Below are 118,768 nucleotides of genomic sequence, written 5' to 3'. Positions count from 1 at the left end.
TTAATGTATTCTAATGTCTGTCTCCCACTCTAGAATGACTTGCCCAAGGCCACACAACAGACGAATGGTAGAGTCAGGATTAGAACCCATGACCTTCTCATTCCCAGACCTGTGCTCTAACCACTATTCCATGCTGTATCTCTAAGAAGGGCAATTTGGAAGGAGTGACCAGTGGAAAAATGGGGTGTGTCAGGAAGAGGGCAAATGTATAGGCTCTTTGAGGGCAGGGCTCACATCTTATACTTTCTCTCAAGCAGTACAGTGCTCTGCATAGAGTAAGTGCTCAATAAATACTACTGGCTGATTGTTTTTTCTTCTTTTAAATGTTCACCCAAGTATTCAGTACAGTGCTCTACAATCAAGCAATCCATCAATGGTATTTATTGAGTGATTTTTGGGTGCAGAGCACTGTACTATTTGGGAGAGTACAATGTAACAGAGTTCGGAGATATGTTTCTGCCCATAATGAACCAACAGTCTGGAGGGGGAGACAGACATCAACATAAATAAATTTACACACTCTAGCTGCTCAATAAATAGTGCTGTTACTAAGTTGGGCTCAATTGTTCTGGAGTTCAGTGTGTGCTGCCCACTTTCATTTTGACACTCAGAGCCATCCCAACTGAGGTTCAACTGGTGTGTGGCAACTGGGTCCTACAGTTATTAGTTAATAGAGTTATTATAGTTATTAGTTATACAGTTAGAGAAGCAGCGTGGTTCAGTGGAAAGAGAGCAGGCTTGGGAGTCAGAGGTCATGGGTTCGAATCCCAGTTCCGCCACTTAGCTGTGTGACCTTGGGCAAGCCACTTAACTTCTCTGTGCCTCAGTTACCTCATCTGTAAAATAAGGGATTAAGATTGTGAGCCCCACGTGGGACAACCTGATCACCTTGTATCCCCCCAGAGCTTAGAACAGTGCTTTGCATATAGTAAGCGCTTAACAAATTCCATCCTTATTATTGCTATTATTGCACTGGCCCAGGAATTCCTCCCTCCATTGGCAAGTTTCCAAGCTAAGTAGCATTTGGTGCCAGTTGATGGAAAAAGCTGTGGCTATGATGGCAGACTCTGATTCTCCACTACCTTCAGTGGAAAGATGCTAACCACCATGCAATAGCAGAGACAGTCATTCGGCAGCAGTGGAGACACAGGGCCCCAATTTTGCCCTGGTGTTGGAAAGCTCTAAATATTAGCAATTGTTGTCATTTCTATACACCCTTCCTTGCCCCCCAAAATGAAACACTGGGGAAAAGTATAGTTAATACTAGAATTGCAGTCCACTATCCAGAAAACATTGCAGCCCTACCTGTCCTAGAAATACTTGGGACATAAAAGTCTCCATTTCTCTCTGAATTCTCCCTTTCTAAATGATATTTATTTAACACTTGACAGGCAATATTCTAAGGGCTGGGGTAGATACAAGCTGATCATGTTGGTCACAGTCCACATCCCACTGGGGTTTGCAGTCTTAACCCCCATTTTACAGATGAAGTAACTGAGGCAAAGATGAGTTGAGTCACTTGCTCAAGATCACACAGCAGACAAGGGGCAGAGCTGGGATTAGAACCCATTTCCTTCCAACTCCCAGGCCCATGCTCTATCCACTAAACCACAGTGCTTCCTCTCTGAATTCTCCCTTTTTAAATGATATTTATTAAACACATACTATGTGACAGGCATTATTCTAAGGGCTGCTGTAGATACAAGCAGATCATATTGGTTACAGTCCACATCCCACTGGGGTTCACAGTCTTAACCCCCATTTTACAGATGAAGTAACTGAGGCATAGAGGAGTTGAGTCACTCAAGATCACACAGCAGACAAGGGGCAGAGCTGGGATTAGAACCCATTTCCTTCCAACTCCCAGGCCCATGCTCTTAACTTCTCTGGGCCTCAGTTACTTCATCTGTAAAATGGGGGTGAAGACTGTGAGCCCTCTGTGGGACAACCTGATTGCCTTGTAACCTCCCCAGCACTTAGAACAGTGCTTTGCACATAGTAAGCGCTTAATAAATGCCCTCATCATCATCACTAAACCACAGTGCTTCCCCTTTTGCATTAAAACCTGCATTTCTCCCTCCCTCCCTCAATTCCCTGTGGCCCTGTATATACATACATATCCTCATACTCAAGGCAGTACCATCCCATGTACATGAAACCACTCCCAACCAGAACTCTCACCTCAGTCGAGACAAGTCACTGGTTAAACCCCTGCTGCTGCTCCTGGGGGCCTCTGAATGGTTGGGAGAAGCTTTAAACCAAAAATGGTGAATTCCTGCACCAAGATGGATGGTAGTGCTCTTCCTCTACCTCAACAACAGCTCTGACAACATCAACTTACTGTTCGAAAGCTGACTCCCTACTGGCTTCTTCAAGCCAGCTCACTCTCCCTACATCACCTGTCTCATTTTCCCCTACTCTCCTTATTGCTATCTTTCCTCAAATCCAGCAAAGCTGTGTTCAGCTTCTCTTATGGTCTAAATTCTTCACTTTTCCAGAGCAGCACTGACTCCCAGGACAAAGGAATGGGGATGGTGGAAGGTTTAGTAATCCCCCTCTAAACTGTAAGCTCATTGTGGGCCAGAAATGAGTCTGCTTATTGTTGTATTATTCTCTTCCAAGTGCTTAGTACAGTGTTCTGCACACAATAAATGCTCAATAAATATGATTGAATGAATGACTGATCCTTCGGTGGGCTAGCCTCTGCTTGTAGGAAAGCCCTCTGGTTATATTTCTTCTAGGGTCTTCACCTCTCTGCCTGGATCCACCCCAATCTATCGCTCTAACTCTGGAAGAACTCTGGATTCTGGAATTCACATTTATTAAAAGAGAGTATCAGCAAGGGAAAGAGGGAGGGGCTAACATCACACAGTTCACACAGCACAACATTTCGCAAAACACAACATTTCGTAATGTAATCATTTGAGCTGTTGATTATAGAGCGCTGGTGCAGTCTTATGGAAATTCTGGTCATTTGGCTGTTCACAGGTGAGTTTTAGCTTTGATGAGGAGGCTAAGAAGCAGAGAGCTACTTGATTGTGGAAAAGGATCATATTTCTGGGAATATCAATGGTGTCTGAGGAGCAGGACATCTGACCAACAGGAAGAAAGGAAAATCAGAAAGGGAGATCAATTAGAAATGGAACAGAATAGCAGGAAAAGGCAGAGATAAGAGACAGGAAGAGAAGCCAAGTGGCAGGGCAGAGAGACAGACTCAGAAACTTAGGCCACTAAAGGCTGGCTCTCTCAGAATGAATATCCATCTAGCTTATGTGCAAATGTAGTAATGCCAAACTTGAGTTGTTTTAGTTGTTCTGCAAACTCTGGGACTGAGCTGTTAAAATAAAACAGCTGACAGTGGCAGGAGAAAAGTCAACTGTGCTTTCCCAAGTCTCTAAGCAAGAGCAGGATTCAGAGGGGAAGGAAGTAAAGGGGCTTTTGTCAACAGGGGTGAGTGTGCTGGACATTTAATCTTTGGGGTTTCTTTAAAGAGCATCCAAGACTGAACTCCTTATCTTCCCTCCCAAACCCTGTCCTTTCCCTGACTTTCCTGTCACTGTATATGGCACTACCATCCTTCCCGTCTCCCAAGCCCGCAACCTTGGTGTCATCCTCGATTCTGCTCTCTCACCCCACACATCCAATCCATCATTCATTATTCAATCGTATTTATTGAGCACTTACTGTGTGCAGAGCACTGTACTAAGTGCTTGGGAAATACAAGTTGGCAACATATAGAGACAGTCCCTAATAATAATAATGATGATGATGGCATTTGTTAAGCGCTTACTATGTGCAAAGCACTGTTCTAAGCACTGGGGGGATATAAGGTGATCAGGCTGCCCCACGTGGGGCTCACAGTCTTAATCCCCATTTTACAGATGAGGGAACTGAGGCTCCGAGAAGTTAAGTGACTTGCCCAAGGTCACACAGCAGACATGTGGTGGAGCTGGGATTCAAACCCATGACCTCTGGCTCCAAAGCCCATGTTCTTTTTCCACTGAGCCACGCTGCTTCCCTAACCAACAATGGGCTCACAGTCTAGAAGGGGGAGACAGACAACAAAACAAAACATGTAGACAGGTGTCAAAATCATCAGAACAAATAGAATTAAAGCTATATGCACATCATTAACAAAATGAATAGAATAGTAAATATGTATAAGTAAAATAAATAGAGTAATAAATCTGTACAAGTATATACAAGTGCTGTGGGGAGGGGAAGGAGATAGGATGGGAGGTGGGGAGGAGGAGAGTGAAAAGGGAGCTCAGTCTGGGAAGGCCTCCTGGAGGAGGTGAGCTCTCAGTAGGGCTTTGAAAGGAGGAAGGGAGCTAGCTTGGCAGAGGCTGATGCAGTAATCCAGTCAGGATAGGATGAGAGATTGAACCAGCAAGGTATCAGTTTGGATTGAGAGGAAAGGGCGGATCTTGGCGATGTTGCGGTGGTGAGACTGGCAGGTTTTGGTAATGGATTGGATGTGTGGGGTGAACGAGAGAGCGGAGTCAAGGATGACACCAAGGTTGAGGGGTTATGAGATGGGAAGGATGGTAGTGCCATCTACAGTGATGGGAAAGTCAGGGGGGAAGAAAAGACTCTGGTGAAAAGTAGCCAGGAAAATTACTGATTGCCTGAAACAGAAACCGTGTGGTGAGCCTGAAAGAAATTGTGCAACTTCTGCCTGTCCTTTCTATTCCTGCTGTTGTGGGAATTTGCCTAAGAGGAATGAGAACCTAGATGTATGCTGGGTTCTCTCAAGCGAGTGATATGCTTGGCTGAAAGATGGAAGCTGTGGGGCTGGAGGAGACCAGGGTCTAGATTTTTTAATGAGTATTTGTAAAACACTTATGATATGCCAAGCACTGTACTAAGCACTGGGCTAGATATAAGTTATTGAGGTTAGACACAGTCCATATCCTACATGGGGCTCACAGTCTTTATCCCCATTTTACAGATGAGGTAATTCATCTGTGAAAGGTTGATGGGGGAAGAATCCTGGGAAAACCAGCCATCCTTTCACACTGTTCTGATTAGTCCATACCATTGCACTAAAGTAGGGTAACAGGAGAGGTAATTGAGGCACAGAGAAGTGAAGTAGTTTACCCAAGGACACACAGCAGGCAAGTGGCAGAGCCAGGATTTGGTCTCCTGATTCCCAGGCTTATGCTCTTTCCAATAAGTTGTACTATACGATGACATGTGTTATTATCACATGCTTATCTTCCTCTTGCACTGCCTCCCTAACTCAGCTGTTCTGGACCATGTGAGTGGATCTGTAACTTCCTCTTCTCCAGTGCCTATTGGATCTGTTTTGAGGGCTGTGGCACTCAGTGGTTCCTTTGGCATCCTACCTCTATGTTTCTCTGCCTGGTGTTCGGCCAACGTGCTGCCTCAAACAGGGCATCTGGTGCCTAGCAAAGCCCAGGTGCCCATGGAGCGTGGCCTGGCTGGTTTTCCTGGGCATTGCTGCTTCTTGCCCAGGCATCAGGGCAAGGGCCAGTGCAGCTCCATCTTACTCTGCCACCCAGTGATGATGATGGAGATCAATTAGTCAGGCCAGAAAAGAGCAAGGAGTGGAGCCACCACAAGAGCAGCATGGCTTTATGGATAGAGCACAGGCCTGTGAGGCAGAAGGACCTGGGTTCTAATCCTGCGGTGCCACTTGCCTGCTGTGCAACCTTGTACAAGTCACTTCATTCATTCTCTCTCTTACATTAGATGAAAGGAGGAAAAAAGACATGTCTTTTGCTTATCCTGAATTCTCCCTAAGTGTTCAGTATCGTGCTTTGCACTCGGCAGTGCTCAGTAAATGACAATGGTTGATTGCCAAGCGCTTAGTATAGTGCTCAAACGCTTAGTACAGTGCTCTGCACACAGTAAGTGCTCAATAAATATGACTGAATGAATGATTGAATGCAGAATGAAAATATGTTTGGTTTTGTTCTCTGCCTCCCCCTTCTAGACTGTGAGCCCATTGTAGGGTAGGGACTGTCTCTACATGTGGCCAACTTGTACTTCCCAAGCACTTAGTACAGCGCTCTGCACACAGTAAGCGCTCAATAAATACGATTGATTGATTCATTCATTCATTCAATCATTTATTGAGCGCTTACTGTGTGCAGAGAGCTGTACTAAGCACTTGGAAAGTACAAGTTGGCAACATATAGAGATGGTCCCTACCCACCAGCAGGCTCACAGTCTAGAAGGGGGAAACAGACAACAAAACAAAACATATTAACAAAATAAAATATATAGACTAGTAAATATGTACAAGTAAAATTGAGTAATAAATATGTAATAATAATAATGGCATTTGTTAAGTGCTTACTATGTGCAAAGCACTGTTCTAAGTGCTGGGGAGGTTACAAAGTGATCAGGTTGTCCCACGGGGGTCTCACATTCTTCATCCCCATTTTACAGATGAGGGAACTGAGGCCCAGAGAAATGAAGTGACTTGCCCAAAGTCACACAGCTGACAATTGGTGGAGCCAGGCTTTGAACCCATGACCTAAGCCCGTGCTCTTTCCACTGAGACACACTGCTTCTCTATATGTACAAACATATATACAGGTGCTGTGGGGAGGGGAAGGAGGTGGGGGGGGGCAGTTGGGGAAGGGGAGAGGAAGGAGGGGGCTTGGTCTGGGAAGACCTCCTGGAGGAGGTGAGCTCTCAGTAGGGCTTTGAAGGGAGGAAGAGAGGTAGCTTGGCGGATGTGCAGAGGGAGGGCATTCCAGGCCAGGGGGAGGACGTGGGCCGGGGGTCGACAGCGGGACAGGTGAGAACAAGGCACAGGGAGGAGGTTAGCAGCAGAGGAGCAGAGGGCGTGGGCTGGGCTGGAGAAGGAAAGAAGGGAGTTGTGGTAGGAGGGGGAGAGGTGATGGTGAGCCTTGAAGCTGAGAATGAGGAGTTTTTGCCTGATGGGTAGGTTGATTGGGAGCCACTGGAGATTTTTGAGGAGGGGAGTAACATGCCCAGAGCATTTCTGCACAAAGATGATCCAGGCAGCAGCGTGAAGTATAGATTGAAGTGGGGAGAGACAGGAGTATGGGAGATCAGAGAGGAGGCTGATGCAGTAATCCAGTCAGGATAGGATGAGAGATTGAATGAGCAGGGTAGCAGTTTGGATGGAGAGGAAAGGGCGGATCTTGGTGATGTTGCGGAGGTGAGACTGGCAGGTTTTGGTGACGGATTGGATGTGAGGGGTGAACGAGAGAGCGGAGTTGAGGATGACACCAAGGTTGTGGGCTTGTGAGATGGGGAGGATGGTAGTGCCATCAACAGTGATGGGAAAGTCAGGGAGAGGGCAGGGTTTGGAAGGGAAGATAAGGAATTCAGTCTTGGACATATTGAGTCACACTTGTCTGGGCCTCAGTTACGTCATCTGTAAAGAGAATGAGCACTGGGAGTCCTGTGTGGGACTGGGACAGTCTCCAACCCAATTACCTTGTATCTATCCCAGTGTGTAGTACAGTGCCTGTCACAAGGTAAGCACTTAAATGCTATCAAAACATAAACAAACAAGCAAAGAATCCAAACCTGGGATCTAATCCCAAATCTGCAACTTGTTTGCTGTGTGACCCCAGCCAAGTCACTTAACTTCTCTGGAACTCAGTTTCCTTGTCTGTAAAATAGGGATTAACATCCTGTTCACTCTCCCCCTCAGACTGTAAGTTCTATGTGGGACAGGGCTGTGTCAATTTGATGATGGGCACATATTAAAGCACATAAGTACCACAATTATTATTATTGTTATTATTACTAACATAGCAGGAACAATGTTTTGCATCTCTAACCCTCCCCCATTCCCCTTCTTAACTGAAAACAGCCAGGAGTAAGTTCATTCTCTCTCTCCCATTCAAAAAGAACAACATAAGTACAAAAACTTTAAACTGCACTGTCACAATGAAGTAAGCTTTGTTAATGCATGTTTAAATATATATGTTTGATTCAGGACACTAACAGCTCAAAGGGCTTCAGTTTGTTTGGTCGTGCTGCCCCCCAAAGTTTCTAACCTTTGTGCTAAAGAATTCTCGAGGATTTTTCCACCAGAAGAGACGCCCTTTTCCACTAGGGAACAAAATAAAGGAAATGTTTTCAATCAGTAAGTCCCAAACGGGAAATGTTTTAAATCAATCATGGGAAAAGGTTCTTGGATTTCTGGGACATTTCTTAGTTTCAAACTTCTGGGCTTCTTGACACCCCACGAAGGAAAAAAATTAGGTACCATTGAACCAAAGAGGGCAGCTATCTCTGTCCCAGGACAGTTACCATTAGGTAAAAGGGAGACCTCTTCCAGTCCCAAGGCAGATTCTATTGTCAACAGGAGGACTTTCCCCAGACCCAAGTTAGATACCAGTTGGCAAAGAGTGGGTAGCTACCTCAGGCCCACTAAATACTATTTCTGCTCTTACTACTACTATTGGGGCCACCATCTCCTGGATAGTGAACCACCTCTGGACAAGGCCTCCCCTTGTTTGGCTCCCCAGTGAAATCTGTGAACCCCAACCTCTGATCCCCAGAGGCTGGTACATAAATTTCCTAGTGTCTTTGAGAACCAGATCAAATAAGCAATCCAAGTGAGGTCTCAGTTCAGTCTCTAAGTGGCAGGGACCATCCAATTTGACATCTTAACTGTTTACATCCATTTGAAAGGAGGTGATTCTTAGAACTAGGAGAAGTTTGGAGAAGATCACCTAAACAAAAGGCAAAAATGAAATGCCCTGTTGCAGGGCATCAGGGAACATTGACTAAATTCTTATGATTTAAAAAAGAGTATAGGCCCCATACCTGTTTTCATGGCAGTGGAGTCTTGAGTCATAAAGAATTAATATACATACATATATTCTCTCACCAAAAATTATGAATGATAACAGGTAAACAGGATTCAATTTTTCTCCCTAGGCTGCCCCAACAGGGTTGTTAAATAGTTTGGGTGATACTGTCTTGTCTCTGGTATGAGCCCATTGTTGGGTAGAGACTGTCTCTAAATGTTACCGACTTGTACTTCCCAAGCGCTTAGTACAGTGCTCTGCACACAGGAAGCGCTCAATAGGACGACTGACTGACTGAATGAATGAATGGATGATTTGCAGGAAGAAGAATTTCCCCTGGGAACTCGTGAACCTAATCCCCAGCAGGTTTGCAGTTTGATTAATCCATATTACCCTAGGGGGAAGAGTGAGGACAGAGAGAATGGAAGACAAGAAGCAATGTGGCCTAATGGAAAGAGCACGTGCCTGGGAGTCAGAGGACCTGGGTTCTAACCCCAGCTCTGCCAATTACTTGCTGTGCAATCTTGGGCATTTGGCTTCTCTCTCCCTCAGTTTCCTCAACTGTGAAATGGGGATTAAATACCTGTTCTCCCTTGTACTTAAACTGTGAGCCCCATGTGGGACAGGGACTGTGTCTGACTTAATTAACTTCTACCTACCCCAGCACTGAAAACAGTGTTTCACACATAGTAAATGCTTAACAAAAACCATAAAAAATGTAAACAAAAAAAAAACCCCTCACCCTCCATCTCCTGTCTGGAACTCCCACCTCCTCTTTTCATCTTCAAAGCCCTCCTGAAATCCCACCCTCCAGGAGATTTTCCCCACTAATCTCTTTCCCTGGCCCTTTCAATCCAGAAACTATCCTTAATCAATCAGTGGTTTTTATTTATAAAAGTAGAACACAACAGAGTTGGTAGACATGGTACCTGCCCATAATGAGTTAATGGTCTAAAGATTTAATATGCCTTGAGTATATACTCCTGTCCTTAACCCTTTTGTTAATTTCTACTTTTTTTTTTCTATTTTCCTTCCATACATTTGCTATCGCCATTAGCAGTGCTATTTGTTCTCTTGATTCAACTCTTGGTAAATACCGTGTGTTTTTCTGTCTCCTGCATTAAATTGTAAATTCTTTGAGGGCAGGGACCTGATCTTCTATTTTTATTGTTCTCTCCCAAACACCTAATCCAGTGCTCTGCACACATTAAATACTATGGATTAATTTGATTAACTGAATGGAGAGTCAGGGCAGATTAAAATCAAAATAAAAGCTGAGAGCAATTTTAAACTGTAATCTACAGAATGATCAGGAAATGGATATAATTCCACAAATTAACATTCATCTCTGCAATTGATTGAATGGAATCCTACTTTTCTGTCAATAATAACTATGATAGTATTTATTAGGAACCTCATAGATGAGGTAGATAAAAGATAATCAGGTCAGACCTCAGTCTCTTCCCACTGAAAGCTCACAGTCTAAGTGACAGTAGATCATTTACTCCCATTTGACTGATGAGGAAATTAAAAACAAGATAAAGGACTTGGCCAAGGTCACCCAGGAGGCCAAAGGCAGAACTGGGACTACAAAATTAATATCCTTATTTCCAATCCCATGCTCTTTCCACTAGACCACACTGTTTGCTATCATCAGGAACAATTTAACCCAACTTTCTCCTTCCCACTTTCATTCATTCACTCAATCGTATTTATTGAGCACTTACTGTGTGCACAGCACTGTACTAAGCTCTTGGGAAGTACAAATTGGCAACATATAGAGATGGTCCCTACCCAACAATGGGCTCACAGTCTAGAAGGGGGAAGCAGACAACAAAACAAAACAAGTAGACAGGTGTCAATTCCATCAGAATAAACAGAATTATAGCTATTAATAAAATAGAGTAGTAAATATGTACAAATAAAATAGAGTAATAAATATGTACAAATACATACAAGTGCTGTGGGGAAAGAAAGGGGGAAGGGAAGGGGGAAGGCAAGGGGGTAGAGCAGCGGGTATGGGGAGGAGGAGAGGAAAAAGGGGGCTCAGTCTGAGAAGGCCTCCTGGGGAGGTGAGCTCTCAGTAGGGTTTTGAAGGGAGGAAGAGAGCTAGTTTGGCAGATGTGTGGAGGGAGGGCAGAGGCCAGAGGAAGGATGTGGGCCAGAGGTCTATGGCGGGGCAGGCGAGAACGAGGCATATTGAGGTGTTAAGTTGCAGAGGAGCAGAGGGTGTGGGCTGGGCTGTAGAAGGAGAGAAAGGAGGTGAGGTAGGAGAGGGTGAGGTGATGGAGAGCCTTGAAGCCAAGAGTGAGGAGTGTTTGCTTGATTCGAAGGTTAACAGGCAACCACTGGAGATTTTTGAGGAGGGGAGTGACATGCCCAGAGCTTGTACAAAGTTCTGTACAAAGATAATCTGGGCAGCAGAGTGAAGTATAGACTGAAGCGGGGAGAGACAGGGGGATGGGAGATCAGAAAGGAGGCTGGTGAAGCAATCCAGTCAGGATCGGATGAGAGACTGAACCAGCAAGGTAGTGATTTGGATGGAGAGGAAAGGGTGGATCTTGGCGATGTTGTGGAGGTGAGACTGGCAGATTTTGGTGATAGATTGGATGGGTTGGGTGAATGAGAGAGCAGAGTCAAGGATGACACCAAGTTTGCAGGCTTGTGAGATGGGAAGGATGGTGGTGCTGTCTACAGTGACACAAAAGTCAGGGAGAGGACAGGGTTTGGGAGGGAAGATAAGGATCTCTGCCTTGGACATGTTGAGTTTTAGATGGTGGCCAGACATCCAGATGGAGATGTCCTGAAGGCAGGAGGAGATAGGAGCCTGGATGGAGGGAGAGAGAACAGGGGTGGAGATGTAGATTTGGGAGTCATCAAGGTAGAGATGACAGTTGAAGCCGTGGGAGCAAATGAGTTCACCAAGGGAGTGAGTAGACAGAGAACAGAAGGGGACCAAGAACTGACACTTGAGGAACCCCTACACTAAGCGGATGGGAGGGGAAGGAGGAGCCCGTGAAGGAGACAGAATAAGTGTCACACACTTTCAACACTCAGAGAAAATACTCCTGAGGAAGTTTTGTGTTCCTATGAACAATATCATTTTCTCTGAAAGGAGGTAACGAGGAGGAAACAGGAAGTGAACTATCTACTCTAGGCAGAGTGAAGGAACGCTTCCTTGACTCAATCTGTCATCGCTGTCAGTTCAATCTTCACAATCCACCCTTTCCTCTTCATCCAAACTGCTACCACATTAATGATAATAATAATAATAATGGTATTTGTTAAGCACTTGCTATGCGCAAAACACTGTTCTAAGTGCTGGGGGGATACAAGGTGATCAGGTTGTCCCACATGGGGCTCAGAGTCTTAATCCCCATTTTGCCAATGAGGTAACTGAGGCACAGAGAAGGTAAGTGAATTGCCCAAAGTCACACAGCTGACAAGTTGCAGAGTTGGGATTAGAACCCATGACCTCTGACTCCCCGAACTGGGCTCTTTTCCACTGAGCCATGCTGCTTCTCTAATCCAAGCACTTATCCTATCCTGCCTCGATTGCTGCATCTGCCTCCTTGCTGACCTTCCTGCCTCCTGTCTCTCCCCACTTCGGTCTTTATTTCACTCTGCTGGGCAGATCGTTTTTCTACAGAACCAATCAGCCCATGTTTTCCCACTCCTCAAGAACCTCCGGTGGTTGTCCATTCACATCTGTGTCAAACAGAAACAGCTTACCAGAGGCTTTTAAGCACTCAATCACCTTGCCCCTTCCTACCTTACCTCTCTGATTTCCCAGGCCACACACTTCATCCCTCTAAATACCAACCTACTCACTATACGTCTATCTCATCTATCTCATCGCTGACCCATCACTCACATCCTGCCCTTCACATGACAGACAGTCACTCTCTCCACCTTCAAAGTCCTTCCCAGACTAAACCCTCATTTCCTCCTCTCCCACTCCTTTCTGAATCGCTTTTGCACTTGGATTCACAACTTTTATTTGTCCCTTCCTCAGCCCCATGGAACTTATGTGCATATCTGTAATTTACTTATTTATATTAATGTCTGTCTTCCCCTCTAGACAGTAAGCTCTTTCTAGGCAGGGAATGTGTCTAGCAACTCTGTTATATCACACTTAGAACAGTGCTTTGCACATAGTAAGTGCTTAATAAATGCCATCATCATCATCATTCTCCCAAATGCTTAGTATAGTGCTCTGCACACAGTAAGTGCTCAATAAATACGATTGATTGATCGATCATCGAGTTCTACTTTTCCTTCCATCAGGCTCAGGGCACCGCTGAAGGAGTTTCCTGAGGATAATAATAATAATAATAATAATAATAATAATAATAATAATGGCATTTATTAAGCGCTTACTATGTACAAAGCACTGTTCTAAGGATGCCAAGGATCTTTCACCTGTCACTCCCTGAGGCCACTTACTACAATGTCACCAGGATCAGATGTCTGGAAAACAGTTTGGAGGAATGTTATCAACAATTCTTTTCTAATTATCCATTCAATTACTCACAATAAACTTCAGACAGGACAAACTTAATCAGATTTCCCTCAGCTGTTTCATAAATTGTGTGTGCTTTTTCTCCACCCCACCTTAATAAGAGGACCTTTCCCTCCCTGGGAGAAGGATTCATTATAGGAAATACACAAGGTATAATTACAACTTGGGTAGCTCTTCCAAGGTAAATAATTCAGGATGGGAAATAAAGGGAGGAAGCCGAGGACCTAAGTTTCCCAGCAGAAGCAGAACTGGAGTCTGGGAGGGGAGGGACAGAGGCTGGCATAAGTTATCATTATTATTGGGGTTTTTTGGTATTTATAAAGGGTTAGAAATCATGGGTCTGACAACTCAGCCTGACCTCATCAGTGGTATTCTGTTCTAGCATGGATTTGAGTCAGACCCATTAATGTGTAAGCTCCTTGACGGCAAGGACCATGTGTGCTTCTGTCATATTGTCTCAGCATCTAGTTGAGTACATTGCATCCAGGAAGAGCTCAATGAATAGCCATCACTACTACTACCAGAAGAGACTCTGGGCCCAACTGATAGAAGCAGTGTGGCTTTGTGAAAAGAGCCTGAGTTTGGGAGTCAGAGGACATGGGTTCTAATCCCGGCTCTGCCACACATCTGCTGTATCAATCAATCGTATTTATTGAGCGCTTACTATGTGCAGAGCAGTGTACTAAGCGCTTATGACCCTTGACAAGCCACTTCACTTCTCTAGGCCTCAGTTACCTCATCTATAAAATGGGGATTAAGACTGTGACCCCCACATGGGATAACATGATTACCTTTAATCTACCCCAGTGCTTACAACAGTGCTTGGCACATAGCAATTGCTTAACAAATACCATTATTATTAGTAGTCTAAGACCAGTGGTGGTTGCCCCTTTGCTGGGAACTCAGATCTGGTCCTGCCAAATCTTTCCCTGGAATTTAGCCAGCTTGACCTGATCCCATGAACTTGGGACTGGCGTGATGCACAGGACTGATCTAGACCTGCTGTAGTAAGTCACCAAAGCTAAGGGAGCAGTTGGCAAATCCTGTGCAAAATAATAATAATAATGTTGGTATTTGTTAAGCGCTTACTATGTGTCAAGCACTGTTCTAAGTGCTGGGGTAGATAAAAGGCACTTAGGTTGTCCCACATGGGACTCACAGTCTTAATTAATCCCCATTTTACAGATGAGGTAACAGGCACAGAGAAGTTAAGTTACTTGCCCAGAGTTACACAGCTGACAAGTGGCAGAGCCAGGAATAGAACCCATGACCTCTGACTTACAAGCCCGCAACCTTGGTGTCATCCTCGACTCTGCTCTCTCGTTCACCCCACACATCCAAGCCGTCACCAAAACCTGCCCGTTTCACCTCCGCAACATTGCCAAGGTCCACCCTTTCCTCTCCATCCAAACCACTACCTTGCTGGTTCAATCTCTCATCCTATCCTGTCTGGATTACTGTATCAGCCTCCTCTCCAATCTCCCATCCTCCTGTCTCTCTCCACTTCAATCCATACTTCACATCGCTGCCCAGATTGTCTTTGTCCAGAAATGCTCTGGGCATGTTACTCCCCTCCTCAAAAATCTCCAGTGGCTACCAATCAACCTACGCATCAGGCAAAAACTCCTCACCCTGGGCTTCAAGGCTGCCCATCACCTCGCCCCCTCCTACCTCACCTCCCTTCTCTCCTTCTCCAGCCCAGCCTGCACCCTCCGCTCCTCTGCCGCTAATCTTCTCACCATGCCTCGTTCTCGCCTGTCCCGCCATCGACCCCCGGCCCATGTCATCCCCCTGGCCTGGAATGCCCTCCCTCCGCCCATCCGCCAAGCTAGCTCTCTTCCTCCCTTCAAGGCCCTACTGAGAGCTCACCTCCTCCAGGAGGCCTTCCGAGACTGAGCCCCCTCCTTCCTCTCCCCCTCCTCCCCATGCCCCCCACCTTACCTCCTTCCCCTCCCCACAGCACCTGTATATATGTTTGTACGTATTTATTACTCTATTTTATTTGTACATATTTATTCTATTTATTTTATTTTGTTAATATGTTTTGTTTTGTTCTCTGTCTCCCCCTTCTAGAATGTGAGCCCACTGTTGGGTAGGGACCGTCTCTATATGTTGCCAACTTGTACTTCCTAAGTGCTTAGTACAGTGCTCTGCACACAGTAAGTGCTCAATATATAAGATTGAATGAATGAATGACTCCCAAGCCCGGGCTCTTTCCACTGAGCCATGCTAATTGAACTGTGTTCAACCTGATTTGCTTGTATCCATCCTAGTGCTTAGAACAGTGCCTGGCACATAGTAAGCCCTTAACAAATACTGCAATTATTATTATCTAGCGATGCTTAAAACCTATTTGAGGTAGTGTCACCCATAGCCCGGGAACAGGTTCATTTGGGGATCAGCATGGCGAGGGAGAGAGAGAGAGAGAGACTGGAGATGGGAAGCCTGAGTTTTATACAAAATTTATTCTGCAAGGCCAATTGAATTATTTGATTATTTAGACAGCAAATTGAACATCTTTTCGGGAGGAATATGATTATTTGGTGATATTAGAGCTTCCCTAATGGGAGGAATATACTTGTATGTTACTCCCGCATGACAGAACACCCAGATCCCACCCAGGTGGAATTCACTTATGGTTTGTTGGTACGTGGTGAGGCAGCTAGCTCTCACCCACGTGCACTTCCCACTTGGGGGGAATCCATTTATATGCTACATACCCATGACGAAGCGCCTGACTTCCAGCCTCACGAGTTTTCAGCAGGATGGGCTTGACTCGGTGGATAGAGCACGGGCTTTGGAGTCAGAGGTCATGGGTTCAAATCTTGGCTCCGCCAATTGTCAGCTGTGTGACTTTGAGCAAGTCACTTAACTTCTCTGTGCCCCAGTTACCTCATCTGTAGAATGGGGATTAAGACTGTGAGCCCAACGTGGGACAACCTGATCACCCTGTAACCTCCCCAGTGCTTAGAACAGTGCTTTGCACATAGTAAGCATTTAATAAATGCCATCATTATTATTATACTCACCCATCCCACAGCCCTCACTTGGTGCAGGCAGAGTGGGCTTCTCATGCTCTGGACAGAGGCGACCTGCAGCAAGTTTCGATCCTCTGCACAGAAGGTTAGATGCTGTAGGTATTTATCACCTGTGCTTCTAGGCCATTCCATGTTCTGGCCTCAGTTTATCCAATCTCTTCCCTCCTCCATACCTAATTTGATTGGCACGGGGGCGAGGGATACCTTCTGTATTCCTGGCTTAGGCAGTCAATCTGACAGTTTTGGTAGTGGGGGCATTATCCCACCCTGACTTCTGAGTTCCACCTGCTGGCTCAGGAGGTCACGAGATAGCATTTGACCATGAGATGGTCGGTACCCCAGAGTCACCTTAGGACAGGTAGAAATACAGGGTTGGAAGGGACAAGGGTGCTGAAAATTAGGCTGTAGAGCTTGTTTCCTTTTTACTGGGCTTAAATACTCAACCAAACTCATTGTTCTCTGATTCTAAACAAGAATCTTGTAAGTTTTCCAAAAACTCTTGAAAACAATTGCAGGAATTTCCTTAGGGTATAATTTTAATTATAGTTGGACTGGATTTTGATTTTCCTCTTCTCTGGATGAAGCTGCCAAGGTGTTTGAGGAATATGGATGCAAGCAGCGTGGCTTAGTGGATAGAGCATGGGCCTGGGAATCAGAGGACCTGGGCTCTAATTCCGGCTTTGCCACTTACCTTCTGCGGGACCTTGGACAAGTCACTTAAATTCTCTATGCCTCAGCTCCCTCTCCTGTTCTCCCTCCTGCGAGCTCTATGTGGGACATGATGAGTCATATCTACCCCAGGGCCGAGTACAGTGTTTGGCACATAGTAAGTGCTTAACAAACGCCACAGTTACTACTATCATCATTATTAAGCTCTTTGTCCAAGAAATGATTGCAATGCAAACTATGGCTTCATGGGTCTGGGGAGCTAAAAAGAGATTGCCAACATAGCAAATGGATTGCAATTCTTTAGGAAGAGCAATTCGAATTTAAAGCCCTAATCTTACTTCCATACGCTGTGAGTAAAAGGACAATAGCTAGCTGATGACTCCTTACAGGTAATTCATGAGGAAGAAGGGCAAAGATCGCTCAAACTGAAAGAAAAAAAAAACAGTTTAGCTAACGTATTAGATTTGTTTTTATGACTTTCACTCTTGGCTAAAATTGACTAAAACAAATTTCTGGGCTCCAGATTTTAGCAAAATCACAGTAGTGCTTCTCTGGACCCTGAAGACTCTGAGACCCAGGAACCAGGGGTCTCAACTGCTTTTTTTCCCCAGCGCTTTTTTTTATGGTATTTAAGCCATTACTATGTGCCAGGCACTGTACTAAGCTCTGGGATAGAAACAAGGTTGGACACAGTCCATGTCCCACATGGGGCTCACATTCTTAATCCCCATTTTACAGATGAGGTAACTGGGGAACAGAGGAAGTGAAATGACTTGCCCAAGGTCACACAGCAGAGAAGTGGTGGAGCCAGGATTAGAATCCAGGCTCTTCAGATTCCCAGGTCTGTGCTCTATCCACTAGGCCATGCTACTTCTCCTGCATTTTGTCCCAGCTTCTAGCCCCAACCCCAAGCGGCTTCAACTGCATGTCACTGCCTCTCACCAATCCTAGAAGTCCCCTTCAATCAATTGTATTTATTGAGCACTTACTCTGTGCAGAACACTGTACTAAGCGCTTGGGAGAGTACAACAGTTTATAGACACGTTCCCTGCCCACAATGATCTTCCAAGACCCAGCGAAATGTAATTAGTCCTATTTTTCCAGGGACAAGAAGCTGGAGCTAGGGATGTCCAAGAATAAAGGCAAACATCCTCGTAGTTGCTACCAATATTAATGCATCTATTGAGTGTCAAAGAACGTGGCTCAGTGGAAAGAGCACGGGCTTTGGAGTCAGAGTTCATGGGTTCAAATCCCGGCTCTGCCAATTGTCGGCTGTGTGAGTTTGGGCAAGTCACTTAACTTCTCTGTGCCTCAGTTACCTTATCTGTAAAATGGGGATTAAGACTGTGAGCCCCCGCCGTGGGACAACCTGATCACCTTGTAACCTCCCCAGGACTTAGAACAGTGCTTTGTACATAATAACTGCTTAATAAATGCCATCATTATTATTATATTTAAGTCCAGGAGTGGGAGACTGCATGGGGAAAAGGAATCATAAAGCCAAGGGATGCCTGTGTATTTGCTTTATCTCACATAACAGAATGCAAACTAATCTTTGACCCCTTGGGTGTGTCTGGAAGTGCCAGTTTATCCCTATTTACTATTTAACCCCACAGTTCCGTTTCTTGTGAATCTGGCCCAAAGACAAGCAGCCCCATCTAAAGTTGCATAATAAACAGGTTTCACCAGCTACAGTTGCTTTTTGGCTGTTTTCCACAGAGCAGTATTGATTCGTCTTCCATGTCAACATGTTCTTCAGACTTTTGGTCATTGAGTGTGAGTCCCTCTGGTCAGATTCTGCTGTGGGACTTGCAGGTGCTACTGCCTGGGAGTAAATACGATTCCAAGGTGCCAGGCGTAGATTTGTCCAATAAGTGAATCTAACTGCAGATAATGGCCGCAGGTTTGGGAACAGCACCGATAATCGTAGACCATTTTACCCATGGAAGTTGCCACTTGCCTGGGAAGCAGCATGGTGTAGTGAATAAAGCACAGGTCTTGGAGTCAGAAGGTTATGGGTTCTAATCCTGGCTCTGCCACTTGTCTGCTGTATGACCTTGGGAAAGTCACTTAACTTCTCTGTGCCTCAGTTACCTCATGTGTAAAATGGAGATTGAGAGTGTGAGCCCCCCCGCAAAGGAGAGGGACTATGCCCATCTTGATTTGCTTGTATCAATCCCAGCGCTTAGTACAGTGCCTGGCACATAATAAATGATTAACAAATATCACAGTTATTATTATTATTATTAATAGTAATCCTAGTCCTGGATGAGAAGCTGTGTGGCTTAGTGAACAGACCATGGGCCTGGGAGCCAGAAGGACTTGAGTTCTAATCCTAGCTTCACCACATGTCTATTGTGTAACTTTGGTCAAGTCACAACTTCTCTGGGCCTCAGTTACCTCATCTGTACAATGGGGAGTGTGAGCCCCTTGTGGGATAGGGACTATGTCTAACCTGATTAACTTCTACCTTGGAGAAGCAGCATGGCTCAGTGGAAAGAGTATGGGCTTGGGAGTCAGAGGTCATGAGTTCTAATCCTGCTCTGCCACTTATCAGCTGTGTGACTTTGGGCCAGTCACTTAACTTCTCTGTGCTTCAGTTACCTCATCTGTAAAATGGGGATTAAGACTGTGAGCCCCATATGGGGCAACCTGATTACCTTGTATCTACCCCAGCACTTAGAACAGTGCTTGGCACATAATAAGCACTTAACAAATCCCATCATTATTATTATTACCTACCCCAGTGCTTAGAACAGTGCTTGATACATAATAAGTGCTTAACAAGTACCATAATTATTATTATTAGCTAAACAGAATCACTGCACTCATTTGAGAAACAGAATGGTCTAGTGGAAAAGAGCACATGACTGGGAGTCAGAGATCCTGGGTTCTAATCCCAGTTCCTCTACTTGGCTGCTGTGTGACCTTGGGCAAGCCACTTTACTTCTCAGGGCCTCAGTTTCCTCTTCTGTAAAATGGTGATTAAATATCTTTTCTGACCTCTCCCTTAATCTTTGAGTTTCGTGTGAGACAGAGAGTTGGTCTGATTTGATTATATTGTATCAACCCTAGTGTTTAGCACAGTGGTTAAGTAACATAGTAAGTCCTTAACAAATGCAACAATTGGTCTTTGGGAGTAGTAATAATAAGATATGTTAAGCACAAACTATTTGGAAAGCTCTATACTTAGATTTGGAAAAGAAGTACACAGATGAGAGAGAAACATGGTCCCTGACACAATCTAAGGATAAGGGGGTGAGAGGTTGGCTACAGACCCGTAAGGGTAAGTGAAACAAAAATATTAAAGAAAAAGACAATGATCAATATGACAGGAGATTTTGGATTTCAGACTCCTCACTGCTCAGACCAACAGATGACTAAGAGAGGGTGAATTTGGTTAAAAAATACAGTGTGGAGTGACAAACTCTTTCTAAAATTATTTTCAAGGCTGCTCAAATTATTTGTATGCTCTAGCCTATCAAGGCATACTCTAGTCTTCTCGATTCCATTGACACATGCCTTTTTTCTCCCTCATAGAACTCCCATCCTACTCAGATTTGCCAAACTATGTGTTTCCACTGCTCCAAGCTCTCTTGAAAAAGCACCTCATTCTGAGAGATTCCTGGGATGACCCTAGCCAGGTAATTATGAGATGTGTGCATCTCTATAATTTATTTATTGACTTATCTGCCTCCTTTCATTTTAATAATTGGTATTTCTGTTCTTACTCTTTTCCTGTTATATCAGTCATATTTATTGAGCACTTGCTGTGTGCAGAGCATTGTACTAAGCACTTGTGAGAGGACAATATATTACATTACAGAACAGAACTCTGCATATGGCACGCACTCAATAAATACGATTGAAGTGAATTATATGCTGGCCACTCGAGTTTGCATATCTGCCCTTTTCACTGTAAGCTCCTCAAGGTCAAAGACCTTGTCTTTTATTCCTATTATATGTCCCCAAACTTCTAGTTTAGTGGTCTCACATTGAAGACATGCAAGTACTGATGATAGTGAGTGGTATACAGGGAAATTGGGGGCTGTTTAGGTGCAGCTGCTGTTATTTCCATGTTTTAAGGTCCAAGCCATGAAATTTGTTCCACTAGAACTCCAACTATGACTTTCTTTCCCCTCCATTCACAGGGGTGCCTAGAGATGCTTTGGGGTGATGAGCCCACAGGAACATCTAAAGAGACTTTGTAGAACATCTTAGCACAATGCAATCAGTACAGTGCTTGGCACACAGTAAGCACTCAGCAATTAGAGAGGCAGTGTGGTCTATCGGAAAGCACAGACCTAGGAGTCAGAAGACCTGGGTCCTAATCCCAAGTCTGCCACTTTTCTACTGCTTGATTTCTGGACAAATCGCTTAACTTGTCTGTGCCTCAGTTACCTCATCTGTAAAATGGGCATTAAGATTATGAGCCCCGTGAAAGGACATGGACTGTGTCCAATCTGATTCTCTTCTATCTACCCCAGTGCTTAGTAGAGTGGCTGGCACACAGTGAACACTTAACAATTACCATAAAAACAAAGAAATGAATAAATACCATTGATTGAAAGTCCTTCGTTGTAATGTGTAAAATCTTCTTTGCCTTTTCTGGTTGCTGTAGAGAGGAGGGAGATCCCTTCTGAACAGGTTTGAGTGAGTTGCTTGAAGAAGAAAAGCCAAGTTCAGAATGACAGAACAGCTGACGGGTTATAGTGGGTCATAGGAGAGTTCACATTTCTCTGTAGTGAGATGTCGCTCAGTAGTATTTTTCCACTTGTCGATTTGCCCTTCCTCTTTTCTGTTCCTAGAATGTTCCGAGGAGATCTCAGCCAACAGTTCTTGGTTACCAGCCAGTGGAGAGAAGTTTGGGGCCAGGTGTACTACAGCAAGCAAATTACCAAGGGCTTAGGTGGAAAAGGCATTGATTGCCAGGTATCACTTTTCACAGATTATCACTCCTTTGGAGGCAGGCATCTCTACTTGTGAATTTGCATATCAATGTATCAGCCAGATGTGGTCTCTTGCAGCCTCTAGCTTGGGGCTGAAGGGAGTGGGACTGCTGAAGTAGCTTTACTTTTATTTATTCTGATGACTTGACACCTGTTCACATGTTTTGTTTTGTTGTCTGTCTCCCCCTTCTAGACTGTGAGCCCGTTTTTGGATAGGGACTGTCTCTATACGTTGCCAACTTGTACTTCCCAAGCGCTTAGTACAGTGCTCTGCATACAGTAAGCACTCAATAAATATGATTGAATGAATGAATGAAAAGAAGGGGTTGGGCTTTTCACTTTCCCCTGTGTTGTCAGGCAGAGATGGCCTTGCCATAGCACTCCTGTCCCTCTTTACAGGACAGGGCCCTTGTAGCCCCCTGACCCCCAAGGGACTCCTAAAGCCACAGTGCAATGGAGGTGCTAGGAGACTGGTGCAGGATGGAAGGTCCCCTCCTTAGCCTCCTCCCCATTCCCCCAGAATTGTCTTTGGAAGTCCCAGGAGGGAAAGGGTTGGCTTCATGGTACCCAGTTGACAGGAAGGAATGCAAACTCAAGCCCCAAAACCCTGTGTAGACAACCTAAACCATGGTTTTTTGAGCACTTTCTTGATAACGGTCTTCAAACAGTAATAATACTGAACACCCTTTGGTTGGGCTGAAAATAATCAATCATATTCATTGAGTGCTTTTGCTGTGTAACACACTGCACTAAGTGCTTGGGAGAGTACAGTTCAGTTAGTAGACATGATCTAATAATAGCAACGATGCTATTTGTTAAGCACTTACTATGTGTCAAGCACTGTTCTGAGCTCTGGGTAGATACCTGCTTTGCACATAGTAAGCACTTAATAAATGCCATTATTATTATTTTACAAGCTTATTAGGTTGGACACAGTCCATGTCCCACATGGGGCTCACAGTCTCCATCCCCATTTTACAGATGAGGTAACTGAGGCACAGAAAATAATAATAGCAATAATGAGGGTATTTGTTAAGCGCTTACTATGTGCCAAGCACTGTTCTAAGCCTTGGGGGTAGATACAATGTAATCAGGTTGTCCCACCTGGGGCTCAAAGTCATAGACCCCTTTTTATAGATGAGGTAACTGAGGCATAGAGGAGTCAAGTGACTTGACCAGAGTCACACAGCTGATAAGTGGAAGAGTCAGGATTAGAACTCACAACCTCTGACTCCCATGCCCGGGCTATTTCCAGTAAGCCACGCTTCTTCTAATAATAATAATAATGACATCTATTAAGCACTTACTATGTGCAAAGCACTGTTCTAAGCAAAGTGACTTGCTCAAGTGTCTCACAGCAGACAAGTGATGGATGCGGGATTAGAATCCAGGTCCTTCTGACCCCTAGGCCTTGCTCTATCCATTAGGCCATGCTCTGAACTCAAATTATCATGTAACTGGGGAGACAGATGCTAAAATAAAATACAGATAGGAGAAGCAATCAAGTGTAAGGCTATGCGTTGTGGAGGTGGAGTTGTGGGGGCTATGTGCTTGGAGGGGAGGCTGAGATCTTAGTCCTGGAAGACTTCCTGGAAGTGATACAATTTCAATAACACAAAGCTGCTGTAAACTCCTTGTGCACAGGAAATGTGTCTGTTATATTGTGTACTCTCCCAAGCACTTAGTACAGTGCTCTGCACACAGTAAGTGCTCAATAAATATGATTGATTGATTGATATGTGCCATTAAGAAGCACATGGAGTCTCTCCTCTTTTCTCAATGGGCATTAGATTGACCTGGTGAAAATACCAACCTCCCCTTCGAATAATGCAATCATTCTCTCCGTCCCTCCCTCTCAAGCGAATCACCATCATCATAAACTGTATTGTGTCTGATCTGATTACCTTGCATCTGTCCCAGAGCTGAGTTCAGTGCTTGGCACACATGAAGCATTTAACAAATGCTAATTATTATTGTTATTATTAGCAGTAGTAGTCATAGTAATAGTGGTGGTAGTTGTGGTGGTGGTGGAATTTATTGAGCAATGCATTTGAAAGGAACAAAAGAAGTATGAGACCTGTTCTCTACCCACTAGAAGCATATTCTTTCAAAGACAATATTGAGAGTGAACTATTTCTGGAGCAAGCATGATTCTCAACACAGACGAAACAGAAGCTTCGAGAAGTTCAGGAACAGTCACTGCATTTAGGTGATTCAACCCTCAAGGGTACTGTAAGGAAATATCTACTGCTAAATCAAGATTATAAAATTGCAAGATGAAGGAAGGAGGCAAGAAAGGGTGAGATTTTCTAATGTAGATGTGTCATCGACATCCAAACCCTCTGTTTCTACTTTGGCTTCCATATTCCTGAAGTCGGTGATATTTCATCTCCACTCTATACTCAGGGCTTTATTATAGAAACAAAAATCAAAAGACTATGGCTCAAAATTTAAGCTTTGTCATTGAGATTCTGTGGGCTATCTGCAATACTTTAAATCAGGTGCATCTGCAAAGAAGACCTAGTCACTTCAAGTGTTCTTTTTAATGTAAGCTCACCACAAGAGCCACAGATGAGCTCATCACGAGATCTACAGTAAATTTTGTAGTTTTTCTAAATAGATTAATGCAAAGTAACCTTTTAACTTACCACAAACACCACATGACTGATTTGTGTTGCACCAGAGACATTCTTATTACCTATCAAAAAGGTTGTCAGAGAATTGTCTATAGTCTACATTCATTCATCACAGATGAATTTTCAGGGAGGGTTTGTTTTATGGTATTTGTTAAGGGCTTACTATGTGCCAGGCACTGTACAAAGAGCTGGGGTAGATGCAAGGTAGTCAGGTTGTCCCACATGAGGCTCACAGTATCAATCCCTATTTTAAAGATGAGGTAACTGAGGCACAGAGAAGTTAAGTGGCTTGCCTGAAGTCACACAGCTGGCAAGTGGCAGAGATGGGATTAGAACACATGACCTCTGACTCCCAAACTCGTGCTCTTTCCACTAAGCCATACTGAGAGAAGTTAAGTGACTTGCTCAAGGTCACACAGCAGACGCGTGGTAAAGTCAGAATTAGAACCCAGGTCCTTCTGATTCCCAGGCCCTTTCTCTGTACACTAGGCCATGCTGCTTGGAGGGATTATGATAGATCCAGGATGCATAACGAGACTGGGATCCCCTCAGAGTGCTAGGTGCAGGTAGAGAGTGAAAGTGCCAGTTCATAATAATAATAATAATAATTGCATTTATTAAGTGCTTACTATGTGCAAAGCACTGTTCTAAGCACTGGGGAGATTACAAGGGTGATTAGGTTGTCCCCTAGGGGGCTCACAGTCTTAATCCCCATTTTACAGATGAGGTAACTGAGGTACAGAGAAGTTAAGTGACTCTCCCAAAGTCACACATCTGACAGTTGGTGGAACCGGGATTTGAACCCATGACCTCTGACTCCACAGCCCGTGCTCTTTCCACTGAGCCACGCTGCTTCTTGGTACTCTAGGCACTTGGTCTTGTGAGCTCAGAGAGGGGAATATGGTTGTCCTTATCCAGCATCATGGCTTGGACCAGGAGATCATTTCAGGATCCTCCTTGGGCACTAGCCACTCTCCTGGGCTTTATGATCTGGGATCGCAGGGACCATGAGGGCATAATGACTGCTTAGGGTCACCAAAAGCTATCATTGTGCCTAGTGGAAGGAGTATAAGACTAAAAAGAGCATCTTTATGCCCTTCAACCCCACCATCCCCATTCTCTGGCCATCATTCCTGAGAGAACTGGGCTCACTATTTAGATTCATTCATTCAATCATATTTATTGAGCTCTTACTGTGTGCAGAGCACTGCTCTAAGTGCTTAGGAGAGTACAAAATAATAGACACATTTCCTGTCCACAAGGAGCTTACAGTTTAGAGATAAAGACAGCACATCACACACACTCTGCACATGACAATTAATTCATCCAATCATTCAGTCATATTTATCAAGTGCTTACTGTGTGCAGAGCACTGGACTAAGCACCTGGGAAAGACAATATAACAATCAACAGACACATTCCCTGCCCTCAGTGAGCTTACAGCCTAGAGGGCTACTAATGGTAAAATGGTACATTGAGAAACCACATGAATTCATAGGTTTAGGGCTTAATACCCCTCAAAACTTTGATTCTCACCCTACCCTCGCAGGTCATATGCACAAATTTCCTATCTGTAATCTAGCTTCCCAGCTAGATTCTACGATGCCTGAGGGCAGAGATCAGTTCTACTTTATTGCATTCTTCCAAGCTAGTAGATAATAATAATAATTATGGAATTTTAATAATAATAATTATGGAATTTGTTTAGCACTTACTATGTGTCAGGCACTGTACTAAGCATGCTGCACACAGGGAACGCTCCATAAATCCCAACGATTACCATGTTCAGTTGTTCAGTCTGAATCCTGAGGATTTCCACATGAACCTTCCTATCCCTGTGGGATTAATCAATCCTTCAATGGTACTTACCAATCAATCAATCAAGCAATAATATCTATTAAGAGCTTACTCTGTGCAGAGTACTGTACTAAGCACTTGGGAAAGTACACCTCAAAGAGTTGGTAGGTGGGATTCATTCATTCATTCAATCCTATTTATTGAGCACTTACTGTGTGCAGAGCACTGTACTAAGCGCTTGGAAAGTACAATTCAGCTAAAAATAGAAACAATCCCTGCCCACAACGGGCTCAAAATGTAAAAGGGAGAAGGCAGACATCAAAACAAGCAAACAGAGATCACTGCTCGCCTTGTCTCTTAAAAAATGGCAGGACATTCATTCAATTATATTTAGTGAACGCTTACTGCGTGCAAAGCGCTGTACTAAGTGCTTGGGAGAATACAATACAACAATAAACAGACATTTCCTGCCACAACGAGCTTATTTTTCTGGTCCTTTGCAAACTGTAAACTCGATGTGAGTAGGGAATATGCCTTTTATATTGTTATACCGTAGTTTCCCAAGCGCTTAGTACAGTGTTCTGCACACAGTAAGCGCTCAATAAATACAATTGAATGAATGCATTGACTGACTGATTGACACTGTGGTGAGCCCCGCACAGAAACAAACTGGAAGAGAAAGGTGTATCCTATGGCAACTTCACGGGTGAATTTAATTTGTTTATTTCTCTCAGCAGGTTCACACTCTAGCCAGCCCCTTTGATTGGGTAGGGACCGTCTCTATATGTTGCCGATTTGTACTTCCCAAGCGTTTAGTACCGTGCTCTGCACACAGAAAGCACTCAATAAATACGATTAAATCAGTGAATGAATGAAATTCTGCTTTTGTTTTTTGCTTTCCCTGAATTAATTAGAAAGCCCAGCCATCAGCGTTGGTGATGCCAACCTACAAGGTCCCATCTCCTCGCGGATTTTTCCCATTTTTTTTTTCAATAAATGAACCTCTCCCTTGTAAACTGAATTTCACTGCAGGAGCGACCAATTAACTTGATTCTGAAAGCAAAACCAAGGAGAGACGTGAGAGACACCGGCGAGTGACTAAGGCGAGTGGAAGAAGCGATCCGGCCCGGCATCCTGTCCTTTCAAGGAGCGCCGATATGAAGGTTGAATGCAAACGTGAGCCATCTATAATAATAATAATAATAATAATAATAATAGTATTTGTTAAGCGCTTATTATGTGCCAAGCACTCTTCTAAGCGCTGGGGTAGATGCAAGGTTATCAGGTTGTCCCCCATGGGGCTCACAGTCTGCATCCCCATTTTACAGAAGAGGGAACTGAGGCACAGAGACGTGAAGTGTCTTGTCCAAAGTCACACAGCTGCCAAGTGGCGGAGCCGGGATTAGAGCCCACGACCTCTGACTCCCAAGCCCTGGCTCTTGCAGCTGAGCCAGGCTGCTTCTCTGAAGGGACCACGTTCGCTTCGTGGCGGGTGGAGAGATAAGAGGAACACGCCAGCCTCAAATGCTTGTCGCAATGTTTTTAGGTCCGCTGGAAAGAGCCTGCATCAGGAGGGACTCGTCCTGTTATTGGTGCGTACCTTATAAAGGGGGTCTTGGAGGGTGGGACGGTCTGAGCTTCACGTCGGTTCCTGGAGGAAGGTCAGCACCGTCCAGTCCTCGAGGACAGAGGGATGGTAATTATTTCTTCTTCTTCTCCTGCTCCTTCTCCTTATTTTCTTTCAGCTTCTTCCTCATATTCTCTCCTTCTTCTCTTTCTTCTCCTTCTCTTCTTCTTCCTTCTCCTCCTCCTCTTCCTTCTTCTCCTCCTCCTCCCCCCTTCCTTCTCCTCCTCCTCCCCCTTCCTTCTCCTCCTCCTCCCCCCTTCTTCTCCTCCTCCCCCTTCCTTCTCCTCCTTCTCCTCCTCCTCCTCCTTCTTTCTCCTCTTTCTTCTCCTCCTCCTCCTCCTCCCCCTTCCTTCTCCTCCTCCTCCTCCCTTCCTTCTCCTCCTCCTCCTCCCTTCCTTCTCCTCCTCCTCCTCCTCCCTTCCTTCTCCTCCTCCTTCTCCTCCTCCCCCCTTCCTTCTCCTCCTCCCCCCTTCCTTCTCCTCCTCCTCCCCCCTTCCTTCTCCTCCTCCTCCCCCTTCCTTCTCCTCCTCCTCCCCCTTCCTTCTCCTCCTCTTCCCCCTTCCTTCTCCTCCTCCTCCTCCCCCCTTCCTTCTCCTCTTTTTCCTCCTCCTCCTCTTTCTCCTGCTCCTCTTTTCTTCTCCTCCTCTTTCTCCTCCTCCTCCTCCCCCTTCTTCTTCTCCTCTTTTTCCTCCTCCTCCTCTTTCTCCTGCTCCTCTTTTCTTCTCTTTCTCCTCCTCCTCCTCCTCCCCCTCCTCCTCCACTCCTTCTTTTTGTTAAGCGCTTACTATGTGCCAAGCACTGGTCTAAGCGCTAGTTCGGATACAAGTTGATCAGGTCGGACACAGTCCCTGTCCCACAAGGGGCTCACATTCTAAATAGGAAGGGGAAGTAGTATCAATCAATCGTATTTATAGAGCGCTTACTGTGTTCAGAGCACTGTACTAGGCGCTTGTTAGCGTACAGTATAACAGAGTTGGTAGACCCGTTCGCCGCCCACAGTGAAGTAGTAATGATTAAGCACTTACTGTGGGCGAAGCGCCGTACTAGTCGCTGGGACAGGCATACTTGCATGAAGTAGAGACACGGTTAGACACGGTTCCTGGCCCCCAAGGGGCTGTGACTCTAGGCGAGTCACTTCACTTCTCCGCGCCTCAGTTCCCTCATCTGTAAAGTGGGGATGAAGACTGTAAGCCCCCCGTGGGGCAACCCTATCACCCTGTGACCTCCCCAGCACTTAGAACGGTGCTTTGTACATAGTAAGCGCTTAATAAAATCCCATTTTATATATATGTGTTAGAAGTGCGGCCTTGAGTCACTTCGCTTCGCTGGGTCTCGGTTACCTCGTCTGTAAAGTCAGTTGTATTTATTGAGCGCCTACTGTGTGCAGAGCACTGTACTGACTGCTTGGGAGGGTCCAACAGAACAATATAACAGTCACAGCCCCTGCCCACAATGAGCTTACAGGCTAGGGGGATTGTAAAATAGGGATTAAAACTGTGAGCCCCATGTGGGACCTGGACTGTACCCAAGCTGATCGATTAGCTTGGGTCGACCCCAGCGCTTAGTACAGCATCTGGGATGATAATAATAATAATGGCATTTCTTAAGGGCTTACTATGTGCACAGCACCGTTTTAAGCCCTGGGGAGGTTGCAAGGCGATTGGGTTGTCCCACGGGGGGCTCACAGTCTTCATCTCCATTTTACAGATGAGGTAACTGAAGCACAGAGAAGTTGAGTGACTTGCCCGAAATCACACAGCTGACAATTGAGAAGCAGCTGGCTCAGTGAAAAGAGCATGGGCTTTGGAGTCCCCCCTTCTAGACTGTGAGCCCGCTGTGGGGTAGGGACCGTCTCTATATGTTGCCAACTTGTACTTCCCAACCGCTTAGTACAGTGCTCTGCACACAGTAAGTGCTCAATAAATACGATTGAATAAATAAGATTGAATGAATAAGAATGAGGAAGGAGGCAGGGGAGGTAAAGTGCATGGTCCGGTCGTCTGAAGCAACAGGCTGGTTCTCACTGAAGGGAAACCACCCCCCCTCCTCCCTCCCTCCTCCCTCCCTCCTCCCTCCCTCCTCCCTCCTCCCTCCCTCCTCCCTCCCCCCTCCCTCCTCCCTCCCCCCTCCCTCCTCCCTCCCTCCCTTCTCCCTCCTCCTCCCTCCCTCTCCCTCCTCCCTCCCTTTTCCCCTCCCTCCTTCCCTCCCTCCCTTTTCCCCTCCCTCCTTCCCTCCCTCCCTTTTCCCCTCCCTCCTTCCCTCCCTCCCTTTTCCCCTCCCTCCTTCCCTCCCTCTCTTTTCCCCTCCCTCCTTCCCTCTCTCCCTTTTCCCCTCCCTCTACCCCTCCTTTTCTCCCTTCCTCCCTTCTTCCCTCCCAACTTCTCTCCCTCCCATTTTCCCTCCCTCCCTCCCTGTCCCTCTCTTTCTCCCTCCCTCCCTCTCTCCCATTTTCCCTCCCTCCCTGTCCCTCTCTTTCTCCCTCCTTCCCTCTCTCCCATTTTCTCTCCCTCCCTCCTTCCGACCCTCTCTCCCTCCCTCCCTCCCATCTTCCCTTCCTCCCTCCCTGCCCGCCTCTTTCTCTCTCCCACCCTCTTTCCCTCTCTCCCTCCCTCCCATTCCCTCTCTTCTCCCTCCTTCCCTCCCTCTGTCCAAAGTCCAGGTTTGCTGAGCACGACAGAGCCTCCCTGCTGCCTCTCCTTACCTGAGTGGGGTGGGGGGGAAAGAAGTTAGGAGCCAGAGACCAGAGCCAAATATTGGCTTTATCCTGTGGGCAGAGGGATCGACCCATGCAAGCCAGGAATTGCCTATGGTCTCTCCCAGCAGCTGAGAGGTGACAGAGACTGGTACCCTATGTCCCCTCTGCATTCTCCAGGTGAGGGAGATAGCTGGTCCTCTCTCGTCCTTGGCTTGTGGCTGCTCTCAGGAGCCATATATTTGGGGGTTATCTAAGAAATCCCAGAGAAGGAGGCTTTGCTTTATGAAAGCTTCAGGAAGTTGTCCTACTGCTGCTCTCAGAGTCCCTAGGTTTGGGGTGGGGGGGGGGCGATGAAGAATAGGTGGGCACTGCCCAGGTAAAGAGTCGCCACAGCCCTATTGCTGCACAGATAGATGCCGGAGACCCCTGACCCTTCACCATTCCCTCCTCTTCCACCCTCTCCTCCTCTGACAGTCATCATCCAGGCTGGTGGAGGCAGGGTAGGGGGCTGTGGGGGAGAATCCAGCTTTGTGGGTGGCCAAAGTGCATCTTCTGTCCAGTGAAACTGTGGGATCAATGTGATGCCTACAGTTAACCATGCAGCACCTATGGACCTAAATCTATTTTCAGTGGTTGTTTAAACTATTCAAATCACATCAGTTAACTATTTTACCTCCAAAAAGGGAATAGTGATGCCCTCCCCTCCCTTACCTGTTGGGTATAAGGAGAGAATTACTGAGGGGCAGTAGGTATCACATCCCCACTGGGCACACTGAGCTGTGGGAGGGCATCCACCTGGTGATTCAGCTTCCTGTTTACAGCCAATAATGTGTGGAGGGTGGAGTATTAGTGGCAAGACTAATACTTCTAGGAATATTTTACATTGTTATTCTATGCCACAGGGCAAGAGAATGGTTCTCCACTACCACCCCACAATACGGGTCGGGTTTCACAAGAAGTGCTTTCAAAGAAGATTTGCCCACACCCATTCCCTCCTCATCTTCAGCAGTCCCATCTTTTTCCACTCCTGTTTTACCAAATTTTCACTGCTGGAATTAGAAGCATCACCATTAGTGGAGTCCCTCTTTATGCTATCCTGGAGACTCAGATTTTACACTTAGATGGCTACAGCCCTCTGTTGTAACTTCGTTATTTAAATATTTATTTTTCTTCCTTGTAGGGTAGATGAAAGAAACAGAGAAGCAGCGAGACCTAGTGGAAAGAACATGGATCTGGAAATCAGATAATCTGGGATCTATTCCCAGCTCTGCCACTTGTCTCTAGACTGAAAGCTCCTTGGGGGCAGGGAGCGTGCCTCCCAACTCTGTTGTATGGTACTATCCCAAGCACCTAATGCAGTATTCTACACACAATAAGTGCTCACTACATACCATTGATTGATTTCTTGCTCTGTGACCTTGGGTAAGTCACATGACTTCTCTATGCCTCAGTTTCCTCATCTGTAAAATGGTGGATGCAATACCTGTTCTCCCTTGCCCTTAGACTGTGAGCCCTACATGGGGCAGGGACTGTGTCCGGCCCAATTATCTTGTATCAAATATCACATGTGTTATTATTATCAAAATCTCCCCCCTCTAATAATATTCAACATTTTTGCCTACAGGGAAGACATAGGACCTCAGATCTGATACCTTCTGGTCAGGGGTGGAGCCAAGGTCTGGGGAAGTACCTCTCTTCTGAAGCTTTGGAGAAAAAGGATTCCAATGATATTGAGTTGCCAATAACCACAGTCTCCTTTAAATGCCAACGTGGGATCCGTGTCACAAGCTCCTTGCCTGGGGACTCCCTTGAGTATCACCAACGGGGCTAACATTCTTCCTTTTATGTTGATTTCAGGCTCTGGAGGATCCTTGACTCCATCAGTTTCACTCATGGCTATGAGGAGTATATAAAAGGACTTGAGGAAAAGCAAAGGTACAAAGCTCATGTATGGTCTTACCCTTTTTCTTAATGTACATGGTTGGTGAGGGAGCAACTCTGTAGGCTTGAATCTGTGCTGCTCCCTCTAGACTGTAAGTCTGCTGTGGGCAAGGAATGTGTCTACCAACTCTGTTATGTTGTGCTCTCCTAAGTGCTTAGTACAGTGTTCTGCACCCAGTGGGCATTCAATAAATATGACTGATTCATTGATTGACCACAATGTTAGGTCACTAGGTGTTCTATTTTAGACAAGGTCACCCCAAAATCTAAGCATCTTTCCTGCCTCTGCCTTGAAGATTCTGGGGCACGTATCAGTATCTCAATAGCAACTCCAAGTCAGCTCCTTCCACTTTAGAGGACATGAAGTTAATTCATTCAGTCGTATCTACTGAGTGCTTAATGTGTGCAGGGTACTATCCTAAGCGTTTGGGAGAGTACAATTTAAGAGAATTGGAAGACACATTCCCTGCCCACAATAAGCTTACAGCCTTGGTGTGGACACAGGCATTTATATAAATACATTATGGATATGTACATAAGTGATGTGGGGTTGAGGGAGAGGTGAATAAAAGGAGCAAATCCCAGTGCAAGGGTGATGCAGAAGGGAAAGGGAGAAGAGGAAATGAAGGCTCAGTAGGGGAAGTCCTCTTGGAGATATGCCTTGAATAAGGCTTTGAAGATGAGGAGAGTGATTGTAGGATATGAAGACGGAGGGCAGACCAGACCAGTCCAGAGGTAGGATGTGGGCAAGAGGTCAGTAGTGACATAGACAAGATCGAAGTATTGTGAGAAGGTTGGCATTAGAGGAGTGGAGCAGTCAGGCTAGGTTGTGGAAGGAAATTGAGTGCTTTAAAGCCAATGGTAAGGAATTCCTATTTGATGCCCAAGTGGATGGACAACCACTGGAGGAGGTCCTTGAGGCGTGGGGAAACATGGACTGAGCATTTTTGTAGAAAAATGATCTGGACAGCAGAGTGAAGTGTGGACTGGAGTTGGGAGAGACAGGCATGGAGGTCTGCAAGGAGGCTGATGCAGTTACAAAGGCCCTAAGTGATTGACTCATTTGGAACACGGGGAGGAAGCGGTGAAGAAGGCATCAGTGGTGTAGGAAGCAAGGCAATGGTGTCCCTCTTTCCCCTTCTACTCCCACTTCTCTCTCTTCTCTTCCCTCTGTCCCTCTCTCACCTATGTTCCTCTCTTTTTTTAATCACTAGTATTGACTTCTTACTGCAGGTGGAGCGCTGTACTAAGCCCTAACCCCCTTTCTTCTCTCCTTTTTTCCTTTCGCCCTCTCTTTCCTGTGACTTGTTCCCCACTCCCTTCTATTCTATTTTCCTCAGACTTCTCCTTTCCTTGGGCCCTTTTGGCCTTGTTTCCTCTCAGATCAGGAGTCTGGCCACCTTACCGGAAACTGGGCAAAGTATGGAATTTGAGTTGTGAGCTGTTGGCTTGCATTGTTTTTTTCTCTGTCTCCCCCTTTTAGACTGTGAGCCCAATGTTGGGTAGGGACTGTTTCTATATGTTGCCAATTTGTACTTCCCAAGCGCTTAGTACAGTGCTCTGCACATAGTAAGCGCTCAATAAATATGATTGATTGATTGTTAAAGGACTCGAGTGGGCTCATCTCCAATTTTTTAAGGGTAAACAACTATTTTTTTTTTGGTAAGTTAGAAGGCCATCCTCCCTGCCTGCCTCTCAAGACCTATTCCAAACTGAGGAATCTAGGATTCTACAGTTCTGTGGGAGACAGAACGAGGAGTTTTATGTGTAAATCAGAAGGAAACAGGAAAAATTGGGGATGGCTGATACTGAGTGTGAATAGGTCACCTCACCTCTGAGACAAATTGCTTTTGTTTCTTTGGGCCATGCATTTTGGCTGATGGAAGGAGTTATGCATCTCCCCTTATTGATAGGGGAGGAAGAGGCTGGAGAAGTGGGGAGAGTTGGGAAGGGCAGCCACTGAAAACTCACAAGCAGGAGGGTGGCCCAATTCCAGAATCTGCTGGGTTCAGTTTGGAAATGGATCAGTCTGGGACTCCTTGGGAGGCTGAGAAATAGAATGCCTCCTGTAGAGTGTGTTCTCAGTTGGACCTTAGAAGCCCTTAGTAAGCCTCACTCCAGTCCACCCAGGCTGGTCAACCTGACACCTCTGGGATTTTTAGGGGGACTGGGAATTATTTTGGATGGACACTTTCTTTGGCTACTACAACCAAAATCACTGACCCCTTTCACCTGCTGCATCTCCTTTCTATCTCTCCTCTTCCTCTCTTCTCTCTCTTCATTCCATTCCTCCTCTCCTCCTCCCCCACAAGGGTTTTGAGCTGAGTCAAACTAACCCCTCTCAGAGTCGCACCTGGAGAGTTTCCAGTACTCTACCAGTCACGACAATGGGAGGGAGAGTCAAGCAGAGGTCTGTCCATTCCATTCCTAGCTTGGGCAGTGGTTAGCAAGTGGAAGGCAATCTGCTACAAGTCAAAACTCACCTGTCTGGGCAGTAGCAGCATGGGAGAGAGGTGAGGGCGAAGACTCAGATTTACTGCGTGGAAGGAAGCAGTGGTAAACCACTCCTGTACTTTTACCAAGAAAACTCTGTGGCTACACTACTAGAACAATTGCTGATGGAGGTGGGGTGTTCTCGGAGAGAGGTGTCCACGGCGTTTCTGTGGGTCAGAGATGACTCGATGGCATAAGACAAGAGTCAAACTTGACTGGACCTTTGGGATTCACCATCCCCACCAAGTGCTTAGTACAGTGCTCTATGCTCAGTATATGCTCAATAAATGTGATTGATTAATTGATTTATTGATCCATGGGGCAGACTTCCCAGGGAGCCCAGAGTTGTGGGCAGGGAATGTATCTGGTACATTGTTATTTTGTACTCTCCCAAGTGCTTAGTACAGTGTTCTGCATACTGCATACTCAGTAAATACGATTGGTTGGTTGATTGAGGACTGGTCCTGAGCCAATCAACTGATGGAACCAAACATTTTCCTGGTCATCTTCTCCCTTCCATTCTCTTTCTCCCACTCACATGGTTAGATCAGCTATTTAAGGCTACCCATTCATTCATTTAATTCATTCAATCATATTTACTGAGTGCTTACTGTGTGCAGAGCACTGTACTAAGTGCTCAGGCTGGAAGAGTACTGCCTAAAGAGATAATATTTACATGATCTGGCTCAGAGTCATTCCGGAAAGGAACACTACTCTATTTTCATGACCACAATGTCCAAGTGTCCAGAGGATCTTTCTCAATGATCACTCAAACTCATGGATAAAGAGTGAGCCCGCTGATGGGTAGGGACTGTCTCTATATGTTGCAAACTTGTACTTCCCAAGCGCTTAGTACAGTGCTCTGCACACAGTAAGCACTCAATGAATATGATTGAATGAATGAGTAATATAACCGAGGTGCAAAGATAGCTATTAGATATAATATATAGATATTGCCTGGTGTAGGTAGGGGTTGTCTCTATTGCTGAATTAATATGTTCCAAGTGCTTAGGACAGTGCTCTGCACAAGTGCTCAATAAATAAGATTGAATAAATGAATATATATCACAAGGTCAGCAATGTGTCTTGAAACTGAATGGCAACTGAAGAGATCAATCAATCAATCAATCAATCATGTTTATTGAGCTCTTTCTGTGTGCAGAACATTGTAGAGAAGCAGCGTGGCTCAGTGGAAAGAGCCTGGGCTTTGGAGTCAGGGGTCAAGGGTTCGAATCCCAGCTCTGCCAATTGTCAGCTGTGGTTTTGGGCAGGCCACTTCATTTCTCTGGGCCTCAGTTCCCTCATCTGTAAAATGGGGATTAAGTCTGTGAGCCCCCCATGGGACAACCTGATCTCCTTGTAACCACCCCAGCACTTAGAACAGTGCTTTGCACATAGTAAGCGCTTAATAAATGCCATCATCATCATTATTATTATTATTACTAAGCACTTGGGAGAGTACAATATATCAGAGTTGGTAGACGTTACCTGCTGACAAGGCAGTGATAGAGAAGCAGCATGGCCTATTAGAGCACAGCCCTGGGAGTCAGAAAAGTCTGGGTTCAACTCTAGCTCCACCATTTGTCTGCTGTGTGACCTTGGTTAAGTCATTTAACTTCTCTGTACCTCGGATACCTCATCTGTAAAATGGGGTTGAAGACTGTCATGCTTATGTGGTATATGGACAATATCCATCCTGATTAGTTTGTATTTATCGCAATGCTTAGTACGGTGCCTGGCATATATTAAGCACTTAACAAATACCATTAAAAAATGAATTTACTTTCTACAGGGGCATATGTACATAAGTTATATGTGGCTGATGGTGGGCTAAATAAAGAGTACAAATCAGAGATTATCAATGTCAGCAACTTTGGTGTGTGTGGTAATTTGTAAGTTTTCTTTTACAGAAAAAGTGTTCAAGAAATTAAAGAAAAACAGCCATGTGTGTCCCAGCCTCTACCGCCCTCCTGTTAGCCTGTGAACTACCTGTGGATTGGGATTGTGTCTCTTACACCTATTGACCTCTCTTATGTGCTTAGTGCTTGCTCACTTGGGCTATTTTATTAAATTCCTATTGATAGTTTATGTTTTATAAAAATCCAGAATCATGATGTTGGAAGTAGATTAGATAAATGCACACATTATAATGAATTGCTTCTACCTGCTTGCGGATCAAGTCGTTGTGGAGGTTTGGGGTATTTCTCGAAGATTGGGACCATTTCAGGGCCCAGAGCAGGTATTTAATAGGCATTAACCAAGTTGTTTAAATTGCAGGCATCAACAGCCAGCCTCATGAAAGAGCACTGTTTACCTAAGACAGGCAGGTCACGATTCTCACATCAGAAAGATAAGTGTGAGGGGTTCACAATTTGAGATAGATGGAGAGAAGTTATTGTATGAATGTGATGCACTTTTATTTTTATGTAAACATGTTTAGTATGGTCTAGGTTGAGATGAGCAGGCTCTCATTTAGTCTCCTTCCCTTCTGCATCATCTATATCCTAGAATCTGTGTCCCTTAAAGATTTGATACTCTCCACCCTCAGTCCCATAGCACTTATGCACATTTTGAGCCTGGGAGTCAGAGGACTTGGGTTCTAATCCCAGTTCTGCCCTTTGCCTAGTGTGTGACCTTGGGCAAGTCACTAAACTTCTCTGCATCTCAATTACCTCATCTGCAAAATGGGGATTCAATACCTGTTTTCCCTCCTACTTAGTCTGTGAGTCCCATGTGGGCCATAGTATGTGCTTAACAAAAGTCATTATTTCATATTTTTATATTCTGCCTTTCCCCCATCTGTAATTTATTTTAATGTCTTTCTCCCCCTCTAGATTGTAAGCTTCTTGTGGGGAGGAACCATGTCTACAACATTACTGTAGTCACCCAATTTCATGTTCAGCACACAGTAAGCACTCAATAAATACCACTGATTGATTAATTGGAGGGGCCTGCATTGTGAAAATGCATATGTGTCTTTTGTGACTAGAAAATGTATATGTGTCTTTTGTGACTAGAACTCATAATTGTGTTGGACTGGGTCAAGTGCTTAGTACAGTGCTCTGCACACAGTAAGGGCTCAATAAATACAATTGAATGAATGACTGGATTCATTGTTTCAGCCTTATATGTTCTGTTTGATTTTTCTAATCTAGCTTCCTTCCCTCTGCAATTTTTGAAGTCATCTGGCTAGTTATTGAGAAATCTGCAACTGAAGGAGGGAGTTTTCTTCAAGGGTTCCTTGGGAATAAAGGGAAACATCTAGGTAGTTGAGCTATTCTTTCAGGAGGAGGAAAATGGAAATTTGGGGCTTGATACAAGTCATTTGTTTGACGGAAGGCACCTCCCTCAAATGTTTAACTTGTATTTGTGAGGTATTCATTTATTCTTTCATTCAATCATTTATTGAGTGCTTACTGTGTGCAGAGCACTATACTAAGTGCTTGGAAGAATACAATGCAACAGGATCTTCCCTGTTCAGAAAGCTTAAATGGTTAAGTGTGGAATGCAAAAGAGTTAACTGGGAGACATCCTCACATCATTTCAACAATACTCTGCACACAGTAAGCACTCAATAAATACAATTGAATGAATTTCATATATGAGGAATTGTACTATATACACAATTACTGGGGTAAATTGGCAAAGTTACTTGTCGTGGGCAGGGGACATGTCCACCAACTCTGTTATGCTGTACTCTCCTGAACACTTAGTACAGTGCTCAGCACACAGTAAGTGCTCAATAAATACTATTGACTGATTATGTTAGCAAGTTTGGGGCAGATTATCATCTTTATAGCAGGCAAATACAAGTGTGATTGTCTGAAAAGGTCAAACCTGCTTTGATATGCTTCTGTGGAGCTGGATGTGTATTGAAAATAGGACACATCAATGATATATTTGAGAGCTCACTGTGTGCTGAGCATCGTACTAGGAGCTTGAAAGAGTACAATAAAGTTGGTAGACATGTTCCCCACCCATGTTTACCATCCAGAGGGTAAACATGTTCCTTTTCTGTGTAATTATGGGTAAATTAAATATGGAAATTGTGTAAAGACATGCTAACTGCATTATCTATAGACCATTAGATTGTAAGCTCCTTGACAGCTAAGATCATGTCTACGGCCTAGTGGATAGAGCATGAGTTTAGGAGTGAGAAGAATGTGGGTTCCAATCCCGGCTCTGCCACTTGTCTGCTGTGTGACCTTAGGCAAGTCATTTCACTTTTCTGGGCCTCAGTTACCTCATCTGTAAAATGAGGATTAAGACTGTGAGCCCCATGCAGGATAGGACCGTGTCCAACATGACAAATTTACCACAGTTAGTACAGTGCCTAGCACACAGTAAGTGCTTAGCAAATACCTCAGTTATTACTATTACCAATTCTATTGTTGGTACTCTCCCAAGCATTTAGTTCACATCTGGTAAGTGTTCAATAAATACCCATAATTGATTGGTGGATCACTGACCACTGGTGGATCTATGGTCTCAGTTCTAGCTACACCCAGACCTTTATATGCTGCTCCTCAATAAATTCTGAGCTTACAAAAGACTCGTTTATATAAGGCTAGTAAAGACTTTGGGAAGACCAACTTTCCATCTTTTGGTGGGATTAACTTTAATTTTTTCACGTATCCTCTCATGTTTTCTGGGACAGTACTGTCCTATTTATACAATGACACCAGTCTGTCTCTTACTGTGAGACTGATTTCCATGTTTAATAAGTTTTTTGGGCAGGGTGCTTAAAATCACGCTCTGTCCATTTGAGGAATTATTTATTATTTACTTATCCGCTAATCAGTAGCTTTTAAGTTCTTCTACTGTTAATACAGGATGGAACAAACATGGGGTCACTGAACTTAGAAACACCCTGTACTTATTAACGAGTGATTGAACATGGGGGGAGATGGAGAAGAGAAAAACAGGGAAAGGAGAGTTGTTTACTCAATGATCAGAGCTAAAGGTGCAGGCCCGAAGTTTAAACTATCAAAATCTGGCTCATCATCCCCATCTGTTACTGGGTGGAGAGTTACTAATAATAATGATAATAATTGTGGCATTTGCTAAGCGCTTATTATGGCCCAGGCACTGGACTTAGAGCTGGGGTGGATACAAGCAAATCAAATTGGACAAAGTCCTTGCTTCTTAGGAGAATCAGTGTGGCACAGTGGAAAGAGCCCGGGCTTTGGGGTCAGAGGTCATGGGTTCAAATCCCGGCTCTACCAGTTGTCAGCTGTGTGACTTTGGGCAAGTCACTTCACTTCTCTGGGCCTCGGTTACCTCATCTTTAAAATGGGGATGAAAACTGTGAGCCCCCTGTGGGACAACCTGATCACCTTGTAACCTCCCCAGAGCTTAGAACAGTGCTTTGCACATAGTAAGTGCTTAATAAATGCCATTATTATTATTATTATTGTTATTATTATGGGGCTCACAGTCTTAGTCCTGATTTTACAGATGAGTTAACTGAGGCCCAGAGAAGTGAAGTAGCTTGCCCGAGGACAAACAGCAGACAAGTGGAAGAGCCGGGATTAGAACCCAGATCCTTCTGATTCCCAGACCCATGACTAAACTATTAAGGAAAGTAAAATCTTCATTGATGGCCTCCTAGGTACCCCAAATCCTCCAGCAGCGATTCACAAAGTCAAACAAGCCAGAGGTCAGTTTAAACTTTCTCTAGTCTGTAAACTCACTGTGGGCAGGGAACATGTCTACCAGCTCTGCTGTATCACACTCTCCCAAGTGCTTTTTTTAAAAATGGTATTTTTTAAGTACTTATTATGTGCCAGGCACTGTACTCAGTGCTAAGGTAGATACAAGATAATCAGGTTGGACACGATACCTGTCGCACTTAGGGCTCATGAGCTTAATCCCCATTTTACAGATGAGGTCCCTGAGGCCCAGAGAAGTGAACTGACTTACCCAAAGTCACACAGTAGACAAGAGGTGGAGCTGGGATTAGAACCCAGGTCTTCTGACTCCCAGGCCTGTGCTCTTTCCACTAGGCCACGCTGCTTCCCCCACGGTAAGTGCTCAATAAGTATCATTGATTGATTAAACCTGGAAAAGATGCATCCCAGACTCACTGTTTTCCTATCCATGGATTCCAGACCTGGCTGTACCTGAGCTCATTCAGGGTTCCCCTTAGAGGGAAAGGCTGGTCCTCTCCCATGAAGAGCTGACCAGGAGATTCAGGCTAGTATCAGCAGAGTTCTGGACCAGAGAAGAAACCCTGGGAGAATGAACACAATCTGCCTGTCCTGGTACATTTTGGGAACTTTGGGGACATCCTTGGTTTAAAGGAACTGGAGTCTTAATCTGTTTTCCCCTCAGCCACACAGCGGAAACAATAGCAGATTGTTTTTTTGTTCAGCTATTTCTGGTTCTTGGGTGGAAATCAGGTTACAGGTCCAGCTGAAGAACTCATAAAGTCCAGCAAAACATGAGAGGAAGGAGAATTTTAAGGTGGGTGCCGGGAAGGGCCAATCTCACATTTCCACCTGCCTGAGCAGAGTGACTATTTGGAGGTTTGTATAAAATCCTCCTAATTTGGGAACCTTTTCCAGTAGAAAACTTTTAACTGATACCATGGCTTGAGGGTGTATGTCACAACTAACATCTCCATAGATTCCTTGTAAATATAAAATAACTAGAAGAGTGTCTCCTCAAAAAAGGGGTGCCACACTCCTCAACCTTATAGCAGAGCTCAGTCCATGGCAAGGAATAGAATTCCTAATTGAGGAGCGATTGAAAAACATTAGGAAAAACAGCATGGTCTTGTGGAAAGAGCATGGGCCAGGGAATCCTACGTTCTACTGGATCTGCCACTTGGGTGCTGCATGGCCTTGGGCAAGTCATTTAACTTCATTTTCATTTTCCTTATCTGTAAAATAGGGATAACATGTTCTCCCTCCCTCCTAGACTTTGAGTCTTGTATGGAACAGGGATTATCTCCCAACTGATTATGTAATGTCTACCCCAGGACTTAGTATAGTGCTTGGCAAAGGGTAAGTGCTTAACAAACACCTTTTTTATTCCTACCGCTATTTAGGCCAAGACTTTAAGATTTTGTTATTGAGTTTGGAGATGAGTATTTGAATTCAATATTAAATTCCAGATGAAGATTATTTGAAGAGCATAGGTCATAAAAATCATGAATTTTCACATGAAGGCAGTGTGTATTTTAAAAGAAAGCAATTCTGGCTGAGGCACTATTCTGTTGAGTGAACCCATTTCTGAATGGCAAATCCTAACCCTAAATTTAATCGCTTGGGAAATTAATTTCAGTCTAAGGGACTTCGAATCAGTTCATGTTTAAACATTAACTGCATGTCAAAAGAAGAAAGTGTTAAGCACCTCCTCTGTGCTGTTTAGTGAAGAGAAAGACTTTAAGAAGAAATAATCAGGGAAGCTGTGATTTTTTTTGGTTTTTTTAGGGATTTTTTTTAAAAAAGGATAGGGAACAATCACTCCAGAGTAGTTTGCATTAACTTTTCCGGAAGGAAGGAGGATGGGTTTACTTGGCTTCTCCAGATCCCCACCATAATTTTCCATAATTTCAGCGTTACTCCTGGCTCTGCCAATAGCTTGCTGTGTGACTTTGGGAAAGTCACTTAACTTCTCTGTGCCTCAGTTTCTCATCTTGCTGCCAACCTCTTGCCCACATCCTGCCTCTTGCCTGAAACATCTTCCCTCCTCATAGCCAACAGACAATTACTATCCCCACTTCAAGGCCTTATTAGAGGCACATTTCCTTCAGGGGTCTTCCCTGACTAAGTCTCCTTTCATTCAATAATATTCATTCAGTAGTATTTATTGAGTACTTACTGGTGCATAGCACGGTATTAAGCTCTTGGGAGAGTACAATACAACAATAAATAGACACATTCCCTGCCCACAATGACCTGCAGTCTAGAGTAGGGGAGAAAGACATTAATATAAATAAATGAATTACAGGTATGTACGTAAATGCCGTAGGGCAGAACAAAGGGAGCAAGTCAGGGCAGTGCAGAAGGGAATGGAAGAAGAGAAAAGGGGGGCTTAGTCAGGGGAGGCCTCTTGGAGATTTGCCCTTTGTTAAGGCTTTAAAGGGTAACTGTCTAATTTGAGGAGGGAGGGCATTCCAGGCCAGAGACAAAGATGTGGAGATGGGTCGGCAAGGAGATAGGTGAAATCAAGGCACCGAGAGAAGGTTAACCTAAGAGAAGTAAAGCATGTAGACTGGGTTGTAGTAGGAGAGTAGCAAGGTGAGGTAGGAGGGGTTGTCACCTTGACACCCCCAGCCCCACAGCACTTATGTACATATCTATAATTTATTTATATTAATGTCTGTCTTCCCCTATAGACTGTAAACTCATTGTGAGCAGGAAGTATGTCTATTATATTGTACTCTTCCAAGCACTTAGTACTGTGCTCTGCTCTCAGTAAGCACTCAATAAATATGGCTGACAGAACTGTAAAACGGGGATTCAGTACCTGTTTCACCTCCTACTTAGACTTTGAACTCCATGTGGAACAGGGATCAGTGTACAACCTAATTAACTTGTACCTATTATATTAGAACAGTGTCTGACACATAGCAAATGCTTAACAAATACCACAGAAATGAAAAGAACAGAAGGTGAGCTAAAACACCATGACCAACAGGACAAGGTTTCATAAGAAATCTGGATGGATAATAGCCCCTGCATCTCTAAAAACAAACTCTGCCTATCAGTTTCCCAAAGAAGAATGAAGGTGAAATTAAGCTTTTATTACGGTCAAGGTTACAAAAGCATCATGTGAAAGTGGGAGGTAGGAGGAGAAGGCATGGAGTCTATGGATGTCCATGGACGAGGAAGAGCAAAGCAACAATTCTAACTCGAGTGCAAGCAGACAGATGGTCTTTCAACAGGAGGGTTTTTTGGTTTTGTTTTGTTTTTAGTTTCCATGAAAGGCAGTGTATAGGCCTGTTTATCAAGTCTGGACAGGAGTTGCTTGGAGAAAGCTTTCTTAATCAAGTCTCTGCCAGGCCATAAAAGCATGTGGGTAATCAAAAGGTTTAGTATTGTGTCCTGCTCCTGGGGGCATTATAAGCATGAGTTGACTTGATTTTCCATCTTTGGTCTCCACTAAACAGCCCCCTCTAAAATGGAGTTTAAGAAGAGGCACCTACATTTCAATCTGCTGCAATACTGGCTAGCGTCTGTCTAGGAGAAGAAGAAATAAGAAGAAGAAAGGAAAAAGAAGGATGAAGGAAGAAGAAAGAAGAATTATGGTACTTGTTGAGTGCTTCCTATGTGCTAAGCACTACTGTAAGCGCTGGGGAAGATACTAGTTAATCAGATTGGAAACAGTCCCTGTCCCACGTGGAGCTCACAGTTTAAGTATGAGGGAGTAGGAGTTAGCCCCCAATCTACAGATGAAGTAACCGAGGCACAGAGAAGTTGAGTGACTTACCCAAGGTCACACAGCAGACAAGTGGCAGAGCCAGAATTGGAACCAAGGTCCTCTGACTGCCAGATCTGGGCTCTTTCTACTAGGCCACACTGCTTCATTTGGTGGCGGATTTGATTTTGTGAATTGCATATGGGCTGGACTCCTTGGGCATCCATATCTCATCTCCCTCCTGGCCCCTCTCTTCAGCAGCCCCCTCCAGAGCCGCAGTCAGTTCCGGGCCGAAGATGTTGTCTGAAGCTCGATAGATGCGGGTAAGCCGGTGGAAGGAGGAATCCGATGAGCTGTCGTCATTGTGGTTGTCGTCCTCCTCTTGATCCTGCAGCTTGGTCCTACCCAACTTGGTTTCTCCTCCGATCTTCAGGTCCCAGAAAGCTTCCTTCACATCCTGAATGAAGGCCATTTTGGGGGCAAAGACGCAGAGCAGGAAGACGAGGCCTGCGGAGACCCCACAAAGGAAGTAGAGTCCCAGTTTCTCTGGGATGCCTGCAGAGAAAGGGGGGAACAAAGATCAATCCGTGAACTCCTGTGAGATGGGCAAGGTGCTTTGAGGGGAGGATGTCTGATGACCTCAGATCAGGTCCAGTCAGAACCAGGGGGTTAGCTCTGAAATGGAGCCTTCAGGAGTTGCAGTGTAGAGCCTGGAATGACAAATGTGCTAGGAACTCTTGTCCTTTGGGGAAATTATCTTTCTTTTGCCCTGAAAAGAAAATTCATTCCTTCAGGGTCGTCTGCTTCTAGAGTGCCCAGCAGAGCAGCATACTGCTGCCCCCCCTCCCCCAGTGGGCTTCTGAGAAGAATAAGGAATGGGAAAGGTATGTGTCTTTCACACAGACCAATCTGAGTCCAAGGGCAGGCAGGAGAAGGCATGGAGGATCGTTGGTGGTTTGCTACTTGGGGTGGCTGAACCATTCATTCATTCAATCGTATTTATTGAGCGCTTACCATGTGCAGAGCACTGTACTAAGCACTTGGGAAGTACAAGGGCAACATATAGAGACGGGCCCTACCCAACAACGGGCTCACAATCTAGAAGGGGGTTACTTCTTATGATCCAGGCACTGACCTAAGCGCTGGGGTGGATACAAGCTAATCTTTTCTTTCAATCATATTTATTGAGTGCTTACTGTGTGCAGAGCACTGTACTAAGCACTTGGAAAATACAATTCAGCAATAAAGAGAGACAACTTTGTCATGCCCACCCACTGACACCATCATCATGCCACCTGTTCGGTTTGGACACAGGCCCTGTCCCACTTGGGGCACCCAGTCTTCACCCCCATTTTCCAGAGGAGGGAACTGATGTCCGGAGAAGTGACGTGACTTGCCAAAGGTCACCCGGCGGACGATGACAGAGGCCGGGCTCTTTCCACTAGGCTGCCCTGCTTTGATAAAGAACCTTCTAGACCGTGAGCCCATTGTTGGGCAGGGATTGTTTCTCTCTGTTACTGAATTGTCCTCTCCCAAGCGCTCAGTCCAGTGCTCTGCACACAGTAAGTTCTCCATAAATACGATTGAATGAATGAATGAACCTCCACCCTGCACCTGCTAGTGTTAATAATAATAATAATAATGATGTTGTTACAGCCAAATAAGCTGACAAGAGCTGGTCTGAGTCTTCATGTTCATTCAGTTCTGAGCCTCCTTGATGTTGCTTCCCCTTTCTATCCCCACTCTCATCTTTTTTATCCCATCCAGGCCTGGGTGTGGAGCCTAGGATGGTTCGAGTAGCTGCCCACTGAGAGCCTGGGAAATTGGAGCAGACGCGACATTGGGCAAAGCTAGATTAGAGGCACCACCTTGTATCTAAGCATATAGACTCACTTTTAGTCCCAGGCTCCATTCAAATTGGGACATATAAGTCCTCTCAGAGAGACCCTCTCTTGCTCCCTACAGCCGCTCCCCACCAGATGCTCAAAGAAGTCACCTACCCCAAATATGGACAAGCACTTCCAGAGAACTAGTAACAATCACCACATCTTCATGTAGTTTGAACACTCTGGGACCTTTATACCATCCACCTGCAGTGAACAAGGGGGACAGGGTCTTACTCACCGAGACAGGGGTGATAGGGCAATAAGAAAACCCTGGCAGAGACTTTTCTCCCCACTCAGTCCAGTTCTTGAATATTTATCTGTACTCAGCATGCTTTTCTTCTCTTTTTCTGATCCCTCCACTCTCCCTCACTGGCTCTCATGCTTCCCTCAACTGCAGCCCTTTCTTACTTTCTTTACTATCTTCCCCACAAGTGCCTTTATTTTGCCAATGCTGAGAATCCTTTAGACTCAGATCTTTTTCACTCAAATGCTCCCTTTTCTTCTGGAACAATGGTGTGCTGTTGCTGATTTTCATAAACCCTGCTGTCTGATTTCCCTTAGGCCTGAAAAACAAAATTTTCATAGCTAACATCCACTACAATCTAAGAATGCCATCCTCGAGAAATTGCTGATCTTTCCAAGATAGAGTTAAGCTTTCCCTCAGGGCAGGATAGGGACACTCAGGATTGAATAAACATGGGAACTGAAGCTTCACTCAACCCACTAGGAGAGTCCCAGTCAGTGGAGACAAACTATACAGAAGAGGGAAGGTGAGGGGAAACCAAGTCAAAGCCAATGGCTCTCAAGGCTTCTCTGGGAACCCTGGATTAAGTAAGGAAGCAGTGGGAATTTAACAAGAGCTGTTTTGACAATGAATCCATATTCCAAGGAGAGAACAGAACATTGTGGCCTTTAAAACAAGGACAAGGGGAAAGAAAGTCTGCCCTGCCTGCCTGTCTCTGCTATGAGTTCCTGTGGGCAGGGCATGTATATGTTATATTGTTGTGTTGTACTCTCCCAAGCACTTAGTACAGTGCTCTGCACACAGTAAGCACTCAAAAATAAGATTGGTTGATTGACTGATTCCACTTATTGCAGGGACAGCATAACACACCTCTTGCTTCTCCTGGCATACCACTGGGATTCATTCATCCATTCAATTCAATTGCAGATATTAAGAGTTTACTGTGTGCAGACCACTGTACTAAGCACTTGGAAAAGAACAATACAACAATAAACAGTGACAATCCCTGTCCACAACAAGCTCACAGTCTGGGGGCAGTGGTGGGAGACAGACATCGATACAAATAAATTAAATTACAGATATATATATATGTGTCGTGGGACTGGGAGCATATCTACAGATATATACGTAAGTGTCGTGGGGGAAGAGCAAAGGGAGCAAGTTAGGGTGACACAGAATGGAGTAGGAGATGAGAAAAAGTGGGGCTTAGTTTGGGAAAGCCTCTTGGAGGAGATGTGCCTTCAATAAGGCTTTGAAGCGGAGGAATAGTAATTGTCTATCAGATATGAGGAGGGAGGGTATCCCAGGCCAAAGGCACGACGTGGACCTGGGACTGGTGCGAGGCAGGAGAGATCGAGGCATAGTGAGCAGGTTTGCACCAGAGGATCAAAATATGTGGGCTGGGTTGTACAGGAGAGAAGCAAAGTGCGGTAGGAGAGGGCAGGGTGATGGACTGCTTTAAAGTCAACTGTGAAGTGTTTTATACAGAGGTGGATAGGCAACAACTGGAGATTTTTGAGGAAGGGGGTGACGTGTCCTGAACGTTGATCTGGGCAGCGGCATAAAGTATGGACTGGAGTGGGAAGAGACAGGAAGTTGGGAGGTCAGCAAGGAGTAGTAATCTAGGTGGGACAGGATGAGGTTCTGTATTAACAGTTTGGATGGGGATCAAAGGCTGTACCCTGAATTAGATTAGAGCCCCTTTTCTGGTGCCAGGATTTTTTCTCCAAGATTTTGACTCCACTTCTAATTGTTGACCTGGGCCTCACTGGTTACTCCATTTTATAGATGACAAAACTGAGGCAGTTCACCAGTGACATACCAGGCCACCCTCAGAATAGTAGTTATAGTAATAATAGTATTTAAACACTTACTATGTGCAGAGCACTAGGTGAGAATATACAGAGGGGAATTACACGGGTCCCTGAAGTCTGTGGGGCTCACAGTTTAAGGTTAGTAATAGTAATAATAATGATAGCATTTATTAAGTGCTTACTATGTGCAAAGCACTGTTTTAAGTGCTGGGGAGGTTACAAGGTGATCAGGTTGTCCCACGGCGGGTTCACAGTCTTAATCCCCATTTTACAGATGAGGTAACTGAGGCACAAAGAAGTTAAGTGACTTGAAAGTCACACAGCTGACAATTGGCAGAGCCGGGATTTGAACCAATGACTCCTGACTCCACAGCCTGTGCTCTTTCCACTGAGCCAAGTGGCGGTGGTAGTGGTGATAGTTGTAGTGGGCTTGGGAGTCAGAGGTTGTGGGTTCTAATCCCGATTCCACCACTTGTCTGTTGTTAAGTGACTTGCCCAAGGTCACACTTCTCTGTGCCTCAGTTTCCTCATCTGTAAAATGGGGATTCGTACTGTGAGCCCCATGTGGGACAACCTGATTACCTTGTATCTACCCCAGCACTTAGAACAGTGTTTGGCACATAGTAAGCGCTTAACAAATACCACCATTATTAATAGTAGTAGTAGAAGTGGTGATAGCAGTAGCAGTACTGGGCCCTTGGGAAGTACGGAATAATAAAGTCTACCACTTGTCTGCTGTGTGATTTTGGTCAAGTCACTTAACTTCTCTTAGCCTCAGTTACCTCATCTGCAAAATAGGGATTAAGATTGTGAGCCCCATGTGGGACATGGACTGTGTCTAACTTGATTGCCTCCCATCTACCCCAGCTCTTACTACAGTGCCTGGCACATAGTAAGTGCTTAACTAGTACCATTTATTTTTTAAAAAGTCACCTGTGCCCTGCCCACAAAGGCAGTCATGGACCTACATAGGAACTCTCCCATCAAACTGTCAGTTCCTTGAAAACTGGCTCTGACCTTTTACGTTTCCCTCTATCTCCAGCAAAGTGTTCTACACCCTGTTGGTGCAATCAATATCAATCAATATTTGTGGATAATGCTGTCATTGATGATGAATCAACCCCAATGACCCCAAGAGCAGAGTTTTCCTGCCTGGAACGAATCAGGGTGCTCACCGTGGGTGTAGTCTGAGAGAGAAAATGGATCTGGAGACCCCAGGTCCACTTGCTGCAGCAACTGTTTGGGCACTGAAAGGAAAGAAAAATTTAATGAAAGAACTGACTGAGAGAAGCTACAAGGGAAGAACGTGATGAGACCTGCAAGTAGAAGGATCTCCCAGCCAAGGAAAATCTTCCCCCTTGCCCCAGACTGTAAGCTTGATGTGGAGAGGGATTGTCTCTCTTTATTGCTGAATTGTATTTTCCAAGCACCTAATATAGTGCTCTGTCCATAATAAGTACTCAATAAATACGATTGAATGAATAAATGACAAGTTTCCCTGAGTCGCCGTCAAGACAACTCATCTTGGCTGTTCTGTCCCCTGTCTGACACTGCTACCTAGACTGTGAGCCCGATGTGGGACAGGAACTGTGTCCAACCTGGTTATCTTATACATCTATCCCAGGGCTTATTACAGTGCTTGGCACAAAGTGCATAACAAATATTATTATTATTATTACTATAATTACTATCATTATTTGACACCAGACACCTCAGTATTCAGAATTTTTATTTTTAAATGACCAGCCTCTCTCCCCCTCAGTTTCTGCTGCCAAGTCTTGTGACTAAGAAGTCGCACTAGTTATCTATTAATCAATCAATCAGCGGTATTTATTGAGTGCTTAGGGACCTGAGAGAGGAGCAGAAGAGCTTTGGAGTAAGGATGTGGGTTGGGAGTCCCTCTGGCAAAATGCTGTAGCTTCTGTGAATTTTTGTAAAAGGTTCTGCTTGGCAATATTACACTAAATAGACTGTAAGTCTCATGTGGGACAAATGGCCTAGTGAATGGAGTACGGGCCTGTGAGTTGGAGCCAATGGTGGTCTATTGCCTATTGGGAAACCTGGACTACATCCAATCAGATTAGTTTGTAATAATAATAATAATAATAATAATAATAATAATAATAATGGCATTTATTAAGCACTTACTATGTGCAAAGTACTGTTCTAAGCACTGGGGAGGTTACAAAGTGATCAGGTTGTCCCGCGGGGGGCTCGCAGTCTTAATCTCCATTTTACAGATAAGGTAACTGAGGCCCAGAGAAGTTAAGTGACTTGCCCAAAGTCACACAGCTGACAATTGGCAGAGTAGAGATTTGAACCCATGACCGCTGACTCCAAAGCCCATGCTCTTTCCACTGAGCCATGCTGCTTCTCATATGTCAGTGCTTAGAACAGTGCCTGGCACATAGTAAGCACTTAACAAATACCATAAAAAAAGAACAGCTAGCTTTCTCTTAGCTAAAGCAGCATGGCTCAGTGGAAAGAGCATGGGCTTGGGAGTCAGAGGTCATGGGTTCAAATCACTGCTCAGCAGGGCAAGTCACTTATCTTCTCTGGACCTCAGTTCCCTCATCTGTAAAATGGGGATTAAGACTGTGAGCCCCATGTGGGACAACCTGATTACCTTGTATCCTCCCCAGAGCTTAGAACAGTGCTCTGCACATAGTAAGTGCTTAACAAATGCCATTATTATTATTATTAAATGAGACAAAGCATCTCCCATGCACTCAATAAATACCACTGACTAATTGAAGGACCTTCCTCTGAAAGAAAAATGAGCATACTAAATTTCTCTTACCACACATGTAAGAGACTCTCAGCTGCTTCTTCACTCCTGGGAAACAGGGATTACCAAAAGTGGCCATATCTGCAAATATGGTGCAGTTCTCCTTCCTGTGACACTTCCTGGAAACTCTCCTCAAGGCTCCTGGAGCTAGGCATTCTAACAATAAACAGAGGGACAAAGATCAGATACCAATCATTTTGCTCTCTAGAAGGATATAAACAGCATTCCGATAAGATCAAGGAAGAGGGCAAACCTAAATTATGAATAGCTCTTGTTGTGTTTATCCCATGGAGGTATTCTCTAAACAAGCCAATGATCTCGTGATGGTTAAGGAGCTGTGTGTATCTTCAAGTGGTGTGCCCCAAAGTTGGCTTTTATGGGTGTTCTGGTACCAGGAATATCCAGGAGGATGAGGGACCCAAGAAAAGGATGGAAAAGCTCAGTTGGGGAGAGAGGCTAGAGAGAAGGATAACATAGGAGACAGTAAGTGGGGACTGGTGGGTAGTGATGGGAGGGACAGCTCAGACAGCTGGAGAAATGGAAGGGTGAACAAGTAGTGTCTTTGGAAAAGGAAATCTTGAAAACGATTTATGCCTATAGGTGCCTAATGGGAAAAATGGTGGCCCACTGCCTATTGGAGTATCCGAATGGATGGGGGCTAGGGGGAGAAAGTTAAAAGCTACATTAGAATTGAACATAGATACAATTGATGTATGTCCGAGGGAGAACACACTTCTTTAGGTACTGTCGTTTATAATTTAAGTCCATATTACTGTGAACTAGTCAGGCATGGAGATGGTGTGTGTGTGATGTGTGTGTGACATGTCAGAACCTGGATTTATGCCATTCTCTAGATAACTGCCCCTTACATTGATAGGCCATTAATCGCATCCCAGTAAGCATCTTTCAGATACAAATGTGACAGGTTGATTAGATTAGATAGGCCTATGGCAGGCTTCCGCCACTCCCAGAAAAAATGGGGATTGGGGGTGAACAGAACCCAGGAACCTCCAGTCCCAGCTTTCTCAACATACCTATGTCAGGCATGGTTTGGTTCTTGGAATCACACTCCAGTTTTCCCTGTAGGAACCTCCCATAACGGGCTGAGTATATTGCCAGGATGGAGCTGTTGCGGCACTGCAACCTCAGCTTGGCATTTTCACACACGGTCTTCGTTCGATGGTTCTCTAGGAAACAAGCCAGGGGTTAAAATCTCTTAAAATTCACTCCTGTAGAGCTCCAGACCTGTCAGCGGGTTCTGGAATTCCTGGCAGCCACCTGAGGTACCATCTGTATCTGGTATGAGAGCAGTGGGCCCCACGAGAAATTCCCAAAGTTGTCTGTCTGAGCCTAAGACAAGCAGCTTTATGGACACAAATTTCTCAAAAGATCTGAAAAAGCATTGATTGTTACAGAAGGTCAGGGATTCTAATCCTACCTCCACCACTTGTCTGATGTGTGACTTCTCTATGCCTCAGTTACCTCATCTGTAAAATGGGGATTGAGACTGTGAGGCCCATATGGGACACGGACTGTGTCCAACCTGATAAACTTGTTTCTACCCCTGGGTTGTCATTATTACAGTGCTTGGCACATAGCAATGTGACTTAGTGGAAAGAGCCCAGGCTTGGGAGTCAGAGGTCATGGGTTCTAATCCTGACTCTGCCACCTGTCTGCTGTGTGACCTTGGGCAAGTCACTTAACTTCTCTGTGCCTCAGCTACCTCTTCTGTAAAATGGGGTTTAAGACTGTGAGCCCCACGTGGGACAACCTGATCACCTTGTATCTACCCCAGTGCTTAGAACAGTGCTTGGCACATAGTAAGTGCTTAATAAATATCATAATTATTATTATTATAGTAAGCACTTAGCAAATACCGCAATTACAAAATCTAAGCAGAGGATGCATTCCTTTCTTTCCTCAGGCAGGGACATAGCTGCTTGCTCCATCAATATCAAAGGTTGATCCTCAAGACTGTAAGCTCCTTGTGGGCAGAGAACAGGGCTACCAACTCCTATGTGCTTAGAACAGTGCTCTGCACACAGTAAGTGCTCAATAAATACTACTGACTGATTGACTGGGACAAGGTTTGAGCTAAGTTACAAGTTGAGGAAATTGTCGGGATCATTCTTAGGCTCACGCCCTACACCCAGTGAATTTGCCCCTGGAAAAGAGCTCTTTCAGATCCCCAGCCCTCATCCATGCTCTGTGGCATTTTCTCCAAACTGAAAATTGGAAGGACTCACCTGGTCTACACTTGTAGGAAACAATCAAGTACTTGTGGGTCCCAGTACAAGGGTCTGGACCGAACACACGGCTGTTCACTGACAAATGGCACCACTGCTGGTCTTGACATTCATCTAGAAGCTTCTGGAGGGAGAGACAGACAGGTACGAATGGGTCAAGGGGTTGTCATTTCAGCCAGTCAGATTTTTCCATCCTTAAACGTTCTGAGACAGAACATTGGCACCAGACACCATTGATACCAGGTGATTCCATTTTCAGAGCACAGGATTCAGAGGAAGAGGAGAGGGAAGAGAAGGTAAAAGAAATGTGAAAGAATGATGCAGAGATCTTTATGGAACTCCTCCAGCTTTCTCCATCTCCAGAAATTGGGCATGTTCTCCTCCTGAGAACCTCCGTCATCAATATTGAGGAAGATGGAGAAGAAACGTGGCCTACTGGAAAGAGCACAGGCTTGGGAGTCAGAGTATATAATCCAGACTCCACTATTTTTTGCTGTGTGACCTTGGGCAAGCCACTTAACTTCTCTATGCATCAGTTTCCTCAGCTGTAAAAAAGGGGCATTAAATCTACTCCCTCCGACTTAGAATGGGAGCTCCATGGGGGCCAGGGACTGGGTCCAATCTGATTTTCTTGTATCTATCTCAGCACTTAGTTCGGTGCATAGCATATAGTAAGTGCTTAACAGGTACCATTATTATTATTGTTATTATTTTATATCCCTGTGTCAGTTTAGTAATACCAGGGCCCCTTGCCAAGTTACTTGGGTGGCATGTAGTGCTGATCCAGGAAACACTGTTTTCTCAGTCGCTAGCCCTTGCTAGTGCTACCAGCTTCTTTTTGCATTAAGAATCCCATCTGGTTGATGTATTTCCCTGCCCAATATAGGACATTCAGAATAGCATCACCTTGAGTTCAGGATTTGGGCAGTTCTGCAAATGACTCTACTCATTTTCTGTTCTCTGAACCATTCTGAAAATGGTATGATTATTTGATACACCAGAACTGTCAGGTTCCTATGGGATCTCACTGTCAGTTCTTACTCATTCTTTCAGTTCATTCATTTATTCAGTAGTATTTATTATTTACTGTGTGCAGAGTACTATACTAAGTGCTTGGGAAATACAAGTCGGCAACATATAGAGACAGTCTCTACCCAAAAACGGGCTCGCAGTCTAGAAGGGGGAGACAGACAACAGAACAAAACATGTATACAGGTGACAAAACATGTAGACAGCACTTACTGTGTGCAGAGCACAGTACTAAGTGCATGGGTGAATGCAATGCAATAATAAACAAACACAATCCTTGCCCACAATGAGCTCACAGCCTAGAGTGGGAGAGAAAGATGATATTATAAACACACATATTATAGATATGTACACAAGTGCTGCGGGACTGATGGGGTGTTGAATACAGGTGCAAATCCATGTGTGAGGGCAATGTAGAAGGGAGTGGGAGCACTTACGTATATATTCATAATTTATTTATATTAATGTTTGCCTCTCCCTCTACACCATAAGCTCACTGTGGGAAGGGAACATGAATATCAACTCTGTTATATTGAACTCTCCCAAGTGCTTAGTACAGTGCTCTGCATTCAGTAAGCACTCAATAAATACAACTGATTTGTATTGAAGATGCCCACATAACAGACTGTCTTCCATCCTTCTCCTCTCTGACCTGCCTTTGACACTGTGAACCACCCATTTCTCCCAGAATACTACGCAACCTTGGTTTATCTGACACTGTCCTCTTCTGGTTATTCTCCTGACTGGCTGCCCTATCTCCATCTCTTTAGCTGGCTTTTCCTGTCTCTCACTTCCTAACTATAGGTGGTGTCTCTCAAGGCTCGGCTCAAGGTCCCATTTTATTTTCTATCCACACTCATTCCCTTCATGATCTCAGCTACTCTCCCAGTTTTAACTATCACTACTATGCAAATACCCCTCTCAAGAGTTTCCAGTACGCTACCTGTATATATGTATATATGTTTGTACATATTTATTACTCTATTTTACTTGTACATATCTATTCTATTTATTTTGTTAATATGCTTGGTTTTGTTCTCTGTCTCCCCCTTCTAGACTGTGAGCCCACTGTTGGGTAGGGACCGTCTCTATATGTTGCCAACTTGTACTTCCCAAGCACTTAGTACAGTGCTCTGCACACAGTAAGTGCTCAATAAATACGATTGATTGATTGATTGATTGATACCAGTCTCGAGCACAGGAGGGAGAGTCAGGCAGAGGCATATCTATTCCATTCCTAGCTTGGCCAGTGGCTAGCAAGTGGAATGCAACCTGCTACACATCAAAACTCACCTATGCTGGACGGCAGCGGCATGGAAGAGAGTTGAGGGCAGAGACTCCAGTTTACTGTGAGGAAGGAGGCTATGGTAAGCCACTTCTATATTTTTACCAAAAACACTATGGATACACCAACCAGAACGACTGCAGATGGAGGTGGGGCATTCTGGAAGAGATGTATCCACGGCGTCACTATGGGTTGGAGATGACTCAATGGTATAATAATAATAATAATAATGATGGTATTTGTTAAGCACTTACTATGTGCAAAGCACTGTTCTAAGTGCTGAAGATAAGGCTATGCAAGTGGCTCCAAAATGGATTAGTCAATTGATCAATAAATGGTATTTATTTGGTGCTTACTATGTGCAGAGCACCATACTAAGCACTTGGGGGAGTACAGTACAACAGAATTAGCAGACATGTTCCCTGTCCCTAATGAGCTTAGAGTTTAGGCAGGGAGAATCTATTTCACCAGCCCTGCATTTTCATGTCTCCTCCTGCCTATTCAACCTCTCTACATAGATATTCTGCTAACACTTCAAGCTCAACATGTCCAAAACTGAATTTCTCACCTTCCATCCCAAATCTTCTCTTCCATCCAACTTTCTGGAACATCACTGTGGATAATACCACCATCCTCCTCATCTCTCAAGCCCACAACTTTGTCCTTACTCACTATTCGTCTCTCTCATTCAACCTCTAAGTTCATTCTATCACCAAATCATGGCAGTTCTTTCTTTATGACTTCTCCAGACTCTACCAATTCCTTTCCACCCCAACAGCTACTACGCTGGTCCAAGCACTTGTCAGATCTTCACCTTTTTTTAAATGGCATTTGTTAAGCACTTACTATGTTTCAGGCACTATATTAAGTGCTGGGGTAGATACAAGCTAATCAGGTTGGACATGGTCTAGGTCCCACGTGGGGTTCACTCGTTCATTCATTTACTTGTATTTAGTGAGCGCTTACTGTGTGCAAAGCAATGTACTAAGCACTTGGGAGAGCTTTCCCTTTTACAGATGAGGTAACTGAGTCACAGAGAATTTAAGTGACTCAATGCCATATGGAAGACAAGTTGTGAACATGGGATTAGCATCCAGGTCTTCTTTCCACTAGGTCATGCTGCTCCTCTACTACTGCATCATCATCCTTGTTGGCCTTTCTGCCTTTGGTCATTCCCCCTACGCTAGACCATATTTCACTCTGTTGCACACATCATTTTTCTAAAACATCATTTTTTGACAGCTCTATAGCTTTTCGTGAACCACCAAAGGATGCCCACATAAAAGAAGAAACTTCTGACCTTCGATTTTAAGGCATCCTATTGACTATTTTTCCTCTCTCCTCTTCCGCTATACCCAAGCTCACACCCTTCACTCTTCTCAAGCCAACCTACTGACTGTACTTCATTCTCAACTCACTCCTTACTGAACCTGGCCTTCCTTTCTGCCTAGAAAACCCTCCCTCTTCGCAGTCAGCAGATCACATCTCCCTACACCTTCCATATCCTTTTGAAATCATATGCTCTCCAGGAGCCTTCTCCAATTAATCTCCCCTATCCCTGAACTATTTACCTCAATATTGCCACTACAGAACATTCGTGTCACCTAAGCATTTGAATACCCACCTCAAGCCCACCCTCGAATAGCACTTATATTCACTATCTAGCATGGCTCAGTGGAAAGAACACGGGCTTTGGAGTTAGAGGTCCTGGGTTCTAATTCCAGCTCCACCAGTTGTCAGCTGTGTGACTTTGGGCAAGTCACTTAACTTCTCTTTGCCTCAGTTATCTCATCTGTAAAAGGGGGTTAAGAATGTGAGCCCCCTGTGAGACAACCTGATCACCTTGTAACCTCTCCAGTGCTTAGAACAATGCTTTGCACATAGTAAGTGCTTAATAAATGCCATTATTATAATTATTATTTTCCCTCCCTGTAATTCATTCTAGTATCTGTCTGCCCCCATTAGACTATAGGCTTCTTGAGGGCAGGAATTCTGTCTAATAACCATTTTGTATTCTACCATGAGATTAGTACAATGCCCTGCACATAGTAAGTGCTTAATAAATGCCATTATTATTATTATTATTTTCCCTCCCTGTAATTCATTCTAGTATCTGTCTGCCCCCATTAGACTATAGGCTTCTTGAGGGCAGGAATTCTGTCTAATAACCATTTTGTATTCTACCATGAGATTAGTACAATGCCCTGCACATAGTAAGTGCTTAATAAATGCCATTATTATTATTATTATTTTCCCTCCCTGTAATTCATTCTAGTATCTGTCTGCCCCCATTAGACTATAGGCTTCTTGAAGGCAGGAATTCTGTCTAATAACCATTTTGTATTCTCCCATGAGCTTAGTGCAATGCCCTGCACATAGTAAGTGCTTAATAAATGTCATTATTATTATTATTATTTTCCCTCCCTGTAATTCATTCTAGTATCTGTCTGCCCCCATTAGACTATAGGCTTCTTGAGGGCAGGAATTCTGTCTAATAACCATTTTGTACTCTCCCATGAGCTTAGTACAATGCCCTGCACAGAGTAAACACTAAATCTCTGCTGTGTGTCATGTTGCATAATGGCAACCGACCACTAGATATCGCTCATTTACCTCATTTCCCAAGAAGGAGCCAAGGAAAACCAGCCCAGAATGAATTTCAACCCTATTTACTGAGCACTTACTGTGTGCAGAGCACTGTACTAAGCGCTTGGGAAGTAGTGTGGCTATTTTTTTCCATCCCAGCTACCCAAAACACCTCTCACTGTGAAAGTTCTATAAATACTTCCTTGAGAGATCCTACTTACTATAGATGCCCCCGTCGGTGCTAGGCCCTTTGCATTCATTCATTCATTCAATCGTATTTATTGAGTGCTTACTGTGTGCAGAGCACTGTACTAAGCCCTTGGGAAGTACAAGTTGGCAACATATATTCATTCATTCATTAATCATATTTATTGAGCGCTTACTGTGTGCAGAGCACTGTACTAAGCCCTTGGGAAGTACAAGTTGGCAACATATATTCATTCATTCATTCAATCGTATTTTTTGATTGAATAATATACATGTTATTCAACATATAGAGACGGTCCCTACCCAACAGCAGGCTCACAGTCTAGAAGGGGGAAACAGACCACAAAACATATTAACAAAATGAAATAAATAGAATAAATATGTACAAATAAAATAGAGTAATAAATACGTACAAACACATATACATTAGAGAAGCAGCGAGGCTCAGTGGAAAGAGCCCGGGCTTTGGAGTCGGAGGTCATGGGTTCAAATCCCAGCTCCGCCGATTGTCAGCTGTGTGACTTTGGGTAAGTCACTTCACTTCTCTGTGCCTCAGTTCCCTCATCTGTAAAATGGGGATTAAATCTGTGAGCTCCCCATGAAACAACCTGATCACCTTGTAACCTCCCCAGGGCTTAGAACAGTGCTCTGCATGTAGTAAGCACTTAATAAGTGCCATCATCATCATCAGCATCATGCGTGGCATAGTGGAAAGAGCACAGGCTTGAGAGTCAGAGGTCGTGGGTTCTAATCCCAGCTCCGCCACTGACCAGCTGTGTGACTTTAGGCAAGTCGCTTGACTTCTCTGTGCCTCAGTTACCTCATCTGTAAAATGGGGAGGAAGATTGTGAGCCCCACGTGGGACAACCGGATCACCTTGTATCTCCCCCAGGGCTTAGAACAGTGCTCAGCACATGGTAAGTGCATAACGAATGCCATCATTATTATGCTTAATAAATAGTATCAATCTCCAGCAGCCAGGTGTAGTGGATACAGCACAGGCCTGGGAGTCAGAAGGTCATGGGTTCTGATTCTGCGAGCCCTAAACAATAATAATAATAATAATGGCATTTATTAAGCACTTACTATGTGCAAAGCACTGTTCTAAGCACTGGGGAGGTTACAAGGTGATCAGGTTGTCCCACAGGGGGCTCACAGTCTTAATCCCCATTTTACAGATGAGGTAACTGAGGCACAGAGAAGTTAAGTGACTTGCCCAAAGTCACACAGCTGACAATTGGCGGAGCTGGGATTTGAACCCATGACCTCTGACTCCAAAGCCCGTGCTGTTTCCACTGAGCCACGCTGCTTCTCTAATAGTATTTGTTAAGCACGTACTATGGGCCAAGCACTGTTCTAAGCACTGGGGGAGATACCAGGTAATCAGGTTGCCCCACGTGGGGCTGACAGTCTTAATCCCCATTTTACAGATGAGGGAACTGAGGCCCAGAGAAGTGAAGTGATTTGCCCCAAATCACACAGCTGACAAGGGACGGACCCGGGATTAAAACCCTTGACCTCTGACTCCCAAACCCGGGCTCTTTCCACTAAGCCACGCTGCTTGACAGGAATGGTTTCCAACCTGATTTGCTTGTATTCACCCCAGTGCTTAGGGCAGTGCGTGGCACATAGTAAGCGCTTAACAAATATAATAATAATAATAATAATCTCCAAAAGAAGGAACTAAAGGAAGGTAGAGGGCTAAGCAGCAATAGCTAGTGGAAAGAGCATGGTCTAGGAGTCTAGGTTGTAATCCCGACTCTGCCAGTTGCTTGCTGTGTGAACTTGGGCAAGTCACTTAACTTCTTTGTGCCTCAGTTTCCTCAACTGTTAAATGGGGATTCAGAAACCTGTTCTCTTTTCTAATTAGACTGTAAGCCCCATGTGAGAAAGGGATCTGCTTAATTGTATTTACCCTAGTGCTTAGAACAATGCTTAGCACATAGTAAACTTTTAACAAATACCATTAAAAACACTACAATAGATTGCTAACAAAGAAAGCAAGTTCTCCTTTCTGGAAAGGGGGAAGCAGTGTGGCCTAGGGAACAGAGCTCGTGCAGCCAAATATTAGGAGGCCGCAAAGATTGGATGGTTGTATAAGGTGCTGCTAAGAAAAAGGGACAGGGATATTAACTTGTCTTTAAAAATTTGAATCTAGAAAGAGGTGCATTCATCAGAGGGTGTGAAAGAATATCAGAAATGGGAGATCTCAGCTCCATTTTAAACAGCTCCATTCCTGCTTCTTGGTGCCCACTCACAAATACACAAACACTCTCCCCAGCCATTCTTATGAAATTTACAGCTTCAAAGCTTATCTCCAGAATCAACTTCACCCAGAAAGGGATAGAGATGGGGAGATGGGCTTTGACTACCGCAAATTTCAGAAGTCATCTGATGACTTTAGAGGAGCAGCATAGCCTACTGGCTAGAGCACGGCCCTGGGAGTCAGAAGGACCTGGGTTCTAATCCCAGCTCCACCACATGTCTGCTGTGTAGCCTTGGGCAAGTCACTTCATTTCTCTGGGATTCAGTTACCTCATCTGTAAAATGGGGATTAAGAGTTTGAGCCTCTTGTGGGACAGGAACTGTTAGCTTATAGCTACCCCAGCACTTAGAAAAGTGCTTGGTACATAGTAAGCACTTAACAAGTACAATAATTACACACTCCACACTCAGAGCCAGCCCTGGCCAACCTAGCAACTGGGCAAAGTGCAGGTCTCCAGCCCTGTCACACTCCAGTTTCATTTGCTCCCAGGGTTTAGTGGAGGTAAGGCTGTTAGTAGGGGCATGTGAGGTAGGGCATAGGTGGGTGAAAAGTGGAGGAACTGGCGAACAAGGAAGCCATCATGAGATTGGGGTGGAGACGTATAAAGCGGGAAGCAGCCATGGCCTAGAGGAAAGAGTCAGGAATTTTAGTCCCAGCTCTGCCACCTGCCTGCTGTGTGAGCTTGGGCAAATAATTTAACTTCGCTGCACCTTAGATTCTTCATCTACAAATTGGACATTCAATACTTCTTCTCTCTTCCTGATAGGCTGTGAACCCCATGTAGGAAAGGGACAATGCTCCCACCTGATTATCTTGTATATAACCCAGTGCTTACTACAGTGTTTGGCAAAGAGTAAGTGCTTTGCGAGTCAACCATTCGATTCGATTCCAGTTGAGGTTCTCATAGTAGTGACTGACCTAGGATCAGACTCTCTCACGGGGGCAGGATGTGCAGATTCTGTGAGCCAAACAGGATTTTTCTGGGACTGACGATTTTTTTCATGATTTGCAAGGCTGCCCTAAAGGTTTATTTCCGGGACTGAGGTGACTGTATGATAGAAAACTTCAACTACCTTCTGGTTTTGATTTATGCCCATTCACCAATGAGACTATTAGACAGCCCCTCCCTCTCCACTTTCCCATCCTGTAAATTTTTTGTCCATCTCTTTTTTCAGGGAGAGGGAGAAGAGGGGTAAATAGTTTCAAGATAATCGGGTCAGGCACAGTTCCTGTCCCACATGGGGCTCTCAGTCTAAGTAGGAGGAAGAAAAGGTATTCAATGACCATTTTACAGATGAGATAACTGAGGCATAGAAGCATTAAGTGACTTGCCCAAGGTCATGCCACAGTGTTGGGATTAGAAGCCAAGTTTTGTGATACCAAGGCTTGTGCTTTTTCCACTAGATCACACCGCTTCTCTCTTCATGTCCTTGGACTCTTTTGCAGGCCACATCCATCTTTCTCCCTTGTCCCCTTTCTGCCCCTAAACTACGCTCCCCTTCTTAGGCAAAGACACAGCTTGGGAGTCAGAGGTTGTGGGTTCTAATCTCAGCTCCGCCACTTGTCAGCTGTGTGACTTTGGGCAAGTTGCTTAATCAATCAATCAATCAATCGTATTTATTGAGCGCTTACTGTGTGCAGAGCACTGTACTAAGCACTTGGGAAGTACAAGTCAGCAACATATAGAGACGGTCCCTACCCAACAACGGGTTCACAGTCTAGAAGTGGGAGACAGACAACAAAACAAAACACGTAGACAGGAATGGAATTTACAACAAAGTCCACTGGTCTAAGTGGGTTCTGGAGTTAGGGATTGGTGGAATTATGAACAGCTTCTATTTTGACTTGCTTCTCTAATGATGATAATAATAATAAAAATGTGGTATTTGTTAAGACCTTACTATGTGCCAAGCGCTGTACTAGGCACTGGAATTGATACAGTCCCTGACCCTCATCATCTAAATAGGAGAGAAAATGGATACTTCATCCCTATTTTACTGTTGAGGAAACTGAGGCACAGAGAAGTTAATTGACTTGCCCAAGGCCACACAGCAGGCAATTGGTGGAGCCACAGTTAGAACCCAGGTTCTGTGACTCCCAAAAGAATCCTTTCTGTTTTTGACTTTTCAATTTGGGGGATAAATGAATATTATAATCTTTCTTTTCAGATGAGGGAAAGAAACCCAGAGAGTATGTTGATTCTTTTGTCCAGGTCAGATAGAGACTGACTTAGAATCCACATTGCTTGAGTCTCCAAACTCTGTTTAGTCTGCTGTGATGGACATATTACTTTCAGCCTAGCTGTTAAACTAGCTGTTCTGCTGATGGCAACTTCAGTTTCTCATTAACACTGGATTTTATGAAGAGCAACACATTTCCTATTCAGTCCCTCCCCAGGAGTTGAGTTAGCTACACTTTTCATCAGCATTCACATTTCCTCTTTTGTTCAAACATTCAACCAAAATTTTGTTGGATCCTACATAATACTCCCACCAATTACAATTTTTATTCCCTCTCCCCCACTTAACCCCACCCCCCATTTTGGCCACTAAATTTCCCCTCAAACTTGAGAGACTTAGAATAATGTTTTCAGTGATATTACCTCGCAGGGAGGAAGCAGGGGGAACACCTTTGTATTTCATATCAATCAACCAATCAATCAATAGTATCATCAATAGTATTTACTGAATATTTATTCTGTATAGAGCACTGTTCTAAGAGCTTGGGAAAGTACAGTTGTTGGTACATTTTTTTCCTTGCCTTTGAGTTAGGAAATATGGTCCCTGCTTTCAAGTAATTTGTAATCTAGTCACTCAATAAATACAGTTATTATCATCATCAATCGTATTTATTGAGTGCTTACTATGTGCAGAGCACTGTACTAAGCGCTTATTACTTCTACTGGGCCAAAGTTGAGGGTTAGGGCTCAGGTGGAGAGTCAGGAAATCTGGTTAATACCAAGTTAGAAAACAGCCAGCTCTTAGCCATCAGGAAGCAGGCATAAGACACTAAGCCTGTTGGGGGCAGGGAACATATCCACCAACTCTGCCATATTGTTATATTGTACTTTCTCAAGCCCTACACACAGTAAGCACTCAATATGATTGATCGATTCATTGATTGACTGATAAATTCACAAAAGATCCAACATGGGAAGTTACCAATGACAGGGCTGGGGGCTTAGGATGCAGAGAGTAGGATATAAAATTTAACAATGAACATTCTTCTGTGAGTCATTAGGAGATGCCAAGGAGACCTGTTCCACAACCCTTACCTCTCATTCTCCTCCCTTTCAGAGTTGATTCCCCTTTTCCTGGGATTTTCCTTGCTCCCCCAGTTCTTGATCTGGCCAAAGAAGACTTTCCCTCTTGTCACAAGAGAATTCAAAATAACAGTAATAATAACTGTGGTGTTTGTTAAGCACTTACTATGTGTGAAGCACTGTGCTAAGTAATAATAATAATAATGATGGTATTTGTTAAGCACTTACTATGTGCAAAGCACTGGGGGGGATACAAGGTGATCAGGTTGTCCCACATGGGGTTCATAGTCTCAATCCCCATTTTACAGATGAGGTAACTGAGACCAGAGAAGTTAAGTGACTTGCCCAAGGTACTAGGGTAGATGCAGTCAATTCAGACACAGCCCCTGCCCCACCTGGGGCCCATAGTAATAATAATAGTAATATTGGTGGTATTTTTCAAGCACTTACTATATGTCAAGCACTGTTCTAAGGTCTGAGGTAAATTCAGGATAATCAGGTTGGACACATATCCCATATGAGCTCACAGTCTTAATCCCCATTTTACACATGAGGTAATTGAGTCACAGAGATGTAAAGTGACTTGCCCAAAGTGACACAGCAGACAAGTGGCAAGAGTCAGGATTAGAACTCAGGTCCTTCTGACTCTCCGGCCAGTTTTCCATCCACTAGGCCAAGCTAGTCTAAGCGGGAGGGAGGATCAAGTATTTAATCCCCAGTTACAGATGTGGAAATGGAGGCACAGAGGAGTCATCTGTCCAAGGTCCCCCTGCGGACAAATAGAACCCACGTCTTCTGATTCCCAGGATCGTGATCTTTCCCACCATTACCTGTTGAGCTGTGACTGACTGGCAGTCAATGCTCTCACGGGCCGAGCTTCCCGGGGCGGGACAGAGGTTCTGGCTGGGGATCCGCCGACCATAAAACGCTGAGAGGATGCTGATGGTGGTCCTGTGGGGACAGGTGACCCCCAGCTGCTCTCCATCACACGCGTGAACCGTGTGGTTCTTCAGAATCTTCTTCAGGTAGCCTGGGGGAGGGTCAGAAATAAGAGGGTCATGGGCCTGGGGCAAAGCACAAGGGTGACTGCCTTCAGAATCATCCCATAATCAAAGAATTAGGGAAAGAGCCCCATTGCAAAGACAATTCTCAGTGTGGAACATCAATCAATAGTATCTGTTGAGCTCTTCAGCGTCGAGGGAATCTTAACTCATCCTAGAATCACCACTGATGCATTGAAAATAAATGCCAAGCACAGGGACCCATGGATTACTTACTATCTCCCCCTTCAAAGCTTTTTTGAAGGCACATCTCTTCCAGGAGAACTCCCTGACAATGCACCCCCTCTTCCTCTTCTCCCACTCCCTTCTGCATCACCTCGACTTGCTATCTTTGCTTTTCACCCCCTCCCAGCCCCAAAGCACTTATTCAATCATTCAATCGTATCTATTGAGTGCTTACTGTGTGCAGAGCACTGTACTAAGCGCTTGGGAAGTACAAGTTGGCAATACATAGAGACGGTCCCTACCCAACAAAAGGCTCACAGTCTAGAAGGGGGAGACAATCAACAAAACAGAACATGGAGACAGGTGTCAAAATGGTCAGAATAAACAGACGAAAGGCCTCTTGAAGGAGATGTGAATTGAATAAGGCTTTGAAGGTGGAGAGAGTGGTGGTCTCTTGGATGAAGGGGAGAGAGTTCCAGGCCGGGGGGAGAATGTGGGCAAAGTTGTCTGTGGTGAAATGGAGGAGACAGAGGTACAGCAGTAGGTTGGCATTAAGAGGAGTGAAGTGAGTCAATAGGAAATCAGTATGAAACCAAATAAGAGTTGGCAAGGTGGATGAGTGCTTTAAAGCCCCTGATAAGGAGTTTCTATTTGATAAAGAGATGGCTGGAGGTTCTGAAGTGGAAAAACCTGGACTGAACTTTTTTTTTTTTTTTTGGCCAGGGGTGGGGGGAATAATCCAGGCAGAAATGCAGTATAGACTGGAGTGTGGAGAGACAAGAGGCAGGGCGGTCAGCAAGAGGCTGATGCAATAATCAACCACACAAAATATATATATGCATACATATATACATATATATCTATACATATATACATACATATATACAGCACTTATGTACATATCTACCAATTTTCTATTATAAATTATTTATTTATATTAATGTCTGTCTACCTCTATAGACTGTAAGATCACTGTGGGCAGGGAATGTGTCTTCCAGTACATTATTGTACACTCCAAAGTGCTTAGTACAATGTTCCCCACACAGTAAGCACTCAATAAATATGCTTGAAGATGAAATACTCTTATAGACAAATGACTGTTGATGAGAAAGTGCTATAGAAAATAAGTGCTGTAGAAATCCAAGGTGTCACACTTATGCTGCAAAGTGTGATGGGAGCCTGTGTCTCCCTTAAGAGACATTTAATGAGCCAACAATTAAATGAATTACTCTCTCCAAGGGTCTGTTCCTTAATAAAGGACCATGCCCTTCACAAGCTTTCAAGCAAACTGAAGTCTGAAAAACAAGACTCATTGTTTTCTCCAATTATGCAGCTAAATCTAGGTAAGGGATTATAATAATAATAATTTTGGTATTTGTTAAGCACTTACTATGTGCCAAACACTGTTCTCAATGCTGGGGTAGAGGGAAGGAGGCCATGGCAGCCTGGAAAGTCAGAGAAAACCCCATCCATCTGCACCATTCATAACCAGAAAGCCAGCTCACCCAACTCGTGCTTCTCATCCACTCAGAAAGCCTGGTACCAGTCTCCGCTCCACAAACAGCTTTTAGTTCGGTTTCTCCAAGGCAGACACTAACTCTTTAATGCCAGTGCCAGAGACTCCCTGTCTGTCCACAAGCATTCAGGCACCCAAATCGAGACATGAATACAACTTTTTCAATATGCAAAATTCTCCCATTAATTGAAGGGGAAGGGGGGAGGAAGGGGACAGTCTAGGATTAACTAGGATTATTCATGATTATCTTTTATTTCTAATAGTATTCTCTATAGGTGAGAAACAACAATCAATCTCCATACCTTATGTAAAGCTACAAGTACCTTACTGAACTGTGCTCTCCCAAGTGCTCTGTAAACTGCCAGTGCTCAGTAAATACCATTGATTAATAAAGTCCAAGCTTATCATGCAACTTTGTGCCTGGGAGTCAAAAGGACCTGGGTTCTAATTCTAGCTCTGCAGCCTGTCTGCTGTGTGGGAACCTTATCTCGGGTTTACTCAGTGAAAAACAGAGCTCCTTCCTCAGCTAATAGATTTGTCATCTGACCATGGTACTCAGCATCCAGCTTTAAAGATCAATTTTGTGAAGTGCCTTTGCTGGTTCCTCTAGTGGGCGCCAGGAACACACATTTAACATAACGACAATAATAATAATAATAATAATAATAATAATAATAATCGTATTTGTTAAGCGCTTACTATGTGCCAAGCACTGTTCTAAGTGCTGGGGTAGATACAGGGTAATCAGGTTGTCCCATGTGGGGCTCAAAGTTTTAATCCCCATTTTATAGATGAAGTAACTGAGGCCCAGAGAAGTTAAGTGACTTGCCCAAAGTCACACTGCTGACAAGGGGCAAAGCCAGGATTAGAACCCACGACCTCTGACTCCCAAACCCGGGCTTTTTCCACTAAGCCACGCTGCTTCTCATCCCCTGCTGGGACCCTATCCCTGCAAGGAGAGTTCATTAATAGGGTGGCTCTGGGCTATTTTTCTAAGCTTACTGTCTGCAAGCCCTAATGGACGGGAGAATATGGGAAAGGACCACTCCTCCCTTCCACCTTTGAGAAGAAGCACACAGAACCACTTCTGGGCGTGAGGGGAGAATGATAACACCTTCCAAGAGTCACAGAACCAAAAGCCAGGAAGGGGACTTTGAGAGGTCATCTTATCCAGCCCGCTGCAGGCAGGCAGCACCCCATTTGCTGATGGCATCTGTTAAGTGCGAACTATGTGCCAGTCACTGTACTAAGCGCTAAGATGGATGTTGTCTCTGTTGCTGAATTGTACTTAGTAGCGCTGTGAACTCTGCGCATAGTAAACACTCAATAAATACGATTGAATGAATATAAGCCATAGAATTGGACACAGTCCCTGCCCCTCAAAGGGCTCACAGTCTTCATCCCCATTTTACAGATGAGATAACTGAGTCACAGAGAAATGAAGTGGCTTGCCCAAGACCAGACAGCAGACAGGCGGCAGAGCTGGAATTAGAACCCAGGTCCTTCTGACTCCCAGGCACATAGTTGTATGATAAGCTTGGACTTTATTAATCAATGGTATTTACTGAGAGCTGGCAGTTTACAGAGCACTTGGGAGAACACAGTATAGTAAGGTACTTGTAGCTTTACATAAGGTTTGGAGATTGATCTGTTGTTTCTCACCTATAGAGAATCAATCAATCAATCAATCAATCGTATTTATTGAGCGCTTACTATGTGCAGAGCACTGTACTAAGCGCTTGGGAAGTACAAATTGGCATCACATAGAGACAGTCCCTACCCAACAGTGGGCTCACAGTCTAAAAGGGGGAGACAGAGAACAGAACCAAACATACCAACAAAATAAAATAAGTAGGATAGAAATGTACAAGTAAAATAAATAAATAAATAGATAAATAGAGTAATAAATATGTACAACCATATATACATATATACAGGTGCTGTGGGGAAGGGAAGGAGGTAAGACGGGAGGATGGAGAGGGGGACGAGGGGGAGAGGAAAGAAGGGGCTCAGTCTGGGAAGGCCTCCTGGAGGAGGTGAGCTCTCAGCAGGGCCTTGAAGGGAGGAAGAGAGCTAGCTTGGCGGATGGGCAGAGGGAGGGCATTCCAGGCCCGGGGGATGACGTGGGCCGGGGGTCGATGGCGGGACAGGCGAGAGCGAGGTACAGTGAGGAGATTAGTGGTGGAGGAGCGGAGGGTGCGGGCTGGGCAGTAGAAGGAGAGAAGGGAGGTGAGGTAGGAGGGGGCGAGGTGATGGAGAGCCTTGAAGCCCAGGGTGAGGAGTTTCTGCTTGATGCGCAGATTGATCGGTAGCCATTGGAGGTTTTTGAGGAGGGGGAGTAATATGTCCAGAGCGTTTCTGGACAAAGATAATCCGGGCAGCAGCGTGAAGTATGGATTGAAGTGGAGAGAGACACGAGGATGGGAGATCAGAGAGAAGGCTAGTGCAGTAGTCCAGACGGGATAGGATGAGAGCTTGAATTAGCAGGGTAGCGGTTTGGATGGAGAGGAAAGGGCGGATCTTGGCAATGTTGCGGAGCTGAGACCGGCAGGTTTTGGTGACGGCTTGGATGTGAGGGGTGAATGAGAGAGCGGAGTCGAGGATGACACCAAGGTTGCGGGCTTGTGAGACGGGAAGGATGGTAGTGCCGTCAACAGAGATGGGAAAGTCAGGGAGAGGACAAGGTTTGGGAGGGAAGACAAGGAGCTCAGTCTTCGACATGTTGAGCTTTAGGTGGCGGGCGGACATCCAGATGGAGATGTCCTGAAGGCAGGAGGAGATGCGAGCCTGGAGGGAGGGGGAGAGAGCAGGGGCAGAGATGTAGATCTGGGTGTCATCAGCGTAGAGGTGATAGTTGAAGCCGTGGGAGCGAATGAGGTCACCAAGGGAGTGAGTGTATATTGAGAACAGAAGGGGACCAAGCACTGAACCTTGGGGAACCCCCACAGTAAGAGGATGGGAGGGGGAGGAGGAGCCTGCAAAAGAGACTGAGAAAGAACGACCGGAGAGATAAGAGGAGAACCAGGAGAGGACGGAGTCTGTGAAGCCAAGGTCAGATAACGTGTTGAGGAGAAGGGGGTGGTCCACAGTGTCAAAGGCAGCTGAGAGGTCGAGGAGGATTAGGACAGAGTATGAGCCGTTGGATTTGGCAAGCAGGAGGTCATTGGTGACCTTTGAGTGCTATTAGAATGCTATTAGAAATAAAAGATAACCATGAAATCATGGCCTAGTGGAAAAATTGCAAGCCATGGAATCAGGGGACATGGATTCTAATCCTGCCGCAACCATTTGTCTGCTATGTGACCTTGACCTTGGGCAAATCACTTAACTTCAGTGTGCCTTCGTTTCGTCATATGTAAAATGGAGATAAAATACCCATTCTCCCACTCTCTTAGACTGTGAGTCCTATGTAGGACAGCAACTATGTCCAATCTGCTTATATCATATCGACTCTAGAGTCTAGTACAGTGCTTCTCACATAGTAAGCACGTAACAATTATCACAGTTATTATTAGACTACACAGTGCCAAAATGTTCCCAGCTCTTTCCTTTAAGAAACATCTTCATTACTACAGCTGGGGGTATGACCCTGTTTCACAATCTTGACCCTTACATTTTTGTTTCCTTTCCCTCCCTCTCCATCTTGGCCCCAAAGCAAGATGAATGAACCCACCAAGAGGGAGCAAAAGATTAAAGTGATGGATTTCAGAAGGACATTGCCCTTTAAGACTAATGGAGAGGAGGACAGAGCAGAAGTAGATGAAGTGTTCACAAGACTAAGGTCAAAATGCCCAATTAATTCCTCTAGCCAGTGAGCTCTAAGCAGTCTCATTCATTCACTCAATAGTATTTAATGAGCGCTTACTGTGTGCAGAGCACTGTACTAAGCGCTTGGGAAGTACAAGTTGGCAACATATAGAGACAGTCCCTACCCAACAGTGGGCTCACAGTCTAGAAGGGGGAGACAGACAACAAAACAAAACATGTAGACAGGTATCAAAATCATCAGAACAAATAGAATTATAGCTATAGGCACATCATTAACAAAATAAATAGAATAGTAAATATGTACAAGTAAAATAAATAGAGTAATAAATCTGTACAAATATATACAAGTGCTGTGGGGAGGGGAAAGACGGGGGGACAGGGAGGAATGGGGAGGAGGAGAGGAAAAAAGGGGCTTTACAAAAGCCCATAAGCAAAATCCTCACCCCTTTATCAGGTTTCTTCAATCCTCAAATTCTGTGCCTGCTCTCTCCTTCCTATGACCATCCTTTCAGCCAATTTCCACTTCAAATCTTCACCTTGAAGTCTCTATGTCTGCCCTAACTTATACATCTTTAGTTCTTTCCCCCTTTTCCCACTCCTTTATGCATCTCTTATACATCTCGTTTTCATAACTCCATGCAACCTTAATTGAGCCTACTGATATTTCCCACCTACATGGTTTCCTCTGGCAGTCAGGTCTAAACAGTCGCCACTGAGTGAAATGTTTCCTTCTGTTGATTTTGAATCTACCACCTTCAAGCTTCAAAGGCAGCCTCCCCATCCTGTTGTGAGATTTGGCAATCAGCAATTCCAAGTTTGTCATCCTCACCCTTCCTGATTTTGCAGACTTTAATTATGCCTTCTCTCAACCTTTCTCTTTCTACACTGAAGGGTCCTAATTCTGTTAGTCTATTCTCACAAGAAAGCTTTCCCTCCTTCTCATTAACTTTGTTGACTTTGTGTTTTTTTCCACCATACTATGACTTTCCTAAAACGCACAAAGGATTCCATGGTGTTGACGAGTGGCAACACTAGCTTTTTGTTTTATTTTTATACCCTTGCTGATGCTACCCAAAATTTAGTTGGCCTTTTTGACTATTGTCACAGACTGGACTGATGATCTGAAAGAACACTTCAAAAATTATGCTAAATTGCCTTTTTTTCAGTTGTGACTGATAGTTACCAGTGATTTGGATTATTTTTTCAGTTTTTTGTTATTTTTTTTTGCATTTGCTCACCATTCATCAGCCCACTCACTCAATTTTTGAGGTCTTCCTGAAGGAATCTTGGGAAAGAGCGGGGGCCCAGGAGTCAGAGGACCTGAGTTCATTCATTCATTCAATCATATTTATTGAGCGCTTACTGTGTGCAGAGCACTGTGCTAAGCGCTTGGGAAGTACAAGTTGGCCACATATAGAGATGGCCCCTACCCAACAGCGGGTTCACAGTCTAGTTCTAATCCTGACTCTGCCACTTGTCTGCTGTTTGACCTTGGGTAAGTCACTTAACTTCTCTGTGCCTCAGTTACCTCATCTGAAAAATGGGGACTAAGACTTTTGAGTCCTGGGTGAGACAAGGACTGAATCCAACCTGATTAGTTTGCATCTAACCCTGTACTTAGTACAGTGCCTGTAACAAATACCATTTAAAAAAACCCCCAAAAACCTCTCTCATCCAGGACTATTTGCCTGGAGTGAATAGCTAGCTGAAGACAATCCTTCCTTAGTTATGCTTTCCTTACACATTTTCCTGTTGCTATTTTGACTCATCCTGTTTTTATTATTGATTGAAATTTATTCTTATTGTCATGTGTGCCTGTTGTCCTCCTCTTGAAATTGCCAGCCCCTTATGGAAAAAGACTCTTTATTTTGCATGTAATTATCCCAATATTTAATACACTACTTTGATTATTGTCAGTTTTTAATAAATAGTAGTATTTTAATAACAATAATCTGCATTGGATTTTACCACCCCAAATATTTTAACATTATCTGGAGAGTTCACTGCACACACTCTCTTGCAGAATATTTATTTGAAAACAAATTGTAGCACTGATTCCTCCAACTCGAAAGTAGAAGTTTAGTCCTACCCTTGTTTCCTTTCTTTCAGCTGCTTTTCTAACCATAACAAAACATTCCCACTAAACCCAGTCTGATTTTTGAAAGCCTCTAGTGTGGAACCTTACAAAGGTACTTTGAAAATCTAAATATATTATGATTACATAAACATATCCTGTTCCCCTCTAGCAACATACGTATTGTCTCCTCCAGAGAAGTCAAGAGATTTAATGAGGCTTGACTTTCCTTTATGGAAACAATTTTTCATTTTCCTCACAAAGATGTTTTTTTCTAAGTTCTAACTGAACCTAATCAATTGATGCTACTAATGTACCAGGTGAGGACATGATATTTACTTGTCTATAATTTTCAGGATAACCTTTTTGTAGATGAGAATTACAATGTCGAGCTGACAGTTTTTTGTACAGTGGCTGTTTGTTATGATGTTGCACACCCTTGTGAGGTGTTCCACAATCTCCTTTCCAGATTCCAGTACCTTCAGGACTCTCTGGTGGATGTCATCTATACTTGGTAATTTGTCTACATACAATTTATCAATTGGTCTAGAGTATCCTGGATAGTCACCATAATTTGATTCAGTTTCCTCTGACTTGTTTGGTCCAAAAAACATTTTGAATATGACAATCATTCTAAAACCTTCCTGAGTAAAATCTGACCCAAAACATTAATGTAAGCATCCAGCTATCCCCTTTTCATCTCTGAATGCACCTTCAAGACCACCTATAATCAAGTGGTACCACTGATTTCTTAGCTGACTTCCTACTCTAGACATATTTAGCATTAGCTCAAGCATCCCTTCTAAGATGCTCTTCAAATTTCTTTTTTACTTGCCTAATTTCCTGAGGGCACCTGACCAGACACACTTAAAAGGGCCTTCCTGTCCTCTTTCAAGTGATCTTTCCACTATAAAAAGCATGACATTTTCCCACTGAGGACATCAGTGAAGAGTTCGCCTTGGTTATTACTATTATTGTTATTATTATATTTATTAAGTGCTTGCTGTGTGCTAAGCACTGTCCTGAGCACTGGAGTAGATAGAAGATAATCAGGTTGGACACAATCTCTGTTCTATGTGGGGCTCACAGTCTAATACGTAGGGGGGAGAGAAGGTATTAATTCCCATTTTACAGATGAGGAAGCTGAGGGAAGTTAAGTGATTTGCCCAAAGACACATAGCAGACAAGTGGCACAGCTGGGATTAGAACCCAGTTCTTCCAGCCCCATCCTCTTTCCACAAGACCACACTTCTTAACTATTGGTCACCTGTCATTTTTCTGGTTTGGGAGCTGATGTTTACTGACTGCCCAAAATTGTGTTTGTTTTTTATTACTTTTAACAGCTTCCAGGCTTCTAATAAGTCACTGGTCTTTTGGTTCCCTCTTTCAACTTCTTCCTATGGTCCACATTTTTTCATAGTTTCCTTTTCTAAACTTAAATCTTTCGGTGGTTATTTGGCCTTCCCCCATCCTCAGTAAGCATGTTAGATCACTATTAGAGTCATTTAATTAGGGGAAAGAGATCATTACAGGTCAGGACATCTTAACCCGCATTAACATCAGTTTACATAATAGGTCATGGGATACAGGGTGAAGTATGTGGATAAGCTCCATTGGGTTGAATCTTCAGCTATTTAAATGAATCACAGAACTGTCCCTGCTTCCATATCTTTTATTTTTTTTCTAAGAATAATCTGGATGGGTGAAAAATTTCACAGCAACATCTGGGTGGATTTTTCTCACTCAGAATAAATTTACCATGACTTACACTACCCATCTTTCCTAACCTTACTCAAACCTCTTCTACCACACACCCACATCTTTCCACTACACATATTCCCTCTAGACTGTAAGGTCACTGTGGGCAGGGAATATGTCTGTTTATTGTTGTATTATACTCTCCCAAGTGCTTAGTACAGTGCTTGCATACAGTAAGTGATCAATAACTATGACTGAATGAATGTTACCTGGGACCCATCATTTGAAAGTTTGAAATGTGTATTCCTGTTTAAATTGATTTCTGACCAGATATGGCACAAGAGATAAGGATTGCTTTTATATGGAGAAACTTTAAAAGTTGTTCTCCCCAAATATTTGCATGTATCTACCTCTAGTTAGCTGTACATATATTTACATATTTGTGTTAATATTTTAACACAAACTTTAAAAGTAGTTCTCCCCAAATATTTGCATGTATCTACCTCTAGTTAGCTGTACATATATTTACATATTTGTGTTAATATTTTGATCAGAGGATGTGTTTATCAAGTCCATTATATTGTTATACTGTATTGATTCATTCTTTCAAGTGTATTTATTGAGCACTTACTGTGTGCAGAGCACTGTACTAAGCACTTGGGAGGTACAAGTCGGCAACATATAGAGATGGTTCCTACCCACGGGCTTACAGTCTAGAAGGGTGAGACAGACAACAAAACAAAACATAAACAGGTGTCAAAATCGTCAGAACAAATAGAATTATGGCTATATGCACATCATTAACAAAATAAATAGAATAATTAATATGTATAAGTAAAATGAATAGAGTAATAAATCTGTGCAAATATATACAAATGCTGTGGGGAAGGGAAGGAGGTAGGGCGGAGGGAATGGGGAGGAGAGGAAAAAGGGGGCTCAGTTTGGGAAGGCCTCCTGGAAGAGGTGAGCTCTCAGTAAGGCTTTGAAGGGAGGAAGAGAGCTAGCTTGGTGGATGTGCAGGGGGAGGGCATTCCAGGTCAGGGGAGCCCTTTTAGACTGTGAGCCCACTGTTGGATAGGGACTGTCTCTATATGTTGCCAACTTGTACTTCCCAAGCACTTAGTACAGTGCTCTGCACACAGTAAGCGCTCAATAAATATGACTGATTGATTGACGTAGGCCAGGGGTTGACGGCAGGACAGGTGAGAACGAGGCCCGGTGAGGAGGTTAGCGGCAGAGGAGCGGAGGGTGTGGGCTGGGCTGGAGAAGGAGAGAAGGGAGGTGAGATAGGAGGGAACGAGGTGATAGAGAGCCTTGAAGCCGAGAGTGAGGAGTTTTTGCTTGATTTGTATGTTGACAGGCAGCCACTGGAGATTTTTGAGGAGGGGAGTAAAGTATCCAGAGTGTTTCTTCACAAACATAATCTGGGCAGCAGAGTAAAGTATAGACTGAAGCGGGGAGAGACAGGAGGATGGGAGATCAGAGAGGAGGCTGATGCAATAATCCAGTCAGATTGTACTACATCAAGTACTTAGCACAGTGCTCCGCACACAGTAAGTGATCAATAAGTATGACTGATCAATTAATTGACAGAGTAAATGCTATGGAATTTATTCCATTTTAAACTCGACTCATAGGTCCCCTGATGAGAGTAAATGTACCTGCAGCTCCACAGTTAAATCAGCTTCTCTAATCTTCCTCCAGTCCCTCCTATTTCTGGCTTGCACTCTAGAAGTAGAATCTTGTTTTTGGGTGGGGGTTTTTGTTGGGTTTTTTTACATTCTAAGTTCACCAGACCCAATTGCTACCCAGCTTTGGTTCTGAGACAATGCTCTATCCCAAGTTTACCCCACCCAAGAACTCTCATATGCCCCCATTCTCAGGGGTCAGAGGACAGACACCTGTGTTTGCTCTGCTGGGTCTGAGTCCTTATAACTCCCCTCACCCCAAATCACAGAATTTGGAATTTAAGCTTCAAAAAACACAACCCATCCTTTAAGCATGGCATAGTGGATAGAGCTCAGGCAAGGGAGTCAGAAGGTTCAAATCCTGGCTCCTCCGCTTGTCTGCTGTGTGAACTTGGCAAGTCACTTTACTTCTCTGGGCCTCAGTTACCTTATCTGCAAAACGGAGATTGAGACTGTGAGCCCCATATGGGGCTGGGACTTTGGCCAACCTGATTTACTTGTATGCACTCCAGCACTTAGTACAGTGGTTGGCACATAGTAAGCACTTAAATACTGCAATAATTATTATTAATAAGGAATGGTGTTCACATAGAATGTCGTACAGGGTGGAGGGAAGAGAAACACATGCACTTCCAATCAGTTGATTAATCAATGACATTTGTTGAGTGCTTACTCTGGGCAGAGCACTTGGGAGAGCAATAATGATAATAATGATGTCGGTATTTCTTAAGCGCTTACTATGTATCAAGCACTAGTCTAAACACTGGGGTAGACATAATGAATCATGTTGGACACCATCCAATACACTAGAGTTAATAGACATGATCCCTCCCCACAAGGAACTTGCAGTCTAGAGGAGGAGACAGACATTAAAATAAATTGCAGATAGGAAAAATGGCAGATTATAAAAACATGTACATAAGTGCTGTGGGTTTGAGGGTGGAGTGAATAGTAAATGCTTAAAGAGATACAGATCTAAGGATATAAGCAACACAGAAGGGTGGGTGAATGAGAGAAGTGAGGGCCTATTCAAGGAAGACTTCTTGGAGGAGATGCCATTTTGGGAGGGCTATGAAGATGGTGGTCTAGATTTGCCTGCTTTGTGAACAATGTTTTGTTTAGGATGGGGGCAGGGGGCAGAAGGTCTCAGAAAAGCACCATGGCCTAGTGAAAGAATCTAGACTTTGGAAGTCAGAATACTTGGTTTTAATCCTGACTCAGCCATTTGCTTGCTTTGTGACCTTGGGCAAGTCTTTTAACTTTTCTGTGCTTCTGTTTCCTCATCTGTAAAATAGGGGTTGCATACTCTGTTCTACTTAGACTCTGAGCCCCGTGTGGGATAGAGATTGTGTCTGACCTGATTATCTTTCATCTACCCCAGAGCCTGCCACATAGTAGTCATTAAAAAAATACCACAAGTATTATTAGCTCCGCTTCTCCATAGCTATGAGTGTGGTCACAAGGAGCCACACCTGTAGAATTCCTATTTGACATTTATTGTATTCCCAAGGCCTGGGTTCTTTGATGACACAGCCTCATTCCTTCATTTAAAGACAGGTTTGAGTTTAGACATTTGTTTGTCCTGAGGCAGGGAAAAAATTTCCCCCTCCATCCTCCTTTCCAGTCTGCATACCATCACTATTCAAGAGTAATATATTGCCACTCTAATGGGTCCATTGGAATCCCCTAACCTGGAGTTTTTTCTGAGAGGATTCTCCCTTGCTTCACTGCTTTCCCCTCCCAGATTATCATTCACACAGGTGCCACTGTAGACAGGCTCAGTGGAAAGAGCCCGGGCTTTGGAGTCAGAGGTCATGGGTTCAAATCCCAGCTCTGCCAATTGTCAGCTGTGTGACTTTGGGCAAGTCACTTAACTTCTCTGTGCCTTAGTTCCTTCCTCAGTAAAATGGGAATTAAGACTGTGAGCCCCCTGTGGGACAACCTGATCACCTTGTAACCTCCCCAGCACTTAGAACAGTGCTTTAGACATAGTAAGCACTTAATAAATGCCATTATTATTATTATTATTATTGCCACCTCAGTGGTGCACACCTAGGCAATTATCTCACGGACCTGCTACCTTTAAGATGGCCTGCTTTGCCTCACAGGCCAAGGGGAGTATTGTATCATTGAAGGGAAGAATCGGCCCACTCTACCTGGTGGATTGGATCCTTTTAAGTAGCCAATTCAGATCATTAAGAACCCAGGTTCCCCACTTTCTCCTCAACATCAGGTTCTGGCCACTGAATGTTCAGATAATTGCCTAGTCTTCCCTCCACCCACACTCTTGCCTGAGTAGATGTGGTCCTTCAGATGGGATGGGAGAAGATTCTGGGGTTCCTGAATTCCACAGAATTCACTCTCCACCCCCGATCGTTCCTCGCCCTTGCACTGTGGGTTTATATGCCAGTCGATTGGGATGTTTCCAGAAGCAGCCAGAAGGCACCCACTTCGGGAACATTCACCCTGGAAAGCAACGCCTTAGTCTCAGGGAGGGGGGAAATGAGTGGGAGATGCTGAGTGACCTCATTGGTCAATAGCTGTGGCATGCCATCTTTTCCTGCCCCACCAAAACAAATGTCGGGCTCACCCAGCCCCCTCCTCCTTCCTCTGGCAAACCCAGACAGCCTCTCCCCACACAGATCCCAGGGGCCACACGAGGAACTCCGCCCTGCCAAACTTCTCAGCATCTGAGATCTCGGGCCTACAATGAGAGGAAGGTGCACTCCCACCTCCGCCCCCCCGCCATTGTCTATGGAGAGGCCACCGCGATAACCAGAACCCTCTGGCCCGGACCAGGACTTAGCAGCTGGGAGGGGCAGGGGTTACAAAATCCCTCATCCCCCACCAATCTATTTACCCACCTACATTGGCCAAGGGCCACGGAGGAATCAGGGTAACCTGTGGCACCGGGGTCCCCGGCCTGGGCATGAGGATGCAGAGGGCCCTGGTTGGGGTTTGGGAGCCAAGAGAACCAGTGGGATAGAGGATGGAGCCTCACAGCTGGAGCCTGGCTCCCTCTCCTTCTCCACCTTGAGGGAACCCACTATGTACATATATCTCACTCACCTGAAAACTCGGGGGCTGCTCTCAGCACAGTCGACAGGCAGAGGAAGCCCAGGACCGTCCCGGGAGCTGAGACCCGGACCCCGGGCAGGAGCCGAACCATGAGCATTTTACAGCAGCCAATCCTTGTTTCTGCTGCTTCCCAGATCCAGAGCAACTAGGAGTGGGAGGCTCGAGAAGTCCCTCATCTTTAATCAGGGGCTGCATCTCCCATAGACTCCCATTGTCCAAGAACAATGACTTAGTTCTTTGCATGGCCAGAATTATTCTGGGAGAGAGAGAGAGAGAGAGAGAGAGAGAGTGTGTGTGTGTATGTGTACACTTCTCTGTTTATGTGCAAAGTGACTCATTTCAATTAACCAGCCAAGGCCAGGAAGGTTTTATTACCCAAAGTTGCAGTTCCTTAGTACTGACTGAGCCCTCTTGGTCAACTCTGTTATGAAAAGAGCCTACGTGAAGCCCGATAGAGAAGAGAACACCTAAGCCCCACCACCCCATCCTAAACTTAGAGACATCTGGCCCAGCCTCGGGGGTGGAAATCTGTACTGTATTAGGCGCTTGGGAAGTACAAGTCGGCAACATGTAGAGACGGACCCTACCCACATACCCGGGCTCACAGTCTAGAAGGGGGAGACAAACAACAAAACAAAACATGTTGACAGGTGTCAAAATCGTCAGAACAAATAGAATTAAAGCTGTATGCACATCATTAACAAAATAAATAGAATAGTAAATATGTACAAGTAAAATAGAGTAATAAATCTGTACAAATATATACAAGGGTTGTGGGGAGGGGAAGGAGATAGGGCGGGGGGATGGGGAGAAGGAGAGGAAAAAGGGGGAAGGGGGCTCAGTCTGGGGAGGCCTCCTGGAGGAGGTGAGCTCTCAGTAGAGCTTTGAAGGGAGGAAGAGAGCTAGCTTGGCGGATGGGCAGAGGGAGGGCATTCCAGGCCCGGGGGATGATGTGGGTCGGGGGTCGACGGCGGGACAGGTGAGAATGAGATACAGTGAGAAGGTTAACGACAGCAGAGGAGCAGAGCGTGTGGGCTGGGCTGTAGAAGGAGAGAAGGGAGGTGAGGTAGGAGGGGGCAAGGAGATAGATGGAGAGCCTTGAAGCCGAGAGTGAGGAGTTTTTGCTTGATTCGTAGGTTGACAGGCAGCCACTGGAGATTTTTGAGGAAGGGAGTGACATACCCAGTTTCTGCACAAAGATGATCCGGGCAGCAGAGTGAAGTATGGACTGAAGTGGGGAGAGACAGGAGGATGGGAGATCAGAGAGGAGGCTGATGCAGTAATCCAGTCGGGATAGGATGAGAGATTGAACCAGCAAGGTAGCAGTTTGGATGGAGAGGAAAGGGCGGATCTTGGTGATGTTGTGGAGGTGAGACTGGCAGATTTTGGTGACGGATTGGATGTGTGGGGTGAACGAGAGCAGAGTCGAGGAAGATACCAAGGTTGTGGGCTTGTGAGACGGGAAAGATGGTAGTGCTGTCTACAGTGACAGGAAAGTCAGGGAGAGGGCAGGGTTTGCGAGGGAAGATAAGGAATTCAGTCTTTGACATACTGAGTTTTAGATGACGGGCAGACATCCAGATGGAGATGTCCTGAAGGCAGGAGGAGATACGAGCCTGAAGGGAGGGAGAGAGAGCAGGGGCGGAGATGTAGATTTGGGTGGCATCAGCATAGAGATGATACTTGAATCCGTGGGAGTGAACAAGTTCACCAAGGGAGTGAGTATAGATAGAGAACAGAAGGGGACCAAGAACTGACCCACAGATGACAAGCTGACACAGCTCACAAGTGGCAGAGTCAGGATTTGAACCCATGACCTCTGACTCCAAAGCCCATGCTCTTTCCACTGAGCCACGCTGCTTCTCTAGGCCCTTCTGACTCCTAGGCTGTATCGTGCTTTATCCACTAGGCCATGCTGCTTCTGAGGTGGGGACCCTGCCCGGCCTTCCCAAGTCCTGACCACCCGTCAAACGGCTTTGGGGGCTATTTCATCGTCATTTGGTTGTTTCAAGGAGTTGAAGGATTCTGAGCAAACCCGACCCAATCAGCTACCCAGAAATGCCTCCTGTCCATGGGGGAGGGGAGGTTGTGTGCTTGCAGCAGCATTTCTAGACCCGTGAGAAGTCCCCCTCTCCCCTCCACCCCCCTGCCTTCCACCCATGCCAGTTCCCTTCCACCAGCTTGGTTCCCCAGCCTCAAAACCCAGTTTCTGGAGTCAAAACTTCATTTAACCATTTGAGGGCCTCCAGGGCCCGCACAGATAGGGAAGTGGCTGGGTCAAGTTCCTGATCTTTACCCGCGTCATGTCCTGAAGGGGTTAAAACCTGCCCTCCTGCTTTCAAACCTTTGCCCTTTAAGGAACTGCCCAGCGAGTCTGCCCCCTCAGCAGGCCTCCAATCTGGGCTGCATCAGCAAGAAGACAGGGTCAGGCAACTGGAGCCCTGGGGCTTTCAGTGGAGGTTATGTTTGTTTAACTGGGAAAGATTAGCCAGGCAAGCTGACAACTTCTCCCCACCGCCCTTCCACTAGGAAAAGAACCAACTGTCCTTTCGGTGACGTCAATTGAGAAGTCTATGCGTAGGAATGCCACTGCCTCTTTGGTCCTCCCCCCCTCGCCCGCACCAAGGCCCCACCTGGATCCTCTGTGGCAACTTATGCCCCGACCCTAGGTAGCTCCACCGTGATGTCAAAGCCCCAACCCAAATGCCCGAGGTCTCAGGGAAGGAGCTCTGAGCAGGGAGGGAGTTGACTTGGGCTGGTGGGTAGGGTGGTGAACTAACACCCTAGCAACGATGTTGGGAGGGGAAGGGAAGGAAGCAAAGATTCAACTTGTTCCCCAGAAGGATAGCACATTCTCTAGATAAGCAGCACTGGAATGAGAAGCAGTTTATTTGGCATTCAGGTATTCAGGGAAACAGCATGGTCTAGTGGAAAGAGTATGAGACTGGGAATCAGAAGCCCTGGGTTCTAACCCTGGCTCTGCTGCTTTTGTTTTTTTTTCTCATGGTATTTGTTAAGAGCTTGCTATGTGTCAAGACCTGCTTTAAGTGCTGGGTTTGTACAAGTTAATCAGGCCAGATACGGTCCCCGTCCCACATGGGGCTCACAGTCTAAGTCGGAGAGAGACCAGGTATTGAATCCCTATTTTGCAGTTGAGGAAATTTAGGTACAGAGAAATGAGGTGACTTGCCCAAGGTCATACAATAATAATAATAATAATAATGATCGTATTTGCTATGCACTATGTGCCAAGCACTATACTGAGCTCTGCAGGGGATACAAGTGATCAGGTTGCCCACGTGGGGCTCACAGTCTTAATCCCCATTTTAAATATGAGGTAACTGAGGCACAGAGAAGTTAAGTGACTTGCCCAAAGTCACCCAGCTGACAAGTGGTGGAGCCAGGATTAGAACCCATGACCTCTGACTCCCAAACCTGTGCTCTTTCCACCGAGCCACGGTGCTTCTCTATATCATATACTACAGGCAAGTGGTGGAGCCAGAATTGGGACCCCACATCCTCTGGCTCCCAAGCTTGTTCTTTATCTACTAGGCCATGCTACTTCACTTAGACCACACTGTCTCCTTGTCTGCTGGGTGACCTAGGGCAACTCACTTAACTTCTCTAGAGAAGCAATGTGGCTCAGTGGAAAGAGCATGGGCTTTGGAGTCAGAGGTCATGGGTTCAAATCCTGGCTCCACCAATTGTCAGCTGTGTGACTTTGGGCAAGTCACTTAACTTCTCTATGCCTCATTTCCCTCAACTGTAAAATGGGGATTAAGACTGTGAGCCCCACATGGGACAACTTGATCACCTGATATCTCCCCAGCTCTTAGAACAGTGCTTTGCACATAGTAAGCGCTTAACAAATACCATCATTATTATTATTTTTCTCTGGGCCTTAGTTTCTTCATCTGTAAAATGGAGATGCAATGCCTGTTCTCCTTCCTACTTAGACTGTGAGCTCGACATGGTCCAGGGAGTTATGTCTGAACTGATTAATTCATATCTACCCAAATGCTTAGTATGGTGCTTGACACATGGTAAGCGCTTAACAAATACCATATTCATCATCACCACCATCAGGTACAGCATCTTCCAAAACTGTCATTTCCACCAAGGCCTGGTCTGAGGTAAAGCCTAGAATACAAACTGAATACATTGTTCAATTTGGAATTTGTGCATTTTCCTCCCTCAATCACCACCACCAACCACCCTGACTTTATCTCATCCAGAGCTTGTGGCTTCAGCAGCAGATCTGGTCATGGGTTTGAATCCCGACTCAACCACTTGTCAGCTGCATGACCTTGGGCAAGCCACTTAACTTCTCTGTGCCTCAGTTCCCTCATCTGTAAAAATGGGGATTAAGACTGTGAGCCCCACGTGGGACAACCTGATCAGCTTGTATCCTCCCTCCCTACGTGCTTAGAACAGTGCATCGCACATAGTAAGTGCTTAACAAATACCATTATTATTATTATTATTATTATTATTATTATTATTATTATCATTATTATTATTATCTGGTTTGGAATCCCGACCCAATTCCTGTTCCTCAGACCATGAAGCCCGCAATCTAAATCCACTGTTCTGTAGCTGTTAAGCTTCTTTGACAATGTTTATTATTATTATTATTATCATTTTCACTGTTATTACTACTACTAAAAATACTTACAGTGGAAAGGATAATTAGAGGTGAAGCACTAATAGGCTGCTATGACTGTCAACCTACTGGCTGTGCCTCTATCTCTTCTTTCTCACTTCGACCTCTTGCTCATATCCTTCCTGCTACCTGGAACTCCCTCCCTCTTCACCTCCATCCCTGGAGAAGCAGCACGGCATGGTAGATAGAGCACAGGACTGGGAGTTAGAAGGTCATGGGTTCTAATCCCGACTCTGCCACCTGTCTGCTGTGTCACTTCACTTCTCTGGGCCTCAGTTACCTCAGCTGGAAAATGGAAATTGAGACCATGAGCCCCATGTGGGACAGGGACCGTGTCCAACCTGATTACCTTGTATCCACCCCAGCGCTTAGCACGGTGTCTGGCACATAGTAAGCACCTAATACCATAATTATTATTAATGATAGCATTTATTAAGCACTTACTATGTGCAAAGCACTGTTCTAAGTGCTGGGGAGGCTAACAAGGTAATCAGGTTGTCCCACGGGGGGCTCACAGTCTTCATTCCCATTTTACAGATGAGGAAACTGAGGACCAGAGAAGATAAGTGACTTGCCCAAAGTCACACAGCTGATAAGTGGTGGAGCTGGGATTTGAACCCATGGCCTCTGACTCCAAAGCCTGGGCCTTTTCCACTGATCCACGCTGCTTCTCCTGCCTACCAACTCTGTAATATTGTATTATCCCAAGCACTTAGTACAGTGCTCTGCACACAAGTGCTCAGTAAATACGATGGATTGATTATTGTGTCACCAGTGCACTTGAGTCTAACCTCCAAACAGTGGGGCATTCCCTCCCCCCTACAGCAATTATGTATGTATCTTTGTACTCAGCTTCTTCCCCTATCTGTAATTTATAGTAGTTTCTGTCTCCTTTGCTAGATAATAAACTCCTTGATTGGAGGGATCAGGTCTACTAACTCTATTATACTTTCCCAAGTACTTAGTACAGTGCTCAGCACATTAAGTGCTCAATAAATACTATTGATTGATTGATTGTACTAGTGGTCCTCAGCACCCATGGCTTGGGACTCTTCTGAACAATGGAAGAGCAGGACAGCGGAGGCAGAATTAGAAGGGGACGGGAGTTAAGACAAAGAGCACAAGATGACCAGACACACTTCATTTGTGGTAGCTCAATCAATGGTATTTATTGAGCACTTACTGTGTGCAGAGCACTGTACTAAGCACTCAGAGGAGTAAATACAACAGAGTTGATAGACACATTCCCTGACCATGAGGAGCTTAGATGAAGAGACCCTGGTGATACTGAATAAGAAGATGGAGATTGACTCTGAGGGGATGAAGAAAGTGAAGGAAGAGTGAGCAATAACTGGGAATTATGGTAAAGTCAAGGATCACCTCCGCACTGGGGTGGTTTCACCTATACACCAGCCTCATCTCACAAAGTGCTACTTCTGGGTGCCCTTTTTGTAATGAGGAGATTTTTAACTGGAAAGAGATTCTAGTTAGGTGACAAATATCTTTATTGCTATAATGTGTAAAGGCCAAATTCGTTTGAGACATTAAAATGAGAAACCATACCCAGGCACTTCCAGATCAATCACTCCATTGATTTTGAAGAGCATCCTGGGAAGTAGGAAAGAGAAGAGAGAACCAGTGCCTCTCTAGACTGTAAAATCATAGGCAGCAATCATGACTACCAGGTTGGATTGTACTCTCCTAAGTGCTTAGTACAGTTTTGTGTCCACAGCAAGTTCTCGAGTAATACCACTGATTGATTTTAGACAAGGCCCAGAGAGAGAAAAGAGACTGTAAGCTCCTTGTGGGCAGAAAATGTGTCTCCCAACTCTGTATTATACTCTCCCAAGCTGTTAGTGCAGTGTTCTGCACACAATGAACGTTCAATTAATGCCACTGATTGATCAGTGTAACCTTCTCAATTTAACAGAGCGGTAGCAAAGGCCCAACCTGGTGCTTTTTCAATCAACAGAGAAGCAGCATGGCCTAGTGGCAAAAGTATGGGCTTGGGAATCAGAAAACATGGGTCTGGTCCCAGCTCTGCCACTTACCCGCTGTGTGACCTTGGGCAAGTCACTTCACTTCTCTGTACCTCAATTACCTCTTCTGTACAATGGGCATTAAGGCTATGAGGCCCATATGGGACAGAGACTCTGTCTAACCTGATTACCTGGTATCTATCCCAGTGCTTAGAATGATGCTTGGCACAAAGTAAGTGCTTAATAAATACTATAAGTGCTTCTTAAGCGTGTACTCCATGCAGAGCACAAGCAGCGTGGCTCAGTGGAAAGAGCCTGGGCTTTGGAGTCAGAGGTCATGGGTTCAAATCCCGACTCCGCCACTTGTCAGCTGTGTGACTTTGGGCAAGTCACTTCACTTCTCTGGGCCTCAGTCACCTCATCTGGAAAATGGGGATGAAGACTGTGAGCCCCCCGTGGGACTACCTGATCACCTTTCATTCATTCATTTATTCAATCATATTTATCGAGCGCTTACTGTGTGCAGAGCACTGTACTAAGCGCTTGGGAAGTACAAGTAACCACCTTGTAGCCTCCCCAGTGCTTAGAACAGTGCTTTGCACATAGTAAGCACTTAATAAATGCCATTATTATTATTATTATTATTATTACTAAGTGCTTGAGAGCTAACAGTCTAGAGGGGGAGATAGACATATAAATAAATAAACAATTGCCACATAGATACATAAGTGCTGTGGGGCTGAAGGTGGGATGAATACCAAATACCCACAGAGTAGAGATCCAAGTTCATAGATAAAGTAGGAGGCCTTTTAAAGGAGATGTGAGTTCAAGAAGGTTTGAAAGTGGTCTGGCATATGTGGAGAGGGAGGACATTCCAGGCCAGAGGAAGGACAGGGGAAAGGGGTTTATGGTGAGATAGATGAATGTGGGGCCCAGTGAGCAAGTTGGCTCCAGGGAAACATAGTGGGTGGGCTAGGCGGTAGTAAGAGATCAGTGCGGTAAGGCAGGAGAGAGTAAGCTGATTAACTGCTTTAAAGTCGATGGTAAGGAGTTTCTGTTTTATGCAGAGGTGGATGGGCAACCACTTGAAGTTCTGGAAGATTGGGGAGATGCCGACTGAATAGTTTTTTATAGATGTGGATCACGCAGCAGAGTGAAGTATGGACTGGAGTAGGGAGAGACAGAGATAGATGCAGTTGTCAAGGTAGGATAGACTAAGTGCTTGGATCAGTATGGTAGCAGTTCGTGTAGAGAGGAAAGGGTGGATTTTAGCAATGTTGTGAAAGTAGAGCCAACAGGATTTGATGATGTAGAATATGTGGGTTGTATGAGAGAGGTGAGCTGAGGACAACATTGATGTTATGGGTTTGTGAGATAGGGAGGATAGTGGTATTGTCTACAGTGATGAGAAAGATGGGGGAGTTCAGGATTTAGATGGCAAGATGACTTCTGTTTTGGGTGTATTAATGTTTTCTTTAGACCTCACACCTGTGATCTACAGATCCCTCTTTTTTTCAAAACGTTTTTACACTTTGAAACCTGTTCTAGGAATTTTGAAAAGAGATGGTGTATTAGCTTTAGTCATGTGACTGTTTCACATATTTGATTTAAAGCTCCTGACACTCCTCACCCAAAGCACCATCTCCTGGCTCCTCCTTCCTGCCCACTTAGACAGTGGAGACATGACACATGGCGAGGCCCTGTCTGACCCAAGAACTAGACTAGAGTTTAAAAATGGAGAGAGGGTAGCAGTGCTTCAGGGATCCTGAATACCCTTCTCCAACTGAAGTGCTAACCCCAAACACCCCCAAAACGCAGCCACAACCCCCCCCCACACACACCCCAATCCTTGCTAACCCAGCTCTGAACCAGGATGGAAAGTCCTGACTGTCTGACACCCAACCAGCAGTGTTGCACAATTGCTTTCTTAAGAAAGGGAAGTGAGTAATAATTTGACCCCATGAAGGCACAGGGGATATTTGGAGTAGGAAGGGAGTGTTTTCCAGCCCCACAGCCGATACAGACCATGCCCGATTGCAAATGGTGGATTACAACAGCTCATCGGCCAAAAGGACTCATTCATTCCAGATAACAGATCCTCAATTCAAATGGGTGGCGATGGATCCATGGTGGAAGGCTTCAGTATGGCTCTGGATTAGTTTGGAACTCGCTGTAGCCACAAGGCACCAACGGGAAGGAAAGCCGAGAGCTTTGCTTGGGCTTTGTGGAGGAGTAGAGATTTGCTTTGGCTGGAGGGAGGGCTTATAGGCCGGGTTTCGGTTTTAAGTTTTTCCTGAAGATAAGACACAAGGAAAACGTTTGTTTTGGAGAAGAGGAAAGAATGTGGTCTAGTGGATAAAGCACGGGCCTGGGAACCAGAGGACCAGGAACCTGGGTTCCACCACTTTCCTGGTATGTGCTCTCAGACAAATCACTTAACTTCTCTGTGCCTCAGTTTTCTCAACTGTAAAATGGGGATTCAGTACCTGTTCTTCCTCCTCTTTAGGCTGAGAGCCCCATGTGGGACAGGAATTGTATCCGATCTGATTAACTTGTATCTACCCCAGGACTTAGCATTTAGAGTAGTCCTTCACACACAGTAATCACATAACAAACACCATTAAAAAAAGGAAGGCTGAGAGGCTGAGGGAAGAAGGGAATCATTATGGCCTAATGGCTAGAGATTGGGCCTGGGAGCCAGAAGGACTTGGGTTCTAATCTCAGCTCCACCACTTGTCTGCTGCATGACCTTGGGCAAGTCACTTAACTTTTCTGGGCCTCAGTTCCCTGATCCGTAGAATGGAGAATAAAACTGTGAGCCCCGTGTGGAGACTCAATAGCATAAAACAAGACAAGCAACAGTTAATGGAGCAGAATGAGTAATGTCTGAGGGAGTCTGGATTTTTTCTTTAAGTGCTGATTCTGTGCCGAGAACTATACTAAGTGCTGAGGTAGATGCAAGAAAATGAGGTCGGACACAGTCCCTGAAACACATAAGGCTCACCGTCCAAGTAGGATGGAGAACAGGTATGGAATCCCCATTTTTCAGACGAGAAACTTGGATCTATATACTCTGGGTATTTGATATTCACCCCACCCTCAGCCCCTCAGCACTTAAAGACATATCCATAACATTTATTTGTATTAATGTCTGTCTCCCCCTCTAGACTGTAAGCTCACTGTAGGCAGGGGACATGTCTACCAGTTCTGTTGTATTTTCCCAAAGGTTTAGTACAATGCCCTTGAACACAGTAAGTGCTCAATAATTACCAGTGATTCACTGATAAGTAACTGAGGCACAACTTTTCCCAAAGGTTTAGTACTGTGCTCCTGCACACAGTTAGTGATCAATAATTGCCAGTGATTCATTGATGAGTTAACTGAGGCACAGAGAAATTAAATGACTTGCCCAAGGTCACATACAGGGCAAGTGGCAGAGCTGGGATTAAAACCCAGGTCCTCTTATTTCCGGCCTGTGCTCTTTTCACTAGGCCACACTACTTCCCAGTGCTTGGATGGATGGGTAAATATCCCTGTCACTGAGACTATACACCTTTGAGCTTCTGTCCAGCCTCCTGGTCTCTCCCTTCTCTGCAAGAAAACTATGGGCAGATGTTACCCAAAAGCTGAAGTTTAGGTGTGATTGGCCATAGGATATTTTTAAGGCATTTGTTAAGTGCTTACTATGTATCAGACACTGTACTAAACACTAGGGTAGATACAAGGTTGGACACATGGGGCTCACATCCCTCTTCTCTCTTCTGTTTTATCTCTCTCTCTCCCCTTTGTCTCTCTCCATCTCTCTGCTCACTATCTTTCATCTCTATCTGTCTCTCTCCATGTCTCTTCTGTTTCATCTCTCTCTCCCCTTTGTCTCTCCATCTCTCTGCTTGCCATCTCTCATCTCTTCTCTCATCTTTCACCTCTCTCTCACATCTCCATCTCTTCCCCCTCCATCTTTCCTCTCTCTGTCTCTCTTCTCTCTTCTGTTTCATCTCTCTCTCCCCTCTTTGTCTCTCTCCATCTCTGTGCTCTCTATCTCTCATCTCTCTCCTCTCATCTTTCACCTCTCTCTCACCTCTTTATCCCAGACTGAGCCCCCTCCTTCCTCTCCCCATCCCCCTGCCTTACCTCCTTCCCCTCCCCACCACACCTGTATATATGTATATATGTTTGTACATATTTATTACTCTATTTTACTTGTACATATTTATTCTATTTATTTTATTTTGTTAGTATGTTTTATTTTGTTGTCTGTCTCCCCCCCTTCTAGACTGTGAGCCCGCTGTTGGGTAGGGACCGTCTCTATATGTTGCCAACTTGTACTTCCCAAGTGCTTAGTACAGTGCTCTGCACACAGTAAGCGCTCAGTAAATACGATTGAATGAATGAATGAATGAATAATCACCATTTTACAGATGAGGTAACTTGCCCAAGGTCACTTAGCAGACAAGTGGTGGAGCTAGGATTAGAACCCAGGTCCTTCTGACGCCCAGGCCTGTGCTCTATCCATTAGGCCATGCTGTACCTCAGCTACCTCATCTGTAAAATGGGGATTAAGACTGTGAGCCCCATTTGGAACATGGATTTTGTCCAACCTACTGAGCTTTTAGAACACTGCCTGGCACATAGTTAGAGCTTAACAAATACCATAAACAAAAAAAAAAGAAAGAGAAGGTAAGGATGAAATGTCCACCTTCCTATTAGAATCATCACTGGTTGTACTTTAAGTGGGACAGAACTGGAATTTCAGACTTTCCACCTCTTATAAACCATGTTGCAGGGCTCATGTTTACATAACAAACAGGCTCCCTGTAGTATGCCAAACCATTGGCTGGCTACCAGAGGTGGACAATTACTTGGCTTGAACGGCTATTTCTTGAGTGTAATAGGCTGCTGAAGACTGCCCTCATAAATTACTTTGTGCTCAGTTTGTAAAGAGGGAGATGCTGAGGGGCTGAAAGTCAGGCCCCTTTTCCATTGCTGATTGAGCACCTCCTGTTTGTCACTCCCAAGAGTGAAGAGGGAAGAAGAGGTGAGTTTGAGAGATGGAAACAGCTGAACTTCCATATGCTAAAGTTTCTAATGGCCTCTGAGCCCACTGGCAACTTCATCCCCCGACAAAGGTCAGAGTGAGTCAACCAGCAGGTCAAATCCAACCAACCCCCTAAAACACAGGTCCTGGTTCCCATGGGGTTCACAATCTAAGAAATAACGGGGAGGGGTGGGGGGGGGGGGGGCGGCACTCAGTTTCCCTTGGAAGGATTCAATGGGGAGGTGATGAGGTGGGGAGGGTTGTTTGGGGGAGGAAAGGGTGAGGGAATTATGGCTTTCTGCCATATGTTCCTAAGCTTAAAGGTTTTTTTGAAGTATTTTCTGGAAAAGAGACGGTTTCATGAGGAAAACCCCCAAATCAAAATTCATATTTACAAAAGAAACTTGGAAAGTCTCAATCTCCCTCCCCATCACAAATGACCCGAGGTGACTATCTGTTATGACTCCCAGCTAGAATCATAATAATAATAATGATGATAATAATGATAATAACAAAATGCATGATAAACTGAATAAAATTGAGACATGCCTATCCTATTTTGCCAAATCCCAGTTTGTCTGAGTATCCAAACTTTCAATTACTTGAATTAGTTACAGCTCCAACTGATTTAGTTTTCTACTCCATTTGATTATACATATACACATACATATATACACATAACACACACACACAAACGTCTGTCCTTCACTCTGTTGCCCAGATCATTTTTCTAAAACAAAGGGTCAATGCATATTTCCCCACTCCACCAAAACCTCCAATGGTTACCCATCCGCCTCTGCTCTGGACGGAAGCTCATTACCAAGGGCTTTAAAGCAGACAATCAGCTCTCCCCCTCCTACTTTACCATGCTGATCTCCACTACAACCCATCCTGCACACTCCACTCCTGTAGCACCAACCTACTGACCGTGCCTCAATCTCATCTCTCTTGCCTTGGATCCTTGCTTATGTCCTCCCATCTGTCGCTCTCTTCCACTTCAGACTCAACAGACCACCATTCTCCCCATTCCCAAAACCCTACTAAAATCCCATCTCCTCCAGGAAGCTTTCCCTGACTAACCTCTCATCTTCCCATCCTATTCTTCCTTCCTACTGTGTCACTTATGCACTTGGGTCCATACTAAGTACTTTACAGAAGCCACATAGCTCAGTGGAAAGAGCACGGGCTTTGGAGTCAGAGGTCATGGGTTCAAATTCTGGCTCCACCAATGGTCAGCTGTGTGACTTTGGGCAAGTCACTTCACTTCTCTGGGCCTCAGTTACCTCATCTGTAAAATGGGGATTAAGACTGTGAGCCCCCCATGGGACAACCTGATCACCTTGTAACCTCCCCAGTGCTTAGAACAGTGCTTTGCACATAGTAAGCACTTAATAAATGCCATTATTATTGTTATTATTACTTTGAAACCCAATGCCTCAACCCTGGAGGACAGGGATTGCATCTATGAATGATATTGTTTTGTACTGTCCCAAACACTTAGAACAGTGCACTGCATAGAGTAAGTGCTCAGTGTTGTTGATTGACTGATTGCTCTGAACACAGTAAGCCCTGAAAAAATACCACTGATTGAGTGCTTAATTGAACAAATTCAGAGAGGATGATTCTGATGATGAGGTCTCAATGCTAAGTACAATGAGTGGCACATTGTAAGCACTTAGCAAATACCATTTTAAAAAAAAGGACCACAGTTATGGCGCATGAGCGTGTGGCTAAGGTCAGAAGTAGCTGACAGTCTCTTCCACATCCTACGCATATAAAGATGGTCATTGCTGTGCTGTTGCAGTTTTGACCCACAGTGTGCAGAGTTGTTTTTATTTCTTTCTGTCAAAGCCTCCCATGGAGAAGGGATGCCCCGTTTCTGATTGCTGCACCCCCAGCTAATCTGACTTTGACAGATGTCTTTCAGCTGTCCACTTCCCCGCTACATCATGTTGTGGAGTTGCTTCACTGTTTCTTTAAAGTGTTTCTTCTCTCAATGATTTCCACAATTACTCCATTTCAGCTCACCAGAGAGCAGATATTTGATCCTGATCTTTCTCCCAACGTGTCCTACACAGCCAAAGTGTGAAGGGACAAGTCCTGCTTTGACTGTGTCCCAGGACCTCAGGCTAGGTCATCTAAACACAGAAGTGGTTTGGGATGTGCACTGGGGCTAACGGCTACCCAAAACCACAGGCTATTTTTGTCTAATGGTACTTTTCAGCACTTACTATGTCCCAAGCATTGTACTAACCCTGAGGTTGATACAAGATAATCAGGTCGGATTCAGTCCCTGTCCCACATGGGGCTCACATTCTAAGTAGGAGAGAGTGGGATTTAATTGCCACTTTACAGATGTGGGAACAGAGGCCCAGAGAAGTAAAGTGACTTGCCCAAGGTGAAACATGGCAGAACCGGGACTAGAACCCAGGTCCTCTGACTTCCGGGCCTGTGCTCTTTCCACTAGACTATGCTGCTTCCAATCCACAGAGATCCCTTAGAATATATCCATATTTTTTAACTAGCCTAGGAAAAAGACACCAGCTTGAAGACGTCATCAAAATACACATCAAAGGCAACACATACTTCAATCTTGAGAAGCAGCAGTACATTTCACATGGTAACTGTCAGGAAAAAGAGTTTCCTCTGGAAGGCGGATTTGGTTTGTGATGGTTTCCTCAGCCCCCTCTCTGACTCTTCTGTTGGTTACTGGGAAGATACCACTCCCTGTCCCACTCCCCTCCGCCTTCCATTCTGGCCCCTGCTTACAGCTCTGGACTGACTCACCCTCCAGAGGTGAGCCACCCGGTGCCTTTCTGAAATGCATTCAGACCTAGGAAGAGAAAGGCGCCAAAGCAGAAAGGGGCCATCCATCCGTCTGGCCCGACATCCTGTCTCCAATGGGCTGGGCCCTGCTGAGCAAGGTGGGCCATGAGGGCAGCTAATTAGACACAACAGAATCCCAGGGAGAATTTCCATCCTGACCCTTAGCTAGTAAGTTCCCTCAAGCTGGAAAGTTGAGAAGGCCTCTGCTCTCTTCCAGGAAAATGACATCCACAATCCACCCCGTGCCTTTAAAGAGACAGTCAGGGCTCCAGGTTACCGACTTCCATTTCCTATCTGGAAGAAGGAGAGGGAGCCTGTCACTTATTCCACTTTGATTGCCTCATTTCCAGGAGCCAGCTTTTAAAGGATATCCTGGCAGGGATGTTCTGCTCCAGAGCACAGGCCCGGGAGTTGGAGCACCTGGGTTTTAATGCTGAACTGCTGTGTGACCTTAGGCAAGTCACTTCAATTCTCTGGACCCCCATTTTCTTAACTTTTAAAGGGGAATTCGATACCTGTTCTCCCTCCTCCTTAGATCATGAGACCCATGTGGGACAGAGACTGTGTCCTGCCTGGTTATCTTGTATTTACCCACCCTAGTGCTGAGTACATAGGAAGCACTTAACAAATGCCACAGTCATTAACTCTCTGTTTTTGTGGTGTGCAGGTATCACCCCTTTCTCCTTGCTCCCCACTAGGCATTGCCTCTATCTCTCTTTCTGGATCTGTTTTCTCCACCACAGGAAGCCACCAGCCGACTTCTTGTGTTTCTCAGGATGACACTGAAGAACGGAAAATATTTGTGTTGGACCTTCATCCTGGTAAGGACAATATTTGTCCTTTATTATACACTCACAAAGCTGAATACCCTGAGAAGTGCATGTCACTGCCAGTCTGAGCATCAGAAATAAATGCTTGGGGGATATGTGATCTGGGCAACCCAGGGTATGTTCTCTCTCAGCCTGGGCCAGATTGAGGAGGGAGAGTGATGATTCTGTCTTCCTGTTGGTACCCAGCTACACCCAGAGCTCCAATCTTTCAGGCTACAGGGCCAGGGCCCAGACAAAATATTATCTTGGGTAAGTCACTTGACTGGTTTGTGGTTCAGTTTCCTCATCTGTAAAAAGGGAATTAAATCTGAGTCCTATGTGGGACAGGAACTGTGTCTGATCTGATTACCTTGTGTCTACCCCAGCACTTAGTACAACGTATGCACATAGTGAGTGCTTAACAAATGCCACACTTATTAATATTATCATTATTATTATGCTGTATATTGTCCATCTTAACCTCTTTGGTCCTCTGCTTCCTTTTTGTACCTCCGACAAGGACAATCCTCCTGTTTTCCCCCAGGCTCTCTGAGATAACAAGGTTGAAGTGCTCTGAGCCCTTGGGAGAAGTATAAAATAAACTTAAGAGGTCATTGTAATGATTCTGGAATGCAGGTGTAAAGATCAAGAGTGACCTAAACAGGCACTGGTTTCGTTCTCTAAGCCTATGCCAACCAAATTGACCCTGCCAGCTTCAGTGCAGGCAGTGTTTGCTTCTTTCAGAAACACCCTCCCCTCTCATCTCCATCAACCCAAGATGTGTACAAAAGAAGGATTTTTGCCTAAGGGCTACGAAAAAGTGTGAAGAGGTGAAGGCTTTAGCTTTATCAGCGAGCAGTTTTCTCAGTCAGAAATGCCTCCCGTTTTCTAAGCTAGTATGGTTTTTTTGAGCACTATAATAAAGTCATTCAGTGGTATTTATTGTATGTAGAGCACTGCATAAGCATTGGGAGAGGACAATGGAGTAAGTCAACATGATCCCTACCCTCAAGGAGCTTATGATCTAGCAGAGGTACTAGGTTCCAATCAGTTAATAATGCTGAACATTTACCCTGGGCAGAGCAGTATACTAAGTGTTTGAGAAGGACAATAAAATAAGTAGACACAATCCCTGTCTATGAGGAGCTTCAATCTAGTGGAAGTTCTGGGCCCTGGTGCAAGTTCTGGGACCTTGATGGCTTTGGAACCAGACCAAAGTTCACCCATCCTTGCAGATGCAGTGGATAGACCATGGCCTGGAAATCAGAAGGTCGTGGTTTCTAATCCTGGCTCTGCCACTTGTCTGCTGTGTGGACTTGGGCAAGTCATTTCACTTCTTTGGGCCTCAGTTACCTCATCTATAAAAAGGGATTTGACGCTGTGAGCCCATGTGGGACAAGGACTGTGTCCAACCTGATTTGTTTGTATCCCACCCCAGCGCTTAGTTCAGTGCCTGGCACATAGTAAGCACTTAACAAATACTACAATTATTATTACTGGGAGACTCCATCTCTGTTTTCACAGTGTGGGTATTTAAAGAAGAAGGGATTTCTTTCCCAAAACACACCTTGACTTTACGGTGAATGAGACCCCCTCCCTTAGCTCAAAGGAAGTTCCAACTAAGAACTTCAGAAACTTCCTGTTAACTCTTGCCTACACAGATGGCTACCATCTTCTGAGAGTCAGTAGTCTTCTCAGTAGAGTGTCCTGAGAGTCAATAGGCTTCTCTTTTTAGCTCAAGGTGCTAGTGGCCCCCAGAGTTTCACTCTGTTTCACAAGTGAAAGAACCAACAACTCCAACAGCCACCTGGCGCCTTCCGGGAATAGAAGAAAAGCCATGTCATACTAACAAGTACATTCTTTATCAAGACTATTCCCCTCTCCTTACCCCTCACCCACAAACATTCAGGGGAAAATTAAATGATACATAAAGAAAAGAAGCAAAAGGAAGGGTAAAAGTGTTTGGCTATCATCTTTTCTGCTGGTTCTTATTCATTCATTCATTCAGTCGTATTTATTGAGTGCCTAGTATGTGCAGAGCACTGGACTAAGCCCTTGGGAAAGTACAATACAACAATGAACAGTGATATTCCTTGCCTTACAGTCCAGAGGAAGGGAGACAGACATCAGAACAAATTAATAAAATGACAGGAATGTACAAAAGTGCTGTGGGGCTGGGAAGGGAAAGTGCAAAGGGAATAAGTCAGGGGACACAGAAGGGAGTGGGAGATGAGAAAAAGTGGGGCTTAGTCTGGAAAGGCCTCTTGGAGGAGATGTGCCTTCAATAAGGCTTTGAAGGTGGAGAGAGTAATTGTCTGTTGGATTTGAAGTGGGAGGGCATTCCAAGCCAGGGGTCGGCGGTGAGACAGGTGAGATTGAAGAACAGCAAGAAGGTTAGTACTAGAAGAGAGAAGTGTGTGGGCTGGGCTGTAGAAGGAGAGAAGTGAGGTGAGGTAGGAGGGGGCAAGGTGATGAACTTCTTCAAAGCCAATGGTGAGGAGTTTTTGTTTGATACAGAGGTGGATGGGCAACCACTGGAATATTTTGAGGAGGGGTTGAAATGTCCTGAACGTTTTTGTAGAAAAATGATCCGGGGAGAGACAGGAGGCTAGGAGGTCAGCAAGAAAGCTGATGCAGTAATCCAGGCAGGACAGGATTGTTGATTGTATTAATATGGTAGCAGTTTGGATCGAGAGGAAAGGGTGGATTTTAGCAATGTTGTGAAGGTGGGACCACTTCTCCCTTCAAGCTTGCCTATGCCAGTACTATTTTCCCTTCTGGCTGTAAACTCTTTAATAGGCCAGGATTGTATCTCTTCTTGGATTCATTTCTGGTCATTTTGCCCTTCAGCCCTGCCTCTCCCTGGATCAGTGATAACTGTGGTATTTGTAAGCACCATTTTAAGTGCTGGGGTAGATACAAGATAGTCAGGTACCTGTCTCATGAGGTGCTCACACTAAGGAAAACAGGTATTGGATCTCTAGTTTACAAATGAGGAAGCAGAGGCACAGAAAAGATAAGTGACTTGCCCAAATTTACACACTCAGGTTCACTGACTCCAGGCTGATGCTCTTTCCATTAGGCCTCACAGCACTTGTGTACATATGTATATATGTATATGTATATATGTATATATGTTTGTACATATTTATTACTCTATTTATTTATTTATTTTACTTGTACATATCTATTCTATTTATTTTATTTTGTTAGTATGTTTGGTTTTGTTCTCTGTCTCCCCCTTTTAGACTGTGAGCCCACTGTTGGGTAGGGACTGTCTCTATATGTTGCCAATTTGTACTTCCCAAGCGCTTAGTACAGTGCTCTGCACATAGTAAGCGCTCAATAAATACGACTGATGATGATGATGACATATCTGTCATTTTACTTATTTATATTGATGTCTGTCTCCCCACCTCTAGACTGTAAGCTCCTTGTGGGCAGGGAATGTCACTGTTTATTGTTATATTGTACTCTCCCAAGTGCTTAGGACAGTGCTCTGCACATAGTAAGTGCTCAATAAATATGATTGAATGAATAGGCCACACTGCTTCTCATGAGTCCTTTTGGGAGAACAAAGAGTCATAGAAAAGGGAGGATCTTTCACCTTCCACAGGAACAGAGGTGCAGGTTTTTAATTTGGGGCTTTACTGAGGAAGGGAAACTTTTGTCACCACCCTCCACCTACTGTTCCACATAATATCATTGTGTTACGCTGGGTCGGCAGGCAGTGGAGTGTTACAGTGTCAGCTACAGCATTTGGAACGTTTGTCCCGGGGGGACCCCCTAAACATCCCCAACTTGCTCCAGATCTTTTAAATTCCCCCACCCAGGCTCCTGTTGACACAGGCCTCATTTTTGACCGGGCTGGAGGGAAGCTTGGTGTTTTCACATTTTTAACTGTCGCCACACCGGAAGTCATCCTGCCATGACCTGAACTGCCCCCACCGCCAACTCTCAGCCCTCTCATGGCACTAAGTTGACCCTGGGTGAGGTCAGCTACCTTACACACCAGTGTGGATACAGTGCTGGATATTTATAGCCCAGACAGAATCACTTGGCAGGTTGGATACTACCTATGTACTAGACAGTGTTCAGAAAACTTGAATTGCTGTGGGCCAGGAATCTGTCTGCTATACTGTTATATTGTATTCTCCCAAGTGCTTAACACAGTGTTCTGCACAGGCTAAGTGCTCAGTAAATACAATTAAATGACTGACTGCCTAAACTGGGAGTTTCCTGAACTCAGATCCACCTTTTTGGGTTTAAAAATAGGATGAGCAAGGCCATGGAGAGCCAGTAGCTTGTGGAATCACAGACTGCAGAAAGGACTTTGAGGGTCATTTAGTCTATTCTCCTGCCTCTAAGCAGGATTTGGCCAAAATATGTGGCACTCTGCAAAGCTGGCTGAGAAAAATAAAAGTAAACTCCTTTCACATAATTATGCTTGGTGCCCATAGTAAAAGGTGAAATTTTCAAGTGTTTTATATATATATTTGTGAAGTGCTTACCTTGTGGCCAGGCATTGTACTAAGTGCTGGGGTAGATACAGGTTAATCAGGTTGGACCCAATCCGTGTCCCCCCATGGGGTTCACAGCCTTAGTCCCCATTTTACAAATGAGGTAACTGAGGCACAGAGAAGTAAAGTGATTTGCCCAGCAATCACACAACAGGCAAGTAGCAGAGCCACAATTAGAACCCAATTCCTTCTGATACCCAGGCCCATGCTCTATTTATTAAGCAACACAACACTGCCTTTGTATATATCACACGGATGTCTCTTCCTTTGGTAAATCTGTTCCAGAACATTGACCTCCAGGAAAAAAAAAAAGGTTTGGGTAGGGAGGCTTGAGCAGGGGTAGGGAAACTTTTTTAAAGCTTTTTCCTTCTGGGCAGGATAATTAGATAAGTGACCTCCTCAAAGATGAAGCCCAAGGCATTTCCAGTCAATTTCCTGTAAAGACACTTTAAGCTGCTGTCAGGTTACAGGAACAGAAATGGGAGGCTCTTTTTTTGGGACAGAAGCCCGGGCTCTGAGAGCTTCCAGGATAGCATCTGGTCTGCTCGATATATGGAAGCAGGACCTTGTGTGTGTTCTCTGATAGACTGGTGCTGAGTCATGGCTCTGAGGTCTCTCTGGAAACTCCCCCTCCCTCTCTTCCAGTAGGCCATTGCTCACACCCCTTTTGCTCCTCCTTGATTCAAAATTTAAAGTCAAGAGGGGAAAAAAAACCACTCCAAAAAGAACTGCTCTCAACCGACTGGAGTTCAGCCTGCCAGGCTTCTGGATTGAAGCAACTCTTTCCTTTACAGGGAGCTACCCGCTACCTAAGGTACTACCTGCTTCTTAGACAAAGGCCTCTGGAGCTCTAGTGGCAGCAGACAGAGAGACTTTGGAGTTGGTGGAACTGCTGAGCACTGTGAGTGAAGAAGAAGAGATGGCAGACCTGAGATCCAGCTCCCTGAGGGAACCAGAAATTGAGCTTTTCGTGAAGGTGAGTTTGCCACTCAATCGATGGTATTTATTGAGCGCTTACTGTGGTATAAAGCACAGGTGCTTGGGAGAGTATGTCTCCCAGTCCGCTCCAGGAGCATGGGGATAGTCCAGTGGATTTTTAGACTGTGAGCCCACTGTTGGGTAGGGACTGTCTCTATATATTGCCAACTTGTACTTCCCAAGCACTTAGTACAGTGCTCTGCACACAGTAAGCGCTCAATAAATACGATTGATTGACTGATTGATTGATTGATCTGATTTTAGCCACCACTGCCTAGCACCTTACAAGGAGTCTGGGTGGGAAAGGACTGAGAGAATTCCCCACCTAAAGTTTTCCCTTCTTCAAGCTTTGGGGAATTCCAGTGGATTTGGCACTTTCAAGTCAGGTCAGGAAGGCAACTGTAGGCAGGGAGTCTGTCAGTCAGTCATATTTAATGAATGCTCACTAAGTGCTTGGGAGAGTACACTATCACAATAAACAAACACGTTCCCTGCCCACAACGATCTTGCAGTCCAGAGGGGGAGACAGATATTAATATAAATAAATAAATTACAGATATGTACCTAAGTTGTGTGGGGCTGGGAGTGGGATGAATAAAGGGAGTGAGTCAGGGAGAGGCAGAAGGGAGTGAGAGAAGAGGAAAGTAGGCCTCTTGGAGGAGATGTGTCTTCAGTAAGGGTTTGAAGGGAGGCACCTGTAGAGGACGGGACTCTAAGGCTCCTACCTTGCACCTTCCTCATCCCAGAAAAATCAGACCTGCTGAGATCCCACAGATCTAAAGTTTTCCCCGGTGCTAGAGTTACTGGGCTGGTGAGCTCTGGGATCTCAGGGATAAAACAGCAGGAGGCAGAATGGGGAAATTTCACAGCTGCAGGGACTGTCTTTTTTAGAACTGTACTTCCTCTTTCGGGGTATTGATTTTAAGAAGTAAAACCCTAAGAAACCTCGTGGAGAGGATGACAGGACTTAGTATTTTTAAATTAATGGTCACACTGAGCACAAATGCCATATGCAAAATCATCCATATATATTTAGATGTGCAACCCAAAGTTCAAAAATATCTCCCTACATTTACGTGTTCCTTCCTGTTAAGGGTACTTTCGTAGCGACTCACGTGGACTTTGCTAACAAGATCTTTACCAATCTTGAACATAAACAGCTGATATTCAAGAAATCCTTCTATAAGTGTTTCTCATTCCTTTGTAATGGCTCATCTATAGGCGAAAGGGAGGTGGAAAGCATAATAATAAGAATAATGGTGTTTGTTAAGTGCTTACTCTGTGCCAGGTACTGTACTAAGCGCTGGGATGAATACAAGCATATCGGGTTGGGCTCAGTCCCTGTCCCACTTGGGTCTTACAGTCTCAATCCTCATTTTACAGGTGAGGTAGCTGAGGCACAGAGGAATGAAGTAACTTGCCCAAGGTCACACAGCAGACATGTTCATTCATTCATTCAATCGTATTTATTGAGTGTTTACTGTGTGCAGAGCACTGTATTGAGCACTTAGGAAGTACAAGTACTTGTACAAATACAAATTGGCAACATATAGAGACGGTCCCTACCCAACAGCGGGCTCACAGTCTTGAGGGGACTATGTCATGACTGCAAGGACTCTTTCTCTTTCTCAGGGATGGCATAACTGACCCAATGTATTCCTTCAGAAGAGCAAAAGTGAACATTCAACTATTTACTGAGCACCTACTTTATACAAAGCACTGTACTAAATGACTCCTCTCCCAGCCAGTTGGTCTACATGTTGGGCCTTGCCTTGTGTCTCCGGATGACTTTCAAGCAGAAATTGAATCTCTAGGATTCCCCCAATAGATGCCTTCCATTTCCCAGAAATTCAGGAAAGGAGCAGGTAGAGGGATCCTTCACAGTCCTCTAAACTGTAAGCTCACTGTGGGCAGGGAATGTGTTTACCAACTGTTATATTGTACTCTCCCAAGTGCTTAATACTGTGCTTTGAACACAGTAAGTGCTCAATAAATAAGATTGAGTTATCCCTTGAGGCCACTGGGGGGGTTAATGCATTGTGTCTTGGGCGTGCCAACTCAACATTTTAAGGAGCAGGGACTTTCTGATTAAAATAGTTAGATCCAGACCTTTTGAACTGTTTTCCGTGGGCTGGACCTTGCAAGAATTTTCCAGAGTTTCATCAGAGCATATTCATGATCTTTTTTTTTTTTTAAGAAAACATTAACTGAGAAGGCAGTGGCCAAGGAGTGGGAGAGGCAGACTTCAAAGTGGAAGCTTCTGCCAGTCTGCCAAGCACAGAGTGAACTAGAGTTGGCATTTACGTGGCAGACTAGAGCTGGGGAAGCCATCAAACAAAATCAATCAGGCAAAAAAAATCAAAATTTATTTTTGCCTCTCAATCTACCTGGGAAATTCCAAGTGTTTGGGAACTGAATTCTTTAGATCACGTCATCCCTCTGCCACTGGGGCGAAAGCATCCTGAAGGCAGGGTCCATGTCTTAACAACTGTTTTGAACTCACCCGAGTACTTAGTTCAATGCTCTGCACAGAATGAGCACTCGGTAGGTGCTACTGATCGACTAACCACCAGGCAAGAAGTCTGGTCTATAGTAAGCCAGATTTAGCCCCTTATAAACCCATCCCCTTCCACCCTTTCCACATTCTTCATCTCTTCACTGCTCTTTACCTAAGCTCTTCCACCCTCCACTCAGCCCCTCTCTTTCTCGCCTCCCAGTCTCAAGCCCTCACCTACCTTCAGTTGAGTGGACTCAAGTGTTCTGTTTGGCTTTCATGCCTCTTGCAGAAGCGATTGCCAGAGCCTGTGTTAATGCAATTGCTTCACACACCACGGGAGAGTGAAGTTTGCTTTCTGGCACCATACGTGGTACATAGCTCCTTGCCCTTGGTGAGCCCTGGTATATCATGCCGGGAAGAAGCATGGGGTGGGCAATAAGGCTTTGGGTTTATGGGAGCATTGCTCCAACAGGGAAATGAGGTTTGATGTTTGTTACTCATTTCCCTGCCACTTTGTGGAGTCAAACGTTCAGTGAGAACATTGTGAATTATTATGGTAGTTGTAAGCAAGCAACTTGGTTCCTGAGAGGAGCTCTCCACAGGAGGCTGTTTGTGTGGAGGAGTTGGCTGTTTGGTGGGGTTTGAAGCAGGCTGGGTCCATTGTTTTGAAATTTTGAATTTATTTTTTAATGTTATCGCTATGGAGACAGAAACCTCCAGCCAAGTCTGAGGGGAAAGAGACTATATCAACCCTAAGGAAGCGCTCGTTGACTCACACTTAGGAGGTGACTCATGAGACTGGAAAAATCGCAGGCCCAAAATTTGTGTGGTGTCTCTTTAAGCGAATATACCCGTGAGTGGAGGGGCAAAAAGAAAACAAACAAACTACCGTCTTCCTGGAAACTTGACTGCATTTCCCTTTACCCTCCCCACCCTCTTCAGCTTTTCCTCCTGCTAGAGAGGAACCTCCCTTCCTGTTATCAAATTCCATTCTCCATCCCTGAGTTTCCACCCACTTACCCCAGTGCTGAATGTACCACTCTCTCTCCCTGGGTCTCACTTCCCGCCTTGGGAACACCAAGAGAAGTCACGCTCCTAAAGATAGAGTCTCCAAAAAAGGCAGTGAGAAAAAGGGCCTTCCTTTTGAAAGTGCAGCCCACCTCTTGGGAAATGAGAAATGAGACAAATTCAATGAGTAAAGAGGTGGGGCGGAAGGCTACTGTGCCTGTTCCGTGCCATGGTAACAGCTTCTAGCGACACTTCATTTCTCAATGCTTTAGTTCCCTAATCTGTAAAATGGGGATAAAGACTGTAGACATGGTCTGTGTCCAATCTGATTAGGTTGTATCTACCCCAGTGTTTAGAACAGTGCCTGGCACAAAGTATTGTAACAAATACAAGCGTGCTCTGCACACAGTAAGTGCTTAATAAATACGATTGAATGAATAAAATATTATCAAAAAACCCCAAAAAACTGGGAGTCAGCAGGTCAGTGCTTGAAGCAAGTTGCTTTGACCCTCGGTGCCTCAGTTTGTCCATCTGTGAAATGGGGATAATTTAATTACCCCCTTGCCTAGTTCCACCCTCACTAATGGCGGGGAAGGGGGGATTGCAGAATACATCAGAACGTCTGGAAATATTTTGTGTCTGATCTTAGCCCGAGCTCACTGGAGGGTTCCCTGTAGCCTGGGGTTGAATCTTCTGTTTGATTCAGTTGGCTATCATCATCATCAATGGTATTTATTGGGCACTTAATATGTACAAAGCCCTATACTAAGTGCCTGGAAGAGTACAATTCAACAGAGTTGACAGACACATTCCCTGTCATCCCCCGGGCCTGGAATGCCCTCCCTCTGACCATCCGCCAAGCTAGCTCTCTTCCTCCCTTCAAGGCCCTACTGAGAGCTCACCTCTTCCAGGAGGCCTTCCCAGACTGAGCCCCTTCCTTCCTCTCCCCCTCGTCCCCCTCTCCATCCCCCCCATCTTACCTCCTTCCCTTCCCCACAGCACCTGTATATATGGATATATGTTTGTACATATTTATTACTCTATTTATTTATTTATTTATTTTATTTGTACATATCTATTCTATTTATTTTATTTTGTTAGTATGTTTGGTTTTGTTCTCTGTCTCCCCCCTCTAGACTGTGAGCCCACTGTTGGGTAGGGACTGTCTCTATATGTTGCCAACTTGTACTTCCCAAGCTCTTAGTACAGTGCTCTGCACACAGTAAGCACTCAATAAATATGATTGATTGATTGAGGTTACAGTCTAGAGAGGGAGACAGGCATTATTACTGTGCCTGATACATAGCAAGTGCTTAATGAATACCATATTAATATAAATGAATAATTTATAATATATAATTTATAGATAAAAATTATATATGAAAGCATATACAGATATATCCCATAGTCTTTATTCTGCCCTTTTCACAGAGCAGCTTTGAGCTGTAACCCCAATTCAGTGGTTGGAGGTCAGTCCATGGAGAAACCACTCCTCTTTAAGGATTTCCTGTTTCCTCTTGCTCCCCTCATTAGTCTTCTGTCTCCTTCTCATCACACTCATAACCTCCACAAAGCCAATAACTTTCACTCCCGCAGACTCCTACAAACTGAGTTTAAAATGGTGATGGCCTATTGAAGGCTCAGACTTCCAGTCCTCATTTAGGGGTTCCCAGAACCTGAACCCCATCAGGTCTTTCTACCCTCCCATCCAGATTGATTAGGCTATAGAGTACCTGGTAACTTCAGGAAGTGTTCTTGTTTCTTCTATCTTTAAACCTTGGAGTCATAGAACTAGAAGCCCCAAGAGATCATCTGGCCCAGTCTCTAGGCAGGTGAATGAATAAATCATCCAAGAAGGAGGATTGTCTATTATTTACTCAATGATTTTCAGAGATGGAAACTCCAAAATGACCTGTTTTATCACCGTGAGGGTTAAGATTCTACTTGCTTTTGCCCAACCAAAGTCTCTCCTGATATAATTTCAGCACACTTCATTTTAATCTTCAGTAGAAGTGGAGAATATCTGGCCAGTAGCCTATCATACAACCATTTAATTACCTTAAAGGCAATTATTGTCCCCTAAGCCTACTTTTCTTTCTTAGATGGAACCAGCCCAGTTATATAATAAATTAAATATTTCCACTAGATAGTAAATTAAAACATTTCCATTAGAGTGTAAGCTCCTTAAGGGCAGGGGTCATTTCTTCCTCATCTATTGTATTGTACACTCACAAGTGCTCAATTCAGTGCTCTGCCCACAGTAAGCAATCAGTAACTATGAGACTGATTTGCACAGATCCAATTTTACACAGATATATATGAATGGGGCCAAGATGAGAGCCCATTGCATTATCTTCTATATTTGTCCATGACAGTTTGCCATCAAGCTACATTCTCCAGGGCTCTGTTTCCCATTCCTTTTTTTTGACATTTTCCTCCCAATTGCCGGTACAATGACCCAATAAAAGGGTGACTGAGATTAATCTCATTTGAACCAATCTCAAATCTGCTTCTCCCAGGCAGGGATCGGTACCTTCCCAGTAATGGTCCAACTATACACCACTATCCATGATACATTATTCTGATGCATTTTTCTAGGTTATGTATCATGAGAAGCAGCGTGGCTCAGTGGAAAGAGCACAGGCTTTGGAATCAGAGGTCATGGGTTCAAATCCCAGCTCCACCAATTGTCAGCTGTGTGGGCAAGTCACTTAACTTCTCTGGGCCTCAGTTCCCTCATTTGTAAAATGGGGATTAAGACTGTGAGCCCCCCGGTGGGACAACCTGATCACCTTGTAACCTCCCCAGCACTTAGAGCTGTGCTTTGCACATAGTAAATTCTTAATAAATGCCATCATTATTATGTCTGCATCACTGGAACTTCCTCTAGGGCCACCAAGCAGACTCTAATGCCCACCTACTCACTGTACCACGATCTCGTCTATCTCACTGCCGACCTCAAGCCCCCATCCTGCCTTTAGCCTGGAATGCCCTCCCTCCTCATATCCGACAGACCATTACTCTTCCCACCCTCAAAGCTTTATTGAAGGCACATCTTCTCCAAGAGGCCTTCCCTGACTAAGCCTTCATTTTCCTCTTTTCCTACCACTTCTGTGTCACCCTAATTCATAGTAATGAGTGTCTTCTCCTCTAGAATGTAAGCTCGTTATAGGCTGGAAATCTGACTGTTGTATTGTATTCTCCTGAACACTTAGTACGGTGTTCTGTATACAGTAAGTGCTCAATAAATATGATTAATTGATTTGTGGGCCTCATCGTCAGTTCAGTATCCTCAAATCATTTGAAGGATTTTGATTTTAAACCAGCTACATCTTCTGGGCCTGTAAGTCATGTCACATTGCTACAGGTATGTCTTTAATAATAATAATTTTTTAAAAGTGGAATTTGCTTTTATTTTTTATGGTATTTATTAAGCACTTTGTGCAAGACACTACTGGATTAGATACAGGATAATCAGGCTAGACACAGTCCCTGTCTGACAAAGGGCTCACATTCTTAATCCCCATTTTAAAGATAACTAAGGCACAGAGAAGTTAAGTAACTTGCCCAAGGCCACACAGCAGACAAGTAGCAGAGCTCCCAGGATGTGCTCTTTCCACTAATCCGTACTGCTTCTCCCAACACTTTCTGTGTGCCAAGCACGGAATTAAGAATTGGCATAGATGGGAAGCAGTGTGGCTCAGTGGAAAGAGCATGGGCTTGGGAATCAGAGCTCATGGGTTCTAATCCCAGCCCCGCCGCTTGTCAGCTGTGTGACTTTGGGCAAGTCACTTTCCTTCTCTGTGCCTCAGTTACCTCATCTGTAAAATGGGGATTAAGACTGTGAGCCCCAACCTGATCACCTTGTAACCTCCCCAGCGCTTAGAGCAGTGCTTTGCATATAGTAAGTGCTTAATAAATGCCATCATCATCATCATAGATAGATGATAATTAGGTCCCACATGGAGCTCACAGTCTAAGAGGGAGAACAGGTATTGAATCCCCGTTTTGCAGATAAGGGAACTGAGACACAGAGAAGGGACACTTCACAGGGACAAGTCACTACTTGTCCAAGGCTACACAGTAGACAAGTGGCAGAGCTGGGATTAGAACCCAGGTCTTCTGAGTCACAGGTCTGTGGTCTTTCCACTAGGCCATGCTGTTTCTCTCTAGTGCTCTGCACACAGTAAGCGCTCAATAAATACGATTGATTGATTAGTGCCTATTCTCTGAACTGTACCAAACCACAGCATCAATCAGTATAGAGAGTGCCTACAATGTGTAATGTGCTGGGAAGAAAATGAGTTGGGGAGGGACTGAGGCCTCAGACTCCTCAAGCCCCCTGCTATTCGTGGTCAGAATCACAAAGTCTATGTTCAGTGTTGAGCTTGGTTATTCCTCTGTATAATATGCCTGGCCTCCTTTCCTGCTTTGCAATGCAACATCCTTGAAGTTAAAAACACCAGGCATATAAGGGATTTCAGAAAAAATTAGATAATGGCAGTGATGGCAGAGAAACAGTGTGCCCTAATGGAAAGCACAGGCGGGGAATCATGTGACCTGGATTTTAATCCTGACTCTTCCAGTTGCCTCTCTATGTGACTTTGGGCAAGTCTTGCCTCAGTTTCCTCATCTGTGAAATGGGGATTCAATACCTGCCCTCCCTCCCTCTTAGCTGTGAGCCCCTGGAGGGCGGCAACTGTTTCTAATCTGATTGTATTGGATTTACCCGAATACTTGGCACATACCGAGCTCTGAACGATCACCACAGTTATCTAAGCATTTGGTTTCATCTGTAATGGAATATCACTCAAGAGGGAAATCTGAGTGCATTTCAAGGATGAAAGAAAACTTGGAAATCCAATTTAAACAAAGGATGGGTCATAACCTCTTTTTTAGAACTGAAGGACAATCCATAAGCCTCTTTTTAACCCTCCATCCCTGCCCTTTAGCAGCTAATATCCGGGGAGAGCTAGCATCTGTGTCCAGCTGTTGTTCTGCAGCAACAACTAATTATGAGCGTTATGCAACTAGATGACCTGACTCTCTTTGGGTGAATATTATTGAGTGTTTCCTTGCCTTCCCTTGGCAGGCTGGAATTGACGGGGAGAGCATTGGGAATTGTCCCTTTTGCCAACGCCTCTTCATGGTCCTCTGGCTCAAAGGGGTTAAGTTCAATGTGACCACGGTGGACATGACAAGGTAAGTGAAGTAGGGATACCGTTCATGCTGAGGGCTGGGAATCCCTCAGGTCTCAGAGATGTCTCTTTTGCTTTCTTTTGGGATTGACTAAGATCCATAGCCTTTGTCTCCAGGGAGATGGTGTTGATGGAGGGGTCTTTGCTTTTGTTATCTCCTCTGGAAAGGAGGACCACACATCTCCAAGCCAAATTACATTTCTCACTGCTTTTTTTGCCGATAGCACTGGTACTCTCGAATTCCCCTTCTTTCTAACATACTAGCTCAGGGAGATTCAGTCTTTTTTTCCCCCCATCCCTTTATAATACATTTGATCCTTAATTATCTGGGTGACAAGTGTTTGGGTGAATGTGGATGAAGAACGGCTCATTTCAAACATTGACTTCAATCTCCTACTCCATCGAGGCTTTAACTGGGGCAGTGAACAAGCAGGAAAGTAATATTTGGAGTTGTCTACTACATTCTCCTTTCCCCATCCTTGGATGGGAGTGCCAAGGAATAGTCAGGGGCAGGAGAAAAGCAGAGACAGAGAAGGGGGAACAAGAGACTTGGATAATCCTCACCCTGGAAAATCTGTGCTCTGAAAAATCTAGATTTGTCTACGCTGCCCTTTCAATTCATTACTCCAGGCACTAAAGGCTGCCATGGAATTGGTGAGGAGATGTGGGTAGGAAGTTCTCTTCACTAGTGTCTAATCATTCATTCTTTCCAATCCCTGTAGGAAACCGGAAGAGTTGAAAGAATTAGCCCCCGGAACCAACCCTCCTTTCTTGGTGTTTAACAAGGAGCTGAAAACAGACTTCATTAAAATTGAGGAGTTCCTGGAACAGACCCTGGCTCCTCCAAGGTACAAGATATGGGGAATTCAAGTGGCTGAAAGGCTGTTGTAGAATAATCAAGGATGTAACACATAGGAAGGCAAGATTCAGAGTTGCCAGCTCCATCCCCAATAGTAATGATTATGGTACTCGTTAAATGCTTCCTATGTACCAAACACTATTCTAAGCTCTGGGATAGATACAAGTTAATCAGGTTGGACCCAGCCCCATCCCACGTGGGGCTCATAGTCTAAATAGGAAGGAATAGGATTGAATCCTATTGAATCAAGGCCCGACTGAGAGCTCACCTCCTCCAGGAGGCCTTCCCAGACTGAGCCCCCTCCTTCCTCTCCCCACTCTTCCCCTCTCCATCCCCTGTGCCTTACCTCCTTCCCATCCCCACAGCACCTGCATATATGTATATATGTTTGTATGTATTTATTACTCTATTTATTTATGTATTTTATTTGTACATGTTTATTCTATTTATTTTATTTTGTTGATATGTTTTGTTTTGTTTTCTGTCTCCCCCTTCTAGACTGTGAGCCCACTGTTGGGTAGGGACTATCTCTATATTTTGCCAACTTGTACTTCCCAAGCACTTAGTACAGTGCTCTGCACACAGTAAGCACTCAATAAATATGATTGAATGAATGAATGAATCCCCATTTTACAGACTGGGTAACTGAAGCACAGAGAAGTTTAAGTGACTTGCCAGAAGTCACAAAGCAGACACCTGGCAGAGTCAGGATTAGAACCCAGGTCCTCTGACTCTCAGGCCCATACTCTATCCACTAGGTCACGCGGCTTCTCCAAGCCTCTCTGTACTTTCATAGGGAGACCAGGATTGTGCTTAGTCCAGAGAAAAGCAGCTCTGTTGGCTGGGGAGGGGAACACTAAATCTTGCTGTTGGACAAGAATGGTTTCCTATCCATAGTCTATTTTGATGTCTCCCTCTGTAGACTTTAAAATCCTTTTTTGTTTGTTTCTTCATCAGTTTTTGGGGTTTTTTTGGTTTTGTTTTTAAGGCTAGTAAGCAATTGATCTGTCTTATTTTGGTCCAAAGGTGTCTGAGATAATTAAGCTCCTCTCAGGGTAGCCACAGCGTGGCTAGGAGAAATAGCGTGGCTCACAAGAGTGAGCCCAGGCTTGGGAGTCCGAGGTCATGGGTTCAAATCCCTGCTCCACCACTTGTCAGCTGTGTGACTTTGGGCAAGTCACTTAACTTCTCTGTGCCTCAGTTCCCTCATCTGTAAAATGGGGATTAAGGCTGTGAGCCCCAAGTGGGACAACCTGATTACCTTGTATCCCTCCCAGCACTTAGAACAGTGTTTTTCAAACAAATGCCATCATTATCATTATTATTACTGGGTGGAGATTATGAATGTCCAGCTAGCCTCTTCTCTGTGACCCATTTTGTCATGTGGTGAAATCAGGTGTCAGGTCCACTGGCAAAGGAATAGAATTTAGGATTATTTAAATTGAGCCTCATCCCCTTTTATTCAGTTAAGCCCCTCCCAGCTTTAATTTTTCAAAGCACTTCCATTAATTATCTCATTTGTTGAATAATTCAAGGGACCCAAAGGCTGTGGCATTATCAGTAGCAGCATCAGAAAACTCTTGAGGGGAGAGGGAGGATGCAAGAGGGACCATGCACATTTATGGAAGAGCAAATTTCGTCCCACAGACTGGATTTCTGAGAGCAAAATAAATGGTATATTTGACGTAAACACTACCCCCACTCATTTCTAAACATCTTTGGCCCAAGCCCTATTGACTTGTTCTTTCATCTGGGATGAGGGAGGCAGGGGAAGCTGGAGGGGTGAGTTATGGGGAGAGATTTATCAGAAGGAGAAAGGAGAAAAAAGAAGGGGGTGTCCTCCCTCTCTTCCCCCTGGCTCCAGCCTCAGGCTTTATTGTCTGATTCATTAACTTCCTGTTTGAGTTTATGAAAACCCTAGCCACCACTTACTCTCTTGTCTAAGAGATTTAATTTGTGTAAAATCTGATCCTAGATCACTGATTCATGAGGCCTGGCCTTCTGATTCCCACAGTATTACCAGTCTCTGATCATTCCTGTGGAAACTCCAAAATATTCCTGGATTAGCTCCCTTTTCGTGGGGATTTCCCTTCCTTAAACTTTTGATTGATACTATCAATTGATCTTTTGTAACACTTCTTGTCCTGTAAAATGAGTGTTATCCAGCTGCAGATTGGGGATTTGTTAGGGCAGCATTTTATCTCCCTATTTACCGATCGTGGATAACTTCTTGTCAGAGGAAGGATTTATGGGTGACTGGTTTTAGCCTGGCTGCATTCTAATCCATGAAAAAGCTGGTGGGTGAGGAAACAGTTGGATCTGAGAGATAGCACAGTGAGGAAATGGATGGTTCAGTGTCCCTGTTGTGAGCAGTGGGGGGAGGTCTGTGAAGGACTCTGAGTCCAGGGTTCCAGGGAATGGATAAATCCAGATTTATCTGTTGGCAGCAGCCATTTGAGCGACAAACAGAAGGTAGTGGAAAAAACAGAAATCAGACAGTGGCGTGTTTTCTTCAGCTTAAAGGACGGAGTTGGACTTGTTTAGCTAAACTAGGAAAAAAATGAGGGTGTAGCCAGCTGCCCAGGGTAGTGGGAAAGGCCAAGGAGGGGCTGAGTCTTCATCTGCATGGCCAACTTTCATTCATTCATTCAATCGTATTTATTGAGTGCTTACTGTGTGCAGAGCACTGTACTAAGCGCTAGGGAAGTACAAGTTGGCAACATGTAGAGACGGAGTAAACAGGAGGCACAAAAGGCACAAGAAGCACTTAGCACAGTGCTGTGCACACAGTAAGTGCTCAATTAATGCAATCAATTCATTAATAATAATAAATAATGGTATTTGTGAAGCACTTACTATGTTCCAGGCACTGTACTAAGTGCCGGGGTGGGTACAAGCAAACCAGGTTGGACACAGTCCCTGTCCCTTGTGGGACTCACAGTCTCAAACCCCATTTTAAAGATAACAGATCCAGAGAAGCGAAGTGACTTGCCCAAGGTCATACGGCTGACAAGTAGCAGAGCCAGGATTAGAACCCAGATCTTTTTCACTCCCAGGCCTGTACTCTATCCACTAGAACCCCCTAGTGGATCCCCTGGCCTGGAATGCCCTCCCTCTGCCCATCCGCCAAGCTAGCTCTCTTCCTCCCTTCAAGGCCCTACTGAGAGCTCACCTCCTCCAGGAGGCCTTCCCAGACTGAGCCCCCTCCTTCCTCTCCCCCTCCTCCCCGCCTTACCTCCTTCCCTTCCCCACAGCACCTGTATTTATGTATATACGTTTGTACGTATTTATTACTCTATTTATTTTACTTGTACATATCTATTCTATTTATTTTATTTTGTTAATATGTTTTGTTTTGTTCTCTGTCTCCCCATAGACTGTGAGCCCACTGTTGGGTAGGGACCATCTATATATGTTGCCAACTTGTACTTCCCAAGTGCTTAGTACAGTGCTCTGCACACAGTAAGCGCTCAATAAATACGATTGATCGATCAAATGATTGATAGTCTCCTGATTGACTGGAGGACTCAGGCCTTTTGAAGGCTGAGTGGTCAGTTTTGGTTCCAAGCCATTCCAAAGCCTTGTGTGGCTGTGAGGGCATCCAATCAATTTCCCAAATATCCATAGGGAGTATCCGTGGCTGGACTCCCAGTTTGAGCATCCAAACTGGAATTCCGTCAGACATGGGTAGGAGGGAGAGGGATTTAATCCCCATTTTACAGATGCCGAAGCTGAGGCATAAAGAAGCTGAGTGACTTGCCCAAGGTCACACGGCAGACAAGTGGCAGAGCTGGGATTATAACCCAGGGCCTCTGACTCTCAGGCCCACTAGGCATGCTGCTTCCTTTTCATTCATTCAATTGTATTTATTGAGCGCTTACTGTGTGCAGAGCACTGTACTAAGCGCTTGGGAAGTACAAGTTGGCAACATATAGAGACGGTCCCTACCCAACAGTGGGCTCACAGTCTAGAAGGGGGAGACAGAGAACAAAACAAAACATATTAACAAAATAAAATAAATAGAATAAATATGTACAAATAAAATAGAGTAATAAATACATACAAACATATATACATATATACAGGAGCTGTGGGGAGGGAAGGAGGTAAGGCTGGGGAGATGGGGAGGGGGAGGAGGTACATGTGATATCCTGACATGTGATAACTCTCTGTACCCTGAAAAATCACTCATCAGATCTGCTTGACATACAGTAAGTGCTTAACAAATACGGTGATAATAACAATAGCAATTATAATTTAAAAGGAGGCACCTTCTTTGGATAATCTATAACATAATAGTTATTATATACTTGTTAAGCACTTACCATGTGCCTGTTCTAAGTGCTGGGGTAGATACAAATTAATCAGTTTGGACACAGTCCCTGACCCACTTGGGGCTCACAATCTTAATCCCCATTTTATAGATGAAGTAACTGAGGCCCAGAAAATGAAAAGACCTGCCCAAGGTCACACAGCAGACAGTGGTAGAGCTGGTATTAATAATAATAATGACATTTCTTAAGCGCTTACCATGTGCAAAGCAATGTTCTAAGCACTGGGGAGGTTACAGGGTGATCAGGCTGTCCCACTGGGGGCTCACAGTCTTAATCCCCATTTTCCAGATGAGGGAACTGAGGCACAGAGAAGTTAAGTGACTTGCCCAAAGTCACACAGCTGACAGTTGACAGAGCTGGGATTTGAACCCATGACCTCTGACTCCAAAGCCCGGGCTCTTTCCACTGAGCCACACTGCTTCTCTGCTTCTCTTCTCTGGTATTAGAACCCAAGTCCTTCTGACTCTCAGGCCTGTGCTCTATCCACTAAGCAACACTGTTTAAAATGTGTAGCCTGGCAGAAATCTGATGGTTTCTGGCTCTCTAGGCCAATTCTATCATTTGTAGTTTGGAGGTTCTTGTGGGCAGGGATGTGTCTACCCCACTGTATGGTATTGTACTCTCCCAAGTGCTGAGCACAATGCTCTGCCCACACAGTAAGGACTTGATAAGTATTATTGATTGAGAGAACCCTCTTAATAATAATTATTTTTATTATTGTATTTGTTAAGCACTTACTATGTGCCAGGCACTGTACTAAGCACTGGGGTGGATACAAGTAAATCGGGTTAGGCACACTCCCTGTTCCATGTGGGGCTCAGAGTCTCAATCCCCATTTTACAGATGAGGGTGCTGAGGCACAGAGAAGTGAAATGACTTGCCCAAGGTCACAGAGCAGACAGGTGGCAGAGCCTGGATTAGAATCCATGACCTTCTGACTCCAAAGCCCGTGCTCTATCCACTATGCTATGCTGCTTCTCCAAGCCCGGTATAATCCCTCAAGCCCTGAATAAATCAGCCTGGACCTGATTGGGGTCAGATCTGCTAGTGGGCAGCTATAAACTTTGTGTGTAGCTCCTACCACCTCTACAGTGGGAGTTGAAGCAGTTTGTCCCTCAGTCAGTTGTACTTATTGAGCACTTACTTTGTGCAGATCACTGTACTGAGCACTTGGGGTGTATTGGAGAGTACAGTATAAAAATATAACAGACTCATTCCCTGCCCATTCAATAAATCATATATATCAAGTGCTTACTTTGTGCAGAGCACTGTCCTAAGTGCTTGGAAGTGTGCAATACAATAATAAATGGACACATTCCCTGCCCACAATGAGCTTACAGTCTTAGGGGGCAGGGGGCAGACGTTAATAAAAATAAATAAAATTACAGATATGTACTTAAGTGGTGTTGGTAGGGGGGATTGAATAAAAAGAGCAAGTCAAGGCAATGCAGAAGGGAATGGCAGCAAAGGAAAAGAAGGCTTAGAAGTTGTGGTTGTCTGGCAGAAATTTCATTTATTTAAAGCTGCCTTTCTGCATCTGGGGCATGTGGTGTCATCCGCATCTCTGACTGCCAACCAGCTAGATAAAATGAATTATTTTGCCAAAATGATTTCCCTTTTCCTAAGATATCCACACCTGAGTCCCAGATACAAGGAGTCCTTTGACGTGGGCAGTGACATCTTTGCCAAGTTCTCCGCCTACATCAAGAACACCCAGAAGGAGGCAAATCAGAGTAAGTCATTCCTAACTCCCTCTACTTTTCTGGGTTTAGAATATCTAAACATTCTTTCCTCTCCATGACTCCCTTTCGTCTATCCCTCTTACTAGTCACCCTCCCCCCAATCAAGAATGGATGCATTTTTCTGCCCCACTCTTTATTATGAGAAATAATCTGTCAAATGGGGATTCATCTGCAAAATGGGGATTAAGACTGTGAATCGCACATGAAGGCTAGACTGTGTCCAACCGGATTAGCACGTGTCTACCCCAGCACTTATTAAAGTGCCTGGCAGATAGTAAGCACTTAATATCATAAAAAATAACAATAATGCTGATAAAAATAACACCTTATTTTTGGATACTGCTTTCATTTTCCTAAAGCAGTTTTTAATCAGTTTTTTTCATTTTATCCTCACAATTTTCCCATAAGATACTTTGAGGCTGCTTTTATCATTCCCATTTTTACAGAGGAGGTAAGTGAGGGCCAGCATGTTTTAGTTATTGGCCCAAAGTCACACAGCAAGCCAGTGGCAGAGTGGAAATGAAAAACTGGGTAACCTAACTCCTAGCCCCACAATGTTCCCACTGGACTGCACTGTCTCTTATTTCTATGAGATAATGGGATAATGACCTCCAGAGCTCAAGAATCATTTTCAACCAATTATTTGTGGTGATAGAAGTCCTGGAGAGTACGGATTATTGCCACTCAAAAATCTGCTTTTTGTTTTACAGTATTTGTTAGGCGCTTACTATGTGCCAGGGATTGTTCTAAATTTTGGGGTAGATAGAAGCTAATCAAATTGGACCCAATCCACGTCCCACGTGGGACTCACAGTCTTAATCCCTATTTTACAAATGAGATAAATCTGTATATACAAGTTCAAGGCACAGAGAAGTTAAGTGACTTGCCTAAGATCATACAGCAGACAAGTAGCAGTGTCAACATTATAACCCAGGTCCTTCTGACTCCCAAGCTTGTGCTTTATCCACAAGACAATGCTGGTTCTCTAATTTAGCCTCATTTCTCACCATATTGAATACTGGAGCTACTAACACATCTACTGAGTTTCAACTCACCATTCTTCTTGGTCATCTTCCTCTAAGAGGGGAAATGGTGAAAAGTCAGGCAGTGGAAAAGATGGAGAGAAGCAAACAACCTTGATAGTCCACAAACTGCTGAGGTTGCTCCAGAATCAACTTGGGAATCATTGGCAGCTGATTGTAACTTGTCCTCTGGAAAAAGTAACCCAGATGGTATCTCTTAAAATCCAATTGATAATGGATTAAGTCCTGAAGAATTTTGGCTCAAATGAAAGTAAAAATAGTCATCACGGCATTAACCAATGTGGCATAAATAATTTTCCATTTTTGGATATGGCTGCTCCTTTGAAATCCTCTCTCTTTTTAAGTGGTATTTGTTAAACACTTATGTGCCAGGCACTGTACTATGTACTGAGGTGGATACAAACTAATCAGTTTGGATACAATCCATGTCCCACATGGGGCTCACAGTCTCAATCCCCATTTTTCAGATGAGGTAATTTAGGCACAGAGAAGGTAAGTGACTTGTTCAAGGTCACACAACAGACAAGTGGTGGAGTTGGGATTAGAACCCAGGTCCTCAGATTCCCAGGCCTGGGCTCTTTCCACTATGCCATGCTGCTTCTCATCAATCTAATACTCTTAAATCCACTACTCGGAATACTAAGAATTAATTTAAGTTCCCAATACCAAAGCCCCAAATCAAGCTCCCATGTTTGCAAAACCTGAGCTAATATAATCCCTCCATCTTTCTTTCTGGGATTCAGAGATTGAACCCCAGAAAATTCAGGAAGGAGCCAAGCTTGAAGCTTAGCATGATGGCTCTTCTGTAACATCTATCTGATCCTAGAAGCCTCTCTGCTATCAATGTAACTTGGAATTTCAGTTATACCCAGAACAGGAGAGGATTTTGGATCACTGTATTTGGTTATCACTTACTATTTGCCAAGAATTAAAGTCAGTGCTGGAGTAGATAAAAGGTAATCAAATCAGATGGAATCCCCATTCCGCATGAGCCTCACAGTCACAGGGGAAGGGAGAACAGGTTTTGAATCCTCATGGAATGAAAGAGTAGTTTTAAATTTATCCATGGTGAGTTTGTAGAGAAGTGTGGTGTGTGAATGAGGATTTGGGAGCTGGGGGATAGAGGGAGAAAGTGTGTTTTGAGATGAATATTTAAAAAGCGAAAGCCTTGGGAACTAACCCTGCATCTCTTCATTTAGATTTTGAAAAAGCTTTGCTGAGAGAGTTTAAGCGCCTGGATAACTATCTAAACAGCCCGCTTTTGGATGAAATTGACCAGGACAGTGCAGATGAAGTTTTGGTTTCCAGAAGAAGGTTCCTGGATGGGGATCACCTGACATTAGCAGACTGCAACCTGTTGCCCAAATTAAATATCATTAAGGTAAATGATGCACCTGTGCCACTCATTCATGACAGCAATAATGAATGTGGTATTTGTTAGTGCTTACTATGTGCTAAGAGCTGGGGTATATGCAATACATTCAAATTAAGCATCTCTGTCCCACATGGGGCCCTCAGAATAAAGGGAAAGAACAGGTATTTAACCTCCATTTTAAAGATGAAAAAACTGAGGCACAGTAAAGTCAAGTGATGAGGTTACAAAGCAGCTATCAGTCCTGTTCCCTTTCTACTAAGCCATGTTTCTTCTCTAATAAATAACATATAGGTACAAAGGCAGGATGCTGTCAATTTGCCTTAAAACTCTCCATTTTACAATCATTTAGTTACGTAGAATATTCTTAGCTCCTTGGTTATGTCATGTGACAGAATGGTCACCAGCAGGGTTAAAATTTTTCAGGTTGCCACCTCTCTTACCTTTGTCTCTATCTTCTGACTCCCTAGGTTGCGGCCAAGAAATATCGTGATTTTGACATCCCCGCCGAATTTTCAGGAGTCTGGCGCTATCTCCACAATGCCTATGCTCAGGAGGAGTTCACCCACACGTGTCCTGATGACAAGGAGATTGAATGCACGTACGCCAGTGTTGCTAAGAAGATGAGCTAGAAATTAAAGACTGTGTGTTTCTGGAGTCCTCTTCCCTTTGTAGCTCCCTCTCTCCCCCAAAGCTCTCTTCTGTATGCTATCTTCCTTGTCACTCATTAGAGACATTCAAGG

At 44.6% G+C, this 118,768-nt stretch overlaps 2 protein-coding genes and 1 non-coding gene across 4 annotated transcripts; 2 read left to right on the top strand and 1 right to left on the bottom strand.

Moving 5' to 3' along the window:
• Positions 1 to 34,977: 34,977 nt before the first annotated feature.
• On the top strand, positions 34,978 to 35,115 carry LOC119930141. The gene has a single exon (XR_005451631.1). It is a non-coding gene; the product is annotated as a small nucleolar RNA SNORA7 (small nucleolar RNA).
• Positions 35,116 to 44,625: 9,510 nt separating this feature from the next.
• On the bottom strand, positions 44,626 to 79,285 carry LOC119929953 (protein eva-1 homolog C-like). 2 transcript variants are annotated; one of them, XM_038748339.1, is made up of 8 exons: positions 79,154 to 79,285; positions 64,945 to 65,144; positions 53,480 to 53,603; positions 52,268 to 52,420; positions 51,246 to 51,389; positions 49,621 to 49,692; positions 46,502 to 46,591; positions 44,626 to 45,056 (listed from the first exon to the last, which is right to left on the bottom strand). In XM_038748339.1, the coding sequence occupies exons 1-8, from the start codon at positions 79,257 to 79,259 to the stop codon at positions 44,668 to 44,670; spliced, it is 1,278 nt and encodes a 425-aa protein (XP_038604267.1). In that variant the 5' UTR covers positions 79,260 to 79,285; the 3' UTR covers positions 44,626 to 44,667. The 2 variants fall into 2 exon arrangements, with proteins under 2 accessions (XP_038604267.1, XP_038604268.1); XM_038748340.1 differs by lacking the exon at positions 46,502 to 46,591.
• Positions 79,286 to 99,708: 20,423 nt separating this feature from the next.
• CLIC2 (chloride intracellular channel 2) lies at positions 99,709 to 118,682 on the top strand. The gene is made up of 6 exons (XM_038747989.1): positions 99,709 to 99,970; positions 108,570 to 108,679; positions 109,398 to 109,523; positions 115,495 to 115,601; positions 117,853 to 118,034; positions 118,496 to 118,682. Exons 1-6 carry the CDS (start codon positions 99,914 to 99,916, stop codon positions 118,655 to 118,657), a joined length of 744 nt encoding a protein of 247 aa, XP_038603917.1. The 5' UTR covers positions 99,709 to 99,913; the 3' UTR covers positions 118,658 to 118,682.
• Positions 118,683 to 118,768: the final 86 nt, after the last annotated feature.

This window comes from Tachyglossus aculeatus, chromosome 6 (genome assembly GCF_015852505.1).
Source record: "Tachyglossus aculeatus isolate mTacAcu1 chromosome 6, mTacAcu1.pri, whole genome shotgun sequence".
Classification (NCBI taxonomy): Eukaryota; Metazoa; Chordata; class Mammalia; order Monotremata; family Tachyglossidae; genus Tachyglossus; species Tachyglossus aculeatus.
Note: the sequence above shows the minus strand (reverse complement) of the source record. Positions and strands in the feature narration are given on the sequence as shown.

Bases quoted from the DNA above. Each gene is read 5' to 3' on its own strand.
- CLIC2 (XM_038747989.1), top strand. From the start codon at position 99,914: ATGGCAGACCTGAGATCCAGCTCCCTGAGGGAACCAGAAATTGAGCTT. The intron at 109,524-115,494 runs GTACAAGATATG...CCTTTTCCTAAG, and splicing joins CAGACCCTGGCTCCTCCAAG to ATATCCACACCTGAGTCCCA. The intron at 118,035-118,495 runs GTAAATGATGCA...CTGACTCCCTAG, and splicing joins CCAAATTAAATATCATTAAG to GTTGCGGCCAAGAAATATCG.
- LOC119929953 (XM_038748339.1), bottom strand. From the start codon at position 79,259: ATGCTCATGGTTCGGCTCCTGCCCGGGGTCCGGGTCTCAGCTCCCGGG. The intron at 52,421-53,479 runs GTGAGTCCTTCC...CTTGTTTCCTAG, and splicing joins TTCCTACAAGTGTAGACCAG to AGAACCATCGAACGAAGACC. The intron at 49,693-51,245 runs GTAAGAGAAATT...CTTTCCTTTCAG, and splicing joins GAGAGTCTCTTACATGTGTG to TGCCCAAACAGTTGCTGCAG.